Source organism: Zootoca vivipara, chromosome 12 (assembly GCF_963506605.1).
Source record: "Zootoca vivipara chromosome 12, rZooViv1.1, whole genome shotgun sequence".
Lineage (NCBI taxonomy): Eukaryota > Metazoa > Chordata > Lepidosauria > Squamata > Lacertidae > Zootoca > Zootoca vivipara.
The window spans coordinates 53,889,877-54,034,055 of record NC_083287.1 but is presented as its reverse complement, the minus strand read 5'-3'; the positions used below and the strand labels follow the sequence as shown (position 1 = coordinate 54,034,055).

Below are 144,179 nucleotides of genomic sequence, written 5' to 3'. Positions count from 1 at the left end.
ACTCACATCAACTTTCTAAACATCTGGGTAGGCTTCCCTAAACAAATATGTTCTCAGCCGGCGCCAAAAAAGAGTACAGTGAATGCACCTGCCTGAAATCAATAGGCAGGGAGTTCCAAAGTGCAGACATTGTCAGAGTTAATGGTCGAGCTCTTACAAATACGAAGTGTTTTTGGGTGGTCTGTCTACGGACAATGGAATCAGAAGAATTACTGAATGCTCTGGGATGTTTCTTGACTGACCCTCCTTTTAAGGCTGTGGTCTTACGACTGAAGGACAAGCTGGTCAACGCTCTCAAACGGCTGCTCCGAAGCGCCCTCTCTGCACCTGGTCTTTTGGGTGGCACTGTGCCCTGTCTTTTTATTCTATTGCCTTATATATTTTTGCAAACCGCTTTTAGGTTTTGGTTTTAACCATCGAGCGGCGCACAAATTTCATGACCGGAAGAAAGAAACATTTCCGACAAACAAACAAATGCTGAATATATAAACCTGCCCTGGATGTTTTGCGTAAGCAGCTGTGTGAAAAGGACACCCCGAAAAACAGAGAACAAAATCCTCACCAGAATCGGTGATGGATGGGGGGGGGAAGGGAACCCGTGGAAGAAGGATATTACATACGAGTCCGCGGAGAGTTCTCAGTACCAGGGAGTGCAATAGCCTCTTGGCTTCTGAGCAGAACTGGATGCCAGCGGATTTGATGGGAATGTGGCGTTGATGTTGGGGAGGGTGTTAGACCGGGATTAGTAACCTGGTGATGTTTTGACTGGCCCGGAATCCATGTTTTGACTATGACCCATGCCACCAGGGAGCAGGGCTGCTGCCTTCGCACTAGAAATGCCTCCGTAGCTTTCAACACCGGGTGTGGGGAAGGCAGTTGGCTGAAGGAGAGGGCATTCCTCTTACACTCAATGCCCTTTTGCTCCTGCCATGGGCACCCTCAAGGCATTGGATGGACGTGCAAGGGAACTTCAACGACCAGCAGCTTTTGACAGACGTGTGGAAGACGGCGGTCAGTGGAGGGGCCAACGTGGCGACTTGACAATGGAAAATAGTGCTGGGCGGAAATTTCATTCTGCATCCCTCCCGCCAGCGCCTTCTCCATGTGCCATAATATGTCAGGTAATGTGAACAGAAATTCCATTCAGAAGTCACCAAAGGAAGGAGAAGACCTCAGTGAAATCCCTACCAAAATTAAATTGCGGAACTCACTGCCACAGGAGGCAAGGATGGCAACCAACTTGGGTGGTTTTAAAAGAGGACTGGGCAAATTATTGGAGGATAAGTTTATCAGTGGCTACTAGCCGTGGTGGGGGCCATGCTCCACCACCATGGTTAGAGGCAGTGATGCTTTTGGAATACCAGTATCTGGAAACCATAGAAGGAGATGATGCTCTTGTGTTTAGATCCTGCTTGTGGGTTTACCGCAGGCATTTGGCTGCTTACTGTAAGATCAGGAAGCTGGGTCAGATGGGCCATTGGGGCCCGTTGCAACACTGAGCAATGCACTTTCTTTCCTGTTTAAAAATACTTTTTATTGATTTTCTTTTCTCATAACAAACATTCAATACCATCATTCAACATCCATTTTCTAGCTCTCCCCCCCTGTTGACTTCCCCCAGCTTCCATTTCTGGGTTATTACACCAAATGTTACATTCTGCTGTTTATACATAATGTGCTGCTATCACTAATTATGTTTCTTGTGCTCTGTAAATAAAGTTGCAAATGTTTATTTAAATCCTGCCAAGGAGTACATTTTTTTTTTTGTTTCTGCAAGTATGTTGTAAAAGGCTCCCATTCTTTTCCAAAGTCACTATTGTCCTTTTCACGCAGTTTGTCCGTTAACTTTGCCGATCATAGTTCATCCATTTTTCTTGCCATTGTTCTTTAGATGGCATTTCTCTAATCTTCCAATTTTGTGCTATTAGAGTTCTTGCTGCTGTAGTAGCCTACATACGGTAAATAAATTTCTTCGGCATTCCTTGCCCTAAAATACCTATCAAAAAGGCTTCTGGTTTTTCCACAAAGGTTACTTTAAACACCTTTTTCAATTCGTTATGTATCATTTCCCAAATTTTTCAAATAATCTTACAATTCCCACCATAGAATCATAGAGTTGGAAGAGGCCGCAAGGGCCATCCAGTCCAACCCCCTGCCAAGCAGGAAACACCCTCAAAGCATGTGATAAAATGCACTTTCTCCCCCTCTGCACATTAGCTGTCCACATGGAGACCAACGCATGGGTAGAAGTTATCACAGAGGCCAGTGCGGTGGTTTTGTGCCGGTAAGGCCAGGAAGAAGGTGTGGTGTCACCCACAAGCTCTGCTTCCAGATTTCCTTCATTCCTAAGCCAAAGGAAATAAAAGCAAAGGCGGAGGGGTTGAGACGTTCCGAGAGGGATCGTGAATGCCTTCCCAGGAGGTCCCACACTGATTTTTCCACGGTTCGTGGCCCCGTCACTGAGAAGCCTTGAGAAATCAATAGAGAGCCTTGCACTGCCTCCTAGCTCAGCTATCCACCCCGCGCAGCACTTTAATTACTCCCTGCCTTCCGTGCGTTTTGGACACTGAAGTCTATCACCCCTTAAGCTGCCCGCCCGACTCCTCGGTTCGCAAAACAAGGTAGACACCAGCTCAGGCGGCCGATGGCAAGCCGGTCACACAAGTATTATGTTTTTCCTCTCGCGGTCTACAGTTTCACCACCGTCGGAATTATACGGCCAAGTCTACCCTAGGAATAATGGCTCCATTCACTTTCCCCTGAGACCAAGGCTAATGCAGATGGCAAACACCAGAGCGGGGGAAATTAGCTTCTTGTTTCATGCGACGACTCCCATCCAGAAGCAAATTTTGTTTTTGTTTACTGGGTAGGCCCGGCCGTGGCTCCAAAGAATGCAGCTGTCTGTCTGAAGGGAAAGGCGAATTCCACACTGGTGCCTTATGAGGGGAGGCATTCCGAAGTCACATCGGGGAATCTGGCATCCGGCACAGGATTCAGCATCTTGAGAAGTTCGCTTTTCATTGTTTCTGCCCTTTTTTTAAAAAAATAATAATAATAATTAAAAAGCAAGTTTTTAGCTCTTAAATCTGTGGGGGTTATTTTGGAACTGTGCAAGCAAAGACCATTTCAGGTGGAGGCTGAGCGGAATTTCCACAATCTGCTTTTGTTCGTTTCTCAGGGAAAGAGCAGAGTAACAAATGAAGCAATATTTTACAGATTTGCACCAGATATCCATGTTTGCAAGTTCAGCTCCTCCCTCCCCCCATAACAGTTGCTGGTGAAATTAATCTCCAGTGGATCAGAACACTTCACCTGTGCCTTTCGCAGAGTTTCAGGATCCATCAGACGGAAAAGGATCTATGAGCATCTGTTGTTGTTTAGTCATTTAGTCGTGTCTGACTCTTCGTGACCCCATGGACCAGAGCACGCCAGGCACTCCTGTCTTCCACTGCCTCCCGCAGTTTGGTCAGACGCATGTTAGAAGCTTCGAGAACACTGTCCAACCATCTCGTCCTCTGTCGTTCCCTTCTCCTTGTGCCCTCCATCTTTCCCAACATCAGGGTCTTTTCCAGGGAGTCTTCTCTTCTCATGAGGTGGCCAAAGTACAGTCGAGGAGTGGAGGACGAAGATGATGGACTATGCAGAACTAGCTAAGCTGACCCACGGGATCCGTTACCAGGGGGAAGCAAAGTTCCAAAAAGAGTGGTGTAAGTTTGTGGAATATATCGAGAAGAACTGTAGAAGTTTGAGGACACTTGCAGGACTAAAATAAATACTGCCAATTGACTTTGAATAAGTAGGTTAAAGAAACTGCAGGACTAGAGCGTAAAAACAAATCCAAAAGACAGGAGGGAGGGGAGTCTCTCTTTTTTTCTTTTTCTTCATTTTTGTTATCATTTTTTGTTAAATGTGATTGTAGGGGATAGTGGATGTATTTGTTAAATGTTTGTCATTTGATGTGTTTATGTGTGGTTATGTGGAAAATTAATAAAAATTTCTTTGAAAAAACAACAACAAAGTACTGGAGCCTCAGCTTCAGGATCTGTCCTTCCAGTGAGCACTCAGGGCTGATTTCCTTCAGAATGGATAGGTTTGATCTTCTTGCAGTCCATGGGACTCTCAAGAGTCTCCTCCAGCACCATAATTCAAAAGCATCAATTCTTTGGCGATCAGCCTTCTTTATACCTCAGAAGTCAAACAGAATCCATTCCGGATGTCTGTTTGACTTCCAAAACGTTCAAAAACCCAAGTGCGGCTTCTGATTGGCTGCAGGAAGCTCCTCCCCATCAGATGTTCGGCTTCCGAAAGAACGTTCGAGAACACTCACTTCTGAGTTTTGATGATTCAGGAGCTGGAACGTTCGACTCCCAGGGCGTTCAGGAGTCGAGGTACGACTGTATATAAAAACATAACATATTAAACTTTTTTTAAAAAAAAAAACCTTCCCTATACAGGATTGCCTTTAGACAGCTTGGGAGTCGAATAACTCCATACTCTCCAACATTTCTCCAATGAAAATAGGGACATCCTAAGGTTCAGTTCAGTTCAGTTTTATTACAGCAAAAGCCAGCAAGACAAAGTACCATAATTCCAAACAAAACAACAGCAATAACACCACCGGAAGCAGAACAGTTACACAAAAGGAATTTGCAATGTATTAGTCAATAGAAGAGATTTACGTTTCTTAATAGCTAAAGTGCAGAATTCGGCCACATCATATGGTACTGGACTTGAGGAATCTTCCAGAAGGAATTTTCGTAAGATTTCGGAGGAGAATTCCAAATAATATTGCAAGGGTATGAATTTTGATAAAAGGGGTAAAATAAGTCGAGCTCGTTCTTCACTAGAAAATTCACAAAATAAAAGGATGTGAGTGACAAATTCTACCTTATTGAACATGCAAGGGCAAAGGCGGTCATGAATTGGTACCCGCATCATTTGCCATACAGCACAGCTGAGGGAATTGCCTCAAAACGGGCTCTGGAAAAGGCCCATCTATAGGCTTCATTAGTGATGTTAGATAAGTTAGGGGCAGCTGCAAAGTTAGGCCACGATTTTAAACATTTGTAATTCTCCGGGAGTAAGGCATCTTCTTGTTGTAATTCAACATCGTGAAGTCTCTGAGTAATAATGATTTTTGCCTTATTCAAAGTTCCATTAAAAAGATCTTCAGGATTTAGGCCAATTTGTTTGATCTTATTCGCTATTTGAGTAAGCCAGGGTGGATAGGGAACTGCAGCCAGGACATTCTGGGGTCAGATAAAAAACCGGGACAGCTTAGAATCATAGAATCATAGAGTTGGAAGAGATCACAAGGGCCATCCAGTCCAACCCCCTGCCAAGCAGGAAACACCATCAAAGCATTCTTGACATATGCCTGTCAAGCCTCTGCTTAAAGACCTCCAAAGAAGGAGACTCCACCACACTCCTTGGTAGCAAATTCCACTGCCGAACAGCTCTTACTGTCAGGAAGTTCTTCCTAATGTTGAGGTGGAATCTTCTTTCTTGTAGTTTGAATCCATTGCTCCGTGTCCGCTTCTCTGGAGCAGCAGAAAAGAACCTTTCTCCCTCCTCTATATGACATCCTTTTTATATATTTGAACATGGCTATCATATCACCTCTTAACCTTCTCTTCTCCAGGCTAAACATACCCAGCTCCCTAAGCCGTTCCTCATAAGGCATCGTTTCCAGGCCTTTGATCATTTTGGTTGCCCTCTTCTGGACACGTTCAAGCTTGTCAGTATCCTTCTTGAACTGTGGTGCCCAGAACTGGACACAGTACTCCAGCTTCTCTAAATCAAGGGCGTCCCTGGAAAATAGGGACACTTGGAGGGTCTGCAATAGCTAGAGGAGGCAAGCAAAATGCAAGGGAGATAGGGAAAGATACAGGAAACTGAATGCAGATTTCCAAAAAACAGCAAGGAGAGACAAGAGGGTCTTCTTAAATGAGCAATGCAAAGAAATCGAGGAAAACAATAGAATGGGGGAAACCAGAGATCTGTTCAAGAAAATTGGAGATATGAAAGGAACATTTCGTACAAAGATTACCATAATCAAGGACAAAAGTGGTAAGGACCTAACAGAAGCAGAAGACATCAAGAAGAGGTGGCAAGAATACACTGAGGAATTATACCAGAAAGATATGGAGGTCTCGTACACCTCAGGTAGTGTGGTTGCTGACCTTGAGCCAGACATCTTGGAGAGTGAAGTCAAATGGGCCTTAGAAAGCATTGCTAATAACAAGGCCAGTGGAAGTGATGATATTCCAGCTGAACTATTTAAAATTTTAAAAGATGATGCTGTTAAGGTGCTACACCCAATATGCCAGCAAGTTTGGAAAACTCAGCAATGGCCAGAGGATTGGAGAAGATCAGTCTACATCCCAATTCCAAAGAAGGGCAGTGCCAAAGAATGCTCCAACTACCGCACAATTGCGCTCATTTCACACGCTAGCAAGGTTATGCTTAAAATTCTACAAGGCAGGCTTAAGCAGTATGTGGACCGAGAACTCCCAGAAGTGCAAGCCGGATTTCGAAAGGGCAGAGGAACCAGAGACCAAATAGCAAACATGCGCTGGATTATGGAGAAAGCTAGAGAGTTCCAGAAAAACATCTACTTCTGCTTCATTGACTATGCAAAAGCCTTTGACTGTGTCGACCACAGCAAACTATGGCAAGTTCTTAAAGAAATGGGAGTGCCTGATCACCTCACCTGTCTCCTGAGAAATCTCTATGTGGGACAAGAAGCTACAGTTAGAACTGGATATGGAACAACTGATTGGTTCAAAATTGGGAAAGGAGTACGACAAGGTTGTATATTGTCTCCCTGCTTATTTAACTTATATGCAGAATTCATCATGCGAAAGGCTGGACTAGATGAATCCCAAGCAGGAATTAAGATTGCCGGAAGAAATATCAACAACCTCAGATATGCAGATGACACAACCTTGATGGCAGAAAGTGAGGAGGAATTAAAGAACCTTTTAATGAGGGTGAAAGAGGAGAGTGCAAAATATGGTCTGAAGCTCAACATCAAAAAAACCAAGATCATGGCCACTGGTCCCATCACCTCCTGGCAAATAGAAGGGGAAGAAATGGAGGCAGTGAGAGATTTTACTTTCTTGGGCTCCTTGATCACTGCAGATGGTGACAGCAGTCACGAAATTATAAGACGCCTGCTTCTTGGGAGAAAAGCAATGACAAACCTAGACAGCATCTTAAAAAGCAGAGACATCACCTTGCCTACAAAGGTCCGTATAGTTAAAGCTATGGTTTCTATGGTTTTCCCAGTAGTGATGTATGGAAGTGAGAGCTGGACCATAAAGAAGGCCATAGCTGCCAAGTTATCCCTTTTTTACAGGGATTTTCCCTTATGCTGAATAGGCTTCCTCGTGAGAAAAACGAAAACTTGGCAGCTATGAAAGAAGGCTGATCGCAGAAGAATTGATGCTTTTGAATTATGGTGCTGGAGGAGACTCTTGAGAGTCCCATGGACTGCAAGAAGATCAAACCTATCCATTCTTAAGGAAATCAGTGAGTGTTCTCGAACGTTCTTTCGGAAGCCGAACATCTGATGGGGAGGAGCTTCCTGCAGCCAATCAGAAGCCGCACTTGGGTTTTTGAACGTTTTGGAAGTCAAACAGACTTCCGGAATGGATTCTGTTTGACTTCTGAGGTATAAAGAAGGCTGATCACCAAAGAATTGATGCTTTTGAATTCTGGTGCTGGAGGAGACTCTTGAGAGTCTCATGGACTGCAAGAAGATCAAACCTATCCATTCTGAAGGAAATCAGCCCTGAGTGCTCCCTGGAAGGACAGATCGTGAAGCTGAGGCTCCAATACTTTGGCCACCTCATGAGAAGAGAAGAATCTTTGGAAAAGACCTTGATGTTGGGAAAGATGGAGGGCACTAGGAGAAGGGGACGACAGAGGACGAGATGGTTGGACAGTGTTCTCGAAGCTACGAACATGAGTTTGACCAAACTGCGGGAGGCAGTGCAAGACAGGAGTGCCTGGCGTGCTCTGGTCCATGGGGTCACGAAGAGTCGGACACGACTAAATGACTAAACAACAACAGTTATAGGTTACTCAGCGATTTTGTGAGGAGGGTTTATCAGCTCCCCTTTTGCTCTAAAATTCAGAATACTCACCCTTTGCTTTTCTTGTATAGTCAGGTTTAAACAAGGAGGCCTGCTGCCCCAATGGTGCCTTTGAGACTCTGTCCACCTACATTGGTATCAGATGTTGCTAACAGGTCATGGAGTTCAAACAGAGCCTGTCTTCTCAGGTGTGTCAAGGAGAGGTCAAAGAGGATAAGGGGTGTGTTTGTGTGTGTTGCTAGTTACATTCTCTTGAGTTACTTGATGAATGCAATACAGGAGGGCCTTCTCTGGTGTAGGGGGCTTCTGAACATAGGAAGAGTCTGCTGGATCAGGCCAGGGACCCATCTAGTCCAGCATCCTGTTCTCACAGTGGCCAGCCAGGTGCCTGTGGGAAACTGGCAAGCAGAATTGGAGCACGTGAGCACATTCTCCCCTCCTGCAAATTCCAGCAACTGGTACTCAGAACTTTGCTGCCTCTCCAACTGTGGAGAGGCAGAGCACAGTCATAATGTATAGCAGCCATCGATAACCCTTTCCTCCTCCATGAATTTGTTTAATCATCTGAAAAAGATTTTAAAATATACTTTTCCCAAAAAACCAGAAGCATTCTTGTTAGGAATTATAGGACAAGAGATTACAAAGGAGGACAATATACTATTTTTGTATGCGACAACTGCGGCTAGGACATTGTTAGCCCAAAAATGGAAAACTCAGGACTTACCGACGATTGAAGAGTGGCAGACAAAAATGATACACTATGCAGAATTAGTGAGACTGACTAGCAGGATTCGGAACCAGGGGGAAGCAAGGTTCCAAAGAGACTGGAGTAAATTTGTGGACTATATGGAAAAGAACTGTAGAAGTTTAAAGACACTTGCAGGATTGAAATAAATCCTACGAATTGACATTAAATAGGAGGTATAAAGGAACTGCGAGATAAGAAATGAATAGAAAACCAAATGAGGGGAGGGAGGGAAGTCAAGCTCGGCGGAGCATTGGGAACAAGAGATTTGGAGAGAATTGTTTAAAAAGACTGATGTATGTGTGGTATTGTTTTGTTTTTTCTAATGTTTGTTTGTTTTGTTTAATGTCTTTTAATGTGTTTTAATTGGAAAATCTAATAAATTGCTTTTTAAAAAAAAAATTGTTTAATCCTCTTTTAAAGACATCCAAGTTAGTGGCCATCACTGCCTCCTATGGGAGAGAGTTCCACAGTTGACAGTCCACCCCACTGTCAAGCAGCTCTTACCATCAGGAAGTTCTTATTAATGTTAGTTGGATTCCCTATTCTCATCATTTCAATCAGTTGCTTCAGGTCCTTCCTTCTGGAGCACCAGAAAACAAGTTTGCTCCATCTTCCACGTGGGAACCCCTTCAGATATTTGAAGGCGGCTATCCTATCACATACAGGAGTGCTTACTGGAAGGACAGATCCTGAAGCTGAGGCTCCAATACTTTGGCCACCGCATGAGAAGATAAGACTCTCTGGAAAAGACCCTGATGTTGAGAAAGATTGAGGGCACAAGGAGAAGGGGACGACAGAGGACGAGATGGTTGGACAGTGTTCTCGAAGCTACTAACGTGAGTTTGACCAAACTGCGGGAGGCAGTGGAAGACAGGAGGTCCTGGTGTGCTCTAGTCCATGGGGTCACGAAGAGTTGGACACGACTAAACGACTAAACAACAACATTCTATCACATCTAGTCTTCGCTTCTCCAAGCTAAACATACCCAGCTCCTTCAACCGTTCCTCATAAGGCTTGGTTTCCAGACCCATGACTATCTTGGTCCCCCTCCTTTGCACACCTTACAGCTTGTCAACATCCTTTTTTAAATTGTGGTGCCCAGAATTGGACACAATATTCCAGGTGTGTCCTGACTAAGGCAGAATAGAGCAATATATGACACAGCGGGTGGCGCTGTGGGTTAAACCACAGAGCCTAGGGCTTCCCGATCAGAAGGTCGGCGGTTCGAATCCCCGTGACGGGGTGAGCTCCCGTTGCTCAGTCCCTGCTCCTGCCAACCTAGCAGTTTGAAAGCACGTCAAAGTGCAAGTAGATAAATAGGTACCGCTCCAGCAGGAAGGTAAATGGTGTTTCCGTGTGCTGTTCTGGTTCGCCAGAAGCGGCTTTGTCATGCTGGCCACATGACCCGGAAGCTGTACGCCAGCTCCCTCGGCCAATAACGTGAGATGAGCACCGCAACACCAGAGTCGGTCACGACTGGACCTAATGGTCAGGGGTCCCTTTACCTTTTATGACTTCCCTTCATCTGGACACTAGACTTCTATTGATGCAGCCAGGAATAACATTAGCTTTTTTGCTGCTGCATCACACTGTGGACTCATGCATGTCACTGGTTGACCATGTAGTTAGGGGTTGTTGGACTACAACTCCCATCATCCCTGGCCATTGGGCATTCTGACTGGGGCTTATGGGAATGTGTAGGATCTGGATAGCATCCAAAGGACTCCCTCTGAAAGTGATGGGCCTTCATTGGAAGTCTTTAAACAGAGGTTGGAAGGTCAGGGGTTCTTGAGCTGTGATTCCTCATTGCAGGGGGTTGGACTAGATGAACCTTGATGGTCCCTTCCAACTCTATAATTCTATGTTGTCCGTCACACACCTTTGAATTTGGTGAAAGGTGGGGCATTGCCACTAATGGCTCCCATTTTGTACATGACACTTTCTCAGGCTCTCTCTCTAACTCCCTTCTCACCGGGGTCAGAAATGTCTGAAAACATTTCTGTCTTTGGTTCATGGGGAATTGTCAGGGTGCTGGTTGAGGGCTGACACTTTTTTTGTTTTTGCTATTTTTTTATTTGAAACATGCATTACTATCCTGCATCTGCTACATTCCACAAAAGTTGTTTTGTCTTGAAAAATCAAATTTAAAAACCCTTTTTCTGCATAATGCACACATACCCAGAGATGGACTGTTCCAGTGTGCCATGTTTTTCATTGTCCCTCCTAAGTTTTAAGTGCTTTTAAGATTTGATTTAAGACTCTTCGTTTACCATTGTTTTACAACCCAGTTCTACATTAGGAAAAGGTAAAGGTAAAAGGACGTGGGTAGCGCTGTGGTCTAAACCACTGAGCCTCTTGGGCTTGCCGACCAGAAGATCGACGGTTCGAATCCCTGCAACGGAATGAGCTCCCATTCTTCGGTCCCAGCTCCTGCCAACCTAGCAGTTCGAAAGCACGCCAGTGCAAGTAGATAAACAGGTATCACTGGGTGGGAAGGTAAACGGCATTTCCGTGCGCTCTGGTTTCTGTCACGGTGTTCCGCTGTCCCAGAAGCGGTTTAGTCCTGCTGGCCACATGACCCGGAAAGCTATCTGTGGACAAATGATGACTCTCTCGGCCTAAAAGTGAGATGAGCGCCGCAACCCCATAGTCGCCTTTGACTGGACTTAACCGTCCAGGGCTGCTTTACCTTTTTACCTTTACATTGGGAAGGACCATAGCTCAGTGGCAGAACACCTGCTTTGCATGCAGAAGGTCCCAGGCCCAATCTTTGGCATCTCCAGTTTGGACTGAGAATGCCTTGCCTGCAACCCTGGAGGCTGCTGCCAGTCAGTGTAGACAGTGCTGTGCTAGTTGGACCAAGGGTCTGGACCATAGAATCATAGAGTTGGAAGAGACCACAAGGGCCATCCAGTCCAACCCCCTGCCAAGCAGGAAAACACCATCAAAGCACTCTTGACATATGCCTGTCAAGCCTCTGCTTAAAGACCTCAAAAGAAGGAGACTCCACCACACTCCTTGGTAGCAAATTCCACTGCCGAACAGCTCTTACTGTCAGGAAGTTCTTCCTAATGTTTAGGTGGAATCTTCTTTCTTGTAGTTTGAATCCATTGCTCCATGTCTGCTTCTCTGGAGCAGCAGAAATCAACCTTTCACTCTCTTCCATATGACATCCTTTTATATATTTGAACATGGCTATCATTTCACCCCTTAACCTTCTCTTCTCCAGGCTAAACATACCCAGTTCCCTAAGCCATTCCTCATAAGGCATCGTTTCCAGGCCTTTGACCATTTTGGTTGCCCTCTTCTGGACACGTTCCAGCTTGTCTGTATCCTTCTTGAACTGTGGTGCCCAGAACTGGACACAGTACTCCAGGTGAGGTCTGACCAGAGCAGAATAAAGTGGTACTATTACTTCCCTTGATCTAGATGCTATACTCCTATTGATGCAGCCCAGAATTGCATTGGCTTTTTTTAGCTGCTGCATCACACTACTGACTCATGTCAAGTTTGTGGTCTACCAAGACTCCTAGATCCTTTTCACATTTACTGCTCTCAAGCCAGGTGTCTCCCATCCTGTATTTATGCCTTTCATCCCCTCCCCCAAGTGTAGTACTTTACATTTCTCCCTGATAAAATTCATCTTGTTTGCTTTGGCCCAGTTGTCTAATCTGTTAAGGTCATTTTGAAGTGTGATCCTGTCCTCTGGGGTATTAGCCACCGCTCCCAATTTGGTGTCATCTGCAAACTTGCTCAGGATGCCCTCAAGCCCATCATCCAAGTCATTGATAAAGATGAAGAAGGTCCCAAGTTCAATACCCAGCACCTCCAATTTGGACTGGGAAAGCTCCCAGCCTGAGAACTGCTGCCAGCCAGTGTAGACAGTACTGAGCTAGACAGAGCCATGGTCTGACTCAATGCAAGGCAATGTGCGTTACAATGACAGAAAACGCAGCTGAAAAATGCCCTGGGGAAGGGATCCCCCCTTTGGTCCTCTTACAGATCTGTGTGCAAGTCAGACGTTGGCCAAAGGCTGGCGATTCCACAATCACTCCGACCAATTCTTCACGCTTGCGCTGCCAGCTCCCGCCTCAGCCTGAGAAAACGCCTTCCCTTGGCATGCCATTGCACTTTCTTGGCATGGCGATCCCTTCCATTTCGTTAGAGCTTTTGGGGTTTTTTAAAAACGAAGAAGAGAAATCTCCCTCGTATCAAATCGCAACCCCAACATCATCTTGCGGTGAGAATTCAATCCCTCCTTTCCCTCTTTTGTTTATTCTGTGGTTACTGGAAGAGCCAGCGTCCCCTTCTCCTTGACGCTCGGCATCCCGGGGACTATCCACGCCCCTCTCTCCGCAGAGGACGGCAGAGCAGAAATTAAACACTTTCGGCCTGCGTTTGTTTGCAAAAGCTGAGCTCTGAGAACAAATAGCTCCCTTAAGCCAGCTGCAATAATCATATTTGTTTGCACTTGGCACGTGTCCTGTTGCCTTCAGGGCAAGTTCGCCTGGGCTCCCGAGACTTTGGGAAGGACCTGGAACCAAGGAGAAAGAGGATTTTTCTGCAGGGACGTGCCTTTCAGGATGGCTTCAGGACAAGAGTATGGAACTGGTCTCCCTCGATATGCTGAATGGATCCCTGTAGTTCATGCATTGAACATAAGAACATCAGAAAAAACTGATGGATGAGGCCAGTGGCCCATCTAAGTCCAACTTCCTGTTCCCACACTGAGAAACCAGATTCCCTAAAGGGAAATCCACAAGCAAGACCTGAGCACAAGAGCCCTCTCCCCTCCTGAGGTTTCCAGCAACTGGTCTTCAGAAGCACTGCTGGCTCTGACCCTGGGGGCAGAGCATAGCCAACATGGCTGGTAGCCATTGATACCCTGCTGTCCCATCAGCTTGTCCAATCCATAGCACATCATGTGCTCAATCCATAGCACATCATGTGCTCAATCCATAGCACATCATGTGCTCAAAAACATATTATTATCTGTTTTATTATTATCATTATCATTATTTTATTATCTGTATGCCACCCACCTGACGGGTCGCTCCCAACAGATAATAATAATAATAATAATAATAATAATAATAATAATAATAATATTTATACCTGCCCATCTGGCTGGGTTTCCCCAGCCACTCTGGGCAGCTTCCAACAGTAGAATAAAATAATTGATTATAGATTAAAAGCCTCTCTAAACAGGGCTGCCTTCAGATGTCTTCTAAAAATCTGGTAGCTGTTTTTCTCTTTGACATCTGATGGGAGGGCATTCCACAGGGCGGGAGCCACTATCATTCAGCCCGGACACTGAGGTCCAGCACCGAGGGCCTTCTGGCGGTTCCCTTGCTGCGAGAAGCCAAGTTACAGGGAACCAGGCAGAGGGCCTCTCAGTAGTGGCACCCACCCTGTGGAATTGGAGGTCAGAGAGATAAACAACTATCAGACTTTTAGAAGACATCAGAAGGCAGCCCTGTTTAGGAAAGCTTTTGATGTTTAATTGATTGTTGTATTTTAATATTCTGTTGGAAGCCGCCCAGAGTGGCTGGGGAAACCCAGCCAGATGGGTGGGGTATAAATAATAAGTTGTTGTTGTTGTTGTTAATTCTACCTTCGCTTCAGATATTTTAAAGGAGAGCCTCAACAGTCATCCATCAGTGACTTTGCAGCAGTGAATTTCTCAGAAGCAGGGTTAGACTAGATGCCCACTGAGGCCCCTTCCACCTCTGTGATTCTGCAAATACAGTGCAGACGAAGCTGCCTGAGATGGGCACATGGCCTGACTCTGTACCCTTCGCGTGTTCACCTTACGGAAAGCAGATTCCTCCGAGCTCTCAGGCAGCCCAACAGTGCCCCCTGTGGCCGGTCATCCCACCCCACAGCAGGTTTATCATCTGGAAAGGAGCCTTTGCACTTTGCTACGGACAGAGACAGCTGTGGAGAGAAAATGCAGCAGCATGTCAAGCCCGAGGCCTGCTGGGTATTTGCTCTCTTTCTTTAGGCACAGTGTCTGAGGGCTGCACGGAATTTGTTCGGGACGCATCCCTGGACATTTGACCTGCCTCTTGTTGAGTGAGGAAACATCAGCTCTGGGCATGCTGGCGATGATCTGCTCTTTGGGAAATGCGCAGCGGAGATGTTGAACTTCCTCCCGGATGGACACCAGAGAGAGGTTTTGGGTTTAATGGCCCAGATGGAGTTACTCATAGCGGAGCTTCTTGCAAGGGTGGGCAGTGAAAGAGAGGCTGGGGGGGGGGAGAGGGGGGGAAAGTCCGAACTATTTAGCTTGCATTGTACCAGTGGGGTTGTATATCTATTATCTGAGCGCATTCCGCCGGAGCAGCAAGAATAGAAATTCTATGCTGGGGGACACTGAGGGGCAGAGAGAAGCACCTTGCCCCAGGGCAGCCCCAGGGAATGCTTAGTTCTCCTTTGTGCCCATTTTACAGAAGGGGATCACTATAGCCAAGGAACTATAGCCATGGCAGGGGATTCTTATGCTGCCCAAAGTGAAAGCAGTCCTTGCTCACAGCATGGATTGACTTTGTTTTAACAACACAATCAGGTGTTGTCTTAATTTATATTTTGGGTTTTTGAGAGGTTTTTTTTAACTGTTCCTTATACAGTATCTACATGCCTAAGGCTGCAATCCTGGGTCCATGCAATTACCTGACAGTAGATCATATTGGACTCAGTGGGTTTACTTCTGAAGTCATATGGATACGGTAGTGCTGTAAGCGACAAAGTCCAGCTGGTTTAAAATGGTATCTGACAGAGCAAGCCTGTGCATTGTTTACTCAGGTGTAAGACCTGCTGAGTTCAGTGGGGCTTTCTCGCAGGGAAAATGTGCGCAGGATTGCAGCTTGAACTTAATACAAGTAGCCCTGTTCAAGTCCATATTCATAATCTCTAAACTTAATCCGCAACTCGCGATGTATCAGACACATTGAATTTGAAGTCTGCTTTTCTATGCAAAGAAAATAGGGGAAGAAATGTCCAAAATGTACATACGACACAATGGATCTCAAACTGTGCGTAATATTAAATAAAAAATTAACTGCAATTAGCAGTAATCAACAGGTTTACAATACCCATTGAGTCAATCACCCATCTCCTACTGGGGACTAGTGGCCATGATCTTAGTTATGCAACTTATTACCAAACTTAAAACCATGGAGATACCTGGTCTGAATAGAGACATTGGATTCTTATCCCATTAGACAGGATAAAGCTTTCTTTAGCCATCTCACCCCTTGCTTTTCCCCTGCAAGACCAATTGCAGTCGTTAACGGTCATCAACAGGTTTACCACTCCTATCAGCCAATCACCCATTCCCACCACCCTTCTGAGTAATACCCCCACCCCACCCTCCCACTATACATAAGGGTCTGGTGACTTCTGTTTCAGTGTATCTGAAGAAGTGTGCATGCACACGAAAGCTTATGCCCAGAACAAACTTAGTTGGCCTCTAAGGTGCTACTGGACAATTTATTTATTTATTTCAACTGTGTTAGACCAACACGGCTACCTACCTGTGTGTATTATTGTGTAAATTATGAATATTTAGACTCCATCATCCAAACAGCGCTCACTTTCAATGGATATAAATTATGTACTCCAAAGGCTTGTGGAGGGGGGAAATGATTAGAGACTTGAGATTATGCTCCTGAGAGCCTATTAAGTTGCAAGTACTGTAGATGTGTTTTAGTTGTTATAGCCATTGGTTCACAGGAGTACTGTGTCCAGTTCTGGGCACCACAGTTCAAGAAGGATACAGACAAGCTGGAACGTGTCCAGAGGAGGGCAACCAAAATGGTCAAAGGCCTGGAAACGGTGCCTTATGAGGAACAGCTTAGGGAGCTGGGTATGTTTAGCCTGGAGAAGAGAAGGTTAAGGGGTGAGATGATAGCCATGTTCAAATATATGAAAGGATGTCATAAGGAGGAGGGAGAAAGGTTGTTTTCTGCTGCTCCAGAGAAGCGAACAAGAAAGAAGATTCCACCTCAACATTAGGAAGAACTTCCTGACAGTAAGAGCTGTTCGACAGCGGAACTTGCTGCCAAGAAGTGTGGTGGAGTCTCCTTCTTTGGCGGTCTTTAAGCGGAGGCTTGACAGGCATATGTCAAGAATGCTTTGATGGTGTTTCCTGCTTGGCAGGGGGTTGGACTGGATGGTCTCTTCCAACTCTATGATTCTATGACACACCCCAGCCAAGCAAAAATCCTCAATGAGGGTGAGAAGCATTGCCAGTAAGGTTGCCACCCATTGCTAGAAAAATGGGGATGGGACCGTTTTTGGACAACAGTGTCCCCTGCCTGGTTGCACTTCAAACGGGGTGACTTTTTGCATGTGGAGACCCTTTAACCTAGGTCTAGAAATAAATTCAGACTACAAGAGAGAAGATTCCACCTAAACATTAGGAAGAACTTCCTGACAGTAAGAGCTGTTCGGCAGTGGAATTTTCTGCTTGGCAGGGGGTTGGACTAGATGGCCCTTGTGGTCTCTTCCAACTCTATGATTCTATGATTCTATAAATAAATGGCATGCTTTGTGTTGGGCTGAAAAATCCTATTTTGCATGGGGCAGCCTTTGGATCGCCTGGGTGGAAAACTGTCCTTTTAGTTAGTTTTTGGGTGTGTGGCGTTCTCACGGAACTGGTGATCCATCTCTTATCCAGGTGTAGAAGCTGTTCAACAGCGGAAGGGATTCCCTCAGAAGGTGGTGGACTCCTGGGTGGTTTTTAAGCAGAGGTTGGGTGCCCTTCTGCCATGGATTCCCCATTGCTGGAGGTAGGAACCTTTCTGAATCCCAGTTGCTGGAAACCACAGGAGCAGAGAGTTGCCCCGGTGCTCAGCTCCTGCTTACCGGTTTTCCATTGGGTTCTCTGGTTGGCCACCGTGCAAAGACTAGATGGGCCATTGCCCTGATCCAGCAGGCTCTTCTCTTGTTCTTAAATAGTAGGGACAGTTCCTGGAAAATAGGGGCCACTGGAGCATGTGCAGCGCAGAGACCCCACCCCATCTAATAGCATCATGGCTTTAAAAAGAGATGACTCCTTTGACCTCCCCGTTGGTCCTCACCCGGGACCTTGTCTATCAAGTTCCTTATAGCCTCCATCCGGCTGCTGTTTCCATATCCCGAGCAGGGAGTGAGAGTTTGTATACAACGCTGTCAACACCCATACGAGTGGGCGGAATTTCCAAATCATCAGTAACCCGAGTGGCACTCCGAGCCCGAATTCTTTCTTCCTCAGTGTCAACAGCACACGGCCCCGGGGATATCCCGTTACAAATGATCTCCCGTCCACTTGATGGGCAGAAGGGAACTCTGCCAGCGGTAACTGTGGCAGGCTCGGGTGTTTTTATAGGCGCGATAGTTAATAGGCTGGATAATGTGAAGGATTATCCCCTTTAACCCCAAGACGTCGGGGGCGGTGGCAGGCGATTGAACCCTGTCACAGCAGCCCCTTTAGTGAAAGTGGTGGTCAAAGAAACTTCCGCTCCCAAGTAGGAAGGGGCGATCGTGCCCGTTTCGGTTTCACCCAGTTTCTCGTTTTTCAGATCTTAAATTAGGTCCTTCACGTTGCCACACCAGTTTTTTAGCCATTCGTTTTTTTAAAAAAAATGTGTTTTATTGCTTATAAATGTAATGCAATATGCAACAACCATAGCAGCTGGTCTGTCACTTCTTCTCATTCCATTCGTTTATTTTTAAAGTCCTTGTGAAAGTTCGTCAACATCATAATGCGAGTTTTCCGCAATACAGCCATACCTCGGTTTAAGTACGCTTCGGTTTGAGTACTTTCAGTTTAAGTACTCTGCGGACCCGTCTGGAACGGATTAATCCACTTTCCATTACTTTCAATAGGAAAGTTCGCTTCAGTTTAAGTACGCTTCAGGTTAACTACGGACTTCCAGAACCAATTACACTCATACTTCGGGTTAAGTACGCTTCAGGTTGAGTACTCCGTGGACCCATCTGGAACGGATTAATCCCCTTTCCATTACTTTCAATGGGAAAGTTCGCTTCAGGTTAAGTAAAGGTTGTTTTCTGCTGCTCCAGAGAAGTGGACATGGAGCAATGGATTCAAACTACAAGAAAGAAGATTCCACCTAAACATTAGGAAGAACTTCCTGACAGTAAGAGCTGTTTGGCAGTGGAATTTGCTACCAAGGAGTGTGGTGGAGAGTCTCCTCCTTTGGAGGTCTTTAAGCAGAGGCTTGACAGGCATATGTCAAGAATGCTTTGATGGTGTTTCCTGCTTGGCAGGGGGTTGGACTGGATGGCCCTTGTGGTCTCTTCCAACTCTATGATTCTATGATTCTAAGTACGCTTCAGGTTAAGTACAAACTTCCGGAACCAATTGTGTACTTAAACCGAGGTACCACTGTATACACATTTTTTTTCCAGGGTGGCGTAGTGATTAGAGTGTTGGACTAGGACCTGGGAGACCAGGGTTCAAATCCCCATTTGGCCATTGGGTGACCTTGGGCCAATCACTGCTTCTGTCAGCAAACCTGGTTCACAGGATTTTGGGGATTAAAGGAGAACTTGAACTCCTTGAAGAAAAAGTTGGGATATAAATGCAAAAGCTAAATAATGGGTGTTTTTTTTTAAGCGATTCCCCCCCAATGCAATACATTTTTCTATGTTATTTTCACAAAGTATATTCGTTGTTCGTGCACCCTTGACCCCAGTTCAATGCAATCTGTGTTCTCATTACTTGGCATTGTCTCTTGCCAGGGCTAGCAGAATAAGGGATGCCAACTATGGAGATGCAAATATTCTTAAATTGCATGATTTGCACAGGATGGGGAGCTGAGCTTTGGATATTTTTGTGATGGATTCAAATTACAAGAAAGGAGACTCCTACTGAACATTAGGGAAAACTTTTTGCTAGCAAGAGCTGTTCGACAGTGGAACGGACTCTCTCGGGAAGTGGTGGACTCTCCTTCCTTGGAGGTTTCTAAGCAGAGGTTGGGTGGCCATCTGCCGTGGATGCTTCAGTTGAGATTCCTGCATTGCAGGGGGTTGGACTAGAGGACCCTCTGGGACCTTCCTACTCTACAATTCTATGATTCTAAGAACATAATAAGAGCCTGGCTGTTGGATCAGAGTCAATGGCCCTTCTAGTCCAGCATCCTGTTCTCACAGTGGCCAACCAGACATAATAACAACAGCTACGCTCCCCACTTGTGGTTCCACCTGGCTTTCAACGGTATAACATGGACTTATCCTCCAAACGTTTGTCTAATCTGCCATTTAAAGTCTTGAAATTTGGTAGCCGTCCCTATCTCTTGTGGGAGCAAATTCTACCATGTAGCCATGCACTGCGTGATAGGGCTCCACAAATATTTTAGTTGAATTGGCTTTTGAAAGCATCTAACCATGAGTTTGATTTTTATTTTAAGGGCAGGGGGCAGGGCCTGCTCAAGAATGCCCTGGCAGGGGGGAACCCTAATGAAAATTCATCAGGAGTTACGCGCGAATTTCTTAATGCGCATTGCATACAATTTTGCCTGATTTTTGCAAAGCAATTTCCCCTAATAAGTTGCATTTTTGGTACGTTGTTTTCATGAATACTTGCATTTTAATGCACACTTTATAGCCTAGTATATGTGTTTATGTACGCATTAGCTGGAGAATCGCATTGCAAAATTCAGAGAAGTGCAGATTTTGAATAATGGGTGTGTTTTGGTTCACATATTGTTTTGGAAGATGCCAATTGGGTAGGCATGCCTTCCACTTCTCCTTTATGCCAAGGCCCTTTTCTCTTTCTTTCTTTCCTTCCTTCCTTCCTTCCTTCCTTCCTTCCTTCCTTCCTTCCTTCCTAAGATCTGGGTATGCTTTAGGATAATTAGGTAATGAGGGTTGTCAATGGCTTGGAGCAGGTTTTTGCACTCTTTACCAAGACTAGTGGAGTGGGAAAGAACTAAGAAAAAGAAGATGGGGATAAATTTGTCCCATCAGGTTTTAATAAAACAGCCTGAGGTCGGGTGAGAAATTGGTGGGGCAATTGCAGCAACTCGCTTGATGTCATCCCAAAGCCATCGCCTACAATTTGAGGGAGTTGGAACGCTCCCTTTGATACAATTTTTGGACCTTCCTCGATAGGGCGGGGGAGAGGAAAGCGTGGGCATGCAGAACGGCCAGGGTCACATATAATCTCTGCTTAAGAAGACAGGGTGGGAAAGGGAATGGGTTTGCTCCCGAAATTTCTCAGAATTCACCTTTGCCACTTTATTATTTTATTTATATAAAGGAGCGTCTCCACCCCCATCGTTCTGCCTGGACACTGAGGTCCAGCGCCGAGGGCCTTCTGGCGGTTCCCTCTCTGCGAGAAGCAAAGCTACAGGGAACCAGGCAGAGGGCCTTTTCGGTGGTGGCGCCTGCCCTGTGGAACAACCTCCCATCAGAGGTCAGAGAGATAAACAACTACCTGAAATTTAGAAAATATCTAAAGGCAGCCCTGTTTAGGGAAGTTTTTAATCTGTGATATTTGATGTATTTTAATGTTTGTTGGAAGCCGCCCAGAGTGGCAAGGGAAGCCCAGCCAGATGGGCGGGGTATAAATAAATTATTATTATTATTATTATTATTATTATTATTATTATTATTTTATTTATTGCAATTATATACAGTGCAATCGCCCTGCCTCCAGCCAGCCAGCCTTTCTTGTTGTTTCTGGACTCCCCTTCTAGGCGATCTCTGCTCCCGATGAGAACCTCAGCGTACCCAACCAAACTGTGCCTGGACACAAGCTACTGGCAGTGGTCTCCCCACTGGTGCCAGCCATGGTGCCAGCCTGGCTAACTTCCAGAGGCAGGCAGACTTATCAGACAAAGGCCTCTGAAGCCAGTCTCAACTGGAAGAAGTCCATCTGGAAGAAGACTGTCCTTTAGATAGTCTGGGTCTATGCCAGTGATGGCGAACCTATGACACGCGTGCCAGCACTGACACGCATAGCCATTTTCGGTGACACGTGGCCGCATTCCGAGACCTTACTTCCGGCTGGCGGCGGAATGCCACAGGCAACGCATCTCTGGGGGCCTTGTGGACTTCCGGCGAGGCAAGATGGTGGTCGGCACGGAGCCGCGGAGCTCCTGAAAGTGACCAGCGCTGCAGGAGCTGCCGGGCAGGCTTCCGAGCTACCAAAACCGCTGCCGCCTCCGCCCAGACACTGGGGGCCACTACTGCAGCAACTGGGGAGCTGCCGGACCCCACCCCCACCCTGCGAACCTGATTAATGGTTTTGAGGCACTTCAAAGGCCAGAGGAGGAAAAAGGAATCCCCGGCCCAGCTGCTGCCGTGAAAAGGAGGGAGAAAAGAAAGAAAAACAAGGCAAAGGAGAACGGGGCCGCTCGCTCCATTGCCGTCCCCGTCACCCCCGCCTCAAGGGAGAGGAGGGGGCCCTTGGAGGAGAGAGAAGAACCCCGACCCTGACCTCGCTGCTGCCACCATTGCCACTTTGCCACCATCCTGGGAAGAGAAAAGAGACACCCAAGTAAGCTGAAACTCCTTCCCTGTTGCCCCGCTGCTGCGCAAGCATAGCCGAGTGAGGGGAGAGGTGGGCTGAAGAGGGCCACAAGGAGGCACAGGCCCAACCCAAGCCCACCTCCTCAGCGGCAGACCCATTGGAGGAAGGCCTGAGCCCAGAATCCCACTGGGAAAGAGCTCTGGGTTTTGCATTATTTTTCCCCTTTTTAAATATATTTTTTTTAAAAAAAGCTTTAATATTTTTTCCTCCCTTTTTTCAAAAGGGGAAACAATTATACATTTTTGTTATTTAAACTATAAATATCGCGATATTATGGTTTTTTTCTCGGAAGTGACACACCACCCAAGTTATGCTCGGTTTTTTGGCGAATTTTGACACACCAAGCTGAAGAGGTTGCCCATCACTGGTCTATGCCATCTAGGGAATCTAAAGCAGAAATGGGTAATAACTCTCCTGTTCACCTAGAAGTGGCTCAAGGCTTGTTGAGCATTTGGTGAACCCTGAGAAAGTTCTCCTCCGCCTCTCCAAAGGCCCAAAAAATTTACCTCAGACAGCACATCCTTCATCACTCAGCGTCCCAGAATCCTCTGCAGGAAACAGACATCATTTCCATGAGGGAAAAGGCAGGTGGGAAATGGAAACTGTGCACATATATAGACAAAAATAGCGAGCTTCTTCAAAACTGGAATTAGTTTGTTTCAAAGCAAGAGGGTTTTTGTTTTGTTTTTTAAAACCCAATCCTTTGAGAATTTCGCCTCTTTCTTATTGCAATTTGTGCCGGCTTGCATTTAAGGAGCATGACCCTTCTTTATTTCCTTTCACCCGTGAAAGATCTCGAAGGAGGATTCCAGGTTTGGGGGGGGGGAAATATCCATCTTGACTCAAGCGAGGAGGACCTCTTTGGAAAAAGTCACGTCATGTCGGGTGATATGAAGCCTCCCTCCTTCTCCCCACCCCACCCTCCCGGCGTCCGCCCTCCCACCTGCTCCAGGAGGTGCAAAATATTCCATGGTCTTTAACAGAAGCATTCTCCGCAGAGGGCGAATGGGTTGGAAAGCTCTTTCGGGTTGAAGTCTGCCATTACCGACATGCCGAAGGGATGGAGTAGGAGGCAAGTTTGGCACGCAGTTCAAGGGACAGGAGAACAATAGGCCAGACGCGCAAGTGGAAAGTCTATTTCATTTTATTCCCTTCTCTCTCTCTCCACTCCCCGCCCCCCCCAGTCTTGGGCTGCCCCTGAGCGTTCTCGGGGGCTCGAAATGCAACTGGCGTGCCTTAGCATCAAGGCAGGAGTGATATCACCAAGCTGATTCATCTCGCTGCAGTTGTTCTGAATCTGAATGGAACTAGGGTTTCTCATCCTCGGAGGATTTGGGCTAGTCAGACAGGATTGCTTGGTATGCAGGGCACTTTGCCAGCCCATCACAAGTGTTTGCGCTGCTGCTGGCTGGTTCGTTCCCGGGCCTTCCCCCCTTCTTTCTAAAGAACCCTCGCCTTGCAAGCAATATTGGATAATCTTTAATTAGAGTTCTTTGCTGCTCTGTGCTTCAGAAGGGTGGGGGGGAGGTTGTCGTGACCTACAGCATAAGGCTAAGATGTCTAATCAGAAGGCCTGCTGAATTCAGTGCGGCTTCCTCCTGGGTAAGTGGGGTCAGGATTGCAGCCGTTACCCAGGCAAGGCTGAGACGACTACAGTGGTGCCTCGCTAGACGAATTTAATTCGTTCCACGGGTCAATTCTTATAACGAAAAATTCGTCTAGAGAATCCCATAGGAATGCATTGAATTTTATTTTATTTTATTTTTTTGCCCATAGGAACGCATTAATTGAATTTCAGTGCATTCCTATGGGAAAGTGCGATTCGCTAGACGAATGTTTCGTAAAACGAATTCGTCTAGCGAGGCAACCTCCGCTCGAAAAATCATTTCGTTAAGCGAAAAATTCGTCTTACAGGGCATTCGTCTAGTGAGGCACCACTGTACATAGCATCACACCAAGGCTGGCACAAACGTGAAGCTGGGAGGCTGGAAGCGGGCATGGTTGGAGGACTGAGCAGGTGTGAATGATCATGGCCTGGCAAGGCTTTTAAATCTCAGCTAAATAATAATAAAAAATAAAAAATAATTTTTTATTTGTATCTCTCCCTCCCCGGCCAAAGCCGGGCTCAGAGCGGCTAACCACGAGTAAAAATAGCACAGTGGACATAAAATCACTCAGTCAATTAATTAAAATACATTCTAAAATCAATTCAGAATCAAATGAATGGCAACCATTGGGTTAGAGTTCTATGAGGATTACAGAAGGAGAGAGGGGGGTCAGACGGGACAACTCCGTCTTGCAGGCCCTGCAACAGATGGCCATCCAACCTCTGCTTAAAAACCTCCAAGGAAGGAGAGTCCACCACCTCCCGGGGAAGTCTGTTCCACTGTCGAACAGTTCTTACCATCAGAAAGTGATGGTTGTCTTGAGGTTTAGTTGGGATCTCCTTTCTTGTAACTTGAATCCATCGGTTCGGGTGCTACCCTCCAGGACAGGAGAAAACAAGCTTGCTCCCTCTTCCACGAGACAGCCCTTGGGCTTGGCATCCATCTGTCTCAGGAGACAATGGGAAAGTGTGCCTTTGTGGGTGAGGTCAAGCTGTTGAAAGGTTGCAGCGCCTGCTGTGGCTGTAGAGACCAATGTGGGACAGACATGTTTTGTTGCAGCTGGGGCAGATGAAGGCGTCTGGTTGTGCTGCTTCAGTTGCACCATGCCCTCCCTTCTCTCGGCGTTCCTCCCAGCAGTCATTTGAAAATGGCTAACATATACCCTCTCCTCTTTCCTAGACTAAACATACCCAACTCCTTCCACCTTGCCAGCTAAGCAGTGGCAGAGCTTCATGTTCCAGCACCGGGGGCAGAGAGAAGGCGGGGGTGGGGCTGGTGCCATCTTGGGGGCGTGGCACACCGCCCAAAGGGGTGTGGCACATGTCCTGGGGGCGTGGCACCCAGCACAGGGGGGGGCAGCCGCAATGACAACCCACCGGGATTGCGCTGCCGGGGGCGGTGCGCTCCCCCTCCCGCACTCCTCTTCCTCCGCCACTGCTCCTAAGGCTTGGTTTCCAGACCCTTGATCATCTCTGCACATCTTCCAACTTGTCAATATCTGTGAGGGGGAGGGATTATAGAGAACCCCCCCCCTTCATCAGAAGCAGCCCGTCTCCAAGCAGTCATGAGAGCGAGGGGTCTGAAGGGGTGAGTCAGGAAACGGACAGGGACTGCCAGGGCTCTGGCAACACTAAAGAGCCACTGCTCCATAGGCAGGAAGAGAGGGAGGCGGAAAGAGTGGACAGGAATAGGTCAGATAGAAGACCTGTCCCCCCGACACCAGAATTGAGAAAGAAGAGGAAAGGGAGGCGCTTCTCAGTTCCGAGGCTTTTATGCTGGTCACAAACATGGAAGGAATTAGTGCAGGAATCTGACTCGAGCGGGTAGACATGAAATGAGCGATGCGTTACACTGTAAAGAATGTGCACCAATATAAATGTCTGAAAGACAAGCATGTGGGCAGTCGTTACTCAAGAGTAGTCACAACAAACCCTGACAATATCCTTCTTAAATTGTGGTGCCCAGAACTGGACTCAGGACACTGGGTGTGGTCTGACCAAAGCATAATAATAATAATAATAATAATAATAATAATAATAATAATAATATATTTATACCCCGCCCTCCCCAGTCAAAACCAGGCTCAGGGCGGCTAACACCAATAAAATTACAATAAGGCATAAAAGAAAAGAAAACAATTAATTAAAATACAATATTAAAATACAATATTAAAATTTAAAGTGCAGCCTCATTTTAAGTAGTCCATAAATCAAAACCACGAGGGAGAAAAACACAGGGGTCAGACTGAATCCAACCCAAAGGCCAGGTGGAACAGCTCTGTCTGGCAGGCCCTGCGGAAAGATGACAAATCCCACAGGGCCCTGGTCTCCTGTGAAAGAGCGTTCCACCAAGTCGGGGCCAGTACTGAAAAGGCCCTGGCCCTAGTCGAGGCCAATCTAGCCACCTTATGGCTTGGAATCTCCAGAATGTTGTTATTTGTGGAATAGAGAGGGCTTATTACTTCCCTTGATCTGGGCACTATACTTCTGCTGATGAAGCCTAGAATAGCATTAGGATTGTTGTGTGTGTTTTTTTTTGCTGCTGCATCATACTGTAGACTCATGTTTTGCTTGTGGTGCACTTCATAATTAAAAAACAGTTAAGCAGTCACAGTAATAAGGAGGCCCTGGAATCAAGCATCTCAGGTGTCCAAGGACAGGTGCATTCTTAGAATTCACTGAAACCTGTACAATGAGGAAGGATTTCCACAATTTAGGGACTGCCACAGAGAATGCTCTCTTCTGGTCCACCACCACCCGAATTTCTGAGGGAAGGTAAAACTACCAGGAGGGCCCCTTCTGCTGGTCTTAGCACCCAGGAGGGTCTGTAGGGAAGGAGGCAGCTTTTCAGATATTTGGGGCGTAAGTCGTGTGCCATTTGCTGCCACAAAAGAAAATATTCATTCACACAGCACAGAGCCTAACTCTGGAACTTGCACCTACAAGAAGTAGCGAGATGGCCAAAATGGATGTCTTTGAAAGAGGATAGATAAGTTCACAGAAGATAAGGCCACCAGTAGCTGCTAGCCACAAGGGCTAAGTTCTGTCTCCACTGCTTCTGAATATCAGCTGTAGGGAATCACAGTGCTATGGCATTCAGGTCCAGCTTAGCCGCTTTCCAGAAGAGATGCCTGGTTAGCTGCTGGGGCAACTGATGGCCAGACTAGATGGACCTTTGGGCCAGATCCAGCAGCACTCTCCTTCCCTCAATACTACCCAGGGGCATACCCAGGATCAAAACTGGGGGGGGGCAAGAGAGGGGAAGAGAGAGGGAAGGAAGGAGGGAGGGAGGGAAGAGAGAAGGAAGGGAGGGAGGGAGGGAGGGAGAGAGAGAGAGGAAGGGAGGGAGGGAGGGAGGAAAGAGAAAGAAAGGAGGGAGGGAGGGAGGGAGGGAGGGGTGAGAGAGAGAAAGAAGGGAGGGAGGGAGGGAGGGAGGGAGGGAGGAGAAAGAAAGAAAGAAAGAAAGAAAGAAGGCAGGAAGGAAGGAAGGAAGGCAGGAAGGCAGGCAGGCAGGCAGGCAGGCAGGCAGGCAGGCAGGAAGGAAGGAAGGAAGGAAGGAAGGAAGGAAGGAAGGAAGGAAGAGGGGGGAAGGATGGATGGAAGGAAGGAAGGAAGGAGCTCCCGTCTGCCCACTCCAGCTCAGGCTGCTCCTTCCCCCCCCCCCCCCATGTTGCTGTCGCTGGCTGCGGCTGTGGAGGGGGCGGAAACAGCCCGATTTCCATAACCCGCAGCGACTTTTCCCCTCCAGTTTTTGGAGGGGAAAAGTGCAGGTTATGGTCCGTAAAATACGGTAATTATTATTATTTTGCTTCTGGGGGGGCAGCTGCCCCCCTGCCCCTCGCTGGGTACGCCCATGATACTACCAACATTTCAAGTGAGAGCCTCGCGCAAATCCAGCAACTTTGTCATCGCCTGCTCTCCGCTGCCAACCCCCGCGAGACCATCGACCCTTTTCGTTCTCCGAGAAAAGCATTTCAGCTTAGATAACATGCTTTGGATAGTTTGATACTGAGTGTCAGTGTTTCCAATTACATTTCCCCGTTTTTATCTCCTTTGTATAATCTATGCAATCCCTCCCGCTAATTGGATCCTTATTTTCCATTTTTTTTAGAAAAAGAAAAAGATTTATTTATTTATTTTAAATATGCAATGTTTACCCTTCGTATTGTTCCTCGCATCTCAGCTGAGCTTCTTGTTATCTTTACTTCTGAAAGATACATTTAGGTTTTATTGGCACAGGCCGGCGTTCAAACCCTCCAACTATTCATCAGAGACCCCGCAATTTTCCATAGTAAATTTGCTAGACAATCAAACACCGATCAACGTTAGTTTACTTTTTTCATCCCATTCCACATACTTTCAAAGAGGGGTGCCGGGGGGTGGGGGGGAGGACAGATTCTTACCTTTCATTCGCAACATGCCCTTAGGATTGGTTCGTATCTGATGATATTCCAATGGCACCGTGCCCAGACATTTTCTTTTGTATATCATACTTGGCTCTCTCCTCCAGACTGCGTCCAGGCTATCCTCTGATCTCCCAAAGGTTGTTCAACAAATTCTATAAGAGAGACGAGTTATGTTATGTGGAGAGATCTGACATTAAATCAAGGGAGTCGAGATACAGCCTGGTGAGTGATTCTGCAATTTAGCATCCTGGCCAATATGCATATAAAGCAAAAGTGGCCGTAACATCGGAACTGGGAGGCGGGGGATTGTGCCAAAAAATTCAAGCGCATGTGTCCGCACACATGAGCCCATTGTGGGAAGGAGAAGTTGTGTTCATTTCACATCCTGAATGGTGCACACACATTTGTCTGCAGAATTCTGCACCTTCTTATCATAGAATCATAGAGCTGGAAGGGATTAAAAGGGTCATCTCCTCCAACCTGCTGTAATGCAGGAATCACAGCTAGTTGCGTATGTAGATCCTTTCACCTTCCCCAAATAAATTCAGAGGGCTGTGAATTTATAGAACTGGCTAAAATGACATCAGTCATTAGACATTAGTCGAATCAAAAACTTAAGAAGGAATGGAACTGCTTAGGAGAATATATGACAAAATATCGTTCCAAAACAAATTTAATGATATGCATGGATTAAGTTTGTAAAGATGAGAAAAAATTATTGTAAGATTGTTCAGGGGGCACAAGTAATCAATGTATATAACACAATGATAATTCCAAAATATATTAAAGGATGTCGAGCTGTGGGGAAGTCACAATAATAGAATGATACAGAAACAGAAATTTTATTAATGTAATACATTACACTGTACATTCTGTATACCTTAGAGCATATATTCCATGTTATAATAATTAAATTAAATGGAGATTTAAACGACAACAACAACAAAAAGACCAGTTGCCTCTTCAGCTTCTGACACCACCTCTTCCCAGCCTTCTCCCTCTGGCTGCTCGTCGTCGTCGTTGTCCCCCCACCAATCATAGCTCCCAAGTCTCCCGTTTTCCCCAGGAAATCCCCGTTTTTCCAGCTGTTCCTAGCTGAAAAAACTGATTTTTTTGTTTTTCCCTGGTATATTGTGACGCGACGGCCATTTTGGAACTGGGCGGAGCATGCTCAGAAGCGACTTTTGATGCTGCTCTGCCCAGTTCCAAAATGGCTGCAGTGCGACTTCTGGCGCGGTGGCCATTTTGGAACTGGGCAAAGCAGCATCAAAAGTCCCTTCTGAGCATGCTCCGCCCAGTTCCAATATGGCGGCAACGCTACTTCCGGTCTGCTATTTCCGGCCCGGTCCCTTATTTCTCTGACAGCAACTTGGCAGGTATGCCACCAATCCCCTGGCTCTGAGCCGTCTTCCCTTCGGGGGTTCCCCAGCTGGTGAATCCCACCACCTCTCTGAATCCTGCCAGTCCATGACAGTAACTACCTAATTCCCACTTTTCAAAGCAATGTTTTTAGATCTGCCACACCCCTCGCAACTGTTCCCCGGCTGCTGCTTGAGATGACTGTCTCACCAAGGCTAATGGGCCCTGCCCCTGGCCATTGGCTATGCCGAGATGGGATCTGGAGCCCCACAAGATCTGGAGGGCTACAGGTCCCTCGCATCTGGCATAAGGATACACAGGTGGGTCCGTTGCCGTGCATCCTCGCCTCTGTTGCATGCGCCAGTGTCTGGGCGCCTTCCTTCCTGCTTAAGTCTCCATTGTATCGCAACCAGGAATATTGTTTGCTGGGTGAAATGTCAGGGGATTAGAATTTCGCTAGTTGAAATCGGGAGGGGGGGAAGCTAGCGGACAGAGGAGAATTCCCACCAGATGGCACGGCCGTGTTTCGGGGACAACGGCCGTCCAGTAACTCAGACCTCTATGCTCTCTCGCTTTTCCCAAAGCCAAGGCAACGTTGGACATTGTGAGAAGGTCTCTCTTTTGCCTCCTGATTAAAACAAGCAGAGCGTTTTCCTGCCCTTATTGAATTCACTTTGCAAACACTCTCCCAAACAAAACCTCCGAGCTGGGGGCCATTGAAGCCTGCACTGTCTCGCATTTGCCAAATGGATTAAGCTACTAAATTGCCGGCTCTGTCCTATACTAAAGGGTTTTAATGCATTGGGAAAGGGATTTTTGAATTATTATGATGTTGTTTTCCTTTGTGAGGCCTCGAGATCTTGTTCTTAAATCCCCCTTTTTCATTAGGAAAAGCAACAGGGCCTTTAAAAAAAATGCCAGTGAATTGGGGAACTGAGTTATTACTCTGGAAAGTTCTTTTAGTGCTGCAAGGAATAATCCCACATTCCACAGCATGTTGGGAAATAAATTTAAAATAATAAAAGTGAGGGCAAAGATCAGATCAGATATCGTGCAGAATTTACATAGGGCAAAAGAAAGGAAAGGAAGGTGAGCGTTAAAACCAGGCCAGAGAGACAATCAGCTTTGGTTTGGATTTTGTTGTAAAACTATGTTTTCCAGGGACATGTCTGCAAGGCTGAACAGAGTTTCCAGTGAAGGCTGTTATCAACTGCTCGGTGCAAATGGATACGTTCCAATTCACTAGGGGCAGAGGCGGAAAACCAAGGGCCACAATCCCTTCTGGGCAACTTTCCCGAGGCCACAGGTTAGTGGTTGGTGGGGCCGGAGGTAGGACAACGAAGATCATGTTTGCCTTTGAACAGTAGGCTGGTTTCCACAGACATTCGCTCAAGGAAGAGGCACCTTCAGAGTCCAAGGAGAAATGTAAAGTACTACACTTGGGCAAAAAGAAAGAAAGAAAGGCACAAATACAGGATGGGAGACATCTGGCTTGAGAGCAGTACATGTGAAAAGGATCTAGGAGTCCTGGTAGACCACAAACTTGACATGAGTCAACAGTGTGATGCAGCAGCTAAAAAAGCCAATGCAATTCTGGGCTGCATCAATAGGAGTATAGCGTCTAGATCAAGGGAAGTAATAGTACCACTGTATTCTGCTCTGGTCAGACCTCACCTGGAGTACTGTGTCCAGTTCTGGGCACCACAGTTCAAGAAGGATACTGACGAGCTGGAACGTGTCCAGAAGAGGGCAACCCAAATGGTCAAAGGCCTGGAAACGATGCCTTATGAGGAACGGCTTAGGGAACTGGGTATGTTTAGCCTGGAGAAGAGAAGGTTAAGGGGTGATATGATAGCCATGTTCACATATATAAAAGGATGTCATATAGAGGAGGGTGAAAGGTTGTTTTCTGCTGCTCCAGAGAAGCGAACAAGAAAGAAGATTCCACCTCAACATTAGGAAGAACTTCCTGACAGTAAGAGTAAGTAAGTCTTTAAGCGGAGGCTTGACAGGCATATGTCAAGAATGCTTTGATGGTGTTTCCTGCTTGGCAGGGGGTTGGACTGGATGGTCTCTTCCAACTCTATGATTCTATGACACACCCCAGCCAAGCAAAAATCCTCAATGAGGGTGAGAAGCATTGCCAGTAAGGTTGCCACCCATTGCTAGAAAAATGGGGATGGGACCGTTTTTGGACAACAGTGTCCCCTGCCTGGTTGCACTTCAAACGGGGTGACTTTTTGCATGTGGAGACCCTTTAACCTAGGTCTAGAAATAAATTCAGACATGACTTGTATTTTTGGTTTGGTTTTTGGCAGAATTTAGGCCACAACTTTATTGATTCCAAATCAAGTGAGTGGTTGCATAGGCTCTGGTTCCAAAGCTACCTAGGTAGCACTGATTCAAGATGCACCATGAGTCAGCAAACAGGTTCACACCTGGGACGGGGGTCTGACTAGCGCCAGTCCCTGATTCCCCCCATGTGTGCCAAGAACTCAGGAGAGGGCACAGCCCCACTTGGGGGAATACCAACAGGGCCGGCTCGCCCATTGACTCCAGTGGCAGGGCGCCTGGGTGCACAGGGGGATGCTGAGGGGCGCAACAGCAAGTGGAGGAGCTGCGCGGTGGCCTCCCTTTTCCCTCCACCAGCCGCGCGGCTCAGGATCTCCGCTCAGGGAGGTAAGCGAGCGGAGCAGGGGCACTAGGACCCTGTTCTACTCTGCAGCGCCAGGGTCACCCCTCACCCCGGCGCTGCGTTTCATTGGCGTTCCTGTTGGTGGGAAGGCTCAGATGCCTTCCCACAGTCTAGGACACTCCCTGCTGCCCTGCTGGCTCCGCGGGGCCGGGACGCCGGGCCTCTCTGCAGGCCGCACTCTCCCTTCCCGACCCTGTGGCTCTCGCGCTCCTCCAGGGAAGGTAAGAGCTTTCCTTTCTTTTTTAATGGAGGGGAAGAGCTGGAGGTGCAGAGGTTTTTTTTTAAAAAAAAGAGTGGGGTGGGGGGGTGCCCGAGGGATCCCTGCATGAGGGCGCCCGATGTGCTAAAGATGGCCCTGAATACCAACCAGAAGTCCCATGGATTCCTTTGAGAGGAATACCTGTGGATAGGGTGGTAAGGGCTCATTCCACTCCTATCAGCGTGAACCAGAGCCTATCCGCCAACCTTACAAGTTGTGACGAATCGCTACGCAGCAGGCGAAACCCAAATGGCACCAGACAATCAGCCAACTGGGAAAAATTCCTGTCGTGCCCCTGTCCCAGCGGCAGGCGACACAAAATGGCATAGCAAGGTCAAGTGCGCAAGCCCTAAAATAAGGGAGTGGTGGGCCGGTGTTCCGGTGCACTGTGCCGGAGAAGGAAGGCTCTCTACGGCACGTGCAGCACTTAAATAGTGGTGGCCATCTGACTCTTTTGATTGGCGTGCCCACAGCCCAATTGCACCCGTCAGATGGACCACCCAATAGGGTGTTGTGGCTGCTCTAATTGTCCCCGCCCCAACACCTAGACCTGGTTGCCAGGACCCACCACAACCCTGCCCCCTCTGGAGGGAGGACCCGATTTCCGCCAGATTGAAGCTTGGCCAGCCCAAGATGGTGGTGGTTCTCTGTTGGTGCAGCTGACAAGGAGCCCAGGCCGGCATGAGCAACAATAGAACGAAGGCGGAAGGAGCAACGTCCTCTCCCTCCCTCGTTCCCCTCCTTCCTTCCTTCCTTCCCTCTCACGCAGCCATCGCCACCAGTCTAGCATGGTGCAGGTCCATCGCCACTTGGCCCCCTCCATGACCCCAACATGATTCCTCTTCCTCCTTCTTGCCTTCCTCTACCCCTCCACGCTTGAGTCTCTTCTGGCATCAGCATGGGCAAGAGGCTGGAGCTGTGGCTCACTTTGCCCGTGGGAGCCAGCCATCTACATTGGCACCTGCCCATCTACGTGAGTCATGGGCTTTGACAACTCTCAAACTCAGGACACAAAGGAGAAATGTGCTAAGAAAAAGAAGAGTTTGTATTTGATATTCTGCTTTATCACTAGCTGAAGGAGTCTCAAAGCGGCTAACATTCTCCTTTCCCTTCCTCCCCCACAACAAACACTCTGTGAGGTGGGTGGGGCTGAGAGACTTCAGAGAAGTGTGACTAGCCCAAGGTCACCCAGCAGCTGCATGTGGAGGAGCGCAGACGCGAACCCGGTTCCCCAGATTACGAGTCTACCACTCTTAACCACTACACCACACTGGCTAAGAGTGGCACACTTGGCAAACCCTCACAGTGATCAACTCCCACCCGGAAACCTATGTCCCTATAGTAAAAGGACGTGCGGATCCAGAATTGGCCTCCACAGTCACTTACAGACTCACTGTTAAAACCGTATTCATGGAAGACAATCTTACTCGGCTACAAGGAATCGCCAAAGGAGGAAGACGTGAGTTGAGGGGAAGAACAGGGCTGGTAAGGGAGGTGGGAGGCTGAATGTGGGGAACCCCCCTCCACAAAGGGGAGGGAGGATTTGGTGTCGTGAAAGTGTGTGTGCCCCCCAATCCCCACCCCAACCTGTCCTGTATTTTGCCCAACCTTTGGTGGCAACCCTAACTGCCAACATGGGATATGACTTGAGCAGAGATGTGTCACGGTCTGGTTGGTGGGCGGTTGAAGCCCTGCTGAGGACATCAGGACCAGGGCAAGATGGTGGTGTAGAAGCAGGAACAGGTGCAGGGTTGAGGATCCAGCAGCAGACAGTCGCAGGGTCAAGGAGCAAGGCAGAGGCGAAGGTCTGGGAGTCAAGGAGCAAGGTGTCGGCAAGGCAAAGGTCCAAGGGTTGAGGAGCAAGGCGTCAGCAGGGCGAAGGTCCAAGGATCGAGGATCAAGGTGTCGGTAAGGCGAGGGTCCAAGGAGCAAGGCGTTGGCAAGGCAAGGGTCCAAGGAGCAAGAGGCCAGAGGCAACCAGGCAGGGATAGCGTTGCTGTGGCAAAGAGCTGAAGGGAAATGCTGAGCTTTTATCCCTCCCAGCTCCTGCCACCAGGTGCAGTGAGTTATTAAGTGGCCTCACCTGAGTGGCCACTCCTTGCTTCTCCAGCACAAGCTGAGGCAGGCCCCAGTCCTGCAAAGCACTACAGGCCCCAGAGCCTGACTCCTGCCCATGCTCCTGACAAGATGTGAGGGCCAGACAGAAAGCCGGGGGGGGGGCATCTGGACTCCAGCCCTGACGTTTCCTAGCACAGACATCAAGCAGACCTCCCTCCCTTTAATTAATCCACTATTAATAGACAAGTAGCAAATCAGGCTGACTTCCCTTCACCGAGTTTTGCAACAACAGGTCTCTGGCCTGTTCCAGTTCTATGAAAACTGAGGGAGGGGAGCAGATTAAGTTGCCATCCTTTGGGAAGGGTGCGACGGCTGGCAAAGATCAGTTTCCTCTGCCCTAAGCACTTCTCGGAGAGAGGAAAGAAAGGCGGGCGGTTTTTCAGCGAAGAACAACAGGCCTTATCTTGACCCGAAAATATTATTCTGAAATCTCCCCGGATTGTTTTGCTAATTCCAAAAAAAGAAAGACAGAGAATGATCAAATAGTGAGCGATTCTTCTTCGTCTGCCAATATTTTTAATAAGCAACTTAGTCAATGTTAGCACAGCTGTTTGTCCAGATCGGTTCTCGGGATGACTCACTTTTGGAAGCGGGCGGCTTCCCGAAGGTTTATCTGCTCTTTTAACACGTGCGGCGAATGTATGTCCCCGTCTCCCGTCACCCAATAGAGCGAGGGGTGCTACTGGATCCAAAGCACACAGCCTGCAAGGCCGAGGCGAGGGACAGAGGAGCAGAGCAGGTGGGGGAAGCAGAGGGAAGGGATCCAACGGAGACAGACTAGGTCTCTGGATTTTGATGGGACGTCTGAAACCGGGTTGTGTTTCTCCAGAGGCCACCATGGCTGCCTTATTCACGGGGAGCTTTGCATCACCTGGTTTCCCCTCTGAGTTGTTGTTTCCAAAGAAGACGCTGACTTCCTGAAGCCGTGCCAAGAGAAATCTTAGCTACAGAGGAGTTTTCAAACGAAACAGGAAGGAGGAGTCTGGGCGTGGCAGAGAGCGGAGTGGGGACTTGGCTCCGTGGTGGGATCCTGGCTGAGGATCCAGAGATGATTCAAGGCTAAGGAGGGAGAAATGTGGCAAAAAATGTGTGGACGCAAGAGGTAGCCCTTGCAGAAGAGAATGCAGGCGGGCAATCGGAAGAAGCTGCTCCGGTGGGATGCGTTCAAGGCCCCTTCACCTCCTTCTCACATAGACAGAGAGAGCCGTAGCTCAGGTAGCTCAGGGGTAGGGCATCTGGCTTGCATGCAACAGGTCATAGGTTCAACCCCCTGCCTCTCCCTTTGGGATGGATCTTTTATACTTTTCAGGTTAATACATTTCATTAATTTTACAATCATTTCAACATTTCAAATTACAGGTAGGTAGCTGTGTTGGTCTGACGCAGTCAAAACAAAAATTTAAAAATCCTTCCAGTAGCACTTTAGAGACCAACTAAGAACGCTCATACCTATGACAAACTTAGTTGGTCTCTAAGGTGCTACTGGAATGATTTTTTTTTTTTGTTTCAACATTTCAAAGCTTGACTTCCTCCCCCTTTCTGCAGTTCCTTAAATTTATTTTTAATATCTTCTACCTACCCAAATTCATTTAATTTGCTCATTTAATTATATACTACAAATATATACTGCTGTGAAACTGCAGGTTATTACAATAATCCTGCCAATGTTTTCCATTATTTTATTTAAAAGTTTGTTATCTTGATTTCTTATTCTTCCGGTAAGTTTCGCCATTTCTGCATATTCCATAAGTTTTTGTATCCATTCTTCCTTTGCTGGGACTTCTGCTTCTTTCCATTTTGAGGCAAGTAACATTATTGCTGCTGTAGTAGCATACATAAATAAACTTCTATACAATTTAGGTAGTTCTGTGCCTATAATTCCCCAAAGAGAAGCTTCTGGGTTTCCTTTTCAATTCATTATATATCATTTCCCAGTAAGCTTTAACCGTACTACAAGACAACCCCATATGATAAAAAGATTATTTCTCTTTTTCTTTCTAATATCTAACAAATATATCCTATCTTAAAGGGAAAAAAGGATATATTTATTAGATATTATCCTTCCATCCTCACGTTTGCAAGTTCAGCAGAGTGTATCCCTTTGCAGCTTAAAAGGGAAAGTTTAGATAGGCTAGCCCAGGCATCCCCAAACTTTGGCCCTCCAGATGTTTTGGACTACAATTCCCATCATCCCTGACCACTGGTCCTGTTAGCTAGGGATCATGGGAGTTGTAGGCCAAAACATCTGGAGAGCTGCAGTTTGGGGGTGCCTGGGCTAGATTAAGACTTTCGGTTTAAGTAATTGAGGTTGTTTTAAGGCAGACTGGGTTCTCACGCCATTTCGCCCTTTCCTTCCCCTTAAAACAATAATCACACACACAGTCTTGTAAAAGGTAAACATAACATTTACTCAGAACACTTGAAGATAGCAGCAGCTTTGTTTAGGCAGGCTTAAAAGGGTAATCCACTTACAGAGACCTCCTTTAGCTTAGAATGGTGTCTGAGCCATGGAGCTCAGACATGCAGATGTTCTGCATTGCTAGAATGAGGTGAAAGAGCAAAGAGGAACTGCCCAGCCAGGTGAGGAGATTATATGTATGGCTTCGCCCTCCCCCCTGACAGGGCACAGTGGGAGTGTCTCTCAGAGTCCTCTCTGGGCTGATGCTGGAAGCTGGAGACTTGTCTGCACTGTGATGGACCCCAACCTGTGACTTGATGCTTCCCTGGAAACCTAAAGGTGAAGCAAGATCTGCTGGGCTATTAATGCTCAGAGATCCTCTATCCTGTGATCAGGGTGTGTGTGGGTGTGTGGATGTGTAAGTAAATGCTTGTTGTTGTTTAGTCATTTAGTCATGTCCGACTCTTCGTGACCCCATGGACCAGAGCATGCCAGGCACTCTTGTCTTCCACTGCCTCCCGCAGTTTGGTCAGACTCATGTTCGTAGCTTCGAGAACACTGTCCAACCATCTCGTCCTCTGTCGTCCCCTTCTCCTTGTGCCCTCCATCTTTCCCAACATCAGGGTCTTTTCCAGGGAGTCTTCTCTTCTCATGAGGTGGCCAAAGTATTGGAGCCTCAGCTAATGGGCCTGAGTGAATCATATCTGTCAATTTCAGTGGGTCTACTCTGAGTGGTTGAATACAACCCATTATGCTTCAGTTATAACAGCCACAATAACAACAACAAATAGCATAAATTGTTGTTGTTGTTGTTGCTTAGTCATTTAGTCGTGTCTGACTCTTTGTGACACCATGGACCAGAGCACGCCAGGCACTCCTGTCTTCCACTGCCTCCCGCAGTTTGGTCAAACTCATGTTCGTAGCTTCGAGAACACTGTCCAACCATCTCGTCCTCTGTCGTCCCCTTCTCCTAGTGCCCTCAATCTTTCCCAACATCAGGGTCTTTTCCAGGGAGTCTTCTCTTCTTCTCATGAGGTGGCCAAAGTATTGGAGCCTCAGCTTCAGGATCTGTCCTTACAGTGAGCACTCAGGGCTGATTTCCTTCAGAATGGATAGGTTTGATCTTCTTGCAGTCCATGAGACTCTCAAGAGTCTCCTCCAGCACCATAATTCAAAAGCATCAATTCTTCGGCGATCAGCCTTCTTTATGGTCCAGCTCTCACTTCCATACATTACTACTGGGAAAACCATAGCTTTAACTATACGGACCTTTGTTGGCAAGGTGATGTCTCTGCTTTTTAAGATGCTGTCTAGGTTTGTCATTGCTTTTCTCCCAAGAAGCAGGCATCTTTTAGTATCGTGACTGCTGTCACCGTCTGCAGTGATCATGGAACCCAAGAAAGTAAAATCTCTCACTGCCTCCATTTCTTCCCCCTCTATTTGCCAGGAGGTGGTGGGACCAGTGGCCCTGATCTTAGTTTTTTTTTTATGTTGAGCTTCAGACCATATTTTTCGCTCTCCTCTTTCATCCTCATTAAAAGGTTCTTTAATTCCTCCTCACTTTCTGCCATCAAGGTTGTGTTATCTGCATATCTGAGGTTGTTGATATTTCTTCCGGCAATCTTAATTCTGGCTTGGGATTCATCCAGTCCAGCCTTTTGCATGATGAATTCTGCATATAAGTTAAATAAGCAGGGAAACAATATACAGCCTTGTCGTACTCCTTTCCCAATTTTGAACCAATCAGTTGTTCCATATCCAGTTCTAACTGTAGCTTCTTGTCCCACATAGAGATTTCTCAGGAGACAGATGAGGTGTATAGTAAAAGCACATTGACTTCCCTTCAAAGGAAACTGAGCCTTGGGTAAGTGCTGGAACCCCTGGTGTGTCTTGCCACTTGGAGATCTGGGTTTATAAACATCATAGGAACTTAGGGGTTTTTTGTCAGCGTCGCTTGTGTAGGTTCTCTGCTGTTTGCTTGCGTTCCTTTGGTGGTGAGAGATGTTGGGGTTGGCCTAGGGCAGGCATGTCCAACAGGTAGATCGTGATCTACCGGTAGATCACTGGATGCCTGTGGTAGATCACTGGTAGATCAGTGGCTCCCCCCCCCAAAGAAGCTAAAAAACTTTGGCTCCCCTAAAAAAACCTCAACACCTTTGCCCTGCACCCCTAAAATGACCTGAACCACCAAAAACAGGGCTTTCCTTCCTTAAAAAAGCTCAATATCGCTTCCTTCCTAACTAAAGAAGCTCAACAACTTTTACATGAACCCCAAAAAAACAGGGCTTTCCTTCGTAAAAAAAAGCTCAACAACTTTGACCTGAACCCCCCAAAAGGGGGTAGATCACTGCCAATTTTTAACTCTGTGAGTAGATCACAGTCTCTTGGAAGTTGGCCACCCCTGGCCTAGGGTATGATTGTTCATTTGTGGTTGGCTGTGGTGGTCATTGCTTTGTGTGTGAGTGGGGTGAGTGGGTGTTTTGGATCAGGTTAGCCATATTGATTTGTATGCTGTTGGTGGGTTTTTGTCATTGTCTTGTTGGGCTGTGTATGTGATAAAAGGGAGCCATACCGGGGTGAAGGCGTCTTCTTCTATTTGTCCCCATGTCAGTTTCAGTTTATTGGTTAGTTCGTCACCTGACCCCACCTCCACCCGTCTTTCCCCATCTACCTCTTCCCCCCTTTCTTCCCAATGTCTCAACAAATGAAACTGAATTGTAAAAATGTTACGAGAGACATTGCATATATCTTTGTAAATCAAGAAAATCTTTAATTTTTTTTAAAAAATCATAGGAACTTAGGAAGTTGTCTTACACTCACTCAGACCACCGTTCATCTAACTCTATATTGTCTATACAATATGGCAGAGATTCTTCAGGGTTCCAGGCAGGGGACATTCCCAGCCCTTCCTGGAGTGTCAGATATTTACGGTGCAGTCAAACAAACAACACATGTTGGCTAGATAGGCCAACATGATAGGAGCTGAAGAGCAGAGTTTTCCTGTAAGTTTCCTAGACAGGGGGAGTGTCTCCTGATACAGACGTAGGCCAACAACATCAATAGAATACAAAAGGCCAGTTCTGAGTCCTCAGCCAAAGTTTTGCGCTACCTCATTGCTACACCCCAAAACTGAAACTGTACCTCTCTTAAATTCAGAGTGGTGTGGGAAGGAATATAGCAGGCAGGCATGTCCAACAGGTAGATCGTGATCTACTGGTAGATCACCGGACGTCTGCGGTAGATCACTGGTAGATTATTGGCTCCCCGCAAAGAAGTTGAACAACTGTGGCTCCCCTTTAAAAAGCTCAACATTTTACCTCCTCCCTGAAAAAACTCAACAACTTTGATCCAACTACCGCAAAATGGGCCTTCCTCCTTCCTAAAGAAAGCTCAACAACTTTGGCCTGAACCCCCCCCCCCCAAAAGGGGGTAGATCACTGCCAGTTTTTAACTCTGTGAGTAGATCGCAGTCTCTTGGGAGTTGGCCACCCCTGGAATATAGGAACCTACAGAATTGCCTTATATCAATTCCAACCACTAGACTAGTTACCTCAACATTGTCCACACTGATGACCAACAGTGGCTGTCCGGCATTTGGAACACCTTTCTGGGTCATAACTACAAATACGGGGATTGAATCGGGGACCTTTCAAACCAGTCTCTCTTTCAAACCGTTCCCTCAACTGGTGTGGCCGCCGTTCCCTCATTTGACCAGAGTCAGATGGTGCCACACTTCAGTTCCTGTTCCCAGGTCACCACTTGAAGACCTTGCGAGTGCCCAGCCCCAAGCACCATTTAAATCTGAAAGCACAGCCGCAAATCCCACCTGCATCTAGGCTCCTTAAATCCCATTGATGTCAACGGGGTTTAAGGAGCTTGTGTTGAAGACTGCGCCCCAGTTCCCAGATGGCCGGGCCGGCTCTGTTCTGACACACGAACAGGCGTAATCTTCACAAGGCTTGGAATCCTGGCCCAAAGCTGTCCTTTGAAGCCAGGTCCCATTACGCGTTCTTTGCGGGCTACGATTTCCTGCATTGATTAATCAAGTCGTATCCCCCCCGACCCCCACCAGGCCGGCCACCGTTTGAAGTGTCAGCTGGGTAGTATTGATTAATAGGTCTTCTTCTCTATACGGAAAAGTGCGAGCGGTCCCAGTCTCGACAGTCGCCAATGAAAATAAAACTCACGCTAGCTGCTCCCCCTCGGATTTAGCTGGAGAATTAAGAAGGGGCTGGCAAGGTGTGGCAGAGATGGGGAGCAGAATCTCTCGAGTGACAATCGAAACCTGTAAGGAAAACCCAAAACAAAATCAAAGTTGGATTCTTCCCAACAAATGGAATAAGCCTAACACATTGAAATGTGGAAGGAGCAAGCGGGGGGGGGGGGACAAGGAGGGAACGGCAGACGTTATACTTTCCAGGAGTTTGAAAAAAAGAAAGAAAAAAGGACAGGTTCTTTCCACAGTGCGAAGGGGAAATGGGTTTACTAAACAGTGTGACATAACTTGTTTGCCCAGCAGTGAGGCGACAGCTCCTTTTATTACCCTGCGCTACCTCGCAGAGTACACCCCCTCGAGCCTTTTCGAGAGAGAGGGGCTGGAAAAAGGGATAACGTTTGCGCGGAGCTGGGTGGCATGGCTGGGAGCAGGGGGGGGGAGCCCAAAGCAAAGCAGACCCACCCGCCGTGTGGAGCGTAAACAACCCTGCCGAGGAGGGAAGGGTGAGGTTGGGGGGAGAGAGAGAGAAGGGAAGAAACTGCATCTCCCTTTGCTCCATGCCAGCGAGAAGTTGGGCATAATGTCGGCTGACATATGACAGGTACGCCCAAGTTGAATTTGCCTTCCCCACGGTGGTCGCGAAGCCGGTGGAAAGATGGCAACCCCATCAATGCCTCCTTGTTTGGGTCCGAGAGCTTTTTCCTCTCTTTTTTTTTGCAGAAAGTATGCACACCAACTAACGGGGGTTGTAGAGACAGGGAGATGTCTGCAGTTACAACCTTTGATGCCATTAGAAGGGCCCATCGTAGAGGATTTGTCTCGCATGTCAAAGCTTCGAGTCTTGGCATCTCCAGTCGAAAAGGATCTTGGGTAGCGGCCTGGGAGAGAGGCTGTCTCTGCCAGGAGACAAACCAACCAAACAGTTGGGAGCTTTGGGTCCAGATGTGGCAAGCTGCTGTCCTCCAGAATAGCCCCATCTGGGAGCAAAGGTCACTTCAGACCAATGGTCCGTAGCTCAATACTGGCTACAGCAAGAGCTGACAAGGGACGTGGGTGGCGCTGTGGTCTAAACCACTGAGCCTCTTCGGTTTGCCGATCAGAAGGTCGGCGGTTCGAGTCCCCGTGACAGGGTGAGCTCCCGTTGCTCGGTCCCAGATTCTACCAACCTAGCAGTTCGAAAGCACGTCAAAGTGCAAGTAGATAAATAGGTACTACCGCTCCAGCGGGAAGGTAAATGGTGTTTCCGTGTGCTGCTCTGGTTTCGCCAGCAGCAGCTTAGTCATGCTGGCCACATGACCCGGAAAAACTGTCTGTGGACAAACGTTGGCTCCCTTGGCCAGTAAAGCGAGATGAGCACCGTAACCCCAGGGTCGTTCGCAACTGGACTTAACTGTCAGGGGTCCTTTACCTTTACGAGCTGCCGAAGTGGTGAGCTCAGTCTGTTAGGCTCCATCTCCTGTGAGCTGAAGTCACCTTAGCCAGTGATCAGGGCTGATGATAGTGAGATCTAGAGGCCACTTGTTTAGATACCACTGATCTATAACAAGGGTCAATGGCTTTCCAGAGTTTCAGACTGATTTTAGTTAGTAAGGACTGCATCTGGGCATTTGAACATGCAAAGAACTTTTTCTTCCACCACAAGCATTCACCCAGGCCTCAGTTGACAATGCTGGAATCTAGTGTTGACCTGGATTTTAGAAATGGCGATACCTTTTAGTGGGTGGGAAGTGCTGGACCTCTTCTGATGTATAAGAATGCTGCAGTTGGACGCAGCAAAGCCTCTGAATGCTTCTGAAACCGCAGGAGGGGAGAGGGCTCTTGTGTTCGAATCCTGCTTGCTGGTTTCCCACAGGCATCTGAGAACAGGATGCTGGACTAGATGGGCCATTGGCCTCATCCAGCAGCCTCTTCTTATGTTCTAGCTTTGATTCTGTTTCAGTTTTAGATTGGTTGTAATTTTTGTACTATAAGGCACATCTTTTTATTTAAAAAATGCCTAATTCATATAAATGAATGAATGAATGAATGTAATAATAACGTTTCTGCTACTGCACCTGACCTCAGTTTCAGGGTATGTCAATGGATTCCATCAACAAATGAACTATAAATGAACATATGATATTGTGTATGTGCAGTGCTTTTTTTCTGGGTGGACGCAGGGGTACGCATACTCCTAACCATTTTGTGAATCTAAGTTTGGCCTCAGTGAGGGGCAGTATTTCAATATGAGTAGGAAAATGAGAGTACCCCTAAAGGTTAAGGTTAAGGGGTGATATGATAGCCATGTTCAAATATATGAAAGGATGTCATATAGAGGAGGGAGAAAGATTGTTTTCTGCTGCTCCAGAGAAGCGGACACGGAACAATGGATTCAAACTTCAAGAAAGAAGATTCCACCTAAACATTAGGAAGAACTTCCTGACAGTAAGAGCTGTTCGGCAGTGGAATTTGCTACCAAGGAGTGTGGTGGAGTCTCCTTCTTTGGAGGTCTTTAAGCAGAGGCTTGACAGGCATATGTCAAGAATGCTTTGCTGGTGTTTCCTGCTTGGCAGGGGGTTGGACTGGATGGCCCTTGTGGTCTCTTCCAACTCTATGATTCTATGATTCAATGAAATCTTTTAAAGGAAAAAAACACTGTGTGTGCGTGTGTACAAACTTCCAGCTGCTTTTTAAATGAAAAAATCCAGCATCTTGAGAACTGATCCAAGCTCTGTCCAGCCATTCTGATGTTATGTTCAGTAAAGTATGGTAAAGATTACGGCCTTCCCTGCAATCACTCTCACCACCTTCAATGATTTGAGGATGGGGGGGGGGGTGCCATCCAAAGTGGGGACCTTTTCATACTTGTGAAGATGCATTTTAGAAGATGTGAGTTTCTACAAGAGGCTCCCCACTTCAGTCATTTATTCTCCAGCCTACGGAAAGTCTGGTAACACAACCACTGCAGAGAAGTGAAAGAATGAGAGCATGAGAGCCATGGTTGTGTCCTGAATGGTGTTGGCCTAGGACCTAGGAGATCTGGGTTCAAGGACACAGCCATGGGACAGGAATCATAGGAAGCTGCCTCATCGTACCTACGGGACCGCCTCTCTTGGTATGCCCCGCAGAGGACATTAAGGTCCACAAATAATAACATACTGGAGATCCCGAGTCACAAGGTGGTTAGACTGGCCTCGACCAGGACCAGGGCCTTCTCAGTACTAGCCCCGACCTGGTGGAACGCTCTCTCTCTCAGGAGACTAGGGCCCAGCGGGAGTTGTCATCCTTTCGTAGGGCCTGCAAGACGGAGCTGTTCCGCTTGGCCTTTGGACCGACTCGGTCTGACCCCGGTGTTACCCTCCCCTAAGGCTTTATCCTACAGATATTTAAATGAGGTTGCACTTGTAGATTCCTAATTTTAACATTGAATTTTAACATTGTATTTAATCTGCATTAAATACACAGAATACACAGAGGAATACACAGAATACACAGAGGAATTATACCAGAAAGATATGGAGGTCTCGTACACCCCAGGTAGTGTGGTTGCTGACCTTGAGCCAGACATCTTGGAGAGTGAAGTCAAATGGGCCTTAGAAAGCACTGCTAATAACAAAGCCAGTGGAAGTGATGATATTCCAGCTGAACTATTTAAAATTTTAAAAGATGATGCTGTTAAGGTGCTACACCCAATATGCCAGCAAGTTTGGAAAACTCAGCAATGGCCAGAGGATTGGAGAAGATCAGTCTACATCCCAATTCCAAAGAAGGGCAGTGCCAAAGAATGCTCCAACTACCGCACAATTGCGCTCATTTCACACGCTAGCAAGGTTATGCTTAAAATTCTACAAGGCAGGCTTAGGCAGTATGTGGACCGAGAACTCCCAGAAGTGCAAGCTGGATTTCGAAAGGGCAGAGGAACCAGAGACCAAATAGCAAACATGCGCTGGATTATGAAGAAAGCTAGAGAGTTCCAGAAAAATGTCTACTTCTGCTTCATTGACTATGCAAAAGCCTTTGACTGTGTCGACCACAGCAAACTATGGCAAGTTCTTAAAGAAATGGGAGTGCCTGATCACCTCATCTGTCTCCTGAGAAATCTCTATGTGGGACAAGAAGCTACAGTTAGAACTGGATATGGAACAACTGAGTGGTTCAAAATTGGGAAAGGAGTACGACAAGGTTGTATATTGTCTCCCTGCTTATTTAACTTATATGCAGAATTCATCATGCGAAAGGCTGGACTAGATGAATCCCAAGCAGGAATTAAGATTGCCGGAAGAAATATCAACAACCTCAGATATGCAGATGACACAACCTTGATGGCAGAAAGCGAGGAGGAATTAAAGAACCTTTTAATGAGGGTGAAAGAGGAGAGCGCAAAATATGGTCTGAAGCTCAACATCAAAAAAACCAAGATCATGGCCACTGGTCCCATCACCTCCTGGCAAATAGAAGGGGAAGAAATGGAGGCAGTGAGAGATTTTACTTTCTTGGGCTCCTTGATCACTGCAGATGGTGACAGCAGTCACGAAATTAAAAGACGCCTGCTTCTTGGGAGAAAAGCAATGACAAACCTAGACAGCATCTTAAAAAGCAGAGACATCACCTTGCCGACAAAGGTCCGTATAGTTAAAGCTATGGTTTTCCCAGTAGTGATGTATGGAAGTGAGAGCTGGACCATAAAGAAGACTGATCGCCGAAGAATTGATGCTTTTGAATTATGGTGCTGGAGGAGACTCTTGAGAGTCCCATGGACTGCTAGAAGATCAAACCTATCCATTCTTAAGGAAATCAGCCCTGAGTGCTCCCTGGAAGGACAGATCGTGAAGCTGAGGCTCCAATACTTTGGCCACCTCATGAGAAGAGAAGAATCCTTGGAAAAGACCCTGATGTTGGGAAAGATTGAGGGCACTAGGAGAAGGGGACGACAGAGGACAAGATGGTTGGACAGTGTTCTCAAAGCTACGAACATGAGTTTGACCAAACTACGGGAGGCAGTGCAAGACAGGAGTGCCTGGCGTGCTATGGTCCATGGGGTCACGAAGAGTCGGACACGACTAAACGACTAAACAACAACAACATTTAATCTGCATTTTAATTGAATTGTTTCTTTTATGCTTGCTTTGATATTCTTGCTGTTAGCCGCCCTGAGCCCGGTCTTGACCGGGAAGGGCGGGGTATAAATAAAATTGTTTATTATTATTATTATTATTATTATTATTATTATTATTATTATCGTCATCATCTAGCTCAGTGTTTGTCTACACCAGGTATCCCCAAACTGCGGCCCTCCAGATGTTTTGGCCTACAACTCCCATGATCCCTAGCTAACAGGACCAATGGTTGGGGAAGATGGGAATTGTAGTCCAAAACATCTGGAGGGCCGAAGTTTGGGGATGCCTGGTCTACACTGTCTGGCAGTAGCTCTCCAAGATACCACGCAGCGAGTCTTTCCTAAGCTCACTGAGTGACATTGGGGTAGTCACTGCCTCTCAGCCCAACCCACCTCAAAGGGTTGTTGGGGTAGTGATTAAATGAGGGCAAGAACCTAGAACTCCTTGGAGAACTCCCATCATCCCCGACTACTGGTTCTTCTAGCTAGGGATGATGGGAGTTGTGGTCCAACATCATCTAGGGGACCCAAGGTTGAGAAAGGCTGCTCTGGGGCCAGTCCACAGCCAACCAATGTATGAGGCCTGTGGAAGATGCTCAACCACCTCCTCACCAGGGCTGCAGAACTCCTCCAGGTATTACGGGACTACAACTCCCATCCTCCCTGAACATTGCTGGTGGGGGTTGATGGGAGATGTAGTCCAAAGCATGTAGCGGCACCAGGTTAAGGCAGGCCATAGGCATTCTACACAGCCCTCTAGATCAGGGATGGGGAAGCTGCGGTCCTCCAGATGTTTCTCAACTGCAGTGTCCATCTTCTCTGACATGCTGGTTAAGGTTGATGGGAGTTGGAGTCAGCCAGAGGTCCCCCATCACTGCTCTAAGGCGGTAGCCAGCTACACAGACCAACCACCACGAGGAACTGAAATTCATTAAAGGGTTGAGTGATCCCGTTCCCAGCCTGCACTGGAAGGGCTTTTGTTTTGTTTTAAACAAGCACATTTGTGGTTTGTGAAATAAATAGGGTGTTTTAACATCTCGGCAGTGTGAGGCCCATATGGCAAAAGCCACATTAAGGGAGAGATGGGTGTTGTGCGTCTGTCGTCTTAGTCAAAGAGCCAAAGTAAACAAAGGCATTGCAATATCGGCCTGGATAAAGGCAAGACAGCAACTGACAGCAGCAGGCCTGGATTAATGCTTGGGGTAAGTACACTGCAGCAATGAAGTCTTGATTTAGGGTCAAAACAAGGCACCAAAATGGCCTTCCCTTTCAATGCATAAATGGATATTTGACCATACCTGCCAAGGGATCAGCAGCGGCGCGGCACCGGAAGTTGCGTAGAAGCAAGAAGAAATCGGGCAGAGCGGCACCGGAAGTCGCTTCTACGCATGCCTGGTGGCCATCTTGATGGTGGCCGCCGGGCATGCGTAGATGCGACTTCCGGTGCTGCTCTGCCCGATTTCCTGTGCTCACACATGGGAAGAGCGGCACCCAAAATGGAGGCTCCCTGGCAAGTAGGAAATCCAGGGAATTTCCAGGATTTTTCTCTGTTCGGGAGAACAGCGGGAAACGGATTAAAATCCGGGGGTTTCCCACGAAAAACGGGATACTTGGCAGCTAAGTATTTGACCCAACTCAGTCTCATTATGCATTTCTGAGAGCAGGTAGAGTGTCTGCCTTATATGTGGAACCCATTTCCCATTGGAGCTCAACGTCCGGCTGTTCCAAGGCTACAACCCTACAAGAGATATAGAGATATAGATAAGGGAATAAATTCCACCAGCTAAATGGAACTTCGAAGTGAACAAAGAATCTACAAATGTACTGAGTCCAGTTCTGGGCATCACAGTTTAAGGAGGGTATTGGCAGACTGGAACAAGCACAGGAGGAAGAGGACCGGGATGATGAAGGGTCTGGAAACCCAGCCTTAGGAGGAACCATTGAAGGAGTTGGGTATGTTTAGCCTGGAAAAGAGGAAACCAAGAGGTGATATGAGAGGCATCTTCTGATATCCAAAGGGGGGTCACAGGGAAGATGGAGCAAGCTTGTTTTCTGCTGCTCCACAGGGAAGGACACAACCCAATTGATTCAAACGACAAGAAAGGAGGTTCGGACTAAACATCTGAAAGAGCATTCTGACAGTAGAAGCTGATTGACTGTGGGAGAGTCTACCTAAGAAGAGGATTCCATCTCCTCCTGTGGAGGTTTTAAAAAAAGAGCTTGCATGGCCCTTTGTCAGGGATCCCTGCATTGCAGGGGGTTAGACTAGAGAGGACCCACTAGGACCCTTCCAACCCTACAATTCTATTATTCTAAGAACATAAGTGGATCAGGCCAATGACCCATCTAGTCCAACATCCTGTTCTCACAGTAGCCAACCAGATACCTATGGGAAGCCTGCAAGCTGGGCATGAGTGCAACAGTGTTCCCCACTTGAGTTTGCAGCTGGCAAACAGAGGCAAAACATGGCCTTTTCCTCCATATATTTGTCTAATCCAGGCTTCCCCAAACTGTGGCCCTCCAGATGTTTTGGCCTAGAATCATAGAGTTGGAAGAGGCCACAAGGGCCATCCAGTCCAACCCCCTGCCAAGCAGGAAACACCATCAAAGCATTCCTGACATATACTTGTCAAGCCTCTGCTTAAAGACCTCCAAAGAAGGAGACTCCACCACACTCCTTGGTAGCAAATTCCACTGCCGAACAGCTCTTACTGTCAGGAAGTTCTTCCTAATGTTTAGGTGGAATCTTCTTTCTTGTAGTTTGAATCCATTGCTCTGTGTCCGCTTCTCTGGAGCAGCAGAAAACAATCTTTCTCCCTCCTCCATATGACATCCTTTCATATATTTGAACATGGCTATCATATCACCCCTTAACCTTCTCTTCTCCAGGCTAAACATACCCAGCTCCCTAAGCCGTTCCTCATAAGGCATCGTTTCCAGGCCTTTGACCATTTTGGTTGCCATCTTCTAGACACGTTCCAGCTTGTCAGTATCCTTCTTGAACTGTGGTGCCCAGAACTGGACACAGTACTCCAGGTGAGGTCTGACCAGAGCAGAATACAGTGGTACTATTACTTCCCTAAATTTGGATGCCTAGAACTCCCATGATCCCTAGCTAACAGGACCAGTGGTCAGGGATGATGGGAATTGTAGTCCAAAACATCTGGAGGGCCAAAGTTTCGGGATGCCTGGTCTAATCAGACTTTCTAAGAGTTGGTGGCTATCACTACCTGCCGTAGGAGCAAATTCCATAGCATAAGCACTCCACAAATAGTTTGGTTGAATTGGCTATAGAAAGCTCCTAACCCATGTTATCTGGATTGTACTGTACACCAACCTTCTATTACTGGGCGGTGAGGGGAACCTTTGGCCTCCCAGTTGTTGCTGAACTACAACTCCCATCACCCTTTGCCCTTTGCTATGCTTGCTAGGGCTGTTGGGAGGCCAAAGGTTCCCCACACCTCCTCTATGATTAAGAGTTGGAAACAACATCATACTACATAGACAGTTGCGCTACCAGTGGAAAGCACTCTGTTTTTCTAGAGAGTTCTAGAAGTCTTGGAAGACCCATGGGAGCCACACTCCCCCCCCCCCCCAGGACAGAAGTATGTGATTAATCTATTGCCATCCTTCCAACTCAGCAAGATATCAAGACAGGCTCCATGATATAATTTAAAATACATTTATTGTTTCATTTGTTCTCATTTGTTATACAAAGATGTTAAATAATTTAAATACATTCTCCACAGTCACTCAAGAATCAGATTTATACCTAAACAAAGCTGTACATATGAGGTAGAGAAAAATAATTTAGGCTCTCATAAGACATTAACCACCCCAAAGCCCACCCCCTGGAAAATATAACAATACATACTACAAATCCTTCATATGTTAGAATTTGCTCCTCACAACCCTTCCCAAAAGGAACTCCGTTTGCATAAGAAGTCCCTGTTCATGCTTTCTAGATGAAAAATGGAATCAGAGACCATTAATGAGCTGAACAAGGCTTTGTTGACTAAAAATTGATATGCCCAAAACAGAAACGGAGGATGCCTGATCCAATTCAGATGGCAATTTTAAAACTTAATCATTCATACCCAAAGGCTGGTTTTGTTTGTTTGTTTGTTTAATATTCAGGGGTCACGAAGAGTCGGACACGACTAAACGACTAAACAACAACACAATATTCAGGGAGATCACCTCTCCATGTCTTTCTCCAAACCAATAAATAGAGGCTGAAACTATGAACCTTAAAATTTAAGAAAAGTGCTCTCCACCTCCGCTGTTGCATTGGCTTAGGTAAACAGGAAGCTCTCTTACGCAGACTCAAACCTTTGCTCCATCTAGTACAGTACTGCCTACACGGACTGGCAACAGCTCTACAGCATTTGAGGCAGAGATCTTTCCCCTACCTACCCTGAGATGCCGGAAATTGAACCCGGGAACTTATCCATGCAAAGCAAGACACTCTACCACACAGCTACAGCCTTTTCGACATCATTTTAAGACTCCCCACCCCTACAATCTCCACTCCAAATTGTGACATGCAAGGGAAAGAGATCCTAACGATTTTTGGCAGGGAGAGAAAACCAGTTGGCACGAGGTTGCCATTTTGGCTGAACTTTTAGCTTTGAAAGGGAAGCGTTGTACTTCCCCCTTTCCTCACATGTCCAAGCTTGGAAGACAGACCCTAACAGGGCCTCTGTTCATGACCCTTTTATTACGGCGTCTGACATCAACTTATCTCTCAAGGACAACACCCAGAATGTGATCAGTTGTGCTTAAGGCAGCGGAAGATGGGACAACCACATGGCTGCCTTTACCATCTGATAGGACGTTGACAACTTTCTATGCACACCACTGAGTCCTCCACCTTCGGCCTAGCCTTCTCCAAGTTGGTGACCTCTAGGTGTTGGACTACAGCTCCCATCATGCCCAACAATGGGCAAAGCTAGCTAGGGCTGATGGGAATCGGAGACTCAATACCACCTAGAGGTCTGCAAGTCAAGGGCTGCCTCAGGCAGTCATAGAAGACAGAAGCTGGTGTGACGTTTTGTGGGTTTGAATTTAACACTGGGAAACCTACCACAAAAGGTATCTCAGTTGCATCAGGTTGGGGAAAGTAGTTTTGTAACTATATTATTGAATAGTTATTTATATAAATAATGGATGCACCCCACTAGAGGGAGAATGTTGGTAAGACAAGGTTGATTGGGCAAGGAGAACCAACTTACTTATTATTATAAATTATTATACATTTATTTATAGCCTGCCTTTTTCCCTGATAGGACTCAAGGTAGCTTCCATTAAGATTGAGAGAGAGGAATAGGAAATCAATGAGGGGCAAGATGGCCACCACAGCAGTCCAATTCAGGCACAATCCACTGGTGCTGTGCTCAACCAAGTCTGCTTCATGCACAGAACATCCCAGGTTCAATTCCCAGCATCTCCAAGTGGAGCTGAGAATGTCCGCCTCACCTGAAACCCTAGAAAGGGGCCACTAGTTAGAATAGACCATGCTGAGCTAGACGGACCAATGCTATGACTTGCTATGTTATGACTTGCCTGTGTCCCAGCCTTCTTTTCATGTGGAGTCAGATTTACACTTTGCCTGGACAAAGACTGGCAGTCAAAGTGTACTGTCGCTCCATGTTTTATAAAGGAGCCAACCCTTATGATTGTCACAATAGAACCAGTTGCCTTAGATCGGGCATCCCCAAACTTCGGCCCTCCAGATGTTCCGGACTACAATTCCCATCTTCCCCGACCACTGGTCCTGTTAGCTAGAGATCATGGGAGTTGTAGGCAAAAACATCTCGAGGGCCGCAGTTTGGGGGTGCCTGCATTAGATTGTAGCACAAAAAGGGTTCTAGGAGACCAGGGAAGTGTCTTAAGGCATAACCAATGTGTTAAACCAACACAAGATCATTTTCAGTTTTGGGTCAATGACTTACTTTTGGGCTACAAATAGGAACAGCCCACTGCTAGGTCATGGAACAAACAACGCATTAAGAGAAGATATTTCTTGGACCCAGTGGGAGTTTGGCAGATGATGGAAAACCCATCTCCATGAACACCAGGATCAGGACCCAGTACAATTCAATAGGTGGGCAACAGTCTCAACATGCCCATTTAAGTCAATTGGTGACTGCATAGATCAGGCATTCCCAAACTGCGGCCCTCCAGATGTTTTGGCCTACAATTCCCATGATCCCTAGCTAACAGGACCAGTGGTCAGGGGTGATGGGAATTGTAGTCCAAAACATCTGGAGGGCCGAAGTTTAGGAATGCCTGGCATAGATCGTCACAGGTTCTTTGCAACTTCAGTAGGTTCAACAAAACACATCCTCCTGGGTTTGTTTCATTTTGTCTTGCAGAAAAAAACACACCCTAACACTGACTTCTCCTGGCTTTCCACAAAACTGCCGTAAATAGGCAGAAGACAGATGGTCACAAGGGCACTTGCTGAGTGAAACATCCTCTGCAATGTGTACCCACATTGCATATATATTACTACAAAATATCGTTGCGTGTATATTAGGAGCATTTGCTAAAAATGTTAACGTATTAAACAGCCGCAAGAGATTAAGCAACAAAGAGAAGCAAAATGGAAGGTGTAGAATACAAGGGATCTGCTGGTCCTCAGCTACTAGAGGACACTTTCATTAAACCTTAATGGAATTTAAGGCCTCTCTTCACCCACCTGGTGCCCTCCAGATGTTGTTGGACTGCAACGCCCAGCAGTGGCTGATGTGAGCTGCAGTCTAACACCACCAGGAGGTGGGCGAAGGCTGGGTTGAGGGCTCTCTCTCCCCCTTGTTCTGTTTCATAAGGAGCATCTAAAGAACCAACACGGCTTGTTAGTTAATGCAGAACCCAGCGGGCTTTCAACTTGCTATTCCACAAACAAAAGAAACCCCCTCGCCATTCTCCATGACACCGAAAGGTTTTTTTTTTTCAGAAACCAAGGAGAGTTGAGAGAAGTTTTGAGATCCAGCACGGGGGTTAAGTCGAAATCAAAAGTCTCACTGGACACAAGCCAGCCTCTGGAGGCTTCTCCAAAGGGCAGTGTGTTGGATCCTGGTCAATTGTCTCTCCACCAACATTGATAGCAGGGGAAGCCAACCTATTGTCTTCATACTGTGTAGAGACTCGTAACCCTCACCCCCCTCAGTCGGCATGGTCAGGGGTGGAGGAGAGTCTGAATCCTACAAAATATGTAAGACACCATGTTAGTTTCCCAGGATTTAAGGCAAGGAAAGCATGGCACACTAGCATGAAGTTTACTGGGGAGGACAACTTGTAATATGCCCTTGGGTTGATGAAAGCCCCATAAAAGCTAGCCCAATCCTAACCTTCCAAGTCCCGGACTGCAGAATCCGGGACCGGCAGCCGTGTGACACCGGAAGTTGCGTCGACATAACTTCCGGTGTCGCTTTGCCCTTCTATGGGCACCAAAAATGGCCGCCGCCAACACCGGAAGTCACGTCTACGCACTTCTGGTCATGCGTAGATGCCAGCGGTGGCCATTTTTTGTGCCCATAGAAGGGCAAATCAGGAAAAAAATGGCCGCCGGCAGGAGAAAATAACGGATAAAAATGGGAGATGAAGTGATACAGGGGACCACCGGGAAAAGGTAAGTAAAAACGGGGGGTTTCCCGGGGAAAACGGGGTACTTGGCAGCTATGGCCCAATCTCAAAAGGGGAATAATAATAATAATAAGTGTATTACACCTGCCTATACAATTCAAAGCACGTGCCTCAATACTATTTATATATATAAAAAACCACAGGAGAATAAACCTTACTATTTACAATATATATATATATATCTATAACATGAAAGCAATAATATTTGCATTAACATAAATACATTTTTAAATACTTACAGAAACACCCCGGCTTCAGTGCGTGAATTATTATACAAAGAGGAGTTTCTCCCACTCAGTAGTTCACTCACTCCTTTGCCTCTCAGCTCAAAGGCCACAATCCTACACATGCTTACTCAGGAGGATGTCCTATAGAATTCAGCGGGACCAACTCCTGAGCAAAGGTGGGTGGGAAAAGACTGCAAGAGATGCTCTCCTTCTCCTTTCTTTGCACAGCTGCACACAAGACAATGTTCACACATCAGGGTAAGCCATGGTTTACTGTGCATAAGCCAATTGTGTTCATTTTGCACCTCCCAGCAAGAGCTGGGGAATAACAAACCATGGTTGTTGGCTTGCATGCATTCAAACCAAGGAATAGGATTTATTTCGCTCCCCAAGCAAACCATGATCTGTAGCCAATTATGGTTTGTTTGAGTGAGGTACACCATGGTCCCTGGTTTAGACATAACACTAGGCAAGGAATCACGACCCTTTCCCTCTGTATGCAAGAATAGGTGTGTCCATGCAAAATTGCTGACTGTGGTTTACTGTGATGTGTGATCTGGGACGATGTTTCAACAAGGCAAGCACGTACAAAAAAAAATGGCCACATTCCCAGAATGTACACCTGCAATTTCACTATTCTGTCTATCTGAAGTTTTAAATAGCTGGCCTGTTACTATTGCAATGCTCTCAGTTCAGAAGGTTGACACATTTTCACCCACAAGGGAAATCCATCCAGGATTTGGGGTGGGGGACCATGTCTTTAAATGAGCCTAAGACATTTCGGTGTTGGGAGGCAGAAAATGCAGAATCCCTCCTTCCCCTTTACTGGGGGTAAAATTACTAATCTGAAGTGGCAATCTAATGCACACTTACTTGTGTAAGTATCTCAATAGGGCTTACTGAGGAGTAACCATTCACAGGATTTGTCTTTAATGGTACACTAAAATTTACCTATCCATTCTGAAGGAAATCAGCCCTGAGTGCTCACTGGAAGGACAGATCGTGAAGCTGAGGCTCAAATACTTTGGCCACCTCATGAGAAGAGAAGACTCCCTGGAAAAGACCCTGATGTTGGAAAAGATGGAGGGCACTAGGAGAAGGGGACGACAGAGGACGAGATGGTTGGACAGTGTTCTCGAAGCTACGAACATGAGTTTGACCAAACTGCGGGAGGCAGTGCAAGACAGGAGTGCCTGGCATGCTATGGTCCATGGGGTCACGAAGAGTCGGACACGACTAAATGACTAAACAACAAAATTTGCCATCCAGTTGGAGGTTGACTCACTTTGAGATGCAACATAATTTAGGGCCGTGATCCTGTGCAGATTTCTATGGGAAGTCGTAAGTGAGCCCAGAGATCTGCTCCTTTTAAATTGCACAGGACTAGTGATTGTTTCCCCCAAGTTTTGAGAACGTCTTTGCAATAGAATGGGCGCATTTTGCAGGTTCCCCCAACTCCAATTCAAACTGGCACATCAATATTTGCAGCAAAGCTAGGTTCCTATAGTCAGTTACAGCGCCATCCTACCCATACGGGCAAGATGCCAAAGAAAGGAAAAGCCCATTCACACTTTTGCTTTCTGGTGAACACAACATTTAGCCAGATCTCAGTGGCAAAATACAGCAGTGGCATCCGTTAAAAGGGTTTGATTCCTGACAGCCAGGTTTATCACCAGCAGCAATCCATTGAGTATTGTCTACATACTGCCTGGCAGCAGCTTTGCAGAGTATCAGACTGGAGCCTTTTCCAGCCTGACATGCAGATGTTGAGGATGGAACCTGGGATCTGCAGGCAAAGCAGTTGTTCTGCCACTGGGCTACAACCTATCACTTAGCCAGTGGCTCTGGAGGTGGGGCTGCCCCTTCTTCCACTTAACGTAAAGCCAACTCATTGCACCCTGGTCTCAATCAGGATGGTTTCACTCGAGATGAACCCCAGCAAAAGCAAGAAACTGGGCATGTGCGTGTGTGAAAGGATGTCTCTGCCTTTCGTCAGCCAACCTGGGCAAAGATCCAGAAAGCAAGGTCATTGGCAGCTGATAAGGGAGACAGGCCCAGGAGGGCACAAGGCTACCCCAATCATGGGGGCTGTACAGGGCAACAGGCAAAGTTGTTGGCTCGGAAATGGGGAAAAGAAATCCCCTTCAACACAGATCTTTGGGGTCATAGTGTCTTCAAAAAGTTCCCCAGATTCTACACTCATTCTTGCCAAATAATTTATTGCAAGTTGGGAAACACTCCCCAAGGAGTCTAGATTTAGGTAGGTAGGCGTGTTGGGTCTGACGCAGTCGAAATAAAAAAACGAAAAAAGTCGTCCAGTAGCAGCTTAGAGTCCAACTATGGTAAGTTTGTTCTGAGTATAAGCTTTTGTGTGCATGCACACTTCTTCAGATATCTGAAGTGGTGTACATGCACACGAAAGCTTGTACCCAGAAGAAACTCAGTTGGCCTCTAAGGTGCTACTGGACAATTTTTTAAATTTTTTATTTCAACTCACCAGGGGCAAAAGCATAAAGGACGTCCCTCCCCCCCCCCTCAACACACTCAAACAGGTTTCACCTGGGACAGCAAAATAGCTCAATTTGGCCCTGCACCCAGCTTATAATGGGGCTCAACTGCGATAGTTGTTAAGGTACCATAGCGAGATCAGGCATGGAAGTCAGTATTTCTTGCCCGTATCAAATTCTTAAGAATCAATCCCTATGTCTGTTTGGTTCTATCTCATTTTTGCATCTGGAAATACATTTTTTTTTTCAATTTGGAGACGGGCAAAATCCAAAGGAAAATTATGTTCCAAGTTGCACATCAAACCCAGGGGGGGGGTGTGTGTGTGTAAATTCAGGTCAGTTCACTGAAAAAAAAAAGTGGGCTGGCCCTAAACTTTCCTCCTTAGCTATTTGTGATCCGTTCTTCCAGTGAGCTAGGACTGAGCTGAGTGGTCCAGATCCCACCCACAAGAAGAAAATCTGAAGAACGTGGCATGCAGCATGCATCTTATTTGGTAGTCACGCCCAATTTTGTCGGAGAAGTAATGATTTGGACAAAGTTATGTGTGCGTGCAAAACAAGGGTGGAAGAGAGATCGCGCTTGCTCAAGAGAGGACTGGACATAATACCACATTGAAACCATAAGAAGGTACTTCTGAAAGGCTTAATAAATAAATGTTCCATATTTATATTTAGGCGCATATATATATATATATATATATAGATTTATATATATCCACATTGAATAATAGGTTTCTATTCAGCCTTTTCTTAAAACCAATTTGCACAGAACTTCAGGGCTGGTCCATCTGTTGTGACACCCAAGGACAGTTCAGATTGAGGAGTCTGTTGCATGGAGAGCCACCAGGGCAGAGAGGGAGGGGAATATGTGTCTTTGAGGTTCAACATCTGTTGCAACTGGTCTCATCTGGCCTTCAAAAAGATGGACAAGAACTACCGTCTTTGCAGAATCCTGGACCAGCAAAAGGAAGCAGGGCCTTGCCTTTTGACCACCCTCAATCAGTTTTCCAGTCTGACAAGTATACAAAGCCAGTCAACTCCATCCCCTCCCAGTAGATGCACAATAATATAGCTTAGATACGAGGCGAGTGGCTACTATTTTTTATTATTATTTTAGAGAAGCGGCAGTAAAGGGAAAAAAAAAGAGAGGGCATCCTTCGAAGATCGGACAGCCCCAGGCACACAAACGGAAACCATGCAGAAGGTTTTTTTCTTATCCAGCTCCCCACTGAAAACCAGGTCAACAGGTTTAAAAAAAAAGAAGAAGTTTTTTTTTTTATAAAAAAAATGCTACTACTGGAGAATCAGAAATGCCTAATGCCCATTATCACTGCCTACAGTGGGCACTTTGCCAAGAAGTTAGCTAGCCGCTTCTGATCCAAGTAGTATTGTTGAAGGAGGGAAATCCGTCATCAGATTTGTAACGTTCCAATTCTAAAAAGCAATGGAAGAATCTCAAGTAGCCCAGACCATCCTTTGCTTTTGGTCACTGCTGTTGGTTCTTCTCTGGCTTCCCTTCCCCTCTTGATGGTTGCCAGTCAGTCACTCAGAACCCAATATTTGCACTGCTGTTGTACTTGATTTCTAAAATGCATGATGCCTCAATCTAGCGGCTTAAGGAGGGAAATGTTACAAAGATCTTTGCAGAGATCTGTGCCGGTATATACCACTATCGCTGTTGAGTGTAACTGGAATGAGATCCGAAGAGATGTAGAGTAAGTTGGGTTGTGCGATCCGGTCAAGAACGGCTTAAAAAGCCAAAGCAGCATTGCAGCCTCTAAGGCAACAGGGTTTCTCCATAAAATCAGGAAGGCAACTTGCCAAAGCTGCATGTCCAGAAGTCAGGATTTCAATACGTACTGGAATTTAAGGCAGCCTCCACAGGGTGAGTTTTGGAGCAATAAGAGGTACAAAAATAAAAACAATAACAACAAGGAGTTATATAGAGTGCTGGTGTGTGTCCCTGGGAAGGTTTAAGAAGGCCTCTAGTGGTTTTCATCATTTACAAAAGTAGGTCGTGAAGGTGACAAGAAAGTGAGAGGGGGATTGAAGTGGGGCAATGCAATGAGACGTCTTGACATTTGGAAAGAAACCTCACAATGTCTGCTTCAAAACGGAGATGGTCAAACCAAACCTTCCACGTTGAGGAACCACAACCACCTTCCATCAAGCAGGCCACATTGAAACATCCTATTTTAGGAGATCCCGGTATGTAACTTTTTAAAAAACTTTGACTCTCCTCCTTGAAGAGATGCTGAAGTCCAACATCACCACCCATTCCCTGGAGACACTTTTGGTATCAAATGCTTCACAAAATGGGGCGGTGCTTTTTCCCCCGTTGGATCTCAAGGCAGTCAAGGCCAGCCACGGAACAAACAGGACAATCCAGATTACAGGCCAGAAGCTTCTCTGCCCAAAAAAGAGAATGCCTTATTTAGCCAAGGTTTCGTGAAGGGCAGTGACAAGGGAAAACAGCTAGGGATCCCATCTCAGTCACCACAAATTATCTTGTTGCATTTTTCGCAACAGAAAAACACACCAAAAAAAATTGATACGGACTCCATGCAATAGGCACTTGTCTCCATGCACTTGGACCTCCAGAAGCATCAGAAGGGGGCAGAAGGTCGAGGAAACAAGAAGGCAAGAGTTGGGGGGGGTCACCCGTACCCTACAAAGTGCTTACATCATCTCGGCATCGCTTCTCAAGTCAACCGTGAAAAACACCCTTTCAAACCCTGTTTCACCTCCCTGGATGGGCCCTCTCCCGTCATCCGCAAAGGCAATCCGTTGGTGTGCAAGACTTCCCTCTCGTGTCTCACATCAGTCCTTGCACGTGTAGACCTCCTCCCTCTGCGTACACTGTTTGCACTCCACGTAGCAGCACCAGCGGACCTGGCACTGGCAAGGCCTGGTCACCACGCGGCTCTGGGTGTTGTGCCCCCTCCCGCAGCAGATGCTCTCGCAGTTCTTGTCCTTGTAGCACTTCCTGCCCGACGTGCCGGGCGAGTAGCGGCTCACCAGGCAGAAGCTGGGCGAGTCGTCGATGTAGACGAGGTCCGTAGTCCGTGGGATTTGGTCGCCCTGGCCCGGGACGGACTTCTTGGGCGGGGAGATGTCCCCCTCGCCCGTGGCCTCGTTGGTCGTGCTGCCCACTTTGAGGGCCGTCTCGTACCTCTGCTTCAGCTGCTTGCCAATCTCGTGGAACGGGGAGAGCTGGCGCCAGCACGTCCGGACGGTGCAGGATCCGGAGACGCCGTGGCACTTACAGGTGGTCTCGACGCCAGCTTTGATGACCTGCAGGTAAGGAACGGAGCGTTAATGACGGGCAAGGCAAGCGAAACTGCTGTGGAGAGTGACTGAGTCCAGGCTTCCAGGCAAACGAACTGTGCCCTCCTTCCTTTTTAAAAAAAGAACATTTCTAAAAGCTACAAAGACAAGCGTTCTCTGTTAACATTGAAAAGAGGTTCCCAGAACTCTACACATGAGAAGAGAAGCATAGCCTTGGCTAGATCACGTCATTTAGCCATTACGTCTAGCATCCTATTCTCACAGTCACCAACAGGGGCCGGATTTAGGTTGGGATGAGGCCCCAAGCTACTGAAGTTAATGGGGCCCCTTTATATGTCTAGCTGTTTTTTGGCAACAACAAATTGTCACTGTGTTTTTTTGTGTTGAATATATGTTATATGGTCCTCTATGGACCTAATAGGTATCTAAAGCCATTTGCACATGCAGAATGTAGGCACCCTATATATAGAAAGGAGCAAGCCAGTGATATTTTAGGGAGCAAGCTAGCAGGCAGGCCCCATTACTTACATCCTAGGAGCCTACACAACACAAAACACTGTTGCTGTATGTAGGTTTAATTTTATTTGTTTTTATCTTATTTTTTGGAAATGTACATCCAGTTGTTTTTTCCTTTAATTTTTTTGGGGCCCCCAAGAGAGTGGGGCCCTAAGCTATAATAATAATAATAATAATAATAATAATAATAATAATAATAACAACAACAACAACAACAACAACAATTTATTTATACCCTGCCCATCTGGCTGGGTTTCCCCAGCCACTCTGGGCGGCTTCCAACAGAAAAATGAAATAAAATAATCTATTAAACATTAAAAGCCTCCCTAAACAGGGCTGCCTTCAGATGTCTTCTAAAAATCTGGTATAACTGTTTTTTCTCTTTGACATCTGATGGGAGGGCGTTCCACAGGGTGGGCACCACCACCGAGAAGGCCCTCTGCCTGGTTCCCTGCAACTTGGCTTCTTGCAACGAGGGAACCGCCAGAAGGCCCTCGGTACTGGACCTCAGTTTCTGGGCAGAACGATGGGGTGGAGACGCTCCTTCAGGCATAGGCAACCTTGGCTCTCCAGATGTTTTGGAACGTCAACTCCCATGATCCCTGACCACTGGCCCTGTTATCTAGGGATCATGGGAGTTGTAGTCCCAAATCACCTGGAGAGCCAAGGTTGCCTATGCCTGCTATGGCTTGTTTAGCTTATACGTAAGTCTGGCACTGGTCACCTACCAGATGTCTCTGGGAAACTCAAAAGCATATCTTGATTATTCATTTAACTAGTATAATTCATACGATTTCCATTCTCTTAGAATACTTGCTCCTCTTTTGTAGGAAATCAGTATTTTTGTGGGAGCACCCACACTTTGGATGAAATTAAAAGGCAATAATAACAATAACAATAACAACAACAATAATAATAAGAAATATAATAATAATAATTTATTATTTATACCCCCGCCCATCTGGCTGGGTTTCCCCAGCCACTCTGGGCGGCTTCCAACAGAAAAATAAAACACAATAATCTATTAAACATTAAAAGCCTCCCTGAACAGGGCTGCCTTCAGATGTCTTCTAAAAGTCTGGTAGTTGTTTTCCTTTTTGACATCATTTGGGAGGGCCACCACCGAGAAGGCCCTCTGCCTAGTTCCCTGCAACTTGGCTTCTCGCAACGAGGGAACCGCCAGAAGGCCCTCGGCGCTGGACCTCAGTGTCCGGGCAGAATGATGGAGGTGGAGATGCTCCTTCAGGTATACTGGACCGAGGTCATTTAGGGCTTTAAAGGTAAGCACCAACACTTTGAATTGTGCTCGGAAACGTACTGGGAGCCAATGTAGATCTTTCAAGACCGGTGTTATGTGGTCTCGGCGGCCGCTCCCAGTCACCAGTCTAGCTGCCGCATTCTGGATTAGTTGTAGTTTCCGAGTCACCTTCAAAGGTAGCCCCACGTAGAGCGCATTGCAGTAGTCCAAGCGGGAGATAACTAGAGCATGCACCACTCTGGCGAGACAGTCTGCAGGCAGGTAGGGTCTCAGCCTGCGTACCAGATGGAGCTGATAGACAGCTGCCCTGGACACAATTCAACTAAATCACAGGAGAGGGCTGTCAGTGGCTACTAGACAGGATGGCTGTGCTCTGCATCCACGGTCAGGGGCAGCAACGCTTCTGGGTACCAGCTGATGGAAACCGCAGGAGGGGAGAGGGCTCTTGTGTTCAAATTCTGCTTGTGGGCTTCCCATAGTGGGGGCATCTGGTCAGCCCCTGTGAGAACAGGAAGCTGGACTAGATGGGCCATTGGCCCGATCCAGAAGGCTCTCCTCTTCTGATGAAGGCAGCAAGACTGGGAAGGGCAAACACGGATATTATCCTGCCCAGGGTAACAGCCTCCCCTTTCATGGTGCCCCTCAGATTTGTAAGACACGCTTGAACAGACATGCCTCACCGGGGGGGGGGGTGGAGTGGAAGGGAAGGGAACGAGAAAGAAAGAAAGAAAGAAGGGGTCAGCCCTTTGGGGGATTAAGGAACTTAGCAACGCTCCAGAGAGGTAGTCAGAAAGTTATGCTTAATGATACTTTGCTGAGAAACATGGGCAAGAGGCCGGGGGGGCGGAGAGGCAGATTTAATTAAAACATCACTTAACTCTGGCCTGGTGGAACAAAATCAAGTGTGCTAACACTCTGACTTTTCATTAATGGGACACAAAAGGGAGAATTGCAATCGAGGGGGGAGATGTTTTCTTTCCAGGGGAGGGGGAAGGTACCATATGCAGAAGAGAAGGGGGGGCATTGGTATAATTATACAGCCGCTCATTTTAATATACATGAAAATCATCCAGCAACCTTGGAGGGTGGAGAGAGAGAGAGAGAGAGAGAGAGAGAGAGAGAGAGAGAGAGAGAGAGAGAGAGAGAGGTCTGTGGTTTCTCACTCCAGCTTCTTTCTCCACTATCCCATTCCCAAGAATAGTTGAATGAACTGGGATGGATCTGGCCTGGTGTGTGTGTGTGCGTGTGTGTGCTTTCATTTTCTTTTTTTAAAATAAGCTGCAACATTCTTAGGCTTGTTTTTTTCCTCCCCTCACCGAGAGAGAGAAAGAAGGAGCTTGGCCAAGTCCTTCTGGCTAATTACCTCAACCCCCCGTGCCAGACAAGCTGGCCTTGTCACCGGCGTTGAGGTCATATCGTAAGCGCTTGAGCGAGGCATGAAATGGGCGCAAGAGGGGTCAAAGAGGGCGGTCCTTGCACTCTTCTGGGGCAAAGAGACACAGCTGAGGTGGGTGTGAAAAAAAGGAGAAATGAAATCCTCTCCGGGAAGCAAATTTTCAAAGCGGCGGCAAAGGGGGTGGGCTGGATGGCAAGCATGGCATTGGAAGATCTGCGTCACTCAGAAATTCTTCTCTAGCGCGGGGTCAGGAAAAAGGTTCCCCTTGTCCCCAAAGCAGCAAGCAATCCCGCCTGCCAATAGCTCAAAGGGTCGGGAGGTAGAAACCCGTCTACTGAGCCTCAGGAGAGCCGTTACGATCAGAAGCACAGCAAGTGTGTGTGTAATGGAAAACACAACATTCCATACCGCTGAGAGACCACCAAGCCAGGGCAATGGAGAAGACACTTTCAGAGGGCCCAACAGGCCTTCCTATTTCTAGAGTGTATTTCTCAACGGGCACAAAGGAGGGTGAAGACCATTTGACGCAGCTCACCTTTAACGGCAAACCTACTAGCTCTGCACTCCCCGAAACATTACGGGAACAACAACAACAACAAAACCACAGCCACGCTTGGAAATGCACACTTCTCTGAATTTTGCAATGCCGCTTCTGAGCCAAGTACCATCCATAGAAATGCATGTGTTGGAGGTAAAAAGGGAACTTACAAAAAATGCATTATGTTCCAGGAAGCAGCTTTGCAAAAGGGACGTTTTAGGCAACGTTACGTACAAGAACAGGTGGTTCTAGGAGAAATTTGCACCCAAAGGCTGGTGAATTTTCAGAACTTAAAAAAAATGAATTGCATGGTAATGTGGAGAACCAAACTTAAGCTTCGAGAAATTGACATAGATTCCCTAATAGATTCACCTGGGAGTCATAGTTGTGTGTGGAGTTACAGAGCCAGAGAATTCCTCAGTCCCCTCAAGAGACAATGCCCAGGATTCTTTGAACAGGGAAAGTTCTGTTAGTTAACAGATAAACATTTGAAGTGGGATGGGGCCTGGCCACTAACTAAGCAGAGCAGGAGGCCAACAGGCCATGGTTCACCAAGCCACCATGGGCTTATAGAATGGCGGCCGCAGGGCTAAGGAAACAGATTTGGAATGGAGAATTGTGCCATTTGCCGGGGTGTGGGGTGTGGGGCCGGAATGGCAGCAAAGCCTAGGACAGGTCTTAAAGCTCCCTTGACTGTTTCTCACACCCCTAGATTAGAATTTAATCTGTGCATACAGCAAGCATCTCTAAATCACCACTGCTGGGAGCTATTCAGGATAACCCAAGGAAAGTCTCTATTCATACATCCATCTGATAATTTAACCAAGAGATGTCCAGCCCACTTGGAAGCATCACTCTGTAAGCTTAAGAGCGACAAACTCGCCTTTTTAATAACAACAAAGAGCCAAAATCCTCAGAGAAAAGTGTTCTGTACACACTACCACTTCCACCACCCCCACCTGCCATACTGCCACAGAAGTGTGGGGAGGCAGGGGTTACTGCTATAGGGTCACCTGGCTCCTAGTTTCACAGTTAAGGAGCTAGGTGGGAAGGAACCAGCATGGTATAGGGGTAAGAGCATCAAAACTGGTCCTGGGAGACCAGGGTTCAAACCCACATGAAGCCACAAAGCCCACCAAGTGAGCTTGAGCTGGTCACTCTTCTCACCTAATCTACTCTCCAACTCCTGGATTGAAAAATCCGGGATCAGCGGCGGCACGTCACCGGAAGTCGCTTTTACGCGGCGGCGCAACACCGGAAGTCGCTTCTACGTATGTCTGGACATGTGTAGAAGTGACTTCCGGTGCCAGCGCCACCCGATTTCCAGTGCCCAGACACAGACAGAGTGGCACCGGAAGTTGCTTCTACGCATGTCTGGACATGCGTAGAAGTGACTTCCGGTGCCAGGCTGCCCGTGTCTGCATGTCTGGGCACCAGAAATCGCATCTGCACATGTCCAGACATGCGCAGACAGCCGGGAGCCGGGACATGGCTGCCGGCAGGAGCTTTACGGGATATTTACGGGATATAATCGATTTGGGGTAACAGCGGGAAACGGTAACAAAATACGAGGTTTTCCCGCGAAAAACGGGAGGCTTGGCAGCTATGCCCTCATATGGGACATGCTCCCCATCCACACAAGTCCTGCGCTTTGAGGCCAGCCTTCCCTATCTGGACCCCTCAAGATGCTTTGGCCCACAATTCCCAGTGGGCAGTGGTCCAGAACATCTGGAGGAGGACACTGGGCCAAGAAAGGCTGTGCTAGGAAGGGGAAAAATAGGACAGAAACCAAATCAAGATCCTTGCCGGAAATGCCAGCTTTTCCGTTCCGCCAGAACCTGCAGATTCTAGATCTGCCCTACCCAAAGTACACGCACAAAACTTTTCCGACAGCTCTCTGTCTCAGGAAAGCTGCATAGACACCCATGCCCACGCCCCAAAGCCGTCCCCATAGCAACACTCCTGCGAATCTTCTCAGGTCTGATTAACACACTGCTCAAACCCAAATCTTATTAGTGTCAGCTTACCGTGATCAGTTCCCCTCCCCTTTATCCCCCCCCCCCGCAACCCAATGGAGGCTCTCTTTGTTTGCAGTGAAACAGAATCTCAGTGACTTCAAACCAGCTTATAGCAGCCTTTAGGTTTGGGGTGCTACTGCACTTGTTGCGAAAGCCTAAGTGGCAACAAGGCCTTTCCGATACAGGACGCCACTTTTTTGGAGGGTTGGACAGCAGGGCCAGGGTGGAAATAAGGTGAATGATCAGATTCTCGAGTTGCTGGAGTGGAACCCCTTTCATTCCCCCCACTTGAACTGCACCAGATTTCCACAGTGCTTGTTCTTTTCCTGCAAAAAGTCCCATTTGGGAACACGACAAAGTTCTCTCCCCCTCAAAGGCAAGGGGAGAATTGGCCTTTGATGCAAAACCTGACCTGCCAACTCTGTCTAGAGAGTGGGGAGAGCCACATTGACCAACAAGACTGCTTCTGACCTTGGAAGATATCATGGCTAGAATCCATTGATAGCCTTCTCCTCCACGAATTTGTCTAATCCTCTTTTAATGCTATCCATGCTGGCAATATCAGGACCACAATACCTCAAGCACTGCCTCTCTCCGTATGAACCTACCCAGACCCTGAGATCATCTTCTGAGGCCCTTCTTCATGTGCCTCCTCCTCGAGAGGTCCGGAGGGTGGCAACACGAGAACAGGGCCTTCTCTGCAGTGGCTCCCGCCTTCGGAATGCTCTCCCCAGGGAAGTTTGCATGGTGCCTTTATTATGCACCTCGGTCCAGTATACCTGAAGAAGCGTCTCCACCCCATTGTTCTGCCCAGACACTGAGGTCCAAAGCCAAGGGCCTTCTGGCAGTTCCCTCCCTGCGAGAAGCCAAGTTACAGGGAAACAGGCAGAGGGCCTTCTCAGTAGTGGCCCCCGCCCTGTGGAACGCCCTCCCACCAGATGTCAAAGAGAAAAACAACTACCAGACTTTTAGAAGACTTTTGAAGGCAGCCCTGTTTAGGGAAGCTTTTAATGTTTAATAGACTACTGTATTTTAATATTACAGTGGGACCTCGACTTGCGAATTTAATCCGTTCCGAATGCACACTCGTAGGTCAAAAACCTCTTAAGTCGAGTTTCCCATAGGAAAAGCGGTTTCCCATAGGAATGCATTGGAAACGGAAAAAATTGTAAGTCGAGGAAACCGCAACTAAAACTTCGTAAGTCGAGGAAACCGAATCTAGCCGCGAACGGGTTTTCCGTTGGGATGTCGGAAAAATGGTAAGCGTGCGGCCACTTTTTCCGCTCGTAAGTTGAAAACGCCAGATGTCGAGGAGCTCGTAAGTCGAGGTCCCATTGTATGTTGAAAGCCGCCCCCAGAGTGGCTGGGGAAACCCAGCCAGATGGGCAGGGTATAAATAATAAACTATTATTATTATTATTATTATTATTATTATTATTATTTTATTAGGTGTCAGGCCTTTGGTTGATCTGATTGACATGCTATGTCCTTTTAAAATGTGGCTCTTTCTTGGGGGAGGGTTGTTACTGGGTTTTTTTTTTTATTTTGATTATATTTATTATTATTATTTTATTATTTTGATTATATATAGAATCATAGAATCGTAGAGTTGGAAGAGACCACAAGGGCCATCCAGTCCAACCCCCTGCCGAGCAGGAAACAACATCAAAGCATTCTTGACATATGCCTGTCAAGCCTCTGCTTAAAGACCTCCAAAGAAGGAGCCTATTGTAGCTTTTCTGTTGATCTTTTCTGTGAACTGCCCTCAGACCTCCGGGTATAGGGCAGTATATAAATCCAATCAAACAAACAAACAAACAAGAAAAACAACTGCCTCCATCACTTGCAGAGCCTCACCTTCATGCCAACCAGGTTGTTGTGGAAGTCCACCCTGGCTCGCAGGTCCTTGTTGGACTTCTTCCCCAGGAACTCCTTGACAAACTTGTTGCTGTACTTGAGGTTGTCGCCGCAGCCGCCCCACTGCCAGGCCTCCCGGTTCTCCAGGTCGGGGGCCTCGTCACAGGTGCATCGCTCCATCCGCCCGGCGCTGCAGGCCTTGGCCATGGCATGCGTGAGTCCTGCCGAAGAGATGGCATAAAGGAAGGCCGTCTCCTTGAAACCTGCAAAGGACAATGGCATCGTTACCCAGAGGAAGGTGGCACCAGTTAAGCCTACAGAGCTCTACACACACACACACACACACACACACACACAGTTTGGGTTTACACCTTTTAAAAGCCTCGCCATATGTTTCAAAGGAGCGTCTCCACCCCCATCGTTCAGCCTGGACACTGAGATCCAGTTCTGAGGACCTTCTGGCAGTTCCCTCCCTGCAAGAAGCCAAGTTACAGGGATCCAGGCAGAGGGCCTTCTCGGTGGTGGCACCCAGCCTGTGGAACACCCTCCCATCAGATGTCAAGGAAATAAACAACTATCTGACTTTTAGAAGACATCTGAAGGCAGCCCTGTTTAGGGAAGTTTTTAATGTTTGATCATGTTTTAAATATTCTGTTGTGAGCCGCCCAGAGTGGCTGGGGAGGCCCAGCCACATGGGCGAGGTATAAGTAATAAATTATATTATCCTTGTGGCCCACAGAGTGTACATGGAAGCATTAGGGCAGTGTTTGCTGAAAATGAAATTCCATAAGCTGGAAGGCTGACTAACATAGCTTTTCTAATAACTGAAGGTGAGGCGTTTATGCAGTGTCTAGCTTCTGCCCCCCTCTAAATGGCAGACAAAGCCAGAATCATGAAAAAAAGTATTCTCCATGCACACAACAGGAACCAGCTTTTCCTTAGAGTAGCTTCTCCCAATGTTCCTCAACATGGCAAGTCAGGTGACGCCTCCTCCTGCTTCAGCTTCAGCCTCTGATTCTGGACTTCTCTCTACCACAGACTCTCCCAGCTTACTAAGCCCTGTTGCCTCTGCAGCTTCTGATACCTTCCTCCTCCCAGTCTTGTTCCCTCTTCTCCCTCTGACCACTCATTGTCATCCCACCACCAATCCCGAAGCTGTGAGAGCCCTGAGGGCCAGACATAGACACCTGGAGGGCCACATCTGTGGCTCTCGGTCCAGAGGCTCCCCCACTCCCATCCTCTGACTGCTCACCTCTCTTCAGAAGGCTGGCCCGATAGCGCCCCTCGAGGGTGCAGTTCCACCGCTCAAAGCGGAACTGGTACTGGCACTCGAGGGCACTCATGCTGATGGCCTCCATGAGGGTCTCGGCCACACCGGGATCTCGCCGGCACATCCTCCGCTGCTTCTTCTCCAGCTTCAGGCGGTCACAGACTTTGTAATGGGCTTTGACGGCAGCTTCCTCCATTTCTGAAGTCAGAGGGAGGATGGTCAGGGGTTCATTCCCAGTCAACCTTTGGGGAGGAGAAGAAGGCGACCTACGTCAGTAATCTTGAGGCTCAGGCACAACGCAGCCTCAAGCAACGACCTGCCATCATGTATGCCATATGCGTGAATCTCAATGGGTGTGTCATATCGCTCCTGCTATTTCCAATGTCCAAGGTGTGTGCGCCATTCCTTAAATAGCCTTAAACAGCACCATCCACGCATATAGAGCAGGGGACCCCAAACTAAGGCCCGGGGGCTGGATGCGGCCCAATCACCTTCTAAATCCGGCCCGCGGACGGTCCGGGAATCAGCATGTTTTTACATGAGTAGAATGTGTCCTTTTATTTAAAATGCATCTCTGGGTTATTTGTGGGGCATAGGAATTTGTTCATTTTTTTCCCCTTCAAAATATAGTCCGGCCCCACACAAGGTCTGAGGGACAGTGGACTGGCCCCCTGCTGAAAAAGTTTGCTGACCCCTGATAAAGAGGAAGGCAGCGGCAGGCTTGTGGAAACCCAGAGGTTTGAGTAAAAATGAACCAAACCCTTGGAAAAAATGAGTTTTTTAAAAACCCAATGAGGACTAAGCACCCTTAGCAGCCATGAACTGCAACTGCTGGGAAGAAAAATCTGATGCAAAGGAGGAAAGATTAGGGAATGGACTTGAGTGGTTGGACTATTGAATAGCAGCACTCCACACAAGAGTTTTGCTGCAACTTTAAAAACATCGTTGTTCAGAATGGATAATAAAGGTTTTGCGTGGCGCGCCCCTGTTTCACAACCAACCTCGTTCAAAATTAAAAGCTGGATTTCAAGCGTGCGTGCCCTGATCTCTTCTTGCAGTGAAGTCCCAGTTGCCCAGTATGAAAGCTCTGCTTCAAGGCTTCCCCAAGCTGGTGACCCCCCCCCCCGCCACTCCAGAGGTAGTCGGCCATAACATCCCTGGATGTGGACTGCACTTGCTGGGGCTGATGCGAACCGTATGCGCAAAACATCTGGAGTGAAGCAAGTTTTTTGGGGGGGAGAAGCCTGACGAAGCCTCAACTCATGGGCAAATGCAAGGGTTTAAGCCAGTGATTCCCAAAGGGGACAGTATTATCCCCTGGGGGAGTGGTGGGATCACCTGGGGGCACTAAGAGGCAAGGGGGCACTGGAAATGCTTTGAAAAGCTGGTACCACTGATTAAGTTCAATTTTGTCAACTTAATTAAACTAAGTAGCTGTAATTAGATTTAATAAATGAGCAATTCCTTGTTACTGTTTTGCATTTAACTTCTCTTCCTTAGTAGGTCGTGCAAGCTGCTATTCTGAGCAATGCTCTTTCTAGGGTAGAGGGATGAGTTTATGGAACCAAGGGGGCAGCGGCCCCCAAAAAGTTTGGGAAACCCTGGTTTTTAAGCTCTCTGAAGCAGGAAGTGCTAAGCAGCCACCCATGCGCAAAAAAGCAACCATATTTCAACCATCTATTCCACGCACAGAGCAGTCCTTTCTGGAGAGCAGCCCGCAAGCTCCCCTCCCCGATATTCCTGTACCTGCAAGCCCACCCGGATCCTGACATGGCTTAAGGGCCCAACTAATTTTTAGGAGGGAAGCCTTCAAAAACAAACCAACCAACCCACCAGGAACACGGGTCCCTCCCTGTTCCTTCTCCCAGAGCTGCTTCGCAACACATGGCCCAGCTGCTCTCTCACAAAAACGTGCAGCAAAGTGTAGCCAGGACAGTGTTCCCGGTGCCGGGTGACAACATGTTGGATGGGGACCAGGCTGGCACTGGCTGTGGGGGGTGGGGGAAAGAGGTGAACACAAGCAGCAGAAACATCTGTTGGAACTGCGACCAGGATTGCTGGCCAATCACCCGAGATCCTGGCTCAGGATTTCCTCTAACCAGGTGTCAGGGAGGGTGGAAGCTGGAGACTCAGAAAAAGCTGCCGTAAAGTAGTTGGGGTACTTTTCCCCAGCGTTAAGAGGAAACACACACAGAGAGAGAGAGTCACTTCTGGTGCCAGAATTAGGGATTGGCTAAAACTGCCGGGAACTAAGGATGTTGAGCAAGAATCCTGAAGTCATGCTGGGTTCTGGTCCTCAAGCGAGGGCTTTGGTTCCGAAAAGAGGCTGTAATCCAGCATGTTCACAAAGGTGGTGGGTGGATCAGGCGAAAGGCCTGTCTAGTCTTTCATCCTGTTTTCACAGTGGCTGACCAGAGGCCCCAGTGGAAAAGCTGGGCCCAAGGCACAGGAGCCTTCTCCCCTCCCAGGGTTTCCAGGAACTAGTATTCGGAAGCGGAATGCCTCTGACAACAGAGACAGAACATAGCCATTGTGGCTAGTAGCCATCTAGAGCTTTCTCCTCCACAGATTTGTCTAATCCTCTTTGAAAGCCATCCAAAGTTGGTGACCCTCACAACCCATAGCTACCAAGTCTCCCGTTTTTCGTGGGAAACCCCCTGGATTTTAATCCGTTTCCCGCTGGTCTCCCGAATTGAAAAAAAATCCCGGAAATCCCTCGGATTTCCTACCTGCCAGGGAAGCTCCGTTTTGGGTGCTGGTGCCGCCAGATTTCCGGTGCCCAAACATGGGTAGCACAGCACTGGAAGTCGCTTCTACGCAGAAGCGACTTCCGGTGCTGCGCCGCTGCTGATCCCGCATTTTTCAGTGGGAGACTTGCCAGGTACGTCACAACCTCCTGTGCAAGGGAGTTCCATAGGTTATCTCTGTGCAGCATGAAGAAGCATTGTCTGGAATCTTCCATCATTCAGCTTCAATGGGTGGCACCCACTGGAGAATATTCACTTTCTCCTGTCCATGCAGGATTTTAATACACCTCTTATCATGTCCACCTCCCCTTTAGTAGTCATTTCTCCAGACCCCCAAAGCATCGCAACCTTTCCACATAGGAAAGGTTTTTCCTGCGTTTGGTTAACCTGCGCCTTTTTGATCTCTGGGCTAATTTATTGCAAGTAGTTCTATGCCAACTCTCCTGTGGTGCTTGAAAAAGTTCAAACAAACCCAATAACTCTTCAACACAGCTGAGCCACCATCTGAAACATCAGAATCAAAGATTACTCCCCCTTCAAAAGAGAGACAGAGAGGGAAACACTCACTCTCCACGGTTGTTGTGGACAAAGGCTTTGTGTACATAAGCAGTCAGTTTTTGCTACAGAATTTTGATATTTTGTGGCCAAGGTTACCATACTTTCCCTTTTTAGAAAGAATTCACAAGGACAGGAATTACAAGCCAGATCCATGCCCAGGGTTTAGGACATTAGTTGGGAGCAAGCCTCTGCATGGCACCCATATAATCCCTTAAAACCCTTTTATGCAATTTATGAAAAGGATGGAGGAAAACGGGGGGGGGGGTCATGTGCGGTCACTGTGTCAAAAGAGACCCAGCTGAGTCCTCCAGCAATGGAGAGCTTCTCACCAGCTTTGGCACAAGCTCATCGGAGTCCCCAACTGCAATGCCAAGTGCAGCAGTGTGTCCTGAATTGTGCGTCCGACACACAGCTTGCTTTGGTGTTCAAGGGGATTCAGCCAGCCAGAGGTCAGAGGGATTCATCAGGACAAGAGCTGCTCCATCAAAGGGTCAGGAAACCTCTTCCAACCCAAGGGCCACCATCCCTTCCAGGCAATGTTCCAAGGGCCACGTGCCAGATGCGGGAGGGGCCAGAAGCAAAACTGGGAGGCGCAACAAGTGTTAGTTCACTTAACCTGGTCTGAAGCTCAACATCAAAAAAACCAAGATCATGGCCACTGGTCCCATCACCTCCTGGCAAATAGAAGGGGAAGAAATGGAGGCAGTGAGAGATTTTACTTTCTTGGGCTCCTTGATTACTGCAGATGGTGACAGCAGTCACGAAATTAAAAGACGCCTGCTTCCTGGGAGAAAAGCAATGACAAACCTAGACAGCATCTTAAAAAGCAGAGACATCACCTTGCCGACAAAGGTCCGTATAGTTAAAGCTATGGTTTTCCCAGTAGTGATGTATGGAAGTGAGAGCTGGACCATAAAGAAGGCTGATCGCCAAAGAATGGATGCTTTTGAATTATGGTGCTGGAGGAGACTCTTGAGAGTCCCATGGACTGCAGGAAGATCAAACCTATCCATTCTGAAGGAAATCAGCCCTGAGTGCTCCCTGGAAGGACAGATCGTGAAGCTGAGGCTCCAATACTTTGGCCACCTCATGAGAAGAGAAGAATCCTTGGGAAAGACCTTGATGTTGGGAAAGATGGAGGGCACTAGGAGAAGGGGACGACAGAGGACAAGATGGTTGGACAGTGTTCTCGAAGCTACCAACATGAGTCTGTGGAAGGCAGTGGAAGACAGGAGTGCCTGGCATGCTATGGTCCATGGGGTCACGAAGAGTCGGACACAACTAAACGACTAAACAACAACAACAATGCCTGCAGATCTTCCATCTAGGAAGCAAGAGGCATCATCAGAGTTCAAGGGGACATTATAGACAAGCAAAACAGTTACTGCAAGAGTTAGGAACATCGTCCAACTACAGTCTTGGAGTTAAATGCCTCTGTAGAATGAAGGCAGCCTTCACCGTGCTGGATAGGACCGATAGGAATTGTAGTCAGAAAAACCTGGAAGGCACCATGCCGCCATAAAGCTGGAGAGATGGAATTCAACAAATTTGTGACGTGCACCTATTTAAGAGGGTGGACCAAATTTGTCACCAGGGGCGTCTTTTTTTAATCACGCAAGAGATTCTTGGTTGCCGCAATCCAACCGATCAGCATTCCAGCCCTGCCAACAAACTGGAGAGAGAAGACCCAGCTACAGGGAGGGTTTCCTGCCCGCTGGGACTTTGCTTTGGACGATTCCTCCAAGAGACACGAGTGTGATGCCTCCTGGCTTTGGCCATGCACTCCTGGGAGAGCAACAAGATCTCTGTTGTTGCTCTGAGAGCTGCTGAAAGCTTACTTGATAAATCACTGAAGATAGGAAGGCTCACGTGATAAAATTCACCGTCTTTATCTTGACATTTCCAGCGTGCTTTGCTACTCATTCTATACATTTTAGCTAATTTTACTGGTGTCAAATACCATCTATACATCATTTTCATTACATTTTCTTTCACAGCGGTACATGCAGTAAATTTCAATGTTTGATTCCACAATTTCAACCACGCATCATATTCAATATTGTACCCAAAATCTCTTGCCCATTTTATCATCACCTCTTTTGTCATTTCAGCTTTCGCAAACCATTCTAACAATACATTATACATTTTCGATAACCATTTCACTCTGCCTTCCAACAATTCTAATTGAAATTTGGACCTTTAATCTTCAAAACCTTTTTTTTTTTTGATCATTTAATAAAACATCATTAACTTGGTGGTACTGCAACCATCCAGTCAGAACCTCTTTTAATTCTTCATATGGTTTCAATTTCCAACCCTTATCTGATTTCATCAAAATCTCCTCATACGTGGCCCTCCTCCCCTCCATATTTATTATTTTTAACAGTCAACACCTCCACTGGCAAAATCCACCATGGGGTCTTTATCTCTAACAGCATTTTATTTCTTTCCCAAACCTCATATAATGATCTTTTTACCACATGGTTTGTGAAACTTTTATGAACTCTCGTTTTATCATACCAAAGGTAAGCATGCCAACCAAATCTGTTGTCAAAGCATCATTTGCCAACAGGAATATAGGAGGCTGCCTTAGACCACGGGGCCCATCAAGCTCAGTTATGTCTACATTGACTGGCAGCAGTTCACCAGGAAATGCCAGGGCTCAACCTGAAAATTTTGCATGCAAAAAGCAGGTGCTCTACCTGTGAGCTGCAGCCTTTCCCCAACAGCAATGGGGACCTTACCTTCCAAGTCCCGGACTGCAGAATCCGGGACCGGCAGCCGTGTGACACCAGAAGTTGTGTTGACGTAACTTCCAATGTCGCTTTGCCCTTCTATGGGCACCAAAAATGGCCACCGCTGACACCGGAAGTCGCATCTATACACTTCCGGACATGCGTAGATGCGACTTTTGAAGCTGTCGGCGGCCATTTTTTGTGCCCATAGAAGGGCAAATCAGAAAGAAAAAAAATGGCCACCAGCAGGAGAAAATAACGGAGAAAAACGGGAGACGAAGTAATACGGGGGACCACCGGGAAAAGGTAAGTAAAAACGGGGGTTTCCCGGGGAAAACGGGGTACTTGGCAGCTATGATGGGGACCTGAATGGTTGGGGGGTGGGGAGAGAGAGGATAAGGCTAACACTGGCTCATAGCCACAGTGGCTATGTTCTACCTCAATTGTCAGAGGCTATATGCCTCAGTAGACCGGTTGCTAAGGAATCACGTGTTATTGCACTCAGGTTCCGCTTGCAAGCTTCACAAAGGTATCTGGTTTGGCCACCGTGAGAACTGGATGCTGAATAGATGGGCAGGGTTCTCTCCATGTTCTCAGGAGGACCAGTCCTGCCACAGCCCCCTTACAAAAGCTGTTCCTCACTGTGCCAGGAAGCAGTTGTCATGAATCTCAGAGATGCCCACGGTCGGCCTCCTCCACCTCCTTTGAGCTGGGACATGAAAATCAGGGTCTGCTCTTCTCGACAGAAAAAGACTTTTGGGTTTAGGATGGGGACTCAAGATACAGGTCGATTCCACCCCCATTCCACTTGCAGATATCAAAAGAATGCTTCCCCAAATTACACACGAGTTTTGATGTGCCAAGTCCCACCTTACGACATCAAAGAGCAAAAACACCCATTTTAACAGCCAGCTGGGCAGACAGGCCTGATGTGATACTGAGGAAATGTTGCATTCCTCTCCCAAACCTCCCACTCTGGAGGAGTCTTCCTAAAGAGTAAGCTTTAAGGAAATCCAGGGGGGAACAATTTGGCCCACAATCACACCACACATCTAAAGCACTACAGTACCACTTTAAACAGTCTTTGTTTTCCCCAAAGTATCCTAGGAGCTGAAGTTTGTTAAGGGTGGTGTGATTTGTTAGGTAAAGGTAAAGGGACCCCTGACCATTAGGTCCAATCGGGGACGACTCTGGGGTTGTGGCACTCATCTCGCTTTACTGGCCGAGGGAGCTGGCATACAGCTTCCAGGTCATGTAGCCAGCATGACAAAGCCGCTTCTGGCGAACCAGAGCAGCACACAGAAACACCGTTTACCTTCCCGCCGGAGTGGTACCTATTTATCTACTTGCACTGCGTGCTTTCGAACTGCTAGTTTGGCAGGAGCTGGGACCGAGCAACGGGAGCTCACCCCGTTGCAGGGATTCGAAGCACCAACCTTCCGATCAGCAAGCCCTGTGGTTTAACCCACAGCGCCACCCACGTCCTTGTTGTTATGTGAGTTGTTAGGTGAGCCCTGTTCCCCTCCCCAGAGCTACAATTCCCAGAGTGATTTAACCATCAATCTTCCTAGGGAACTCTGGGAATTGTAGCTCTGGGAGGTGACTGGGAGAGGTCTCCAAACAGATCCCTTAACAGCAACTCCCAGAATATTTGGAAGAAGCTATGACTGTTCAAAGTGGTATAACAGCGCTTTGAATGTATGGTATGAATGTGGTCTTGGTTGAAGACAGGCTTCCCCAACCTGCGGCCCTCCAGATGTTTTGCCTACAACTCCCATGATCCCTAGCTATCAGGACCAGTGGTCGGGGAAGATGGGAATTGTAGTCCAAAACATCTGGAGTGCCGAAGTTTGGGGGTGCCTGGTTTAAGACCACAACCTGCCTCACCATGCACCACTTGTCCAAACAGGCCAATATAGGGATCTTCTCAGCATTAAACAGAGAAATGACACGACAACCGGGCTGGGAATCCTGGCATTGTCGAGCTACAACTATTGTATTTAATAAATCTTTATTGATTTGAATTAAAAAAAATTATCAAAATGCAATGACATTTAATACAGACACAAAGCAAGAAAATAAAACTAAAATAAAATAATAATAATATACATTTACAAACTCACAAAAAAGAACAACAACATTACGGTGTATTATGTGTACTGGCTTAAAAAAAACCTTCCAAATATTTTCATTTACCATAACTATCCTTTCCTTTATAATGTGCAGTCTCAAATTAATTATTTTCGTACTTCCAAACATAATATCATTTCCACCTTTTATTTACAAGAATCACTCTAGTTCTACCGTACTAGGAGATTCTTATTCTTACAATATTTTTTTAGTTACAGGTAGGTAGCCGTGTTGGTCTGAGTCGAAGCAAAATAAAAAAATTCCTTCAGTAGCACCTTAAAGACCAACTAAGTTTTTATTTTGGTATGAGCTTTCGTGTGCATGCACACTTCTTCAGATAATTTTCGTGTGCATGCACACTTCTTCAGATAATTTTTAAGGTATTCTTTAAATATTCTCCATTCTTTATATACATTCTGTTTCGGTCGATCTCTTAATCTCCCTGTCACCTTTGCTAACTGTAGATATTCTATCATTAGGGCTTGCCACTCTGCTATATTGCTGGTATTGCTTCATTTTCCCAATTTCTTGCCACTAATATTCTGGCTGCCATCGTTGCATACATGAATATATTGCCAATAGAAACACGAGCTACAACTACCAACACCCCTAACCATTGGCCATGGGAGCCAGCATCGCAACTCTACCATGGGCTGATCATGTGACCGGCAGGGAGGGGGGAGAGAAAGAAGAAAGAGTTCTCTAGGCTGCAAAATGACTTGCAGTATCAATGGAATGTACACAGAGCGGAGAAGGCTGGAATTTCTTACTCCTCATCTCAGGTATCTCCCCTCGCCCCACTTTGCTTCGGCTTTTTGGCACTGCGCTTGCCAAGATTTATTCCTTCCCTCCCACGACTAATGACTTGCTAGATCCATGCAAACCACCCCCAAGATTCTTTGCAGCAACATAGATACTGTTAATTCCCACCGCCTCCTCGATTGGATATGGGCCAGCAAACTGAATCTGAATCCTGAAAAGACAGAGGCATTATGTGTCCCCAAGTTCCCACATCTGGGAGGTGGGGAAGCAGGCTGCTTTCAATGGGGTTGGCTCTTCCTTGCAAGGAGCAGGCCTGCAGCTTGCAGGCGATCGTGGAATCTATGATTCTATGAGTTGGAAGAGACCACAAGGGCCATCCAGTCCAACCCCCTGCCAAGCAGGAAACACCATCAAAGCATTCCTGACAGATGGCTGTCAGGCCTCTGCTTAAAGACCTCCAAAGAAGGAGACTCCACCACACTCCTTGGTAGCAAATTCCACTGCCAAACAGCTCTTACTGTCAGGAAGTTCTTCCTAATGTTTAGGTGGAATCTTCTTTCTTGTAGCTTGGATCCATTGCTCTGTGTCCGCTTCTCTGGAGCAGCAGAAAACAACCTTTCTCCCTCCTCTATATGACATCCTTTTATATATTTGAACATGGCTATCATATCACCCCTTAACCTTCTCTTCTCCAGGCTAAACATACCCAGTTCCCTAAGCCGTTCCTCATAAGGCATCGTTTCCAGGCCTCTGACCATTTTGGTTGCCCTCTTCTGGACATGTTCCAGCTTGTCAGTATCCTTCTTGAACTGTGGTGCCCAGAACTGGACACAGTACTCCAGGTGAGGTCTGACCAGAGCAGAATACAGTGCTACTATTACTTCCCTTGATCTAGATGCTATACTCCTATTGATGCAGCCCAGAATTGCATTGGCTTTTTTAGCTGCTGCATCACACAGATGCAGATTCAACACGGCCCCCGAAGGCTCAGGTGGCCTCGGTGGGGCTGCCTTCCTCCCGCTCCAGTTGGTTTGCCAGCAACAGCCCCTTGCATGCCCCACGCCATAGCAACTTCCAGATTGGATTGCTGCAATGTCCTCTACGTGGGGCTGCCCTTGAAGATGACTTCCACTGGTCCAAAATGCAGCCTTTCCAGATTACTGGCTGGGTTTCCATTTAGATCTCATATAGCCTCCCCCCCTTTTTAAAAAAACAGCTGCGTTGTTTGCCAGTTCGTTTCTGAGCCCAATTCAAGGTGCTCACATTAGTGTTCGAAGCCCTAAATGACTCCACATACTGGACAAATGCCTCCTTCGCTGGTTATTCAGGGAACCAGGCAGAGGGCCTTCTCGGTGGTGGCGCCCGTCCTGTGGAACGCCCTCCTATCAGATGTCAAAAAGGAAAACAGCTACCAGATTTTTAGAAGACATCTGAAGGCAGCCCTGTTTAGGGAGGCTTTTAATGTTTAATAGATCATTTTATTTCATTTTTCTGTTGGAAGCCGCCCAGAGTGGCTGGGGAAACCCAGCCAGATGGGCGGGGTATAAATAATAAATTATTATTATTATTATTATTATTATTATTCAGAAGCTCAAGGTGTGTGCAGCCAGGGTGTGACTGTACCTGAGCTGCAGGACTCCCTGCCCACAGAGGTGTGTCTGGCACCTTTGTTATACGGCGTTCAGCAAATGCTGAAGACCCACCTCTTTACCAGGGCTTTTTACAACCCACCATATTTCTGCAATTATGACCCGTTTCAAACTTTTTAAAAAAACATTGTGTTTTAGTCGTTGTAACATGCCCTGGGACCTTGGAATGAAGGGTAGGAAACACACCTCAAGAACTCCTGACCTTCCAACCTCTGTTTAAAGACCTCCAATGAAGGCCCCTCACTTTCAGAGGGAGTCCTTCGGATGCTATCCAGATCCCACACATTCCCCTAAGCCCCAGTCAGAATGCCCAATGGCCAGGGATGATGGGAGTTGTAGTCCAACAACCCCTAACCACATGGTCAACCAGTGACTTGCATGAGTCCACAGTGTGATGCAGCAGCAGAAAAAGCTAATGTTATTCCTGGCTGCATCAATAGAAGTCTAGTGTCCAGATCAAGGGAAGTCATAAAAGGCAAAGGGACCCCTGACCATTAGGTCCAGTCGTGACCGACTCTGGGGTTGCGGCGCTCATCTCGCGTTATTGGCCGAGGGAGCCGGCGTACAGCTTCCAGGTCATGTGGCCAGCATGACAAAGCCGCTTCTGGCAAACCAGAGCAGCGCACGGAAACGCCGTTTACCTTCCCGCCGGTGCGGTACCTATTTATCTACTTGCACTTTGACGTGCTTTCAAACTGCTAGGTTGGCAGGAGCAGGGACTGAGCAACGGGAGCTCACCCTGTTGCGGGGATTCGAACCGCTGACCTTCTGATCGGCAAGCCCTAGGCTCAGTGGTTTAACCCACAGCGCCACCCACATCTCCAGGAGTGAAGGGTAGGTAATAACTTATGAACAAACAACAACCACCCTTCAAGCTAAAGATAACACCCATTTGATATTAAGCTTTTCAACTAAGAGGGTCAACACTAGGATCAGAGGGTGGTGGAGAGAACTAACCCACAAAGCCGATTTACCTGTTTGCTCCCCATCTGCTTAAAACACTATCATGCCACTTTAACCAGACATGGTTTTGCCCAACCAATCCAGGGAGCTGTAGTTTAAGGGTGCTGGGAGTTGTTCCCCTCACAGAGCAACAATTTTCAGAGTTCCCCAGAAAAGGAGGATAGGTTTTTAAACCCCTCCAGGAATTGTAGCTCTGGGGGGGGGTCTCCTAACCATGACTGTTTAAAGTGGCAAGGTACTAATTTAAACGTATTGCACAGACTGTTAGCATATTACAGATAAAGCCTGGAGAAAAGCTGGATTCTAGAGATTCAGCAATCTACCTATTCCTCCCGCTGAAAGAAAAATACTCCCTTTCTTCCCCCAGCCCCTGACTACAGTGTAACATCCCGAGTACCACAAAAGCTATAGGTACCTATTTCAAGTATGTGTTTTTAGAGATATCAGTTGGGGGGGGGGAATGCATGATTTATTAGTGCTTGACATCAACAGTTGATGCCAATACATGCAATAATTAAGCCTAACAGATGGTGACAGCAGTCACAAAATTAAAAGACGCCTGCTTCTTGGGAGAAAAGCAATGACAAACCTAGACAGCATCTTAAAAAGCAGAGACATCACCTTGCCGACAAAGGTCCGTATAGTTAAAGCTATGGTTTTCCCAGTGGTGATGTATGGAAGTGAGAGCTGGACAATCAAGAAGGCTGATCGCCGAAGAATGGATGCTTTTGAATTATGGTGCTGGAGGAGACTCTTGAGAGTCCCATGGACTGCAAGAAGATCAAACCTATCCATTCTGAAGGAAATCAGCCCTGAGTGCTCACTGGAAGGACAGATCCTGAAGCTGAGGTTCCAATACTTTGGCCACCTCATGAGAAGGGAAGACTCCCTGGAAAAGACCCTGATGTTGGGAAAGATGGAGGGCACAAGGAGAAGGGGACGACAGAGGACGAGATGGTTGGACAGTGTTCTCGAAGCTACGAACATGAGTTTGACCAAACTGCGGGAGGCAGTGCAAGACAGGAGTGCCTGGCGTGCTCTGGTCCATGGGGTCACGAAGAGTCGGACACGACTAAACGACTAAAAACAGCAACCACTTGTTGTTGACAAAGGACAGCTGGACATATAAAGGGCCCCATTACCTTCAGTAGCTTAGGGCCTCATCAAACCTAAATCTGGCCCTGCCCCGGAAAACTGCAAAGTGCAGGTGGCTGGTGGTGCGATTTTGCAGCGTGGGGGGGGGGGGGACTTAAGACACCTCAACGTTGCAGTAAGTGCAATGAAACGCCTGCACCAGCACCCCATGAGAAAGTTCCTCTCCCCTTTAACTGGGAGAACAGTTAAAAACCATAGGGTAAAATTCTGGCACAGCACTGGTTATCGTAAACAGGATTTCTTGCATAAGCCATAGGTGAAGGAGAGCCTCGCTCCCTGTTAGCATTACATGCCACTGGGTCAATCTTCTGTGTTAGGCTTAGCTGTTAAATATCTATTGGCTAAAATGTATAGCTGCATAACTGAGCAAAGCAGCACAATGCACAATCATTTTTTGTGTAAAAATGGCCGGTGTGTGCTGCATGAGGACTTCGGTACTTGAAGTCAGGGCTCGGGGGCAAATGCAAAGGGGCTCGTGTTCAGCGCGTAGCTGTCAACCCTCCCTTTTTTGCGGGAAACTCCCTTATTCCAGTGCCATTTCCCACTGCTATCCTGAATTGTTTAGATATACCATATACAGGACCGGCTCTGCGTAGACCCCCGGTGGCGCAGGGCACCATGGCGCCGGCCCGCCAGGAGGGCGCCGCGAGCTGCGCCCGCCGGCTGGCCGGCCGGCCCGCTGCGCAGCTGCTCGCGGCGCCCACCTGCCCACCGCGCTGGGAAACGGGGCGGGAGGGCGCCAGAGAGATTGCGCTGTGCCTGCCCGCCCGCTGCGCAGCAGCGCCGCGCCAAGCCACCCACCGCGCTGGGAAATGGGGTGGAAGGGCGCCGGAGAGATCCGGCGCACCATGGCGCCAGGGGCGCTTAAGACGGCCCTGACCATATAGACTGTCCCTGGGACAGGTGAGGCTGCTGATCCCTTATTTTCAGATCCGAAAGTTGACAGCTATGCTTCAGCGAGAGAAACCACTGAGCACTTTGGGCATGTCCATGATTTTGTTTGCACCGGGGGGGGGGGAGAGGCCAGTGGGGAAAGTGTTTGCACCTTGCTTGCCAGAGACAGCACTTCGTTTGCACCTGTGATGGTGGCAGCAGCTGCATGTCAGATCAAGGGCGTACATGGACTCCATTGCCAACAGCCGGATCAATGGAGGGCATCCCACCGAAAGGCTGGCATTCACTGCATCTTTTAGCGGGCCAGGCTGAACACACCCTCCTCCCGTTGACTCCGCGTAATTGGCCAAAATCCACACAACATTAAATGCGTCTTAGCATTTGACATGGGTACTTTTAAAAATGCACCCACTGAAAGGGGACTGATAAATTGAGACCACAGCATGCTGGTGGTAGGGCAGGATTGGAGTTGAGGGTGGGGGGTGGGGGTGTTAAACTGGCTACAGTTCAAAGGGAAATCCCTCCAGTGAACCAGTTTGCTTTGGGGGTGGGGAACCAATGGGGCTTTTTCCTCCCAAGGCAAATAGCACCTTCGGAGGAGCAATTTGTCATCCGAGCTGCAGCAGACCGGGGTTTTTGCCTTCTAGAACTTAAAACCACTCCGCAGCAAGGGTTGAGAAATGCTGAAAACCAGAACACTGGCTGGGGGTGGCGTGCCTCTTGATTAAACGGGGATTTGTAACACCCAAGGCAGAGGTGTGAAAAGTTAACCATTTCAACCTCCGCCTGTTCTCATGACCTCCCAGGATCAGGACAGTCCAGCGACACAATGCTCTAACTTTGGGATCGAGTTTGCAGTCCTGCCATTCCGACTGCCGAAGGGCGCACATGCCGTCCCGATCAGCAGGCAGATTCATGGCACGAGATCTTTGTCTTTGCATAAAGAAGCCTGAGGATTGGCAAGCAATTGTAGCAGTAAGACAACTCGACCTCCCCGCTGGACATGAATAGAGAGGAACCCAGACCAAACACTAGGTGTGTTAGGTAAAAGGTAAAGGGACCCCTGACCATTAGGTCCAGTCGTGACCAGCTCTGGGGTTGTGGCGCTCATCTCACATTATTGGTCGAGGGAGCCGGCGTACAACTTCCAGGTCATGTGGCCAGCAGGACTAAGCCGTTTCTGGCGAACCAGAGCAGCACACGGAAACACCGTTATCTTCCCGCTGTAGCAATACCTATTTATCTACTTGCACTTTGACGTGCTTTCGAACTGCTAGGTTGGCAGGAGCTGGGACCGAGCAACGGGAGCTCACCCCATTGTGGGGATTCGAACCACCGACCTTCTGATCGGCAAGCCTTAGTCTCTGTGGTTTAACCCACAGCGCCACCCGCGTCCCTTACTAGGTGTGTTACAGGAGACCAAGCAATTCACAAGCCACATGCTACAGGAGCAGGCAGAACTGTTTCCTGGTTCCACATATGCTGATCAGATAAAACATTTAAGCAAAAGGGGGGGGACCAGACTGTTTTGGTGATCGAACCAACCTCCCTTTGCCCCTCAACCCAGCAGTAATTTTTGAAAGTGGCAAAGCACTTCAATCCGATTAGGCTGTGTTCAAACTGCAGTAATTGGGAGCAATCTAGTTATGTAAAGGGCTCCCCCACAGGGTGCCATGAGGGTTTCCAAACCACCTAAAAATAGATCCAAGGTTTAGGCAGAACTTACCATCTTGATTTAGACTGACCCAAATACAAGCCATAAAGGAGCGTGCATTGTACAGTGAACTGGAAGGGAATATGAGAGAGAGAGAGAGAGAGAGAGAGAGAGAGAGAGAGAGAGAGAGAGAGAGAGAGAGACGATCACAGGAGCAAAAGCCTATCCCATTTCCAAGGCTTGTTAAGTACCCTGGTCCAGAGATTATGGGGGCGAGGGAGAAATTTGATTCAGTTTGCACTTTACTGAAAACCTAATTTGCGCTTCCCGAAAACCATATCCGAACCAGAGGGCAGCTACGTTGCTTCTTAAAAATTTTAATGGCTTATTTTAACAGGTATGTGGTAGCATCGGAGAAAAAGGAGAAGGAAAAAACAAGAACAATGAAGCAACCAAAGGGCATGAGTACAGTGGTACCTTGCAAGACGAATGCCCTGCAAGATGAATTTTTCGCAAGACGAATGCGTCTTGCAATCTGATGGTGACTTGCAAGACAAATGCGAAAAATTCATCCTGCGAATCGTGGTTTCCCATAGGAATGCATCGAAATTTAATTAATGCGTTCTTATGGGCAAAAAAAGAAATTTCAATGCATTCCTATGCATTGGGAAACCGCGATTCACAAGATGAATTTTTCGCAAAACGAATTGACTCGCGGAACAAATTAAATTTGTCTTGCGAGGCACCACTGTATAGCAAGTATACATAAATGCAATAGAGCTGTACAGAGTTTGAAATAGGAGTATAAAACAGAATCACAGCATTGTAGAGTTGGAAGGGACCAAAAGGGTCATCTAGTCCAACCCCCAGCAACACAGGAATCTTCTGCCCAACGTGGGGCTCGAACCCATGTCCCTAAGATTAAGAGTCTCATGCTCTACCGACTGAGCAAGGAAGGCAGGTATCCATAACAAGGCTAGCAGAGGACGAAAACATTTCCCAAGGTACATAGGGAAAAGGCAAACAGCCAGTGTAAAAATTAGAGGAGTTCCCAGACAAGCTCATACTTAGCAGGGACCATATTAAGATGTGGGTAATGGTTGACCTGTGCCAGGCATCCCCAAACTGCGGCCCTCCAGATGTTTTGGCCTACAACTCCCATGATCTATAGCTAAGAGAACCAGTGGTCAGGGATGGTGGGAATTGTAGTCCAAAACATCTGGAGGGCTGAAGTTTGGGGATGCCTGACCTATGCCATGAGAGTCCACCAGACAGCTGCATAATCCTCCAGGTTTCACAGCATCCCGCAAAACTCCGACGGTGAGTTTTTCCATGAAGTGCAATACGCACAGCCAATTTTCAGTTTTAATGTTTGAACCATCTTTCCACCCAGGGCCAACACCAAGCTGGCAGCTACCAGTGGCTTCAATACAATCAAGTAGACATTATGACACAGCAGAACCCAAAGGTGCAAACCAATAAGTGAGATCGCAAGAGATGCTCTAAGTCCCTAGAGGTAGGAGGCAGCTATTCTTCAAGATCTGCATTCTTCTGAATGGTGATGCAGCTCTCCAACCCAAAAAGCAAGCACAAAAACGGCATATATTGTGAATAAAAATGTATAGTGAAAACAACATACAAAACTCAGGGGTAAATTGTTTGCAAAACTATGTACTGCAAGAAATGTGCCCTGAAGCACCGACAAATTTTGTTAGGGGCATTTTGATGTTTAAATAATTACAAACTTGATGTTGAAATGTGGCGAACTGAACTTAAAATACTGGAAAAATAAGCAACTGGGAAATTGAACAGCGGCAGGTTCATCAATCCCTAGCAGAGATGCAGGGAGATTTCTGTGAATATTTTGAATATTCAGCCATGTTAACGCAGGTAAAAGTCCACTGGAACCAAAATGGGACTTCCTCCAGAACTGCACTTTGAACAGAGCCAAACACCACCATAAAAACTCTTATTAGAGACATTTATATGGCGCTTCCTCACGAGCATTTCTAAGCTGCGCAAATAAAACAAACCACGGAGAATAAAACAGTAAGATCGGGATAAATCAGAAAGCCAAACACCTTCCAGAGGTCACTGGACTCCCAACTCGCATCAGCCCCAGCCAACATGCTCGACAGACAGGATCATGGGAGTTGTAGTCCCCAACATCTGGAGTGATGCAGGTTGCGCACTCTAGCTCAAATTTAAGGAATGAGTTTTTCCCACCCCACCCCCCAATGCAAAGTTCAGTAAGATCAGCAGCCACTGAAGGTGGCTGAAGTTGTGAATTGCAGTATTGTGATAAGTTTCTGCAACCCCCCCCCCCCTTAAATCTGTTGAAACTTGGAATCTTTTTGCTCTCGTCACCGTTCACCAGCCTTCATGCCGAGCGATGGGAGTCAACGAAGAAGCCTTGCTTGCCAAACATTTCTGTGTTGACAGCCAAGTTTTCACTCATCTCCATCCATCCCTGAGAGCAGAGGGGTGGGTTTTTTTTGGGGGGGGGGGAGAGAAGGATGGTAAAATCATCCTGCCCAGGAGGGCCTGGGATTTTTTTTTATTTAATGAAACTGGAGAGGCCAGCCACAGGAACTGCCCAGGTTTCACACGGCATGTTCCAATGGAATTAGTTCGTGCCAGATTACAACATGCCAGAAGGGGAAAGTGGAGTTACGAGGCAGAGAAAACTGCTACACCCAAAAGGTTTGGCGAGGAATCAACAGATGGGTTTTTCCTGAAGAAGGGAGCCTGCTTTGAACAGGGCAGCTATCACAGCACTGCACATAAAGGCACAGGGCCGATGAGTTTGCAATGGCGAAGGCGGGTTCTCCTTCATGGAGAGCACGTGTTACGGTGGGGGCCGACAAACTACCCCTGAGTTGCAGATCACCCGCCCGCCCTCCCTATGTTTAGGCCTCTGTGTTGACCTTGCTGTGCCTATCATGGGGTTGGCTGCTTGGCAGGGGCCTGGTAGGAATTTTTTCATATGGCTGATTGGCTGGTGCCTTCTGGTTTTTGCTACTGCATAGCAAATAGGTTGGCGGTTAGGCATTGGTTATTTTGGTTGTATGAGGGGTCTTGTTGACTATGTTGGCCTCTCAGGTTAATGCCTGAGTGTTGGGGAAATTCCATAAAAAAATTCCATCAGTAGCACCTTAAAGACCAACTAAGTTTTTATTTTGGTATGAGCTTTCGTGTGCATGCACACTTCTTCATATATGAGCATGCACATGAAAGCTCATACCAAAATAAAAACTTAGTTGGTCTTTAAGGTGCTACTGAAGGAATTTTTTTTATTTTACTTCGACCCAGACCAACACGGCTACCTACCTGTAACCAGAACTAGGGGAAATTCCAGTCAGGAATACAGGGGATTCGATATGCTGTGTCCGTAACCTCCGGTCGGGGGCCAGGGCCGCGCGAGAGCCCCTGGGAACCTGAGGGGAGAGGGGAGGGCCAAGCACCCAGCTCCCTGTCTCTCCCTGTAGGGTTTCCCCGTGTTGACAAGGCTAGTTTGTTGTTGTTTAGTCGTTTAGTCGTGTCCGACTCTTCATGACCCCATGGACTGGAGCACGCCAGGCACTCCTGTCTTCCACTGCCTCCCGCAGTTTGGTCAGACTCATGTTCGTAGCTTCGAGAACACTGTCCAACCACCTCGTCCTCTGTCGTCCCCTTCTCCTTGTGCCCTCCATCTTTCCCAACATCAGGGTCTTTTCCAGGGAGTCTTCTCTTCTCATGAGGTGGCCAAAGTATTGGAGCCTCAGCTTCAGGATCTGTCCTTCCAGTGAGCATTCAGGGCTGATTTCCTTCAGAATGGATAGGTTTGATCTTCTTGCAGTCCATGGGACTCTCAAGAGCCTCCTCCAGCACCATAATTCAAAAGCATCCATTCTTTGGCGATCAGCCTTCTTTATGGTCCAGCTCTCACTTCCATACATCACTACTGGGAAAACCATAGGCTAGTTTAGTTCTGTCCTTAGGGGACAGTTGGAGAACCAATGCCTACACAACCACTCACATATTGCATTTTAATAAAGTTGTGGCCAAATTCATGCCAAAAAACCCAAAACAAAAAATCTGTCTGTGGTGTGAATTATTTTGAGGGGTGGTTTTGGGGACCTCGATACGCAACAGGTCTAACATTCAAACACCCAACCAGAGAACAAATGTTATAGCATGGCCAGAACATAAGAAGCTGCCTCAGACAGATTCAAACCAATGGGTCCATCTAGTTCAGTATTGCCTACACTGACGGGCAGCAGCTCTCCAGCATTTCTGATGGGGACATTCCTAGCCCTACCTGGAGATGTCTGGGATTGAACCTCGGGCCTTCTGCATGGTCAAAGGCCTGGAAACGATGCCTTATGAGGAACGGCTTAGGGAGCTGGGTATGTGTAGCCTAGAGAAGAGAAGGTTAATGGGTGATGTGATAGCCATGTCCAAATATATGAAAGGATGTCATATGGAGGAGGGAGAAAGATTGTTTTCTGCTGCTCCAGAGAAGTGGACACGGAGCAATGGATTCAAGCTACAAGAAAGAAGATTCCACCTAAACATTAGGAAGAACTTCCTGACAGTAAGAGCTGTTCGGCAGTGGAATTTGCTACCAAGGAGTGTGGTGGAGTCTCCTTCTTTGGAGGTCTTTAAGCAGAGGCTTGACAGCCATATGTCAAGCATGCTTTGATGGTGTTTCCTGCTTGGCAGGGGGTTGGACTGCATGGCCCTTGTGGTCTCTTCCAACTCTATGATTCTATGATTCAATAGAGCCCAGGCTCTCAAGGATTGGATTAAGACAGAAAACAAAAAGACATCCAATCAGCAAAGGTGTCCTGAGATTTTGTCTTTAGCCAGCCTCTATCTCGGCAAAAGCTTGTCAGCTAATGCAAAATACAGTACCAGGTTCTATTATCTCATTCCCTCGAGGCAAATTCTTCAGCACTCCTCAGCTGGGAATGTCCCCCTTCGGAGAACTGCTGTCAGTCAGTGTAGGCAACCTGAGCTAGGTAGACCAGTGACCTGACTCTGTACAAGACAGTTTCCTGCACTCCTGTAGCAATTTCAGTTTCACCAAAACCGGCACATCAGATGCAGCATGTCAACATTTGTCCTAATTTATGTGATCCCTGCTGGGTTGGACTCCAGAGGTGTCAAAGGAGAAAGCGGCAGCCATCAAGGGAGGACCTGGCTGGGAACAAACACTCATGTACATAGAGAAACATTTGTCCAGACAACACAGTTCAGGGAAAAGGTGAAAGCCTATCAGACTAGCTGGTTACAGCCAAGATCGTTTAATTTTTGCTAGACTCAAGAAGATCTCTTCTCACTCCTTTGCTACCACGTTTCCCAAAGTGTTCTTACAAAAAAAATGCCTGCGCCCCAAAGATCTGGCCGATTTCAAACCGATGCAACACAGTTCCAGGTCGCGACTCCTAGGACCCCATTATCAAAGGTTTCACAATAAAGAGCGTTCAGCTAGGAAAGGGCCAAAACTCATTGGCAGAACACCTGATCTGAATGAAGGTTCAAAAGCGGGCATCTCTTGGTAGAACTGGGCAAGACCGCTACCTGCAGCCATGGAGTGTTGCTGCCAGTCAGTGTAGACAGTACTGAGCCAGATGGGACAATGGCTGGACTCTGACTCAGGATAAGGCAGCTTCCTCTGCTCTGGTGTATACTCATCACACTAAAAACTCAAGAGGGGTAGCAACTCTTCCAGAATCCCAAGGCAGAACCCTCTTTTGCAGCCACATCAAAATATTTTCAATCGATGCCAGGGGTCAGCAATTGACCTATCTTGGACCCCCCTGCCTTGTACAGCATCTGCTCTGCCCCTGAACTCCCCACTTTTGCAACAAGCAGAGAGAGGCAAAGTGGCTCAATTTGGCTCTCGCCGTGTCCACAGCTCCAGTTTCGTGCCTTGCCTCTCGAGTTCAGAGGCACAAGTCTTTTTGTTGGCTACGCCGCTCCAGTTTTTCTGCACTCGATCCAAGCTGGGTCTCTCCTCTTCCCGCGCCGCTACCCCCCCCCTCCTGCAACCGCCGATCCCCTCCCTCCCCACATCCCGCACAATCCCCTCGGCTGCTGTTTTGATTTATTCCTTGCCATCTGCATGCAGCAATGTTTTCTAGCGGGCAGATTATACAGGGGAGAGCAAGGAGGGCTCTGTGTGTGTTCTCTCTAGTTAATGTTTCCTGTGCGGTTCAATCTGGTCTGCCTACAGGTATGTTTATTTCACTACTCTAGCAAAACCGGCAGACTTTTTAATGGAACTGTTGATATTTTCTCTGGCTGAACTTCCTGGAGAGGAGAGAGAGAGAGAGAGAGAGAGAGAGAGAGAGAGAGAGAGAGAGAGAGAGAGAAGCAGCGCATGGCCGAGGTCCTCTCCCAAGCTGCGGCCTAAAAAACTACAGTCCTCCCCTCCTGGAACTGGAGGTTTCCATTGCATTAGACAAATTTCTTCCCTTTTACAAGCAGAAGGATACATAAACAAGAAAGCTTGGTGGCAGCTGACAAGCCGTTCAGATGGGCCTCGCCTTGCAAGTCACAGGGCACAAGGAAGCCCTGTGGTGCTGTAGTAATGCCTTTGCATGCATCACGTTCCAGGTTCAGTCCCCAGCATCTCAGGTATTGGTGGGAGAGACTCTTGCCTATAACACCGGTGAGCCTCTGCCAGGTAAGATGGATAATACCAAACTTCTGACATATAAAGCAGCTGCCTATTTACTGCTTCCCCACCCTCGGACCTGTCAGTTATTCAGATTTTGCCCACCTCATCTAAACAGTTATGGATATGAACTTCTGAACTGCAACTTGTTATCGTTGTTTAGTCGTTTAGTCGTGTCCGACTCTTTCTGACCCCATGGACCAGAGCATGCCAGGCACTCCTGTCTTCCACTGCCTCCCACAGTTTGGTCAAACTCATGATGGTAGCTTCAAGAACACTGACCAGCCATCTCGTCCTCTGTCGTCCCCTTCTCCTTGTGCCCTCCATCTTTCCCAACATCTTTTGGGTCTTTTCCAGGGAGTCTTCTCTTCTCATGAGGTGGCCAAAGTATTGGAGCCTCAGCTTCAGGATCTGTCCTTCCAGTGAGCACTCAGAATGGATAGGTTTGATCTTCTTGCAGTCCATGGGACTCTCAAGAGTCTCCTCCAGCACCATAATTCAAAAGCATCCATTCTTCGGCAACCAGCCTTCTTTATGGTCCAGCTCTCACTTCCATACATCACTGCTGGGAAAACCATAGCTTTAACTATACGGACCTTTGTCAGCAAGGTGATGTCTCTGCTTTTGAAGATGCTGTCTAGGTTTGTCATTGCTTTTCTCCCAAGAAGCAGGCGTCTTTTAATTTCGTGACTGCTGTCACCATCTGCAGTGATCAAGGAGCCCAAGAAAGTAAAATCTCTCACTGCCTCCATTTCTTCCCCTTCTATTTGCCAGGAGGTGATGGGACCATTGGCCATGATATTAGTTATGCAACTTATTACCGAACTTAAAACCATGGAGATACCTGGCCTGAATAGAGACATTGGATTCTTATCCCATTAGACATGATAAAGCTATTTTTAGCCATCTCACCCATTGCTTTTTCCTGTAAGACCAATTGCAGTCGTTAACAGTCGTCAACAGGTCTACCACACCTATCAGCCAATCACCCTTTCCCACCACCCTTCTGAGTAATACCCCTCCCCACCCTCTCACTATATATAAGGGTCTGGTGAGTTCTGTTTCAGTGTATCTGAAGAAGTGTGCATGCACACGAAATCTCATAAACTTAGTTGGTCTCTATGGTACCAACCTAGCAGTTCGAAAGCACATTAAAAAAATGCAAGTAGATAAATAGGAACCGCTACAGCGGGAAGGTAAACGGCGTTTCCGTGTGCTGCTCTGGTTCACCAGAAGCAGCTTTGTCATGCTGGCCACATGACCTGGAAGCCATACGCCGGCTCCCTCGGCCAATAATGCGAGATGAGCACCACAACCCCAGAGTCAGTCACGACTGGACCTAATGGTCAGGGGTCCCTTTACCTTTTTTTAAGGTGCTACTGGAAGGAATTTTTTTATTTTGTTTCGACTACGGCAGACCAACACGGCTACCTACCTGTCCCTAAAAGGGTGTTATAAAGCTTGAGAACGGTTCAGGAGGAGAGCAAGCAAGATGCTCAGAGGTCAAAACATGCTCCCTACAAGGAAAGGCTGAAATGGTTTGGAGGGGCAGGCAACATTTTGTACCAGAAAAGTAAACCATCAGGGCAAGGTGGGGGGGGGGAGACCAGAGTGGAGGTTTATGCAGTTTTAGATTCCATTGGAACAAATGGGGGCAGATACTAACCCCCCACTCACCCACCCACCATGTGGCCTCAGTGAAAGCAGATCTAATTGCACCCCTTCAGCTCCTGGTTTCTGGAAGGCACCATCAAAACAATGCAGCAATATGCAACAAGAATGGCTTTTAGGAATATAAGAGCGTGTCAGACAATTGGCCCACCTAGCTCAGCATCACCTCCTACACTGACTGGAAGCAGCCCTCCAGGAGTCCTTCCCAACCTGACTTGGCGATGCCAGAGGCTTAACCTGGAAGCAGGAACCTTTGGCATAACAATGAACCAGCTCTGCCACCAAGCTCTCTTGTCCAGGGCAGCTGGACAAGTGAGTGGTGCTATAGCCAAATAGAACGTTCTGCTTCAGAAGGCATTATATTTCGATATACCAAACAATGTACAGAAATTGCGTTCATACCCCACTTAGTGGGCTTCCCAGAGGCAATTGGTTGCTCAGTGATCTGGAGTGGGAAGCTGGAAAAGCAGGCAGGAGAGGGGCATCGTTTTCCTGCAGAAAATTCTGCTTTGCAAGTTCATTAGCGACAATGAATGGACACAACTGCAAATGCAGTCATCAGGCAGGTTCGACAGCTTAAGCATTTAGCTTTGCTCACTAAATACAAGCAAAACAGAACATTCCGAATAGGACCACTGTCTAGGGACACTGAATAACTTTCCAATGCAAATTACCCTTTGCAACTTTAGCATCGTTTGCGTTTTATTTATTTATTTTTTTAAAAAAGAAACGAAACAGAAATTCCCATCAGGCCTACATCACTTACTCCCAACATCAGAGACAAGATCCTGCACTCAATGGACTTTTGGTCTGATCCTGCGAGGCTCTTCAAAGGAGCGTTAAAGGGGGACCTGCTTATACCCAGTTCTCCATTGTAGGTCTCCCATAGAATCGCTGACCTGCTTTGACTCAGCAGCCTGGCGGGATCACAGCACATAGTGGTGTGGCAATGCGCCACACACACACACACACCTTGCTGAAGCTATTTTCATTCATGGTTTGCTCCTTCAGAGAATAAAGCAGCCCAAGAGGCAAGTAACCAAGGTAAATAAGGCTCTAATGACCAAGGTTTAATAGCAGCCCTACACGCTCTATTACGTCCTGTTCGCATCCACCCCAGATCAGGCCAATTAGAGGCAATGGTTGACACATATCCTGGACAACCCAAGACTATTCCAATGGCCATCCATGCTCAAGCCCTCTCTACCTTCACTGGGCTTCTCGGCGGCATCAGTCGCAATCACTGAATTTTACAGCATGTTCACCAAGCAACAAACTGCAGTGGGAGATCTGCACTGAAAGCTAATGACAACAGATGCGCAAGGAGTCATAACTGCCACAGCAAGTACAGTATATAATCCAGTACAGTGGTACCTCAGGTTAAGTACTTAATTGCTTCCGGAAGTCCGTACTTAACCCGAAGCGAACCTTTCCATTGAAAATAATGGAAAGTGGATTAATCCGTTCCAGACGATGGAAAACACCCGCTAAAACAGCAATTTAACACAATTTTTACTGTCTAATGAGACCATTGATTTATAAAATGAAGGCAATAATCAATGTACAGTGGTACCTCGGGTTAAGTACTTAACTTATAAAATTTAAATTTTAAATTTAATTTTGATGTATTTAGTCTTGTTGTTGAGTTTTATTTTAACCAGTTGTTTTATATTTGGTGTTAGCCGCTCTGAGCCCGGCTTTGGCTGGGGAGGGTGGGGTATAAATAAAATTTATTATTATAATAATTATTATTAATTGGTTCTGGAAGTCCGTACTTAACCTGAAGCGTACTTAACCTGAAGCGTACTTAACCTGAAGCAAACTTTCCCATTGAAAGTAATGGAAAGTAATGGAAAGTGGATGAATCCATTCCAGACAGGTCCGTGGAGTACTTAAACTGAAAGTACTTAACCTGAGGTATGACTGTAGTTTCGAAGGGAAATTACTTTGCAAAGATGGGTATTTTAGGAAAATTCAGACTGAAATGCTGATGAATTTTCATGTGGTTTTATGGGGGGGGGGGTTTGAAGCAAACTGATGGGGATAACTGAAATTTAGGACTGGGGAAAAAGAGAAACTGAAATTGATGGATTCACCCATGCCTTAAGAGCAACTCAATACAGGCATTTCTTCCCAGCTTCCCTGGGAATACTGTAGATTGAATTCCAGGCCTTTCACATGGGTTGCAAACCTTTTGCAGGAGAAGGAATATCACAGGGTGTGTGCATTTTTAAGATCAAACTTACTCAATATTGAATTGACATCAAGCTTTCTGTGTGCATGTGCGCTCCATGTTTTTAAAGATCAGGAAATTCCAGTGACTTGATATTTTTCAGATAGCGAGTTTCCCAGCTTTGCTTCAGAACTCAGCAGCGCATATGCTTTAAGTTCATGAACCGACATGGTGGAGGACCTATTGCGTACTCTTTAATATTGCAGACGACTGCCAAATTTGAAGCCAGAGGGAGTAACTCAGTCTTAAAATGCTTTCACACTCCCCAGGTTTTTTCTTTATTTTTCTTTTTAAAAAAGAAAAAACCCAGAGCCATGAAGTTACCCCACCCTCAACTCTTGCTGGAAAATGAGCAATTTAATATCAGAAACAGAAGCTGAGAGCCACATGCAACATGCAAGACATGAAGTTATTTCAACTCCTTGGAACAAAAGCCATAAGGAGATTTGGGTCTGCTATTTCCATCCAGAGACCAGAAAACCTTGGCATTTGCCATTCTGTTGAGTCCAGTGTTTCTTCCCATCAGTTACAACTGCAAACAGGGAGAAATAAAGTTCACTGGAAAACAGACAAGATGTAAAACCAACACCAGGGCTTGCTTGTTGCCCTTTCCACAGACTACCGCAATGCGCTCTACGTGGGGCTACCTTTGAAGGTGACCTGGAAACTACAACTAATCCAGAATGCGGCAGCTAGACTGGTGACTGGGAGCGGCCGCCGAGACCACATAACACCGGTCTTGAAAGACCTACGTTGGCTCCCAGTACGTTTCCGAGCACAATTCAAAGTGTTGGTGCTAACCTTTAAAGCCCTAAACGGCATCGGTCCTGTATACCTGAAGGAGCGTCTCCACCCCCATCGCTCAGCCCGGACACTGAGATCCAGCGCCGAGGGCCTTCTGGCGCTTCCCTCACTGCGAGAAGCAAAGCTACAGGGAACCAGGCAGAGGGCCTTTTCGGTAGTGGCGCCCGCCCTGTGGAACGCCCTCCCGTCGGAGGTCAAGGAGAGAAACAACTACCTGACATTTAGAAAACACCTAGAGGCAGCCCTGTTTAGGGAAGTTTTTAATCTGTGATATTTTAATGTATTTTGGTATTTGCTGGAAGCCACCCAGAGTGGTGGGGGGAAACTGCCAGATGGGCGGGGTATAAACAAATAATAATAATAAAAATTCATCACCTAAAAGAAAAGACAGACCTTCACCAGCCTCATCTGCGCTATCTGCCAGAGCTTGGTTGCTATGTCCTTCCCTATGATGTCGTTGGATGCTTGCATGCTTTGTGTTATTTCCTGAAGCTTATTCAAAGTAGAGCACAGTTCAGGTGGCGCTATGCATGGCTGTGACAACCCAGCCCATTGCTAGGCCAAACTTGACATGATGGAGCAGACGTGTATTCCTTTATCCACGTGGACACCTGGGCTGCAATTTAAGACCCAGACATTGAACCGAGGAGGACTGGAAGCAGAGTGGTCCTTCCAGCAGCTTATATAGGAGAGGGTCCCTCTCCATTGGCTCTGCTAAAGACCAACTCCATCAGGCTGCTCTTTTAAGCATCATTCACAGCTGCTATTCCATCAGGCTACAGTAGATGAAGCATCATGGTACTACGGTACAGGATTCCTGCATCTGCTCTGCTTTGCTTTGCTGCAAGACCTGAAACCTCCGGCTCCTTGACATAGCTGCCAAGTTTTCCCTTTTCTCGCGAGGAACACTATTCAGCATAAGGGAATTTCCCTTTAAAAAAGGGAGAACTTGGCAGCTATGCTCCTTGACATGCAAATTTTGAAGGGTGGCCATCTTTCGGTCCTCATGTCATTTTGGAAAGGGTGAATTTGATATATTCACCTGTAAATGCAAACTGAATTGGTTTCCTCGGCAGTGGCACCTGCCCTGTGGAACGCCCTCCCACCAGCTGTCAAAGAGAAAAACAACTACCAGACTTTTAGAAGACATCTGAAGGCAGCCCTGTTTAGGGAAGCTTTTAATGTGTTGACGGACTATTGTACAGTATTTTAATATTTCTGTTGGAAGCCGCCCAGAGTGGCTGGGGAAACCCAGCCAGATGGGCAGGGTATAAATAATAAATTATTCTTATTCTTATTACTCCTCTCCAATCTTTAGGCCCCAGGTTCAATCTCCAGACAGGCTCTTGTCTGAAACCTTCGACAGTCACTGCCAGGCAGTGCAAACACTACTGAACTATGGAGCCACCTGGGATGAATAAAGATATTAGATTCTTATCTCATTATGCATGATCAAGCTTTCTTTAGTGCCTCAGCCCTTGCTTTTTCCCCGCAGGACCAATTGCAGCCATCAGCAGTCGTTAACAGCCATCTACAGGTTTACCACTCCCATCAGCCCATCACCCATTTCCCCCACCCACCCACCCCCACCCTCTGTATATATATATATATATAAGGGTCTGACGCTTCTGTTTCAAGTGTGTCTGAAGAAGTGTGCATGCACACGAAAGCTCATACCAAAATAAAAACTTAGTTGGTCTTTAAGGTGCTACTGAAGTTTTTATTTTTGCTTCGACTCAGACCAACACGGCTACCTACCTGTAACTAGAACTACTGAACTAGATGGCCCAGTGGCCTGACTCTGTATAAGGCAGCTTCTCCTGTTCCTTTGCAACTGCTACCAGTCAGTGCCCGATGTATAGGGAACCAGTGTAAGGCAGGTTATTATGTTCCTATGACAAAATACACACAGAAGCCTTTCCCCCCCCCCCTGCCAATGTCTGTATTGCAGTTAACGTCCTCCCCCCACCCCACTCTGAACACTCAGCCTCCTGCCTTGAATGCCAATTAAATTACCTGCTCACAGGAAATGTCCCAATAAGAGATAAAGCACGTGCCCAGTAATGATTAAACAGAAATGGTTTCCTGTTAAGGGGGTGCCATTGAGGTTTGCATATTTCCCCTCTACCCCTTCGGTTTCATCGCTGCCACTGCGGCATCTACAAGGCCGAGTTAATCATTGGTCTTGCTGTCTGCCTCTTTGCACAGCCACAACTTCGTTTCACTGAAAGTATGCCACCGCCACCACCCTCCATCATCGCAAACCCTCCCCAAACAACTGCAGCCTTGTGGCTTGCGAGCCCCACCCACTGCCAGAGTGTCTAGGGAGGCGGCGGGGGGGGTTTGTTTGCTTTTTATTTAATTACGTACAGTGGTACCTCGGTTGTCGAACGAAATCCGTTCCGGAAGACCGTTCGACTTCTGAAATGTTCAACAACTGGGGCGCAATGGGCGGTCGGCAAATCTCATTGAGAGAAAGGAGAAATGCGCCTCGGAAGCCATTCGTCTTCTGAGGCACATTCAAAAATGGAAGCATTTACTTCTGGGTTTTCGGCGTTCGGCTTCTGAAACATTCAGCAGCAGAGACATTCAAAAACTGAGGTTCCACTGTGTTTTGCGTTTTCCTTTTGCAGTTTTATGTTAGAATCATAGAGTTGGAAGAGACCAGAAGGGCCATCCAGTCCAACCCCCTGCCAAGCAGGAAACACCATCAAAGCATTCTTGGCATATGCCTGTCAAGCCTCTGCTTAAAGACCTCCAAAGAAGGAGACTCCACCACACTCCTTGGTAGCAAATTCCACTGTCGAACAGCTCTTACTGTCAGGAAGTTCTTCTTAATGTTTAGGTGGAATCTTCTTTCTTGTAGTTTGAATCCATTGCTCCGTGTCCACTTTTCTGGAGCAGCAGAAAACAACCTTTCACCCTCCTCTATATGACATCCTTTTATATATTTGAACATGGCTATCATATCACCAAACAGGAGCCTATTTCACAGGGGAAGAAAATTCAGCAGAAACTGGAAGGCAGATTTCAGCACAGTGCTCTATATGACATCCTTTTATATATTTGAACATGGCTATCATATCACCCCTTAACCTTCTCTTCTCCAGGCTAAACATACCCAGCTCCCTAAGCCCTTCCTCATGTTAAGCCCTGTGATCTTCAGATGAAGGGTGGTGGTGTATGAATTTAATAAACAAACAAACAAACGATGACCATGGGCTGAAATATTTCCCCAACTGTTAGGTACTGAGCTGAATCATTGAACAATAGGATCCAGAATCAGCAGTCTGATTGGTCCGCAGGAGCCACCCAATCCAACTCCAGGTGGAAGTGAATCCGCAACCTGATTGGCCTGCACGAGCAGCCAATCAGGTGGCTGGCAGAAGTGAATCCGCAACCGGATTGGCCTGCAGGAGCAGCCAATCAGGCTGCTGGCAGAAGTCAATCCACAAACTGATTGGCCCACAGGTGTAGCCCTGAAGTAGCCAATCACACAAGGCCCATTGTGTAAATAATGTATATAAGCAGATGGTTTTGGGAAAAGGGCATTCTTCTCTTCCACTCCTTGATGACTATGAGCTGAATAAAGAGCATGAAATTCACTCTCGACTCCGAGTATATTTCACCAGCCCTGATCTAAAGCAATGTAGACACAACCCAAATCTCGACACAGGCCTCCTGCCCCAGTTCTTCCTGCCTGCATTATGACCATTGCACCACCCAGCATGGCTTTGCCATGGACATGGAAGGGTGATGTCAGCCACTGGAGTAACCCACCCCACTAGCTTCCAAAAAAAAACCCCATGCTGATGTCATGGCATGACATCATACTGGGTGGCGGCAGCTGTAGTAAAAGTGGAGGCAGCTGCAGGACTTATTGGTCTTGCGCTGCTCTTGGGCAGGGCAACCCATTTGCTTTTAGAATTAAGAGGCACTTACGGTTAGGGATCAACCCAAGCTAGAGTATCTAATAAAGCTCAGCTACGTCTTGCGCATTTAGAATCCAGAAAGAAGCTTGTGTCAAAATGAGGGATTCCTCCCTTTTTGCACGCAGGGCGGAGGCAGATGAAAAGCTCTCCCGGTCCCATCCCGCTATCCACTGAATCACACCGTCCTCCAGACTTGAGTCAGCCTGGGGGGGTTGGGGACTCTTTTAAAGAGCCGAATTTTGCTAATAAAGATAGTAGCTCTAAGCTCACAAAGGCAATCCACACACCCAGCCAAGCATAACAATCGGGCAAATTGCTGAGTACTACGGATACTGTGGTTCAAGCGTCTTGCCAAGAGTTGGCTAAGCCACCAGGACAGCCGACTCACCGATGCAAAATTTTGTGCTTTGATTATTTAGATGGGGAAGCTATTTCAGCTTGCATTTGTTGAACACCTTTGGAGTTAACTACCAATACCAGGGGGCGAGGGGAGAAAGAACGCAAGTCAAGCCATTCAGCGCCGCTTCCAAAAATGAAAGCAAATTCTCATATCCTTTTCCAGCTATGGCAGATTTGCAGGTTGTGTTGACCTTACATGCTTAAAGCTAGGCCTACACATTGGTGTCAAAACATGATATCTCTGCATCTAACACACAAACCTTATACACCATCCCCATTCAGGTCAGAGGGTGTGTTTGTGTGTGGAATATACAGTAAATTGCAAGAATTCGGGCCAGGAGGAAGATGAATTTCAAGCAAGTCTTCAAAAGGTTTTATTTATGTAATGATGAATTCAAACAGGAATCAATTCCAGTATGATGGTGAGGCAAATAAAAATAAATTCCAGTGATAAAAATCCCAGGGCAAGGCCCTGTTTCGACAATTCTTCATCAGCAACGTTTTAATGGTCAGAGTGTACCAAGTATGTTTCCCTACAAGGCCAGGCCAGCATTTCGCTGCCCATGTTTGAGGACCAGACGGCACATATACAAATGTGTCTAAATAAATGCACAGGATTTTTCTTTAAATAATAATACTTAAGTAATGACACACTGAGGGGGAAATAGAGCACCAATTTTTTGGAGAAAACCAGAAAATGGTATTTACAAGTTCCGCTCATTCCTATATGCCACGATATACCTAACCCTACATAATCACTCCCCTTTAAAACACCTAACTGTTTATGGTTAAGAACCTTGAAAATCCCAGTGGGCACATCACCTAGAGAAGACCCTATCCAGGCCCGCCAACCTACCCCAGGAAAGCTTCTCACCCAGTTGCCAACACAGTCGAGTTGCCAGACAAGCAGCATAGCTTCGGGCTGACACCATCTCATTAACAGGCAACCATGAAAGATTTGTCCCGCTGCTCCAATTCCTGGATAGGCCACACATTTGGAAAGGCCAAAAATTCTTTGCTCGAAATAAAAGAGAGAGGGGAAAAGTTTGGGGTTGCTGGAGATTAGCCCCAGCTGTCTCAATTGCTTCGGCAGACCGTGAAACGGAACAGCGGTGGCTCAAGCAGGCCGCTTTACCCAAGTGACATCTGTTTAACACGGCTGCTGTTTCCCTGGATGCACAAGAGCAGCATTAATAGCTGCTACTAAGCAGTGGAAGGAGTCTCGTTTATCAGGATGATGTGCAACAGGCAGGGAGGTTTGCCTTAAAACAGCAGAGATCTCCAGGGAGTGTATATATACACAGGTGAAACTCGGAAAATTAGAATATCGTCGAAAAGTGCATTTATTTCAGTAATGCAACTTAAAAGGTGAAACCAATATATGAGATAGATGCATGGCATGCAAACAAGATATGTCAAGCCTTTATTTGTTGTAATAGTAATTATTTGTCGTTAGGCGGGTCAGTTATAAATGGAATGTAATTAATGAAATGTAATAGCGATGTTTGTCACCCTGCCGACAAAGGTCCATACAATTAAAGCTATTGTTTTCCCAGTAGTGATGTATGGAAATGAGAGCTGGACCATAAAGAAGACTCATCGCCGAAGAATGGATGCTTTTGAATTATGGTGCTGGAGGAGACTCTTGAGCAGGGGTCCCCCAAACTAAGGCCCGGGGGCCGGATGTGGCCCAATCGCCTTCTAAATCCGGCCCACGGACGGTCCAGAAATCAGCATATTTTTACATGAGTAGAATGTGTTATTTTATTTAAAATGCATCTCTGGGCTATTTGTGGGTCATAGGAAATCATTTTTTTTCAAAATATAGTCCGGCCCCCCACAAGGTCTGAGGGACAGTGGACCGGCCCCTTGCTGGAAAAGTTTGGTGACCCCTGCTCTTGAGAGTCCCATGGACTGCAAGAAGATCGAACCTATCCATTCTGAAGGAAATCAGCCCTGAGTGCTCACTGGAAGGACAGATCCTGAAGCTGAGGCTCCAATACTTTGGCCACCTCATGAGAAGAGAAGACTCCCTGGAAAAGACCCTGATGCTGGGAAAGATGGAGGGCACAAGGAGAAGGGGACGTCAGAGGACGAGATGGTTGGACAGTGTTCTCGAAGCTACGAACATGAGTTTGACCAAACTGCGGGAGGCAGTGCAAGACAGGAGTGCCTGGTGTGCTCTGGTCCATGGGGTCATGAAGAGTCGGACACGACTAAACAACAACAACAGCGATGTTTATTTTTGTATTATTGTAACTATTTGTTTTATTACTGTGGAATTTCCAAAAGAAAGCATTTGTAAATAAAAAATACTAAGTTGCATTACTGAAATAAATGCACTTTTCGACGATATTCTAATTTCCCGAGTTTCACCTGTACACAGACAGATCGCTTTGCTTGTGACATGTTTAATCTATTAGAGAGCTGCCATTTACCATGTTAGGCTAGCGATCCAGCATTGCCTACACTCCCTAGCCGTGGCTCTTCAGGATTTCAGGCACGATCTTTACCTGGAGATACCGGGGATCGAACCTGGAACCTTCTGCACTCAGGCAGATTCTCTACCACTGAGCTACACCTCTTTCTCAAGCCAGGGCCCTCCCTTGTCCTGAATGCAGGCCCCGCTTCCACACATACCTGCTATTATGATTCTTTTGACTATTATTTATTTTCTATACCACCCTCCATCCGAGGATCACAGGGTGGTTTACAATATAAAAACACAGAAATACATAACATAGTAACAGACGGAAACTATGCCCCACCCACCCACCCACCCATAGATTGTTTAATTAGCCAAAGGCCCGGGAGAAGAGAAGTGTTAAACTTTAAGCAGCAGAGACTCTTCCACGAAGCCATGTGGAGGAGGGAGAAATATTGTTTTCTGCTGCCCCAGAGAAGCGGACACGGAGCAATGGATTCAAACTTCAAGAAAGAAGATTCCACCTAAACATTACCGGTAGGAAGAACTTCCTGACAGTAAGAGCTCTTCGGCAGTGGAATTTGCTGCCAAGGAGTGTGGTGGAGTCTCCTTCTTTGGAGGTCTTTAAGCAGAGGCTTGACAGGCATATGTCAAGAATGCTTTGATGGTGTTTCCTGCTTGGCAGGGGGTTGGACTGGATGGCCCTTGTGGTCTCTTCCAACTCTATGATTCTATGATTCTAAGCTACATGCCTGGCCTACTCAAGTTGCCAACTAGTCCACTGCTGCTGCTCTTAATCTAAGGAATTCTGTGCGAGGACAGATGTAGCCCCAACAAACTGAAGCACCTCTCCTTTAATCTCGCGGTTAATAAGGGCTTTAAAGCGCAGCGGGGAAGCACCTGCTTTGCAGAGATCCGATACCCAAAGGCATCTCTGGGAATGTCTGGGAATGTCCCCTGCCTGACAAGCCGCTGCCAGTCAGTGCAAGATGGGCCAAACGGTCTGCCTTGGTGTAAGGCAGCAGCTTTCTACGAGGCTAGTCTGGAGAAGGGCTGTGTGACTAAGCAGGCGAGCACCTGCTTCAATCTCAAGGTAGGGCTGAGAAAGAGAAATCCCTGCCCCAAACCCTGGAGAGCTGGTGACAATCAGTGCCGACAATAATCCGATGTGGCAAGTCGGCTTCCTCTGCTAAGAATGGAGTTGTGCTACTTTCACAAAGAATTCCTTTTCTTGGTAGCTGCAAAAGATGGAATATCTATTTATTTATTCCTTCATTCATTCATTCATTCATTCATTCATACCCTGCCCATCTGGCTGAGTTTCCCCAGCCACTCTGGGTGGCTACCAACAGAAAAATAAAATAAAATAATCTATTAAACATTAAAAGCCTCCCTAAACAGGGCTGCCTTCAGATGTCTTCTAAAAATCTGGTAGCTGTTTTTCTCTTTAACATCTGGTGGGAGGGCGTTCAACAGGGCGGGCACCACCACCGAGAAGGCCCTCTGCCTGGTTCCCTGTAGCTTAGCTTCTCGCAATGAGGGAAGCGGCAGAAGGCCCTCGGCGCTGGACCTCAGTGTCCGGGCAGAACGATGGGGGTGGAGGCGCTCCTTCAGGTATAATGGACAGAGGCTCCCTACTGTGTTTTAATACTTCTGTTGGAAGCCGCCCAGAGTGGCTGCGGATACCCAGCCAGATGGGTGGGGTATAAATAATATTAATTACCACCCAAGATCCTGGGATGCCAAGCTGCTGCCAGTCAGAGTAGATGCTACTAGGCTTGCATTAAACAAAGTGGGGACCCACCACAGAGACAGCCCTGCTCTTTCTAGCTACCAGCAGAAGATCTTCATGGCTCTGAGGGGTTTTTTTTTATTAACAGACACACGCCGCATCTCCGAGGACCACACCACCAATCCAAACCACCTGCTTTCATTTAAAGGGAGAAAGAGAGATCAAAAGATTCAAGCGCAAGACGTCTGCATCAGGTCAAACTTGGCTCTCTGCAGTATCAACTGGCAGCCATAGCACTTTGTACGAAAATTTGTTTTCAGCAGCAGAACCGAACACAGTCCTTTCACACAGACGTCCACTCCTGGTTAGCTTTGTCCGTTTCACCATCTAACATGAGAGGAGAGAGATCCCCTGAAGATCTACCAGCAGATCCTGATCTACCATCTGCCCATGATCCTGATCTACGAGTAGCCCAGGGTTTCTCTAGCAGGGTCTCCAGTTGAATAAACAAAAGGGTGCTCAGCTTCTTCAGCACAGTCTAAAGTAGGACGATTCAGCTGGCGCAACCTATACAGGCAGACAGAGGCTTAAGGAAAGCTGGCATGCCAACAAGACTCACTGGAAAAGAGCATTAAGCTACATTGCAACAGCTGCTGCAGGCCATGCCAAAGCCTGAGGCAGGTGCTGCAGACGGCTCCTGCATTATGGCCGTCGAAACCACACCACACATTGCACAGCACAGAGGAGCACGGCCCATTCCACTCGCTTTGAGCTTTATCAGGGGATTCTGGGGCAAAGCTCTATGACCATCCCTCTTAAGATGACAAGAAGAACCTGCTGGACCCATCTAGTCCAGCATCCTGTTCACACAGTGCTCAACCAGATCTCTGTGGGAAACCAGCAAGCAGGACCCAAAAGCACAAGAGCCCTCTCCCCTCCTCTGGCTTCCAGCAACCGGTCTTCAGAAGCACGGCTGCTCTGACCCTGGAGGCAGAGCATAGCCATCCAGGCTAGCAGCCATCCATCATGAATTAGTCCAATCCCCTTTTTAAAGCCATCCAACCAACCATGGCTTTGGACAACCATGGTTGGACAGTGTTCTCGAAGCTACGAACATAAGTTTGACCAAACTGCGGGAGGCAGTGCAAGACAGGAGTGCCTGGCGTGCTCTGGTCCATGGGGTCACGAAGAGTCGGACACGACTAAACAACTAAACAACAACAACAAAAGCCATCCAAGTCAGTGGCCATCACTGCCTCATGTGGAAGGGAGTTCCACAGCTGAACTATGCACTGCATGAAGGAAAATCATTCATTTTATCCGTCCTGAATCTTCCAGCATTCAGCTTCATTGGAGGTCCACAAGTTCTAGGATCACGATGAGAGGGGGAGAATAGCTTCTCTTTTCTCCACGTCATGCACAATTTTAAGAACTTCTGTCATGTCACCTCTGACTCGCCTTTTCCTCGAAACTAAAAAGTCCCTGTAAGGGGGGGAGGTTACAGGAGAACCCCCCCCCCCATCAGAAGCAGCCCGTCTCCAAGAAGTCATGAAAGCGCGGGGTCTGAAGGGGTGAGTCAGGAGACGGAGAAGGAGTGCCAGGGCTCTGGCAGCATGGGAGAGCCACTGCTCCACAGGCAGGAAGAGAGAGAGGCGGGAAGGGTGGACAGGGAGAAGGCTGACCGTAGACCCTTCCCCCCCCCCGACACCGGTATTGAGGAGGAGGAGAAAGGGGAGGAGATTCACTGTCCCGAGGCTTTTATGTTGGTCAAAGTCGCAAAAAGGGGCAGTGCCGGATTCTGAATCGGAATGAGGAGACATGAAACCAACAGCTTGTTACACTGCAAATAAGGTGCACAAATAAAGACTGTTAAAAGACAAGCGTGTGGAGTGTCGTTACTCTGGAGTAGTCGTAACAACCCTGACAGTCCCCAAGACTGCAACCTTTCCTCCTAGAAGGGGACCATGCTGGTTGTCCGTTTCTGAACCTTTTCCCAACTCAACAATATCTTTTACAAGGCGAGGTGACCGGGCCTCAACCATCTTCCTTCAAGAAAGGTCAAAGTTGCCTCTCTCCTCCTGAACGCCTCTCTACCTACCTACCTATCTACCTACCCACCCACTCGCCCCGTTGGGAGGCTAGTGAGAGCAAAGGAGAGCCATCACCTACCTGTAACCAAGGAAGCTGACCTACAAACTCAGTCCAATGAGCTCAGCCTTGTTTCCACCAGAGATGGGGACCTAGAGCCCTCCACTCTTCCTTGTACTCCCATTAGCCTTTGCCGGCAACGGCAGTGGTCCAGAGCGATGGAAGCCATTGTTGAACCAGCCTGGAAGGACCACAGGACCCACCTCCTGTGTCTACACTAGCTAGGAGAGGTTTCACACTGGGGTCGTCTCCCCAACCCTCCCTGGTTTGCACGCAAAGCAGATGTTCTACCATTCAGCTAGAGATCCTTGGAAGAAAAGGCAGGGATATAAATATGTAATAAATGGCAGAGAGAGATGCATGGAAAACAGATTTGGAACATGCTCCAGAACACTTCACATTTCCTGCATCTGGACCCTAGTACAAAGAGCAAGTTCCCCTTCTGTCAGGATTCTGCGGATTGTGGCCAAGTGAATTTTTACTCAGAATAGACCCACTGGAATTAATAAACCTAAGTTAGCCATGCAGGAGCGCTTTGGATTCGAATACTGTCAGGTACAGCCCTCTGACTCCTGGCACATGGATATCCTCCACCATTGCACCTCCTGGGACATCGGCAGTGGACTGAAACACCTACAGGTGTTCTTGCAAAACTGTATCACAGCCAGAAACTGCGGCCTGCTGCTCGCCTATCAGCAGTAAAGCATATCATCCAGCTTCAGCAACAGCACCAGATTGCTGTGCCCTCTGGAACAGATGCCTTCTACATCAGAGTGAGGTTTGTCTTAGCCCAACATTTCTGGGCTATCTGGCACCAGTTGCCTCTGGGTGACACCTGGCTTGAGAGCAGTACATGTGAAAAGGATCTAGGAGTCTTGGTAGACCACAAACTTGACATGAGTCAGCAGTGTGATGCAGCAGCTAAAAAAGCCAATGCAATTGTGGGCTGCATCAATAGGAGTATAGCATCTTCTAGATCAAGGGAAGTAATAGTACCACTGTATTCTGCTCTGGTCAGACCTCACCTGGAGTACTGTGTCCAGTTCTGGGCACCACAGTTCAAGAAGGAGACTGACAAGCTGGAACGTGTCCAGAAGAGGGCAACCAAAATGGTCAAAGGCCTGGAAACGATGCCTTATGAGGAACGGCTTAGGGAGCTGGGTATGTTTAGCCTGGAGAAGAGAAGGTTAAGGGGTGATATGATAGCCATGTTCAAATATATAAAAGGATGTCATATAGAGGAGGGTTGTTTTCTGCTGCTCCAGAGAAGCGGACACGGAGCAATGGATTCAAACTACAAGAAAGAAGACTGCACCTAAACATTAGAAAGAACTTCCTGACAGTAAGAGCTGTTTGGCAGTGGAATTTGCTACCAAGGAGTGTGGTGGAGTCTCCTTCTTTGGAGGTCTTTAAGCAGAGGCTTATGTCAAGAATGCTTTGATGGTGTTTCCTGCTTGGCAGGGGTTGGACTGGATGGCCCTTGTGGTCTCTTCCTACTCTACGATTCTATGGAAATAAGATGCATAAGACACAGTGATGATAGCCATCCTCCTTTTCTACTATAATCAGGTAGGTAGAGATGAACTGTTGCCAACATTGGAGGCCCCCGTGACCTTGCCTGGGCTAATCCAGAAACCATCTCCCTAACCAGCTAGGACTGTTGAGTCCAGTCGATACTCAAGCTCATACAATACAGGCAAATATTTGCAAGTTAATTGACAGAAAAGGGTGATTTCCTCAGCTGCTTACACTGGGAAAGTCGTTAAGAGGCAACAGTTACAGATGTTTGGCCAGACTGTCCCCTACACAATTACCCACCAGGTTCCAAGGGACATTTCCGTGCGATGTGTTCCAAGCAGCTGTAAGCCAGAACAGATTTGGTGGAAACTGCAAGCATCCTCACAGCTTGCTCGTTTCTTTACAAAGCATCTTCCAAGAGGCACCGTCCACATTAAAAACTCTCTCTCTGCCATAGCCGCCACCTTTCCCAAGCACAGAGGATGCAACTTGCCCCAAATTGTGATGAGGATCTGCTCTGCCCAAGGAATGCTACCGTCATCATGCCAAAGGCTTTACAAATTCCAGCTCCATCACCCAAAACCCTCCTACCTCCGCCCACTCTCCCATGCCATCCCATCAGCCTAGAACTGCCTCGGTCTTTTATTCCAAAAGGTTTCCTGAAAGAAGCTTCTGCCTTAACTCCATAGCCTTCACCCCACAGCAAAACCAAGCCTGAAGAACATAAGAAGAGTTTGGTTTGAAGGATCAGGCCAATGGCCCATCTAGTCCAGCACCCTGTTCTCACAGTGGCCAACCAGATGCAGGATGCATTGCAATAAATAAATAATAATAATTTATTACTTATACCCCGCTCATCTGGCTGGGTTTCCCCAGCCACTCTGGGCGGCTTCCAACAGAAACATTAAAATACACTAATTTCTTTAACATTAAAAGCCTCCCTAAACAGGGCTGCCTTCAGATGTATTCTAAAAATCTGCTGGCTGTTTTTCTTTTTGACATCTGATGGTGGGGCGTTCCACAGAGCAGGCGCCACCACCGAGAAGGCCCCCTGCCTGGTTCCCTGCAACTTGGCTTCTCGCAACGAGGGAACCGCCAGAAGGCCCTCGGAGCTGGACCTCAGTGTCCGGGCAGAACAATGGGGGTGGGGACGCTCCATTTACAGTACTCACATTCATCCCATGGCAATACCTCCACTTCTCCCACCCCTCCATTCTTAAGACACTTCTTTTTCCTACCCTGCTCCATAACACACCTTGCCCAGTTGATGCTGCTATGATATCCAAGCCAGCTCACAACATTCTTGCCTGACATTCCGTCACACCATGTTGTGACCAAGACCAAAAGCCAGAAGGAGGCAAAGTAAAGAGGAGAAGGCTTGATCGCAAGGTGATCAGGACCCCACAGGTTTCTGCTCCAGACCCAGGTGCATGAGGACAATATCAGAGCCCAGCTAGACACACTAATAGTTTGTCGGGTCCATCCATCCATCCCCACAGCCTGGTGCTGGCTGGGACCAATGGGTGTTATATTCCAAGACTGGAGTATAACACCTGGAGTACTGTGTCCAGTTCTGGGCACCACGGTTCAAGAAGGATACTGACAAGCTGGAACGTGTCCAGAAGAGGGCAACCAAAATGGTCAAAGGCCTGGAAACGATGCCTTATGAGGAACGGCTTAGGGAGCTGGGTATGTTTAGCCTGGAGAAGAGAAGGTTAAGGGGTGATATGATAGCCATGTTCAAATATATAAAAAGGATGCCATATAGAGGAGGGAGAAAGGTTGTTTTCTGCTGCTCCAGAGAAGCGGACACAGAGCAATGGATTCAAGCTACAAGAAAGAAGATTCCACCTAAACATTAGGAAGAACTTCCTGACAGTAAGACCTGTTTGGCAGTGGAATTTGCTACCAAGGAGTGTGGTGGAGTCTCCTTTGGAGGCCTTTAAGCAGAGGCTTGACAGGCATATGTCAAGAATGCTTTGATGGTGTTTCCTGCTTGGCAGGGGGTTGGACTGGATGGCCCTTGTGGTCGCTTCCAACTCTACGATTCTATGACTTCCAGAGGGCACCAGGCTGGGGAAGGATGGACTTAGTCCAATATCCTGCTTCTGCCTAACAACCAGAGGTACTTGGGAACCCCACAAGCAGGACATGAAACCATCAGCTTCCCCCATTAGCCAGCCGTCAAGTGTGTTATAAACACTGGGCAAGTCAAGCCTTCTGCCTGCAGTGGAGACCTTAATGGGCATTAACATTTCTGCAAAACAGACTCTCTCTAAAGGCATGCCCTGATCACCCATTAATGCCCATGCCTGGCATATTAAGTGATGCTCTTTCCCTGTGGGGATGCAATGCACCCATGCACATCAGCCACACTGCAGGAATCCCTGCAGTGCCCTGGCTTCCCCTGAAAGGCATCACACACATGAATTAAGTGTCCTTTTCAGCAGTCTTGCATGTGTAAACGACTCTGCGGACAAGTGCCATGCTCTGCACCCATTCCAGCACTGCAGTGGGTTGGACTGGATGACCCTTGGTGTTCCCTCATGGAACCGTAGATTTGGAAGGGATTCCCAAGGGTCATCTAGTCCAACCCCCTGCAATGCAGGAATCTCAGCTAAAGCCTCCAACCTCTGCAATTGTAAGATAAGCAGACACCTATTTACCTATTTCACCATGCGGCACCCAGACTCTTCTCGCCCATGCAGAAAGAGATCCGTGCATGATTGACATGTGCCTGCATGCACACACACTTAGGAGTGCTTCTTTCCCAGGTACGATACTTGTCGGGAATCCAAAACATCCATTAAGAACCGAAGTTAAAGAGGAGGCAAGCAATGGCCATGCTTCAGGAGGTTGGAAGTTACAGAGGGAAGCAGGTTAAAGCATCTCCTTGCACTTTATTTAATTCCTTCTGCACTAAAACAGAAACCTCATCTTGCTATGGTGCTTTGGGGGGGGGGTAGGGTGAGAGGCTGGCTATTTGCCCCCGATCCCAGCCTACAGAGAATGGATCCTCCCGGAGAGAGAAACAAAATAAATAGAAATGAACAAGACGAGGGGAGGGAGGGAGAGTGCAAAAAGAAACTTTCCCATGAAAATATTTTATTTTCTTAGAGAACAGGATACACCTGCGAGTCTTAACACCAGAGGGTAGTTGGAGTTTTTATTTTATTTTTTATTTAACTTAATTCATGGATTAATGGACCCCTCTGCTGGCAGGAGCCAGAACTGCACTTAAACGGCTCCCCCACCCCCTCAAACTAGAGTGTTTTAACAAGTGGTAAAGGCAGGTCAACTTTTTTACACAGCATCAAAGAGGTCGCTCCAATTGCCATCAGGCTTAATTAGAAGTAGGGGCAGCAGAACACAGAGCCACGGGGGTGCTTTTGATCAAACAGGAGTAGATTACGCTTCTCTTTCAAACTTCATTAAAACAGGGGAAGGTGTAGCGAGTCTTTGGCGGATGGGGGGGAGCAGAAGGAGAGAGGAACAGCAGCCACAACAGGACACCCAACACGCAATCGTTTTGCTCCTTTTCCCTCTACAGTGGGAAGGATCCGAGATCAGAAGAACAGCCTTTCGACCTATGACAGCTCCCCACCCATTCTGCATTTCCAGAAAGGAAGCTGCAGAAATCAGAGCAGGCACACACACAGGCGGGAGGATGGGGAGGGAAGCAGACATACCAGCTCAGAAGGGTGGGGGACCTACTTCCAAGACAGGCCAGTGAGGTTTTTTTTTAAAAAGGGGGGGAGGGCACTTTCCCAGACACAGAGTCTTATGAAATACAGGAAGAAGAAAAGAAACAGCTTATTCTCGCTGTTCTCTTTGATTGCCTGCCCACCAAATGCCAGAGCTTAGAAACACATGGCAGCAGTAATCGCTATAGCTGGGGCAGAGTGGGTGGGGGAGAGGAGGAGACACACACACACCAGGGCACCAGAAACGTACATTTCAGACCCTGCAATTGCATCTCGACAAACGCATTCACAGGAGCCCTGATGCCCCTTACAGCAGAAGCCTCACACACCAGCTGACTAAAGCTCATTCTAACAGCTGGCTTCCAGCGTAAGATCTCACAGGCTATGTGGTTAAGTTCCCCCATCTCCTTAGTGGAACTACCTACCACTCTCACGCAAAACGCCTCCCACCTGTGAACTCCAGGTGAGCAACAAGTAAAAGGAATACTTTGGTTTTTCTTCCAGGAGCCTGTTCTTGTAAGCCAATGTAGGTATGGGATCAGAGGGCTACAACCTTGATTGGCCTGTAGGGTTGCCAAAGGAGCATGCGTCTGGCAAAGTAGACTGTTGCCTTCTAAGTCTGTTCTACAGTGAGCCAATTCAGCCTCAAAGGGTAGCTCGCAGCTCTACAAGCCACTCAAGGCTACTGCTATAAGGAACAACCAGCATGACCCATCCCATAAATAAAATGATGTATCCTGCCATTTCCTAACAGAGTCATCTATAAATTGCACGGCCAGCAAAAAAACTCACAAGACACAGAAAGGAAGAGTGACCACAAACATTTAAAACCGATGTCAGCTTGCAGAACCCAGGCTGTTGCCCACCACTAAACGCCACGGAAAAGAAAAATAAATAGAGGGTGTCCAGATCAGCACAATGTTTTATAGCAAAAAAAAAAAAAAAACCTCTCACCTCACTCTTCCAAGCCTGCTCACAGCTTCCAGGGAAATTCAAGGCAAGCCAAGCAATGGATATTCTTCCAAAGTGCAAAGCGGAGCGGGGAAAGGGAGCTCAAACTGTTCCCAGCTGACAGCCTAGAACTTCAGACATGAAGTTAACATGGAAAGGGGATGCAATTCAAGCAAGCCAGGAGCCAGGCCTTGAGCAGAAAGGCCAACTCGCACACCAGCAGCATTCGGACTCAGGACAATTCCTCAAGACCAGCCTAATGCCAACTTAAAGCAAATCCACACAGCCACAGGTTGACATCGCCATCCTCTTTGCCCAGGACAAGGCTCACGAGTCACCCACACAAGCAGCACAAGGGAGGAAGGGAGGGGCCATTGCTAGAGTGCCAAAGTAGAAGCAAAGACCCAGCCCCCTTAAGCTTTGCCACTTCTCCCAAAACACCCACCACTTTGACACCGGTAGCCCAGGAACAGCATCTTGTTCTTATGCAATCTACCGAATATTTTCATTGCGGGGTGAGGAACACACAATACGACCTTTGGGCATTTCCTAACACACATTTAAGAGTCTATGTGTCTTAAATCAGAAGGGGCTATACAGGTAGTTGCAAGGGGGAGGGGAGACGAATCAAATTGTGCATTTGTGTTACACACACCCCAAGAGAGTCACCTGGTTCTGCAGGGTAAGTGACACCCCCAAATTACTCCTCTCCCACTTCCTGTCCCTCCCCTCCAAGACAATGCAATCAGATTCTTAGAATGGCGACTCTCCAAGTACCGTAACTGCGTGGAACAAGGAACCATTTGCCACTTGTTGGATGCACCTGACCCCAAATAATTTGGGGAGGGGGGGTAATAAAGAAGGGGAGGATTGGTCTACATAGCAAACAGCCCTGGATGCTGCAGAACATCCTGAACAACCTATAATGTGGAGAAGGGAGAGCAAAGACAGGTGGTTCAGGTAAGAGATGCGTGCGAAGGGCACCCCCCCTCCCATCCCTGAGCATTCATACTGGGCAGGGAGGGGGGGGCTGCAAAAACCTTGCCGGGAGATGTGGTGGGCTTTGGTGGAGAGAGGGGAAAGTACAGTACTGGAAAGGGGTTTTTAGTAAGGGGGAAATACAGACTGCATAGAGGCTGGGTTAAGTAGCCTGCACGAGGTTTTCTTATGTACAGTATTTTGGAGTGGTGCGTTTTACGCGCCGAAGAGAAGCGCTCGCGGGTCGTACAGCGGGCAGGGACGCCGCCGGAGCGAGCGAACAAGCAACCTGCCGCTCTCTGCTGGAAGGTGAAGCGGGATTATGGGGCACACCTAAGGGAGACAGAGGCAGCCGGATTGCTGCCAAGTCACGCAGGGGTGGGGGTGGGGAGGGGGCACAACGGGCGCCCTATATGAAAATGGAAGGGAGAGAGAATAGGGAAGGGCGTCGAGGCTTTGGCTTAAATGCAAAAGCTGGAAAACCTCAGGGTTTGCCAGCAGCATGTTGGAGAAAGGGTGGGCACCCAGAGGAAGAGGCAGGCTCGACGGTACGGCGATGGGCGCACGCCACGGGCTGCGAGGGGGAACGCCGCTAGCAGGTTGTAGTGGGGTGCGGGGGGCAGAGAAAAAAGGCACGAAGGTGAATTTGCAAAAGACAACCGCCGTTTCCAGGGAAGCATTTTAAGACCAAATAAGAAGTGGACAGCGGGTTTGCTCTAAAGCAGGCCCCTCCCAGGTCGAGGGCGCTTTACTCGCGAGGAAGCGCGCACAGCGCTGCAGCAGCCCGAGCCACCGCAACCAGATCCCGCTCCCCTTGCTCCTACTCCCCCGCCCCGTAAAACACCCAGCGGCGCTTTACTTCCGACTAAGCACGCCGGCGCTAAGCACGGCGTCGCTTGCGCGCGGGTGAAGCGCAGCGCGATCCAAAGCAGGCAACCGATCACGGAGCAGCCAGCGGCAGCAGCTCAGAGCGACCCGGGGCTCGCTTCCTCACGAGCAAAGCGTTGCAGCGCCACGAGATCGCCGGCGGCACAGTCCGACCCCGCCGATATTACCTCTGGAGAGGAGATGGGGGGGAGGTGTCAAATAAAAAGAAGCCCCCCGAGGTGGGGCAGCCGCGCCCGCCGCCGACTTACCCGAAGTAGGCAAGGGACGGTCCCGGGGCGCCGGCGAGCAGCAGCACTAGGAGCGCGCAGGAGGCGGAGGAGAAGAAGAGCCAGCGGAGCAGGCGGTGTCCATCCAGCATTTTGCTGCGGCGCTCGGGCTGACCATCTCGTTCCTTCCCCCGCGGAGCCGGATCAGCAGCCGGGCGGCTGGAGGCGGCCGCTTTATAGGCAGCCGAAGGGAGGCCGGCGGCGGCCCGAGCCCAGCTGCGAGCCGGGGGCGGGGCCCCGAGCAGGGAGGCGAAGGCCGGGGGAGGGGCCAGGCGGGGAGTCCCGCCCCCTCCGCTCCGCCTCCCTCCCCCCTCCCCACCCCACCGCTCCGGGCGGAGACCGGCGCAAAGGAGGCAGCGCTGCGCTCGGCGAAGAGGCGAGCTTCGGGTCCTGAGCTAAGGACGCAGAGGTGGATCCGGGATGGAAGAAGTCGATCTTCGGCTGCGGCAACAGCAACTGCTCTCTGGAACTCCCTGCCTGTTGCCCTGCTGGCTTCGCCGCCTGCTAAAAACTCTTCTCCCCCTCCTCCCCTCCCCTTACTCATCAGGAAGGACTTTCCGATGGTAACAGCTGCTCGACAGCGGGACGGACTTACCTCGCAAGGTGATGGATTTGCCTTTGTTGGAGGTTTTCCAGCAGAGGTCGGGGGCCCACCTGCCAGGGATTCTCCAGCAATGATGAGTGGATTGCAGGGGGTTGGACTGGATGACCCTAGGGGTCCCTTCCAATTCTGCAATTCTATGTTTCCCAGCATTTGGAGGATTTAAAAATAAATAAATACACACACACCAGTTGATTTTGTGTATATCTTGATGCTTTTAATATGTGCACTGTTTTTAAAAGCCTGCCTTTTTATAAAAAAATGACAGAATTGTTTATTTATTTACAACATTTATTTATTTATTTATTTATTTATTTATTTTACTGGAGGTATATATTATTCTCCAAGGAGCTCAAAGTGGTGTACATTGCTTCACCTCATTTAATCCTCACACCAACCCCGTGAGGTAGGCAGTGCCTGGCCCCAAGTCACACAGTGAGTTCCATGGCCGAGCATGGATTTGAACAGGCATCCCCAAACTGCGGCCCTCGAGATGTTTTGGCCTACAACTCCCATGATCCCTAGCTATCAGGACCAGTGGTTGGGGAAGATGGGAATTGTAGTCCAAAACATCTGGAGGGCCGAAGGTTGCTGATGCCTGGATTTGAACCTGGTTCTCTCATATCCTAGTTCCACACTCTAACCCAGGCTTCCTCAACCTCGGCCCTCCAGATATTTTTTGGCCTCCAGCTCCCATGATCCCTAGCTAGCAGGACCAGTGGTCAGGGATGATGGGAATTGTAGTCTCAAAACATCTGGAGGGACGAGGTTATGTAACCCCCTTAGAGGTATATTTTTGGGGAGGGGTTTAATCGAGCACTGAGACCTCCGGGTATAGGGTGATATATAAATTCAGTTAATAATAATAATAATAATAATATGTTGAGTTTTCTTTGCTGTTTTTAGTATAGGTTGTGGCATTTATATCTCACCTTTTTTCTCCAAGGAAGTCTAGTGGTGTACATCAGGCATCCCCAAACTTAGCCCTCCAGATGTTTTGGGACTACAACTCCCATCATCCCTAGCTAACAGGACCAGTGGTCAGGGATGATGGGAATTGTAGTCCCAAAACATCTGGAGGGCCGAGTTTGGGGGTGCCTGGTGTACATGGTTTTCCTTCCCCTCCCCAATTTAATGCGCGTGCGAGGCAGCCTATTGGCTGAGAGCCAGTGCCTGGCCTAAGATCACCCACCCAGTGAGCTGCATGGTCAAGTGAAGATTTGAACCCTTGACATTGCCTGGAGACGTCCATGTGGAAGGTGATTAACAATAAAGAATAATCGGAATTAAATATTGCATAAATCTTGGGTGGCAGAGGCTGTTGGGGGGAAAGGCAATCTCAAGGCAACTTGCAGATAAAATAAGAACAGCTAAAAACATAGAAAGAAAGAAACAACAGTAATTAAAAGCAAAAGCATACAGACAATCTCAACAGAAACAGCATGGCCCTCATTAAAAGTAGCCAGTTCCCAAAAACCTCTTCACCTGCCACCAAAAAAAAAACCTGTGCTGTGGGTGACGATTAGATTAGGCCTGCTCTGCAAGGGCACCTAACTGAGTGAAGGGGTAGAAATATTGAATGCTCCCCCATATCTAGAGAAGAAGAAAGCGGGGAAACTCCTTGACAGTTTAAAGTTCATATAGATAGAATTGAAGAGTTGGAAGGGACCCCCAAGGGTCATCTAGTCCAACCCCCTGCAATACAGGAATCTCAACACATGCTACCCCATCCAATTCGAAACCAGACCAGACTCTGCTTAGCTTTGTAAATGTGCTAGCGGTTTTATTGCTGCACCGATAAGAATACAGTTCTGTTTTTTCCTGCTGTGCTAGATTTCTTCTTCCAGGGAGGGTTGTTTTTTTTGGGGGGGGGGGTAATGCAAGGAACCGTTCAGCAGTGGAATCTCCCGAGACAATCCATGTACTTTTGTAAAGCAAGAAAATCTTTAATAAACTTTTTTTTTCAAAAGAAAAAGATAGAAAGGGGATCTCCCCACCTGCAGCCTGGTGTGATACCGTTTGCAGAGTTTGGACCCGGTTTATTCATTAAGTGGCTTCATTTGCAGCATGTTTCATTCATGGTTTCATTCTGCCCGGACACTGAGGTCCAGCACCGAGGGCCTTCTGGCAGTTCCCTCGTTGCGAGAAGCCAAGTTGCAGGGAACTAGGCAGAGGGCCTTCTCGGTGGTGGCGCCCGCCCTGTGGAACGCCCTCCCATCAGATGTCAAAGAGAAAAACAACTACCAGACTTTTAGAAGACATCTGAAGGCAGCCCTGTTCAGGGAGGCTTTTAATGTTTAATAGATTAGTGTGTTTTATTTTTCTGTTGGAAGCCGCCCAGAGTAGCTGGGGAAACCCAGCCAGATGGGCGTGGTATAAATAATAAATTATTGTTGTTGTTGTTGTTGTTGTTGTTGTTGTTGTTGCTAGCCACAATAGCTATGCTTTTCCTCCACAGTCAGAGAGACAGCTTCCAACAAAATATTAAAAATACATTAAAACATCAGTCATTAAAAACTTCCCTAAACATGATGGTGGAGTAAACCCCTGCAGGATTACACACTTGGTATATGGCTCAATTACTGTATCAGCTGTCAGTATTGCAAAGGGGGGACAAAACCAATGGCGAGAGATCTCTTTGGAGATGTCCACATCAGCACAGTTTGGAACTGCTCCATCAGGCATGTCCAACAGGTAGATCGTGATTTACCGATAGATCACTGGGTGTCTGTGGTAGATCACTGGCTTGCCCCAAAGAAGCTCAACAACTTTGGCTCCCCTAAAGAAAGCTCAACAATGTTACCCTGCCCTCCTAAAAAACGGGGCTTTCCTCCTCCCTAAAAACAGCTTAACATCTTACCCCCCAAAAGGGGGTAGATCACTGCCAGTTTTTAACTCTGTGAGTAGATCACAAGTCTATTGGGAGTTGGCCACCCCTGTGCTACATCCAATTGGCACAGTTTGAAACTGTTTGGTCCACCAGCTGAATTCAGAAAAAGTGTCTGATGGCATTCAAACATAGGCCAAAATCCACTCCTCAATCTTGGGAACAGTAATTGGGCAGCAATATTTCCAGAGGCATCCGAAGTGGCGGAGTTCAGAATGTTTTGGACCACCATATTGATTCAAAATAGCATGCAGTATCCAAAAACCGCCTCCTCCCTCTCGGGAACCACCATATCAGGTTTGGTCATGGTATCTCATGAGACTCTGCATGCCTGCCTGTGCCTCTCTGCCTCCCTCTTCTCTCACCGTAGAACGCCAGTTCCCAAATGTTGGTATCTACCGAGAGGTCATGGCAGAAGATCCAGCAGGTTCTTGTATTGCTAACTGGTCTTCTCTCGCCCTTTTCTTCCACAGGTCTTGCGTTACTTCAGGCATCCCCAAACTTGGGCCCCCAGATGTTTTGGGACTACAACTCCCATCACCCCTAGCTAACAGGACCAGTGGTCAGGGATGATGGGAATCGTAGTCCCGAAACATCTGGAGGGCCGAGTTTGGGGATGCCTGCGTTACTTCCTATCCATAAGAATGGCTTTGGATTCTACACTACATGACTGGAGCTTCCTCCATGGTATCCTCTTGAAAGAAAGACTGAGAAGAGAAGATGTGGAGAGGGCTCTTGTGCTCAGATCCTGCTTGCTGGTTTCCCACTGTGAGAACAGGTTGCTGGACGGATGGGCCAGAGGCCTGATCCAGCAGGCTCGTCTTTAATCAGTTGTTGATGCCCAGCAACTGGTCTATAGAGGAATTCAGCCTCTGACAGTACTTGGCAGAATCCCATGTCAAACTTTACATCAATTGGAGATTTAACCCCGTTAAAGGGGTTCCGGGGGCGGTAGCTTTGTCCTGAGCCTGCGGAGGTCAGGGCCCTATGGCACCCCCCAACGGTGGCCACAGGGGGTGTCTCAGTAGATGTACATCATTCGGCTCCTTTCTGGTGGTTAATTTCTCCCAGACTGTAACACACGGGTTACAGTCGGATATAGCCTGTTAGGTTCCAATGCCTAAGCCAATACCGCTCAACATCCGAAACCAATAAAGTCGTGGCCTGTTCACCCACTTAAACTCATTTCACTGTGTCTTGTGTCTTATTTCCTGGGGAGCAAGGGACATCGCCACACAAGCTAATTTTCAGAGAAGCAAATAGAGATTAATGTTGATGGGATTGCCACCTTCCTTAACAGCCCCCGCTCTTCAGACCTCCTTTCCTTCCAAGAAGAGCATGCATATATATATTTTTAATTTCTGCATGCCGTGCGGTTATGAAATGACAGGACACGCAGCCAGCAACCCAAAATTAAAATGCATTTCATTTTTGGAAAACAATATCGCCCTGTTTTTGGAAGCGGTCCCTCTCCGTGTGCCTGGAATTCAAATATTTGTTTCCTTTACCAAAAAGAACTGAAAGGGTCTCAAATATTTAACCTTTCAGAAATTTCGCTATTGTGTGTTTAAAAGAGAGGGGTTTGGCTCTTAGGGTGATTAGGCGTAATTCAGTTTGAACGCATTAATTTGATTTAACGCTAGGATTGCTTTCATAGGCAATCCTAGGGTGAATGATTAACGATTTGGGCTGTACAAACTCCACCAGGGTTGAACTTGATTCCGATAGAGTTTGGAGCTGGTGCAATTCACTTCAGCCTGATTTCTCTTCAGATTGTGTCGGGCGGCCTGTCTACACCGGTTCACTTTGTTGAATTTAATTTCATCAGGTAAGGCGGTGGCGTGGGCCAGGTTCGCTCAGCCAATAGCTGAGCTTGATCGGTTGCCTGTTTAAACCAAACATCCACGCAATCCAGTATCAGCCACCAACAAATTCCACAAAGGGTAGCCTGACGCCTACATCATCAAATCAAAGGTGTGTCGGCTGCTGATGTCTTGATCTGTGGCATTGTTGCAACGGATTTGGTTTCGGAATCTCAGGCATCCACGCTTGCTCCATTTTAAGGAAGAACTTCGGGGCAAATGTAAAGTATTCCACTCCGGGACTTGAATCTGTTTGGTTCGGGGGTGGGGGTGGGAATAGTTTTACAAGTTGTGTGTCCTTGTTTCTCAATTTGATCCTTTAATGTGGTTTTGTATGTTTTGTGGTATTTTATGCATTCTGATTTGCTGTTATTTTCATTGATTATAGATTGCTAATACTTTGTTGTGGCTGATAAGTATAAACTATTTAATTATTATTTGCTGATGTTTAATTTTACTCTTCACAATTAGATTCTGGTAGTTGAAATTAAAAGACGCCTGCTTCTTGGGAGAAAAGCAATGACAAACCTAGACAACATCTTGAAAAGCAGAGACATCACCTTGCCGACAAAGGTCCGTATAGTTAAAGCTATGGTTTTCTCAGTAGTGATGTATGGAAGTGAGAGCCGGACCATCAAGAAGGCTGATCACCGAAGAATTGATGCTTTTGAATTATGGTGCTGGAGGAGACTCTTGAGAGTCCCATGGACTGCAAGAAGATCAAACCTATCCATTCTGAAGGAAATCAGCCCCGAGTGCTCACTGGAAGGACAGATCCTGAAGCTGAGGCTCCAAGACTTTGGCCACCTCATGAGAAGAGAAGACTCCCTGGAAAAGACCCTGATGTTGGGAAAGATGGAGGGCACAGGGAGAAGTGGACGACAGAGGATGAGATGGTTGGACAGTGTTCTCGAAGCTACAACCATAAGTTTGACCAAACTGCGGGAGGCAGTGGAAGACAGGAGTGCCTGGCGTGCTCTGGTCCATGGGGTCCCGAAGAGTCGGACATGACTAAACAACAACAACAAAAGTTGAATGTTGCTTGGTCTGATACAAGTTGTTTGTTTTAAAGTTACCGTGACGTTTTATATTGGATCAGATTGTTGCTGTTTGATGTTTTATTTTGGGTTTTTGTATGTGTTGGAAGCCACCCAAAGTGGCTGGGGCAACCCTGCCAGATGGGCGGGGTATAAATAAAAAATAATAATAATAATAATATAAGGTCCTTGTACAGCTCACCAGTGGATAGTGTTGATGACACAGATGCTGTTCAGAGATGGGGGAGAGCTCTGCTCACTTAGAGCCTAAGAATTGGGAGTGGAGGGGGTCCTGTAGTTGTTTAATGCTGGGGGAAAGTGTATAAATCCCAGGTCAAAAATAAGAACTGGGTCAGGCCAGTGGCCCATCTAGTCATAGAATCATAGAGTTGGAACAGACCACAAGGGCCATCCAGTCCAACCCCCTGCCAAGCAGGAAACACCATCAAAGCATTCTTGACATATGCCTGTCAAGCCTCTGCTTAAAGACATCCAAAGAAGGAGACTCCACCACACTCCTTGGCAGCAAATTCCACTGCCGAACAGCTCTTACTGTCAGGAAGTTCTTCCTAATGTTTAGGTGGAATCTTCTTTCTTGTAGTTTGAATCCATTGCTCCGTGTCCGCTTCTCTGGAGCAGCAGAAAACAACCTTTCTCCCTCCTCCATATGACATCCTTTCATATATTTGAACATGGCTATCATATCACCCCTTAACCTTCTCCTGCATCCTGCTCTCACAGTTGAACCAGATGCCCTGATGGGTAGCCCCAATGCAGGGCCTGAGTACAACAGCATTCTCCCCATGTCTGGTTGGAGGAAAGGATAGTCACTGCCGGATTTACATATAGTGGGAGCTATTCATCATCCGACTTTTTCGAGTTATGAGCGGAAAAAGTGGCCGCGCGCTGATGATTTCTCCGACATCCGAACGGAAAACCCGTTCACGGCTAGATGCGGTTTCCTCGACTTACAAGTTTTTAGATGTGGTTTCCTCGACTTACGAATTTTTCCGTTTCCAATGCATTCCTATGGGAAACCGCTTTTCCTATGGGAAACTCAACTTGTGAAGTTTTCGACCTACGAGTGTGCCTTCGGAACGGATTCAATTTGTGTAAGCCGAGGTCCCACTGTATAAGCTAAACAAGTTATAGCTTAGGGCCCCACTCTCTTCGGGGCCTCAAAAAATTTAAAGGGAAAAAAACCCCTGGATGTATTGCAAAATATAAGATAAAAAACAAATAAAATAAAACCTACATACAGCAACCGTGTTTTGTGTTGTGTAGGCTCCTATGATGTAAGTCATGGCCCCCGCCTGCTTGCCTGCTCCCTAAAATATCACTGGTTTGCTCATTTCTATATAGTGGTACCTTGATTCTCAAACTTAATCCGTTCTTAATTATCATATATTCAACACAAAAAACAGAAACAATTTGTTGTTGACAAAGGACAGCTGGACATACAAAGGGCCCCATTACCTTCAGTGGCTGAGGGCTTCATCAAACCTAAATCCGGCCCTGAGGATAGTGGAATGGTTGGGCCTTTGGCCTGATCCAGCATGGTCCATCTTATGTTCTTTATAAGGGGGTGGGCAGGGTTTTTTTAAGTATTAACGCGGGTGGCGCTGTGGGTTAAACCACAAAGCCTAGGGCTTGGCGATCAGAAGGTCGGCGGTTCGAATCCCCACAACGGGGTGAGCTCCCGTTGCTTGGTCCCAGCTCCTGCCAACCTAGCAGTTCGAAAGCACATCAAAATGCAAGTAGATAAATAAGAACCGCTCCAGCGGGAAGGTAAATGGCGTTTCCATGCGCTGCTCTGGATCGCCAGAAGCGGCTTAGTCATGCTGGCCACATGACCCGGAAGCTGTACACCGGCCAATAATGTGAGATGAGCGCCACAACCCCAGAGTCGTTCGTGACTGGACCTAATGGTCAGGGGTCCCTTTACCTTTTTACTTTCCAGTTACTATATTTAAAATATTTTTTAAAAGGAACAATGTATGTGAATTGGGACCACAGTGGTGGGTGCTCAAAGGCAGACACTATGTAAATGGAAAGACCACACTGCTTGGTTATCCTCACCCCTCTCTAGTTAACTGGCTCCCCACCCCACCCACCCTGGAAGGAGGAAAGAACAAAGAAGACACCCAGCATTGTGTCTGGGATTACTTCACCTCCACTCTCCCACTGGCTGTTGAAAAAATCTAATCAATGAAGACCCGGGGAAATTTAATCATGGATATTTCACAACAAGTTGAGTTTCGCCCATTGTGGTACTGTTTTGCCTTTAGGACACACACACACACACACACACACACACACACACACACACACTCCAGGAAGCATCAAAAGATGTCAACCAAAAAAGAAATTTGTCTCAAATATCCCCCCTGGGTTTATTTATTTGTAAAAAATGTTCAACCTATTTTGGCATGACGGCTTAGCCTTAGGAAATAATATTTATTTATGTGTTGCATTTATGTCTCACTATTTCCTCCCAAGGGGCTCAAGGCATAGCTGCCAAGTTACCCCCTTTTTTTAAGGGATTTTCCCTTATGCTGACTAGGCTTCCTCGTGAGAAAAGGGAAAACTTGGCAGCTATGGCTCAAGGTGATGCATATGTGTCTCCTTCTCATTTAATCCCCACAACAGCCCTGTGAGGTAGATTAGGCTGTAAGGCGGAAGTGACAAGCCCAAGATCACCCAGCGAGCTTTATGGCCCAGTGGAAATTTAACTTTGGTCCCCCAAGAGATAATAATACAAGAAGTAAAATAAAAAAATTCCTTCAGTAGCACCTTAAAGACCAACTAAGCTTTTATTTTATTTTTTTTAAAAAAGACGCCTGCTTCTTGGGAGAAAAGCAATGACAAACCTAGACAGCATCTTAAAAAGCAGAGACATCACTTTGCCGACAAAGGTCCGTATAGTTAAAGCTATGGTTTTCCCAGTAGTGATGTATGGAAGTGAGAGCTGGACCATAAAGAAGGCTGATCGTCGAAGGATTGATGCTTTTGAATTATGGTGCTGGAGGAGACTCTTGAGAGTCCCATGGACTGCAAGAAGATCAAACCTATCCATTCTTAAGGAAATCAGCCCTGAGTGCTCCCTGGAAGGACAGATCGTGAAGCTGAGGCTCCAATACTTTGGCCACCTCATGAGAAGAGAAGAATCCTTGGAAAAGACCCTGATGTTGGGAAAGATTGAGGGCACTAGGAGAAGGGGACGACAGAGGACAAGATGGTTGGACAGTGTTCTCGAAGCTACGAACATGAGTTTGACCAAACTGCGGGAGGCAGTGCAAGACAGGAGTGCCTGGCGTGCTATGGTCCATGGGGTCACGAAGAGTCGGACACGACTAAACGACTAAACAACAAACAACAACAACAAGTTTTTATTTTGGTATGAGCTTTCGTGTGCATGCACACTTCGTCGCATGCACACGAAAGCTCATACCAAAATAAAAACTTAGTTGGTCTTTAAGGTGCTACTGAAGGAATTTTTTTATTTTGCTTCGACTCAGACCAACACGGCTACCTACCTGTAAATACAAGAAGTGTTCATATTGCTTGTATAAAAATTGCAACAATACAAGAATTGCTAAATCACACATATAACAAACCCTTTAGGGGAATTTTTTTAAAAAAATACACAATAAGAATCATATTCATGGAACTGTCTGAATTGACTGGGAGAATCCGGGATCGGAGTGAGGAGTCGGTGGAAGAAGATAGGAAGAAATTTAAAATTTATTTGGAGAAGAATTATAAAGTTAACAATATTTATTAAAGGAGGCAGAAGTATAAGGAGGTGGTAGAAGCAAATTAGTTTCAAGGAGGAGGGGTTAAGATTATATGAAAAATAGTTTTGTTTTCTAGATCCAAAAGATATGTTGAAAAAATGGAATTTAGAGATGAAAATGGAACTAGAATAATGGTTTATAATGTGTAATTCAAGAAAGAATGGTATTAAGGAGTGCTAAACTAGTTATAAATAGAAATGTGGAAGGGGGGGACGGAGGAAGTCGATGGAGTTAAGAATTGGCAAGTGAGCAATATAACGTTATGTAAACTAAAGTTTGATGTTATGTATGCTCAAACGAGTCAATCTATTTGATCTATTTGTTTTTTTTCTTTTTTCTTTTTAAATTTTCTATCTTGTTTTTTCTATTTTGTTAAAATCAATAAAAATATTTGGGAGAAAAAAGAATCATATTCAAGTGAAATTATTAGTAAGAATCTATTTAAACTACAACTAGCCATATTTTACATGGCCCATACAAACACACACTCTCTTCTTTTGTTACTTTGTGAACGGGTCAAGCAAATCCGTTATTTGTTTGTTTGTTTGTTTGTTTGTTTTTTAAAAAATTGCGGGACAATAGCTCCTAAGAGACTCGCCTGGCATTGCAGAACTAGATACTTAATGCCAGGTGTAATAATAATAATAATAATAATAATAATAATAATAATAATAATAATTTGTTTATACTCTGCCCATCTGGCTGGGTTTCCCCAGCCACTCTGGGAGGCTCCCAACTGAATATTAAAAACACGATACAGCATTAAACATTAAAAACTTCCCTAAACAGGGCTGCCTTCAGATGCCTTTTAAAAGTAAGATAGTTGCTTATTGCCTTGACATCTGCTGGGAGGGCGTTCCACAGGGCAGGTGCCACTACAGAGAAGGCCCTCTGCCTGGTTCCCTCTGCCCCCTGGTTCCCTCTGCCCTCTGCCTGGTTCCCTGTAACCTCACTCCTCGGTGCTGGACCTCATGGGCACTGGAGGAGAAGGAAAAGAAGCATCACCAAATTTCCATATCCCTTATAAATAAACCCCTAAATGCACCTTGAGAGCCAGTGTGATTATAGAATCGTAGAGTTGGAAGAGACCACATCCAGTCCATCCAGTCCAACCCCCTGCCAAGCAGGAAACACCATCAAAGCATTCTTGACATATGCCTGTCAAGCCTCTGCTTAAAGACCTCCAAAGAAGGAGACTCCACCACACTTCTTGACAGCAAATTCCACTGTCGAACAGCTCTTACTGTCAGGAAGTTATTCCTAATGTTTAGGTGGAATCTTCTTTCTTGTAGTTTGAATCCATTGCTCCGTGTCCGCTTCTGTGGAGCAGCAGAAAACAACCTTTCTCCCTCCTCCATATGACATCCTTTTATATATTTGAACATGGCTATCATATCACCCCTTAACCTTCTCTTCTCCAGGCTAAACATACCCAGCTCCCTAAGCCATTCCTCATAAGGCATCGTTTCCAGGCCTTTGACCATTTTGGTTGCCCTCTTCTGGACACGTTCCAGCTTGTCAGTATCCTTCTTGAACTGTGGTGCCCAGAACTGGACACAGTACTCCAGGTGAGGTCTGACCAGAGCAGAATACTGTGGTACTATTACTTCCCTTGATCTAGATGCTATACTCCTCTTGATGCAGCCCAGAATTGCATTGGCTTTTTTAGCTACTGCATCACACTGATGTAGGAGTTCGTTTCTGGCTCCCACCTCCTACCCCTCGAGCCACCCCAGACCAACTCTAGTCAGGAATATTGCCACCCTGCAGAAAGCAGTTATCATTGTTATACCGTACATTCTCCAGAAGAGCTTTTCTCCTTCCTTTTTTTTGAAAATAATAATAATAATCCTCATGCGTGATTATTATGTTTTGGCTGTCGCAGAGCCCTGAAGTGCCCTCCCAGTAGGGTGTGCCAGGAAGGGACGGTATCTTGTGCGCAGCAGTTGCTGTGAATCACAACAAACTCTGGAAACTCAATGTGACGTGGATGCAAGCGGGTAACGCCGCTGAAGGCTGCCAAGGCTCTGTGTTGCCCTCCTCTGCAACCCCAGCCCCCCTTGGGTGTCCTTGTTGCTCTTGGAAGGCAAAGGGGAGCTTAGAAGAGATGGAGGGGGGCTCAGGCGGGGAGAGGGAGACCCAGGGAGGAGGAGGAGGAGTGGAATTATCCAAGCAGGGAGGTCACCGAATCAGCATGACCCCGGCCTCATAGCAAATGCATGGCATTTTTCATTAGTACTCATTTCTAGATTGCCTAGGGGAAGTCAATTCAGTTCATGTTTTAATGAGAAATGACCTAAATCGCACTTCTCCGAGCGATACACTAAACTAAACTGAAGCCTTCCTTTGAAATTTGCACCGCTCCAAATTTTGCAACTCAGTTTTCCCACCTCAGCAATGGGTACAATCAGGCTTTATATTTGGGGACAGTGTGGGGCACAATGCAGGTATCAGTGAGGATGACATACAGAATGCATTGTATATGGGGAAATGGCTTGCAAGAATGTGTGTATTGATAAAAAAAATGTGTGTATTGATAAAATGTGCAAGAATGTGTGTATTGATAAAAAAAAGTGAGTATTTGGTTACATTTGTTTTAAAATGTTGACAAATTTTCATGAGGATGTTTTTAAAGAGAAAAGGGAAAAGGAAAAACACAGATTGTTGTGGAAATGTGGAGAAGTAAATTTAAGGTTGGAAAAATGAGAAATTGAGAGAACCAGAATTGACAGGCCTGTCCATTCCTTCATATGTAATTTATGCAGGTCTAGGAGATAAGTTTGGGACGCAGGTGGCACTGTGAGTTAAACCACAGAGCCTAGGGCTTGCTGATTAGAAGGTTGGCGGTTCAAATCCCCGCGATGGGGTAAACTCCTGTTGCTCAGTCCCTGCTCCTGCCAACCTAGCAGTTTGAAAGCACATCAAAGTGCAAGTACAGTGGGACCTCGGTTTATGAACACCTCGGTTTACGAATTTTCGGTTTACGAATGCCGCGGACCCATCTGGAACGGATTAATTCACTTTCCATTACTTTCAATGGGAAAGTTCGCTTCAGTTTATGAACGCTTCAGTTTATGAACAGACTTCCGGAACCAATTGTGTTAATAAACCGAGGTACCACTGTAGATAAATAGGTACCGCTCCAGCGGGAAGGTAAACGGCATTTCCATGTGCTGGTCACATGACCTATAAGCTATACGCCAGCTCCCTCGGCCAATAATGCGAGATGAGCGCGCAACCCCAGAGTCGGTCACGACTGGACCTAATGGTCAGGGGTCCCTTTACCTTTAACTATACGGACCTTTGGTCGGCAAGGTGATGTCTCTGCCTTTTGCAGAGAGAGAGACAGAGACATCAGTTTATTAGTTTTTTATTTTTGTTTTCACCCCCCCCTTTTTATTCTAGATTTTGGTGGTTGCAAACTTTGGTGGTTTAAAACTCAAGTCCCTCTTTTTTGGTGGGGGGGCACAATTTAGAATAACAAGAATGGGTAAGTGAATGAATGCACACCAAGAAAAGGCAATTCATTGTAAGAGAGCTAATGCCAGGGCCAGGATCACACCAGTGGAAACTCACAAGGTGCAGAAATCCACATGAACCCCAAATTTCATTAGCAGGGTTCTGTCCCTCATGCCTAATGGTGGTAACCTTGAGAATGTGTGGGCAATTTGAAAGTATGGCAAGTTTTAGAAGCTAAAACAAAATAAAAAAACCCTTCCAGTGGCACCTTAAAGACCAACTAAGTTTGTCATAGGTATGAGCTTTTGTGTGCATGCACACTTCTTCAGATACCACTGGAGAAGGATTTTGTGTGTGTGTGCACTGGAAGGATTTTTAAATTTTCCTTTTGACTACGTCAGACCAACACGGCTACCTACCTGTATTTAGAAGCTAAGATCAGGAACTAAGGGGGTTTGCTGTGTGAAATGTACTCGGAGTCGAGAGTGAATTTCATGCTCTTTATTCAGCTCATAGTCATCAAGGAGAAGAGGAGAAGAAGAAGAATGGCTCTTTTCCCAAAACCATCTGCTTATATACATTATTTACACAATGGGCCTTGCGTGATTGGCTACTTCAGGGCTACACCTGTGGGCCAATTATATTGTGGATTGACTTCTGCCTGCAGCCTGATTGGCTGCTCCTACAGGCCAATCAGGTAGCAGATTCGCTTCTGCCAGCCGCCTGATTGGCTGCTCCAGCAGGCCAATCAGGTTGCGGATTCACTTCCACCTGGAGTTGGATTGGGTAGCTCCCGCTGATTCTGAATCCTATTGTTCTAGGATTCAGCTCAGTACATAACACTGTGTATATCTGAGGGTGAGGTTTCATTACCCAGCACTGCATCATGTTCCCCATGACTGACATTAAGAAACCAAGCAAATTTTGCAAAACTAAACAGATGCATGCGTGAATACCTTGATTTGCAAATACAAGGACTGCAATTTGGACTGATTTTTTAACTGGACCATTAGGTCCAGTCGTGACTGACTCTGGGGTTGCGCGCTCATCTCGCATTATTGGCCGAGGGAGCCGGCGTATAGCTTCCAGGTCATGTGGCCAGCATGACAAAGCCGCTTCTGGCAAACCAGAGCAGCACATGAAAACGCCGTTTACCTTCTCAACTAAAGCATCCAGGGCAGATGGTCATCTGAAAACCACCACTTTTCAAGGGTGTCCGTTCCACTGTTGAACAGCTCTTACCGTCAGAAAGTTCCTCTTGATGTTTAGTCGGAATCTCCTTCCTTATAACCTGAACGGAACCCAAGAGTCGCTGGGAAAGATGGAGGGTACAAGGAGAAGGGGACGACAGAGGACGAGATGGTTGGACAGTGTTCTCGAAGCTACCAACATGAGTTCGACCAAACTGCGGGAGGCAGTGGAAGACAGGAGTGCCTGGCGTGCTATGGTCCATGGGGTCACGAATAGTCGGACACGACCAAACGACTAAACAACAACATCAATAAACTGATTGAACAGACAAGCTTTTTGACAGATGAAACAGTTGATCCCAAGCAATTGGACAGCACATTTTTTGTAATTATTTGTTCTTTTTAGTACAGATACTTAGCGCAATAATATGAATAGTTTCCTGTGACTGACAGGCACCAACTCAGAAGAGGCAGTGCACCAATGGTCTCTCCCATGGGGCAAGACACCTCTCCTGGGATGAGAGGCCTCTGCTGTGAAAGGTAACATCATCCCTAAACCGAATACTGTATAGGGTGAAAGTCAACGTCCTACAATTGTAAATGTTCCCTCTGCAAAGTCTTGCAGTTTTCCAGGTGGAATGAGTCTTCCTCTCCTCTCACCGACCCCCTAGCTCCGCTGTTCTGGAGGTTCTCCTGACTCTCTCAGAGCCAATTGAGAGGGGCACAGTGGAAGCCCCATCACATGCGGAAGCCCTTCCACAGGGCTTCCACTCACAGGGCACATTAGATGAATCCTGCTCGGGATTCTTCCTTTCCTTCAGATCTGGGGTATGAGACATGTGCTCTTTCAGACGACCCATGAGTTTCTGCTCTGCAGTATATGTCCCATGGGCTCGATCCAGTTCCAGGTGCAGCGATGGATGTTAATGGAAATACACGCACACACCCCTCTTATCAAATTCAGCACAGACTGGGTGATCAGGTCAATATGATTACGTACCCATGCCAGCATGGGTGTAGCCAGGGGGGGGGCGGGGGAGCAACTGCCCCTCCTACATCAGTAAAAATCAATGCAAATCTGAGCTTCTGCCCCTCCTAACAAAAGCCTGGCTCCCCCACCCACCCACCCACAAAAATCATGTCCATGCATGTGAGCTATTTGTATAGATCAGGCACATCCAACAGGTAGATCGTGATCTACCAGTAGATCACTGGATGCCTGTGGTAGATCACTGGTAGATCACTGGCTCCCCCCAAAGAAGCTCAACAACTTTGGCTTCCCTTTAAAAAGCTCAATTTTTTGCCCTGCACCCCCCCCAATGGCGCTCTCCGTTTCCCTAAAAAAGCTCAACAATAACTTTGATCTGAATGCCTTAAAAAGGGCCTTCCTCCTCCCCAAAAAAGCTCAACAACTTTGACCTGAACCCCCAAAAAGAGGATAGATCACTGCCAGTTTTTAACTGTAAGTAGATCACAGTCTCTTGGGAGTTGGCCACCCCTGGTGTAGATGCTCTGCAACAGATCAGAGAACAGCTGCAGAAATGGTCACAGCAGCATTATTATTCCTATTTACAGATTCATGAATCACAAATCACCTTTCATGTATGTCTCGAGGTTCTCCCCTTAAGGAGAGCATGGTTTGCGGAAGGGTTAACAAGACATTCCCTGGTTTGTTGGGCGGGTCAGTTTGGATGGCCACTGAGGGTATTGTTGCTGGGGAGAACATTACGTTGCAATTGTTTGATTGACAGCCACAGCCTTTAAATACTGGGCAAGCAGCTTGCGCTTTTGGTGCTTGCAACGGATCTCCCGCCCGCCCTCCCTATATTTAGGGGTTTGTTTGTGCATGATGTTGCGCATCCGTATTGATGCGGGTGCCTAGTAGGAATTTTGCCACTTGGCTGATTGGCTGGTGCCTTGCAGTTTTTGCCTAAAGGTAAAGGTAAAGGGACCCCTGACCATTAGGTCCAGTCGTGACCGACTCTGGGGTTGCGCGCTCATCTCGCATTATTGGCCAAGGGAGCCGGCGTATAGCTTCCAGGTCATGTGGCCAGCATGACTAAGCCACTTCTGGCGAACCAGAGCAGCACACGGAAACGCCGTTTACCTTCCCGCTGTAGCGGTTCCTATTTATCTACTTGCATTTTGACGTGCTTTCGAACTGCTAGGTTGGCAGGAGCTGGGACCAAGCAACGGGAGCTCACCCCGTCACAGGGATTCGAACCGCCGACCTTCTGATCAGCAAGCCCTAGGCTCAGTGGTTTAACCACAGCACCACCTGGGTCCCGGTTTTTGCCTACTGCATAGCAAAATGTCACAACTTGTAAGGTTGGCGGTTAGGCATTGGTTCAAATTGGATGGTGGAGGGGTACGGATTTGACTGGGCCTGTCCCTCAAAATTGCTGCTGCCTTTAGGGGTATTCCGTTAAAGGAATCCTGGGGCTCCACATGTTTGTCCGTACCGCTGATAGGGGCTAGGACCGCACATGAGCCTCGGGGAGCATCTGGGGGAGAGGTCATAGGGCGTGGTGGCCCTGCCCCGGCCTCTCTCAGAGGGTGCTTACCTATCCTGGCTCCCCCAGTATGCTAGGGGAGTCGGATCTGTCCCAGGCGGGGGACAGGTGGCATGGGAACCAATGCCTAAGCAACCACTCACATCAGTTGTGTTTAAATAAAGTTGTGGCCAAAATTAATGCCAAAAACCTAAACTTAAATTATGTGTGAAGTGTGAGTTATTTGGTGGGAAGTCTTGGTACCTCGACACGCAAATCCACCATAAAAACAATTTATTTATTTTAAGTACAAAAAAACAACAACCTGAAGATAAAATGAGCACCTAGGGCAGAAACGGTTTAGCATATCATCATTGTTATCATTGCCCAATCAGGCTATCTCAGCTTCCGCCAACCTGCCTGGGACCACTTGGCAGCTGTAGGGTTGCTTCACACATGCAACAGCCGCAAAAGCAGGTCTCTGCCCTCAGGAGCATGCAGCCAGAATTGTGATAGCTGGAAAGAGGTGACACCTCAGAGCAGATGGGAGAGAAGAGATGGCAGTAAATGAAAGCAATTTAGGTTGGGAGTTTGGGGGCATCCAAAGCAGTCGCCATCCCAGTTAGAAAGCCTTCCTACTTGGTTAATGGGTTGGCAACCTCTATTGCTTTAACGGTTAATCATCTATCCACGTGGTTCAAGTGAGTTAACCCCCACCTCCAGATGAAGCTCTGGGTGTCTGTGGGTCATGATAAACCCCACTGGTTCCTTCCATCAGTAAATGCTACTGACCAGGTGTCTTATCGAGACGTGGTTGAGACTGGAATAACCAAACCAGGAATATCCTGGACAAGTGGGGTGGGTTCACTTCCTTCAAGTGCAGCAAATTTGTGGCTGGTTTCGGTGTGTTGAATCTCTCTTTCCTCACTTGCTGTTCACATCAGCATGGCTTCATTAGTGACCAATTTGTTTCCATTGGTGTCTATATGTCTATACCAGGAAACATTGATGATGATGATGATGATGATGATTTACTTAAACCCCTGCCCATCTGGCTGGGCCTCCCCAGCCACTCTGGGCGGCTTCCAACAGGATATTAAAAACACAATAAAACATCAAACATTAAAAACCTCACTCGGTACAGTATACCTGAAGGAGTGTCTCCACCCCCATCGTTCTGCCCGGACAATGAGGTCCAGCTCCGAGGGCCTTCTGGCGGTTCCCTCCTTGCGAGAAGCCAAGTTGCAGGGAACCAGGAAGAGGGCCTTCTCAGTAGTGGCACCCGCCCTGTGGAACGCCCTCCCACCAGATGTCAAAGAGAAAAACAGCTACCAGACTTTTAGAAGACATCTGAAGGCAGCCCTGTTCAGGGAGGCTTTTAATGTTTAATAGATTATTTTATTTCATTTTTCTGTTGGAAGCCGCCCAGAGTGGCTGGGGAAACCCAGCCAGATGGGCGGGGTATAAATAATAATGATAATAATAATAATAATAATAATAATAATAATAATAATATATTATTATTATTATTATTATTATTACTATTATTATTATAAACAGGGCTGCCTTCATATGTCTTCAAAAAGTCAGGTAATTGTTTATCTGTTTGACATCTGATGGGAGGGCGTTCCACAGGGCGGGTGCCACTACCAAGAAGGCCCTCTGCCTGGTTCCCTGTAACCTCACTTCTCGCAGGGAGGGAACCGCCAGAAGGCCCTCAGAGCTGGACCTCAGTGTCCGGCTGAATGATGGAGGTGGAGACGCTCCTTCAGGTCTACAGGGCGGAGGCCGTTTAGGGCTTTAAAGGTCAGCACCAACACTTTGAATTGTGCTCGGAAACGTACTGGGAGCCAATGTAGGTCTTTCAGCACCGGTGTTATATGGTCTCAGCGGCCACTCCGAGTCACCAGAATAGCTGCCACATTCTGGATTAGTTGTAGTTTCCGGGTCACCTTCAAAGGTAGCCCGACGTAGAGCACATTGCGGTAGTCCAAGCGGGAGATAACCAGAGCCTGCACCACTCTGGCGAGATAGATTGTGGAATGTCTTTACCCTACACAAAGGTGTTCACAGGGGGATAGGACTAGATGACCCTTGGGATCCCTTCCAACTCTACAATTCTATGTGTTAGGGCAAAATTCTGGGTGCGAGAATGCTCAGCCACCCAGCTCATCAGGCAAGGGCCTGTGGTCGTTGCGGAGTATAAAAAAGGAAGGAGTCCAGCCACGATCCGGAGCAAACAGCCAGGTTTATTACTGCGCAGCAGGTTCAATGCCAGACTGAACACCGTGAACAGGGCTGCAGGAACTTTTAAAAGTTCCCACCACCATCCCATAATGCACATCGAAAGCATCATACATACATCACTTGTGACAGGGTAAAACGTCAGAGAAGGGGAAGGTGCAAGGGACATTAGCATACAGGTAAACAGGAGGGACCCAGGTGGCACTGTGGTTAAACCACTGAGCCTAGGGCTTGCTGTTCAGAAGGTCGGCGGTTCGAATCCCCGCGACGGGGTGAGCTCCCGTTGCTCGGTCCCAGCTCCTGCCAACCTAGCAGTTTGAAAGCACATCAAAGTGCAAGTAGATAAATAGGGACCGCTGCAGCGGGAAGGTAAACGGCGTTTCCGTGTGCTGCTCTGGTTCGCCAGAAGTGTCTTTGTCATGCTGGCCACATGACCTGGAAGCTGTACGCTGGCTCCTTCGGCCAATAATGCGAGATGAGCGCGCAACCCCAGAGTCGGTCACGACTGGACCTAATGGTCAGGGGTCCCTTTACCTTTAAACAGGAGGTAAACAGGATTAACATAAGGTAACAATGCACGATGTCCCAGGACATTGATAAGCAAGTACCAGTAAGTATCTGGGAGGGGATCCTTGAGTACCTGGCGGGGGGGGGGGAACAATGGGTCCAGGTTTGTGTATTGCCTCTGGCTTCGGAGGGGCGGGAATGGCAGGAGATGGTACCTGAATGCATTATGGATATGCAGAGGAGCACCAACCCTGGCTACGTGACCTCTCGCTTAAAGGATTATGGCTGTTCCCTGCATCCCTGAGAGCCCTTGGCCAGAGTCGCAAAAGGGGGTTTCATTTAGAAATACAGATACACGGTATTCATTCATAAAGAAATATGGTTACATAGAGTCTCAGGCAACAGAGAAAGGGTAGGAAAGGGAGCCTTTATTACACAGGGCTTGATCTTGAGGGGTCCGTGTTGGTGCGATACTAGAGTGGTGTTGTAGGATCAGACGGGGTCCCCTTGAGGGCATTTGTACCAATCTTGATTCCCAAATGAAGCCTCGTTTGTGTGCCCCCCCCATAAAATTCCCTAACACTATGTGTTATGTACTGAGCTGAATCCTAGAACAATAGGATCCAGAATCAGCAGTCTGATTGGTCCGCAGGAGCCACCCAATCCAACTCCAGGTGGAAGTGAATCAGCAACCTGATTGGCCTGCAGGAGCAGCCAATCAGGCTGCTGGCAGAAGTCAATCCACAACCTGATTGGCCCACAGATGTAGTTCTGAAGTAGCCAATCACGCAAGGCCCATTGTGTAAATAATGTATATAAGCAGATGTTTTGGGGGGGAAGAGCCATTCTTCTCTTTTTCTCCTTTGACGACTACGAGCTGAATAAAGAGCATGAAATTCACTCTCGACTCCGAGTATATTGCACTATCACCCTCCTGGAGATTCAAGCCCTCCACCTGCCACCTGGAGGGGGCCTGGCAAACTTGGAGACTTATGGTCATACCTGGAGGTCTGGCAACCCTACTGGAGAGAGCCAGTCAACACAGAAGGAAGCTTTGCCAACCTGGTGCCCTCCAGATGTTTTTAGATCACAACTCCCATCAGCCTTGGGCCCATACAGACTGTCATAGTCTATGACAAGGGTAGCCAACCTTTTGCCCTCCAGGTGCTGTGGACTCCAACTCCCATTAGCCCCAGCCAGCATAATCAATAGGACCGACAGCTGTTGCAGTCCCAAAAACATCTGGAGGGCACCAGGTTGACAAAGCTTGTATACACTGATGCCAACCGGTCCACAATACGGCAATCTGCCCCGTGATCTTGGGCAGGAAACATTCAAGCGCTGCAGCTTTATCTTGACTTTGAATATTTCATATTGAAGATTTTTATATTTCTATTCTGCAACGAGCCCGATATCCTCCCTGAGCCTAGGGGAATAGGACAAGCTTTTATATATATATATATAAGAAAAGAAAAGAAAACCCTAAATAAATAAATCGACACGTCCTTCCAGCCTCGGCTTGTTTACCTTACTAGTTTATCGCAGGTCAGTCCTGAGTTGAAGTTGATTTAGCCTGCAGGTGACCCACAGCTGGTGCGCTGGAAACATCTGGAAATCAGTACGGCCAGGGCCTAGCAGAGAAAGAATGCGGAGCTGCTGCGTCGCCTGGCGTTTTTAGGGAAGAAAGGAGACTGCGCCTCACCCTTCATTGGATAGTCTTAATCAATGGAGAGCAGAGTTGCCAAGGAGTGATGCTCTCTTGATCTGACGGGTCTTTAGGGCAAGAGGGGGAAAGCTCAGGCCCAAATGCGCCCCTCCAGGTCTCCCTATTTGGCCCTCAGAACTCTTCCCAGGAAACACCTCTTGTCGTCCCCCCCCCCATGCCACACTCCTCATGGACCCTGCTTTACACGCCCCCTCCAGTGTTCCTGCTTGAATCGTGCCTTTGAACTCCGATAATGACTCTTGCTTGCCAGAAGTTAATGTAGCCCTCCTCCATCTGAAAAAGGGAATGCCAACCACTGCTGCTTGAACAGCTGTTCAGCCTGCTATCGGCAAAATCGGTTTGGGTTTTATTAGATCCTGCTGCATTTTATCTTGCTTATAGAGGATAATGCATATTTTGCCCCAGGTTTATGCTTGTTGTTGTTTAGTCGTTTAGTCGTGTCCGACTCTTCGTGACCCCATGGACCATAGCACGCCAGGCACTCCTGTCTTGCACTGCCTCCCGCAGTTTGGTCAGACTCATGTTCGTAGCTTCGAGAACACTGTCCAACCATCTCATCCTCTGTCGTCCCTCTTCTCCTAGTGCCCTCAATCTTTCCCAACATCAGGGTCTTTTCCAAGGATTCTTCCCTTCTCATGAGGTGGCCAAAGTATTGGAGCCTCAGCTTCACGATCTGTCCTTCCAGTGAGCACTCAGGGCTGATTTCCTTAAGAATGGAGAGGTTTGATCTTCTTGCAGTCCATGGGACTCTCAAGAGTCTCCTCCAGCACCATAATTCAAAAGCATCAATTCTTCGGCGATCAGCCTTCTTTATGGTCCAGCTCTCCCCTTCATGGATCATTGCCTTGTCGTGGCGAAGGGGCTTGAATAACTCAGAGAAGCTATGAGCTATGCCATGCAGGGCCACCCAAGATGGACAGGTCATAGTGGAGAGTTTTGACTAAACGTGATCCACCTGGAGAAGGAACTGGCAAGCCACTCCAGTATCCCTGCCAAGAAAACTCCATGGACAAAGACAACAGGCATATAAAAAAGTTTATGCTTAGGGTGGGCTAAACATTTCCATGAATGTAAAACAGGGGTCAGCAAGGTTTATATTGCCTGGGCTGGATTGGTCCCACGGAGATCCCTCCGTGGGCCGGGCCGGATCGTGCCTGCGCCCGTGATTTTCGGCATCTCTGTCTGCGCAGACGCGGTTTTCGGTGCCGCTGAAGCGATTCCCCGCATCGCGCTGCGCCCGTTTAGCATGGCGCGAGAGCAGGCGGCTCGGTTTGGGGGGTGGCTTGTGGGCTGGTCAAACTACCTACCTCCGTGGGCTGCTTCCAGCCCATGGGCCTTAGGTTGGTGACCCCTGATGTAAAAGGTAGAGTAGCCCCATTGAAGTTAATGGACATGACTCAGGGTTCATTAATTTCAGTAGGTTGCAATCCTGTATGGTACACTTATCTGGGAATAATGGAACCGACTTTGAAGGAAGCATGCGTAGGTTTACCCCCCCCCCCCATTACGGTTATTTCTTGCAAAGATGCAATTCATTCATTTACAGAGCAATTTTATTAATGTTTGCCCCAAAGTAAGTCCCATTGAATTCAATGGGACCTCCATTCACCAGGAAGCACTTGGTCAATCTGCAGTACCAAAGCAAAGCATTCTGAGTACTGTAATTACTTACAAGGCATTTTGGCTTTGCAAAGCTTATCAGACCACTTTAACACCAGCACAATTATAGCTGCTGCCTCCATGGTTTGTGAACCGAAGCACAAAGCCGTTTGATTTGAACGCCCAAGAGAGCAGGGATCTGGCTGTTGTCACCTGTGTATTTGGAAAGATTGCTGCAATCTGCTCTGTGCAGAGCTTCCCTTAAAACTGTTGCTATTGCAAAAAATACTACCACCTACTGTTTTTCAGGGTCTACCAGGAGCACAGACCTGAGTTCTATAATTTTCACCTGCTGTGTGTTGGTAGAATCATAGAGTTGGAAGAGACCACAAGGGCCATCCAGTCCAACCCCCTGCCAAGCAGGAAACACCATCAAAGCATTCTTGACATATGCCTGTCAAGCCTCTGCTTAAAGACCTCCAAAGAAGGAGACTCCACCACACTCCTTGGTAGCAAATTCCACTGTCGAACAGCTCTTACTGTCAGGAAGTTCTTCCTAATGTTTAGGTGGAATCTTCTTTCTTGTAGTTTGAATCCATTGCTCCGTGTCCGCTTCTCTGGAGCAGCAGAAAACAACCTTTCTCCCTCCTCTATATGACATCCTTTTATTTATTTGAACATGGCTATCATATCACCTCTTAACCTTCTCTTCTCCAGGCTAAACATACCCAGCTCCCTAAGCCGTTCCTCATAAGGCATCGTTTCCAGGCCTTTGACCATTTTGGTTGCCCTCCTCTGGACACGTTCCAGCTTGTCTGTATCCTTCTTGAACTGTGGTGCCCAGAACTGGACACAGTACTCCAGGTAAGTTCTGACCAAAGCAGAATACAGTGGTACTATTACTTCCCTTGATCTAGATACTATACTCCTATTGATGCAGCCAAGTCTTCCACTGCCTCATGTTCGTAGCTTCGAGAACACTGTTCAACGATCTTTTTTTCTGTCGTCCCCTTCTCCTAGTGCCCTCAATCTTTCCCAAGACCAGGGTCTTTTCCAGGGAGTCTTCTCTTCTCTTCAGGAAGCTACGACTCTTTAAACTGGCACCAGTGCTTTAAATGTACAGTGTGAATGCGGCCAAAGTCTTCTTTAGTGGCATACAGTTAGAAAAGGGAATCTCCTTGTGCAGGGCTCAGAGGGAAAGTGTGTGTGTGTGTGTGTGTGTGTGTGTGTGTGTGTGTGTGTATGTGAGAGAGAGAGAGAGAGAGAGAGAGAGAGAGAGAGAGAGAGAGAGAGAGAGAGAGAGAGAGAGAGAGACCATGTATCATATTCTTAAAAACATAAACCTCTGTCATTCCAGTTTTTCTTCAATAAACCCTGGGCTCACCATATGATATATTATGGTGCTGCAGACTTTTGTAGCTTAAGAAAATTAGTCATAAGGTCTTCTGCAGAACAGCAGTGTTCAAGCCCCGGTGGAAAATATCCCCTCTAGGTTCTCTCCTGCTTAGGCAGGCTATTGTGAACATCTAATCTATGAATTAGGGACCCAGGTGGCACTGTGGGTTAAACCACAGAGCCTAGGGCTTGCCGATCAGAAGATCGGTGGTTAGAATCCCTGCGACGGGGTGAGCTCCCGTTGCTTGGTCCCAGATCCTGCCAACCTAGCAGTTCGAAGGCACGTCAAAGTGCAAGTAGATAAATAGGTACCACTACAGTGGGAAGGTAAACGATGTTTCCGTGTGCTGCTCTGTTCGCCAGAAGCAGCTTTGTCATGCTGGCCACATGACCTGGAAGCTGTACGCCGGCTCCCTCGGCCAATAACGCGAGATGAGCGTGCAACCCCAGAGTCGGTCACGACTGGACCTAATGGTCAGGGGTCCCTTTACCCTTTGCCTAATCTATGAATTATTATTATTTTCTTGGAAAACATTTTGAGAGTTCAGCAGTTGCTTTACTTTGCTCTACATTGTTTCTTTAGATGGATGACTTTGATCTGTTTTGCATCGCCAAGTCACTTTGAGCGTCTGATTTTGGGTATTAATGATTTTTTTAAAATCAAATCCATTCAATAGATTAATAACAGAAGTGTGTCTGAAAAGCAGCCAAAAGAGTTCAGAGCATTGCAAGATTATGTGTCCCCCCCCCATATGGCATTTCGGCAGTGGGCAACAAGATGCTTTTTCTAAGCTGTGGGAAAGACAAATTCCATGCTAGGGATCATTAGGAAAGGAACTGAGGAGACAACTTCCAAAATTATAATGCTGTTATACAAATCTATGGCGAGGCTGCATTTGGAATCTGCTCTGTACAGTTCTGGTCACCTCACCTCAAAAAGGATATTGTAGTGTTTGAAAAAGTTCAGGAAAGGGCAACCAAAAGGGTCAAGGGGAAGGAGCAACTCTCCCATTAGCAAAAGTTGTAATATTGGGGACATTTTAGTTTAAAGAAGTGACATGATTGAAGTTTATAAAATTGTGCAGGGCCTGGAGAAAGTGGATAGAGAAAAGTCCCCCCCCCCTCTCTCAAAACACTAGAACTCTCATCCAGTGAAGCCAAACGCTGTAAGATTCAGGAAAGATGAAAGAAACTATTTATTCACACAGGGCATAATCTAACTATGGAACCGGCTCCCAGAGGAGGCAGCGAGGGCCACCAACTTGGGCAGCTTCAAAAGAGGGTTGGACAGAGTTATGGAGGAGGCTCTCAATGCCTGCTAAGCGTGATGGCTGTGCTCGAAGGCCGTCGTTTTTCTCATTACCTCTTGTTGGAAACCACAGGAGGCGAGAGCTGCTCTTGTGCTTGGATCCTGCTTGCGGGCTTCCCATTGGAGCATCTGGTTGGCCGCTGTGCAAAGAGGATGCTCCACGACACGGGCATTTGAGCTGATCCAGCAGGCTCTTTTCAGGCTCTTAGGAGGGATGGCTAACATGGTCGTCGTCCCCTTTAGCTGTTTTTGAACTACAACTCCCATCATCTCTCACCATTGGCCATGCCAGCTGGGGCTGGTGGAAGTTGAAGCCAAATGTCACCCAGAAGACATCACAGAACCATAGAAGGGACCCTGAGGATCTAGTCCACCCCCCCCCTGCAATGCAGGAATCCTGCCAGTGTGGTGTAGTGGTTAAGAGCAGCAGACTCGTGTGGTGTAGTGGTTAAGAGCGACAGACTCGTAATCTGGGGAACCGGGTTCGCGTCTCCGCTCCTCCACATGCAGCTGCTGGGTGACCTTGGGCTAGTCACACTTCTCTGAAGTCTCTCAGCCCCACTTCTTTGAAGTCTCTCAGCCCCACCCACCTCACAGAGTGTTTGTTGTGGGGGAGGAAGGGAAAGGAGAATGTTAGCCGCTTTGAGACTCCTTCGGGTAGTGATAAAGTGGGATATCAAATCCAAACCCTTCTTCTTCTGTCCACAGCCATCCCTGGGTTGGCTCGAACCACCAGCCTTCTGGTTTCAGCCAGACACACTGACTCATTGTGCTCTATGGCTCTATGGTAGGCATGTCCAACAGGTAGATTGTGATCTACTAGTAGATCACGGGGTGTTCCTGGTCAATCCTGGTAGATCTCTGGCCCCTCAGTGATCTCCAGTTCTCCCCCCCCCAAAAAAACCTCACTAACTCATGCTTCCTAAAAAAAAAAAACCCTCAATAACTCATAATTCTGGCTTCCCAACGAAGTTCAATAACTTTGGTCCATTCAACAACAATGGGCAGATCACTGCCAGTGTTTTCATACTGTGAGTAGATCACGGTCTCCTGCCATAGAGAAAAGAATCAAATTCTGGGTTGCTCCACTGGATTTATAACATGAATGGGAAGCTGTGGTCCTTTGGATGTTGTTGGACTCCTCCTCCCATCACCCCCCACCCAGAATAGGCAATGGTTAAGGGTGATTTGAGCTGGAGTCCAGCTGGAGGACCAGCCATAGTTCCCTGCCTTTGATTTATCATCACTGCCCAGTGCCCACAGTACCTTGCAAACCACAATCAGTATGTAGTTTATTGCAACCCTGGTCCTTCTTCTGCATGATAAAGAGAGACATCTAGTGGTTATGGAGATAATGGCAATTTGCAATGTTGGGGACACCTGTTTGTTGCAACTGGGCTTTGCGTTGTTGTTGTTGTTGTTTAGTCGTTTAGTCGTGCCCGACTCTTTGTGACCCTATGGACCAGAGCACGCCAGGCACTCCTGTCTTGCACTGCCTCCCGCAGTTTGGTCAAACTCATGTTCGTAGCTTCGAGAACACTGTCCAACCATCTCGTCCTCTGTCGTCCCCTTCTCCTAGTGCCCTCCATCTTTCCCAGCATCAGGGTCTTTTCCAGGGAGTCTTCTCTTCTCATGAGGTGGCCAAAGTTTGGGGGCCTCAGCTTCAGGATCTGTCCTTCCAGTGAGCACTCAGGGCTGATTTCCTTCAGAATGGATAGGTTTGATCTTCTTGCAGTCCATGGGGCTCTCAAGAGTCTCCTCCAGCACCATAATTCAAAAGCATCCATTCTTCGGCAATCAGCCTTCTTTATGGCCCAGCTCTCACTTCGCTTTGCTTTACACATATTAATTCCTCCAGAAGAGGGTTCTTTCTTCCCATATAACCATCCCATAACATCAAAAGCAGCCCTCAGAAGATCTGGTTGTGCTTCCTTGTTTTCATGGGTCCTGCAGGTTATGGAAGGAGGTAGCACCAGGTAGCAAAAAGCCCCGTGGTTTCAATCAAGAAATATGCCGGGCAGTGAACAGCCTGTAAATCATTGCTAGCAACACATGCCTGCCCACCTGGGTCCAAAGGTCAGGGACTAGCAAATGAAGCGTCCCATGTTTGGAAAGCCGACGAGCGTGATGCATTTTTAAAATGGAAAGGATCCCCCGCAAAAAAAAAAAAACACCTCTGGGTGAGATTGTTCTATCCAGTCCTCAGAACTCTCTCCAAACAACACCTTACTCTCGAGGCCACACACCCCTTTCCAATCAGATCCCTGTTTTGCACCCTCTTGTCTGAAATGTGTCCTTGAACTGTAACCACGACTGTTGCTTGCCTGGATGGAGAGGCATTTGTGTGTATAGTCATCTCTGGCTTTTGCCTGGCAAGAATGTAGCTTACCTTAAAAAGGTAAAGGGGCCCCTGACCATTAGGTCCAGTCGTGACCGACTCTGGGGTTCCGCGCTCATCTCTCATTATTGGCCGAGGGAGCCGGCGTATAGCTTCCAGGTCATGTGGCCAGCATGACAAAGCCGCTCCTGGCAAACCAGAGCAGCACACGGAAACGCCGTTTACCTTCCCGCTGTAGCGGTACCTATTTATCTACTTGCACTTTGACGTGCTTTCGAACTGCTAGGTTGGCAGGAGCTGGGACCAAGCAACGGGAGCTCACCCCGTCACAGGGATTCGAATCGCTGACCTTCTGATCAGCAGGCCCTAGGCTCAGTGGTTTAACCCACAGCACCACCTGGGTCCCTTACAAGGGTCCTATTGGTTGCTCCTACCTTACAAGGGTCCTATTAGTTGCTCCCCCCACCTTTGCCTCTGGCCCCACCCATCACAGGCAGGTGGCCCCCAGAAAGTTGCCCCTGAGGGAATGTGGAAAAAGTTCCCAACCTCTAACCCTAACCCTAGACCTCAGAAAGTAGATTCTATCTACTGGACTTTCCATAATTTGTTATTATTTATCATTATCATTATCATCATCATTATCATTATTTCCACTTTTATGCAACCCTTCCTTTTATACAAGCCTAGGGCAGTGAATACCATCAATATGCAATCTATACAATAAAGCATATTTAAAACACAACCTTAAATACAAATATAAACAACGCAAACTGCTGAAATTGCAAGGGGCAAGTTGTCATGTCTCAAAAGCTTCAATCTGGGTGAAGAAATATGTCTTTTGTCTTCATTGAAAATTAAAAGAGAGAGAGAGAGAGAGAGAGAGAGAGACCATTCCACAAACAGGGTGCCACCTTAAAGAAGGCTTTGTCACAATTCGCCACCTGTGCAGCCGAGCTCATTGGTAACACCATCTTTTTTTAATTATTTTAATTATTTTTATTTTTTTAAATTTTCTTTTTTATTAAAACAAACTTTATTTGGAATTGTTTAAATAAACACACTCACAAACATACTGTGAGGGACAAGGGATACAGGGAAGTCCCTCCCATCTT

General features: G+C 47.4%; 1 protein-coding gene across 1 annotated transcript; it reads right to left on the bottom strand.

Moving 5' to 3' along the window:
• Positions 1–50,214: 50,214 nt before the first annotated feature.
• Positions 50,215–114,790, bottom strand: WNT9A (Wnt family member 9A). Its single transcript, XM_035129647.2, has 4 exons — positions 114,607–114,790; positions 69,047–69,306; positions 67,795–68,057; positions 50,215–60,217 (listed from the first exon to the last, which is right to left on the bottom strand). The coding sequence occupies exons 1-4, from the start codon at positions 114,714–114,716 to the stop codon at positions 59,744–59,746; spliced, it is 1,107 nt and encodes a 368-aa protein (XP_034985538.1). The 5' UTR covers positions 114,717–114,790; the 3' UTR covers positions 50,215–59,743.
• Between the last annotated feature and the right edge of the window lie 29,389 nt (positions 114,791–144,179).

Excerpts from the sequence above, each read along its gene's own strand:
- WNT9A (XM_035129647.2), bottom strand. The coding sequence starts at position 114,716 with ATGCTGGATGGACACCGCCTGCTCCGCTGGCTCTTCTTCTCCTCCGCC. Across the intron at positions 69,307-114,606 it reads CCGTCCCTTGCCTACTTCGG|GTTGACTGGGAATGAACCCC; the intron begins GTAAGTCGGCGG and ends TCCTCCCCAAAG. Across the intron at positions 60,218-67,794 it reads ACAACCTGGTTGGCATGAAG|GTCATCAAAGCTGGCGTCGA; the intron begins GTGAGGCTCTGC and ends CCTTACCTGCAG.